This window comes from Zootoca vivipara, chromosome 13, assembly GCF_963506605.1.
Source record: "Zootoca vivipara chromosome 13, rZooViv1.1, whole genome shotgun sequence".
Lineage (NCBI taxonomy): Eukaryota > Metazoa > Chordata > Lepidosauria > Squamata > Lacertidae > Zootoca > Zootoca vivipara.
Genome location: NC_083288.1, coordinates 40,762,969 through 40,903,544, shown reverse-complemented (window position 1 = coordinate 40,903,544; position 140,576 = coordinate 40,762,969). Strand labels below are relative to the sequence as shown.

Below are 140,576 nucleotides of genomic sequence, written 5' to 3'. Positions count from 1 at the left end.
AAGCGGTGCCCAAAAATATTTGTTAGTGAACCCTACCCCCTCCTCTCAGGTCTACATTTTGCAGGGCTCCCTGGTAGGAAGGAATTCTTGCTAATCCACTTTAAGCCTGCAGTGTGGATATGCCCTCAAAGTTAAGCGGCAGAGAAAGCAGGGAAGCAAAGGGGAAATCAACGGTTGACAGAATGCCCTCAGACTTCTGCTTCCTGTGGATGAATGGTGGGTTCCATCACAGGAGTCTGTCAAGGTGAACAGGCAGCCTATTTGTGCAGCCGACACGGACTCGCTTGGACTGCGGCCTGCCACGATAATTACAGTTGGGGAATCTTCCTGTGCTGCGGCAGACGATCACACGGAAGCGGCTCCTGCTGTCATATAAATTGCCCCGGTAGCGAGTTCCCCCCGTGCCGCAGATTGCCTGGATGGTACGAGGGCTGCCGTTGATGAAGGTGTTCGTGGGTTTGCAGGACCCCCTGTTCAGTCCTCTCCGAGTCATCATCAAGTTGCAGTAGGCGTTGTTATTGTTTGCTCTGGTTTTCGGATAATCAATGTGTCTATTCGCAAAATCCCGGTAGGTTGCTCCTTCGCTGGACTGCACCAGCACAGCCACGAGGAGGACGGTCAAACGCAGCAGCAGCCAGCAAGAACCTTTGGTGGTGATCATGGTGGGGCTGCTGAATCTGTAGAGCAGAAGGAAGAGGAGGAGGATCTTTTAAAGCAGGGAGCGAATTTCTTAAGGAATAAAATAAGAGGCACTGATAGGGATGTTTCTCCCCCACCCCCAACTTTAAGTTCCATTCTCCACATTTCCACATTTGTTTGCAATTTATTGATTTATTTAGAAAGTCCTCAATAACATTCAGCAGCATTTTAGCACCAATTTCTCCTAATATACACATTTTTTTGTCTGCAGTTTTGCCTAAAATGCACATTTCTTTCAAAACACTTTTCTCTAATATATTGCATTTTTACATGTTATTTCCATGAATATATGCCCATATGCCCACTTCACCCTAATATAAGCATTTCTGTAATATAAGTATTTCTGGTTGGAGAAATGCATTGCGCATATTCTTTTAAAAAGTGCAAATTCAGCAGATTTGCATTCATGTGTTAGCCAAATAAAGGGTGGTATTCAACAGTTGTCCTGCTCAGTGTAGACCCAATGAAACTAATTAGTATGACTAATTTAAGTTTATTAATTTCAATAGGCCTACTCTGAGTAGTACTTAGTTGAATACTACCTAAAAAAAAATCTCCCATGGGTAAATTCTGGTCAACCTGGGGTTTTGACAGAAGAGGTTAAGACTCCCCCAGATTGCCCCTAATACATTTTATTAGGATTTATAAAGAGAAAAATCAAATATCTCTCCTTTTTTTGACCAAAACTAAAACATTGATCTAAATACAATAAGAACATAGGAAAAAAGAGAAAAAGAAAAACAGGGAACATAGAAAGAGAGAGAAAAATAAAGAAGAAGAAATAGACAAGTGAGTAAGAAAGAGAGAGAGGGAGGGAAAAAAATAAAGTTCAGAAATTGAAGAACTTCTGATTCTTCATCTGACTACTGTATATAAACAGTATTCACTTCAGCCACTTCAATATAATACCCCCACAAAGCCACTTTCTATAAACAAACTATCTTCCATCCTCAAATCCAAATCTCATGATTCTGTTTTCATTTTTTCAGCTCTGGTACTCTCTCTCTCTCTCTCTGTGTGTGTGTGTGTGTGTGTGTGTCTGTCTGTCTGTCTGTGTAGGAACAGACTGTCATGTGATACCCTGGACCTTTGTCTTAGTTAGAACCTTTGTTCTACTCAGAGACAGGATTTAGCAGCTCAGTGTGGAGTAGCACGTGTGATAAGGTGGAGCCGTCCTCCTGGCACCTGCATTCCTGCTACTTACCTGAAAGGGATCAGAGCAGGGCAGGGTGGCAGCGTTTTTGGCCATGTGGTTGCACTGGCAAGACCAATCTAGTATTCCTGCTGATATGCTTGCGTCGATCAAACCGTGCCACTGCCCTGTCCCAGCCATGCCCAGGAAAGCAGCATTGATACTAGCGCCAGGTGGGTGGCTTCACCCCAAGACATGCGCCACCACTGTCGGTGTGCTCTGCAACTAATTTAAGGTGGGTGGACTTCACTGCTACAGGGAACCAGGCAGAGGGCCTTCTCAGTAGTGGCACCCGCCCTGTGGAACGCCCTCTCACCAGATGTCAAAGAGAAAAACATCTACCAGACTTTTAGAAGACATCTGAAGGCAGTCCTGTTTAGGGAAGCTTTTAATGTTTAACAGACGATTGTATTTTAATATTTTGTTGGAAGCCGCCCAGAGTGGCTGGTGAAACCCAGCCAGATGGGCGGGATATAAATAAATTATTATTATTATTATTATTATTATTATTATTATTATTATTATTATACTGTTAGAGAATATTAAAGATGCAAAAAAATCAGGAGAGACTGGGGTGCCTTTACAAATTTTATGAAGAAAGTCATTTCCCACAATTATAATTGGCTTAGTCTCTAGAGATTAAAAATTCCACAGGTAAACAAATAGTCTCTCCATTAATGCAAAATGATTACAAACAACTAAAGATATGAGATCATATAAACTGTATAGTGGTTAAAGGAAGTCAACTTTTTCCATTTTCCTTTTGATCTCTTTCTCTCTCTCTCTCTCTCTCTCTCTCTCTCTCTCTCTCTCTCTCTCTCTTTTCAATATGTATCATTTTCTTATTTTTTGTATTTTCTTCTTATTATTAGTAGCTTTTTGGTATTCGGTAACTTGTATTATTTGTGTAACTGTACTCTTTTTTTTGGCATGTATGTAATATTTATATAGAAAAAGGAAAAAAAAAGGAAGGGAGGAGAAAACATTAAAGATGTAATTCTCAGAGAAGCCAAGCACAGTGCTGGCAGCGACCTGAAGACAGTGATTAGGGAGCAGCCTTATCGGGTCCTCCCTAACCAAGAGGGCACGTGTTGCGGTGTGACCTGGCAACCAAACCCTGTGTTGTGGGTGGGAACGTTTGGATGGCCAAATGGAGGTTCCTCGATTCTGGGAGCAATCAGACCAATGGGATGCCAGCTAAATTCTATCGAGGGACCTCTATTTAAGCCCATGCACGTGTCCCTGAGCTTCCACTTTGGGGCCAGTGCGTCGGAACACCCTCCCACCTTTCCCTATATTTAGGGCTTGCACACGCTTGACCTTGCTATGCCGTCGTGTGTCGCCTGTCGCTGGGACAGGGGCACGGCAGGAATTTTCCCCACTTGGCTGATTGGCTGGTGCCATTTGGGTTTCGCCTGCCACCTAGCAAATCGTCACAGCTTGTAAGGTTGCTGATAGGCTCTGGTTCAGGTGATAGGGGTGGCAGAGCGGTCTGGCCATCCCTATGCGATGGGTATTCCGTTAAAGGAATCCTGGGACTCTTGGTTGGTCTTCCCTGAGAGGGGTTGTGCCCGGAGCCAGAGTCCTGGGGGACACCTGGCTGGTGGACTGGCTTGACCCCGCTTTCCACTGTGCCGGGTGTTCACCCAAGGCTGACCTATGGTGTGTCCTGGGTCAGCGCTACCTGCAATGGTGCAGGGAGCTAGTCGAACCAGAGCCTATGCAACCTCTCACTTGATTGTAATCAATAAAGTTGTGGCCTAAATTCTGCCAAAAACCAAGCCAAAAATTTGAGTCTTGTCTGAATTTATTTGCGGGTGGTTAAAGGGTCTACACACGCAAATAACGAGGCAGGCTATTTGTCCATTTGGGTCAGTATTCTTTCCAGTGATTGGAAGTGGTTCTCCAGAGGTTCAGGCAGGAGTCTTTTCCCAGTCCCAGATGGAAATGCCAGTGAGTGAACCTTTTGCATGCACAGCATGTGGTCTGCCACTGGGTCACAGTCCTTCCAAATATCAGATCACACAATAAAGATGCCAGATGTCATAAACTTGGCAATACTGTCAGGAGCCCCAACAGAAGATATCCATTAGTAAATATGCTCCCTTGTTTTCTGGACTGTTTTAAAAATTATTTTTAGTTGCTTTTATAGTAGGTTGAGGTCCATACAAAAGGCAATTCAGAAATGAGAGAGAGAGAGAGAGAGAGAGAGAGAGAGAGAGAGAGAGAGAGAGAGAGAGAGAGAGAGAGAGAGAGAGAGAGAGAGAGAGAGAGAGAGAATATATATATATTAGGGAGAAAAAATCCTTTCAACTCTGCCTACTGAAGAAGAGAAAGCTTCCTTAAACATGAGACAGTCAAAGTGCAGTTTCCTTAAAGGGTAAAACAGCAGGCACAAGTTTGTGAATGTCCACTTCCAACTTACCCAAGTTCAGAGAAGTCTCAAGGTAACGGATGCCACTTTCTACGGAAGCAAGTGTATCTCTCAAGATGCTGTCTGAATTATTATATAGGTTTCAGTTAGGCCAGGAGAGGGGGGAAATTCAAGCACTTGCAACATATAGATGGCGAAAGGAGGACAGAGGGCTTTCAACTGAAAAATTGCACCATTGGCTGCATGTTTCCAAAGCTTCCCGTAAATGAGAAATACAGTGGAATGAGGAATAAAGTCGAAACAAAATTTAAAAAATTCCTTCCAGTAGCACCTTAGAGCTAAGTTCTTCAGATAAGTGTACATGCACACGAAAGTTCATTCCAATGACAAACTTAGTTGGTCTCTAAGGTGCTACTGGAAGGAATTTTTTTATTTTGTTTCGACTACGTCAGACCAACATGGCTACCTACCTGTAATAAAGGAATAAAGCGTTAGAGCTCTTTCTTTCTTTCTTTCTTTCTTTCTTTCTTTCTTTCTTTCTTTCTTTCTTTCTTTCATTCCTTCTCCTTCAAAATATTGAGGTGACTCTGTGGACATTACTGATAGGAGACCACTGAAATCAATGTTTTTAAACACATATAAAGCTGAAAACAATGGCAAGTAAGCTTTCAATACAATTACAGTGGTGCCTCGCAAGACGAAAGTAATTCGTTCCGCAAGTCGCTTCGTCTTGCGGTAATTTCGTCTTGCGAAGTGCGGTTTGCCACGGCAAAAAAAACAACCAAAAAACCACTGTAAACATTAGTCTTGCGAAGCACGGCCATAAAAAACTTCATCTTGCGAGTCACCAAAAACATTGCAAAACGCTTTCGTCTTGCGAGTTTTTTGTTGCGCGAGGAATTCGTCTTGCTGTACCACTGTATAATAATTTAAAAGCAGAAGCAGCTAAAATGCTTCAAGCATAGAACAATAACTGATTACCTAAAGACTGGAATAACAATAAGTCTGCAGAGTTTTCTTTAAAAACTAGTTTTGATAGGGCCATACATATTTACCTGGGGAGGGAGCTCTAAAGGTACTGAAAAGGCTTTGTTCCTGATAGCATCTTTTACTGGTAGGCCAGAAAAAGGGCTCATATGCTGATCATATGTGTGCAGTCTATTCCACAGATAACCTGCCTTCCAACCACCAGTGTACACGGAACAGTGTTGCTTTATGTTTATGACAACCCAGTGAAGGGGGCTAGCCTGAAATAGGGCACCTTTCTCAAGGCCACCCAACTGTTGAAGAAGACTCCAGAGTAGGGGTTCCCAAACTAAGGCCCGGGGACCGGATGCGGCCCGCGTGAGCCAATTGTGCAGCCCCCGACGACCCTCGCCGCCTGCTCAAGCTATTTCTGGTGCCGCAGCGACCCAGAACTGCACTGAAAAGGATGCCTGCACATGCGCATAAGCCATTTCCGGTGGCGCCCCGTGCCAGAAAAAGCGAGTGTGCACGCATATGGGAGCGCGTTCCCCTGCCCTCCGGCCCGCCGCGCGATTGGCGTCGGAGGAACCAGCCCGAAGCTGGGTAAGTTTGGGGAACCCTGCTCCAGAGTCTGAATCAAGAAGTTAGGGATAGCCTAACTTCTGTTGTCTATGCTCCGGTAACCTCTAGGTTAGATTTCTGCAATTCACTATACATAGTGAACCTTTGAAGATGGTTCAGAAATGGCAGCTGGTGCAGAATTTGGCTACCAGGTTGCTAACCAGGACAAGATGGCAGTGTCGGACCTTGGCATCTCAAATTTCAGTGGTGTCCTGGGTGATGCCAAAATCTGGCGTTCCCCACCTCTTGCCTTTTTGAATCGGTCACACTCCCCTAAATCTGCCCTTTGAAAGGTGGTCTGAGTATATCGTACCAATCCTGCCCATCTGGCTACCAATTAGTTTCTGGGTCCAATTCAAAGTGCTAGTTCTGACCTATAAATTCTAATGTGCCTTAGGACCCCAATACCTCAAGGTCTGTCTCTCTCCACATGAACTGACCTGGACTCTGCAATCATTATCTGTGGACCTTCTTTGTGTTCCCACTCCATGGGAGGTCCAGAAGGCGGCAACACAATAATTGGCCTTTTCAGTAGTGGGTCCCCATTTACGGAGTGCACTCTCCAGGTGTGATCTTTACATTTCTTTAGGCAGCAGGCAAAAATGGACTTTTTCAACAAATTTAATTATTTGTGGCCTTTTTGCATGGGTGGGATGTCTCGATTCAGCTTTTAAAAAATACATCTGTCTTTCAGATTTTCTTAAATGGTGGTTTTAATGGATGTAGGTGTTTGATTGCTTAAAATAGTGTGAGTCACCTTGGGTTGCATTGGCCAAAAGATAGTGACCAACAAATTTATTGAATAATAAATAGCCAGGAACCTCAGTAGACGGGCGTTTGCTGCCGTGTGCTACTTGATACCTATTCAAATGTGTTACCAGGCAAATGTTAATGTACAACAGAGTGGGGAATCTTTTTCGGCCCAGGCTGTGTTCCTTTCTGGGCACCCTTCCAGGAGTCACATGCCAGTGGTGGGCGAGGCCAGAGGCCAAAGTCAGAAGAGCAACAGATGTGGATTTTATATTTGAACATTAGCCTAGTGTCTGCACCCATTCACCCACCCTTCCTTCCTGCCTCCTTTCAGCATTGTCAGAGATAGAGGACACATTCCACCCAGTAGAGGTGGTTTTAGGGTCGCACTGGGCACTGAGCTGTGGGGGCACCAAAACAATGTGATAGAATGGAGCACAAGACCCCCCCCCCAATTTTAGCACCGCACAGGGTGCTGCCGAAATTCAAGAGCCGCTAGTCCACCACTGAAGCCAGTTTGGTGTGAAGTAAACCTTGGCAGGGGGGATGCATATGGAGAGAGTGTGTGTTGCTGGGGAGAGGGTGGTGTGAAAATATATTTGGCCCTGGGCCTGAGGTTCCATACCCCGGATGCATAACATAAGCCACTTCAACTGACAGGTAGTATGAGGTCTCAGTATGATCTAGGGTTAATATAAGGCTGGGCTGTGGTCATCACACTTTCATGGCCATATGTGTGGGAACATTTGGGCTATTTTTGGTGGGGGGGGTGCATTTTGGTAAGACGGCTAAACTTACCAGCACTCTGGAGGACTCTCTGCTGATCACCTTGACCTGAGCACCACACAGCTCTTTGACAGCATCAAAGAGGTTGCAGGTGTGCATGGCAGCCCTCCACTCCCCAGAGGAGAAAGAAGGGAAGAAGTTTCACTGAAGCCCTCCCAAAATTCAGACTGAGGTTTTGGATTTCCAGTATATCTAGATGCCTCCCCCTATCATAGTCTGCTACACAACTGTGCAGGGATATGAAGTCATATCCACACACTAGATCAGGCATCTCCAAACTTTGGCCCTCCAGATGTTTTGGACTACAATTCCCATCTTCCCCGACCACTGGTCCTGTTAGCTAGGGATCATGGGAGTTGTAGGCCAAAACATCTGGAGGACCGCAGTTTGGGGATGCCTGCACTAGATCATGCTGGCTTTCTTCAGGAAAAGTGGCTTTTGCTGCATAGGACCAGAGTGTCTATGATGTTGTTTTCTTCCACATGCACACACTGGTAGAAGGGTAAGTGTGCTATTTGCCAAATGTGAAATAAAGCAAAGGCTCAACTTTCTAATCAAGATTTTGTGGTACTTCCCCAGCCTTCTCCTGCCTCCTTTCGATGGCCCCCTTAGAAATGATGATGTCTCAATCCCTTTAACTACCAACTGCTTTCCCGGCAACTGCCCCCTATAATTCTGGCTGAGGATTGAGTCATAATGTTGGATTCCAGTTTGACAAGGTAAGTTCTGTTGAGGTGAGGAAACTGAAGGCATGGTGCAAGCCTGTAATTTCACAGGTGGGTTTCTGAAATGTCCTCAGAATAACAGCAAGAGAGAGGGGAAGTAAAATTGCACCATCAAGTTAGATGGAGTGGGAGGCTGACTTCATCCATATCCACCCCACATTTATTTAATTTATTTATTGCATTTATATCACCTGTTTTCCTCCAGGGAGCCCAAGGTTACATTGATTGTTCCCCCATCCTCCTCCTTTATATTTTCAGAACAATCCTGTAGAGCTCACCTGGGGATGTCTGTGATTATTTGAAGTCTTCGCAATCCTTATCTGACCCTCTAAACCAGGCATCCCCAAACTGCGGCCCTCCAGATGTTTTGGCCTACAACTCCCATGATCCCTAGCTAACAGGACCAGTGGTCGGGGAAGATGGGAATTGTAGTCCAAAACATCTGGAGGGCTGAGTTTGGGGATGCTTGCTCTAAACTAACCACCACACAACACACTCTCTCCCTTCTCTAGAAACCAATGTATAAACCAGTCTCTGGTATGAAGCTCATCTTAGTCAATCAATCTCTCCAACCCCCCATCTACAATATATTGTGTCTCCCCACCCCAAGATATTAAAGTAGCACACATAATTCTATGCCCTGCTACACAACTTGAAGGCACGGTGCAAGCCTGTAATTTCACAGGTGGGTTTCTGTGGGTTAGACATGAGAGATAGTGACTGCCTCAAGGTCACCGGGTGAGCTTCATGGCTGAATGGAGATTTGGTGCCTCAGGTCCCAACCAGACAGCGCCAGATTTGCTCAACTTGTAGACCATAAACCCAACCATAAATATATTTATGCCGCTTTAATTTGTTCAGCAAAAGCTCAGCATTTTTCAAAGGTTAAATGAGGTTCAGATTATATACATACATACATACATACATACATACATACATACATACGTGTGTGTGAGAGAGAGAGAGAGAGAGAGAGTGTGTCATAGCTGCCAAGTACCCTGTTTTCCCTGGGAAACCCCCGTATTTTCTTACCGTTTCCCGCAGGTGTCCCAAATGGCAAAATACCCCGTAATCCCCCGGATTACGGAGCTCCTGCTGTTGGCCATGTTCTTCTGCTGCCGTGCCGGCACTGGAAGTCGCTTCTACGCACTTCCGGACATGCATAGAAGTGACTTCTGGTGCTGCAGACATTTTGGAAATGGGCACAGCGGCATCAGAAGTCGCTTCTACGCATGTCCAGAAGTGCATAGAAGTGACTTTCCACAGCGCTGCTGATCCTGGATTTTTCAATCCGGAACTTGGCACCTATGGTGTGTGTGTGTGTGTTCACTATACCTGGTTAGGAAAGGGAGAACTGAGAAGATGGAAACCTGGGAAAGTTTAATGCAGGCTTCCTCAACCTTGGTCCTCCAGATGCTTTGAGACTACAATTCGCATCATCCCTGACCACTGGTCCTGCTAGCTAGGGATCATGGGAGTTGTAGGCCAAAAAATATCTGGAGGGCCGAGGTTGAGGAAGCCTGGTTTAATGGAACAGGGGTAAAGAAACACCATCCAAAGGTATTTCCCACAGCTGCTCCTTGAAGATCGACGTTGCCAGGATTCCCTGGGAAAATGAGTAACTTTTAAAGCAGTAAAAGCTTATATTGTGGGCATGTTGCAGAGATACATTGAGGAGAAAGCATGACAGAAAATAAAATTGTAGCCAACGCATCCTCAGACTTCTGGCTTCTGTAAATGGAGAGCAAGTTGTATCACACATTGCCTAGCGCATTTGAGTCACATAGTGTGTTGGGTAAATGCCGGTGCAGGTCACACGAATGCGCAAGTGTGCAGGTGTGCCGCTGTACCTGCAGTCATAAGGAGCCGGGCCACCTGTGTATCTGCAGATGACCATATCGAAGGAGTCTGTGCTATCGGTGTCACTACCATGGGGAATCCCTCTGCCTCTGCACACTTGTACCACATTTACAGGGAAGTCGTTGATGAAGGTATTTACGTCCTTGCAAACATATCGAGTCAACCCTTTCTGAAGCATCATCCGCTTGCAGTAGGTGTCAGGGTGGGAAGTTGGGTAGCTTTTTGGATAATCAATATGCTTCCACTCAAAAGCTACTTGGGACTGTCCTTCACATGGCTGCACCATAAGAAACCCAAAAAGGATGGCCAGATGAGCCAGCAATGAGCAGGAGACCTTGGAGGCCAGCATGTTGGGGTCTTGCAAACTACAGAGAGGAGGAATAAAAAGGGAAATGTTGAAAAGTTCTTAGGGACCTTTAAAGCCCTAAACAGCCTCAGCCCAGTATACCTGAAGGAACATCTCCACCCCCATCGTTCAGCCCAGACACTGAGGTCCAGCTCCAAGGGCTTTCTGGCGGTTCCTTCCCTGTGAGAAGTGATATAACAAAGAACCAGGCGGAGGGCCTTCTCGGTAGTGGCACCTGCCCTGTGGAACACTCTCCCATCAGATGTCAAGGAAATAGACAACTATCTGACTTTTAGAAGACATCTGAAGGCAGCCCTGTTTGGGGAAGTTTTTAATGCTTGATGCTTTATTGTGCTGAAAACTAAAAAAAAATGGCACACCTGACTGTATGGTCTCAAAGCCCCCATTGTACATACATCCACAAGCAGGGAAAGCAGTGCTGCCAAGAGAGGTGCAGGTAGAACGAGTGGGGGTATCGCTGCTTTCTGAAAATTATGCTGCTATAAAAGGGCACAAGAGGAGACAAAGTGTCCCATCCCCCACCGGGTTCTCTCCATTAAAGATGAATACATGGAAGCAAATATCACAGCACAAGATAGAATATAATGATTTCCTACTTACCCCCAGAATAATTTTTAAAATAAAATAAAATAAATGGAGGTGTGACGGTAAGATGACCAGTCTGCTGGGTGGGAATTGCCTTTCTCCTCTGGTCTCTTTGCCTTAGATAGATCATTTTTATATTCTAGAGGTTGCCCAATCTCCCTCCGAGTGGCCACGGGACTCCTTTCTTCTTACAAAAATGGATCTCTTCCAACATAGCTGTGCCCTAACCCAGTATGGAATGAAGAAATCCTTACTCTTGAACCTCCATTCCTAGGCAAGAGGCTCCTTGAGTAGCCACTTCATCTCAAACGTTCCCCAACCACCCACTACAGATACCAGAAGCTTGCAAGATAGGTAACAGCTGACTTGCCCCAATTAACTTTAACTCTGAAATGTGGATCTGGAATCAACCATTGTTAGTATCATAAGAAGCACAAAAGACCCCTGCTGGATTGGTTGAAAGGCCAGTGTAGTCCTGCATCCTGTTAACCATAGCAATCAACCAGCCTTATCCTCCCTGAATTTGCCCCATCTCCTTTTAAAGATGTCCAGGTCAGTGGCTGCAAATTCCAGAGTTTCAGTGTGTGCTCTGTGAGGGAGTGCTTGCTTTTGCCTGCCCTGAATTCCCTACTATCCAACTTCATTGGGTGATCTGGGCTTCCAGTATTATGGACATAGCTGCCAAGTCTCCCATATTCACCGGGAAACCCCCGTTTTTCCAGCCGTTCCCAGCTGGAAAAATGGATTCCCCCCCCCCCCCGGTTTACTTACCGACCAGGGGAGGCTCCTTCTGTGCATGTCTGGAGTCTCTGGACATGCGCAGAAGTGATTTCTGGCGCAGCGGCCATTTTGGAACTGGGCGGCGAATGCTCAGAAGTGACTTTCAATGCTGCTTTGCCCAGTTCCAAAATGGCCACAGCGCGACTTCCAGCGCAGTGGCCATTTTGGAACTGGGCAGAGCAGTGTTGAAAGTCGTTTCTGAGCATGCTCCGCCCAGTTCCAAAATGGCGGCAGTGCTACTTCCAGTCTGCCGATCCCTTATTTTTCCGGCAGGAAGTTGGCAGGTATGATTATGGAAGCAGTGGTGGTGGTGAGGCTTGTTTATTTGTATTTTAGGGCATAGAGTATTTGAGTTGGGATTTCCCCATCTAAGTCTGATCCTGTATCCAACACATCACACTGAAACTCTAATGCAGGCATAGGCAAATTCGGCCCTCCAGATATTTTGGGACTACAACTCCCATCATCCCTAGCTAACAGGTCCAGTGGTCAGGGATAGTGGGAGTTGTAGTCCCAAAACATCTGGAGGGCCAAGTTAGCCTATGCCTGCTCTAATGCCTCCAACTTAAGAGCCTTAATGGCAAGAGGTGAGCAAATAACCAGGAGATTGAATTTCTCAGGTGGAAACGGGATTATGCCTTGCTGAAGACTGCCGTCTACTTTTTATGCTACAAATTGTGTTTTTTTGGTCAAAGATATAGTAGAAAAATTGAAATTGTAATATGTTCTAGGTGGCTTTAAATGTGTCCTAGAAGCTGCAGTATGTAAATATGGGGGTGCCTTTGCGCGCATGAAGAATACTTCACATGCATGTGCATGTGAGCAGTGATGAGGAACCTGTGGCACTCCAAGTGTTGCTGGACTACAAATCCCATCATCCTTGGCCATGCTGGCTGGAGCTGATGGGAACTGGAGTCCAGAAACAAAACCTGGAGGGCCACAGACTGCCCAACCTTCCCTAGGAAAAAGGAGTAGTCAAGAAGCATCCATTAGCCACTGAAAAAAATTAGCCTGCTATCGTAGACAAGGGGTACGTACCATTGAACTTCATGGATCTTTCTTCTGAGTACAGAAGGTGAATTTTCTAAAGAGGCTAGAGGAGGAGTTAAATGGTGGCACCTCCAGCTATCAGGAACAGGGTTTTACTAGGGATATATGTCTGATAATAGGGGCAGATATGTCTGATAATAGGGGCAGCCACAGCAAATTGGGTTGTACTTTCTGAGCCAATGGTTCCAGGCCTTCAAAAACACACACACAAAAGTGCTCTCCTGTTTTATTTCCTATGATTGGCCGGTTTTATTGAAACATCTTCTTCCACAGAAATCTCTGCTCCATTTCCAAAGAAACCCAGCCTTCAACTCAAACACAGTACAAACACTTCTATGTTCTTCCTTGTATTTGCATAAATGTTTGATGTGGTTTTGACAAAAGGCCTTTATCACGATCAACCTTTGGGCTTCTGCTGCTTCCTTCGCTCTGCTCTGGCCACAGCACTTGACTCCTTGCTCCTCCAAGCCAACTTCCTGAAGGAGCCTTACTCTCACATTTCTTAGCCAAGCCAACAGCATGCTTAAACATGTGGCCCTCCAGATTTAGTTGTATTCTAACTCCCTCAGCCAACATTGCCCAATGGTTAGGGATGAGGAAAGAAGGAGAAGGAGAATTGTTATTATTTATTTATACCCCACCCATCTGGCTGGTTTTCCCCACCACTCTGGTTTTGACCTTTAAAGCCCTATGTGGCTTAGGACCCTCGTACCTACGGGACCGCCTCTCCTGGTATGCCCCGCGGAGGACCGTAAGGTCCATAAATAACAACATTTTTGAGATCCCGAGCCATAAGGTGGTTAGATTGGTCTCTACTAGGGCCAGGGCCTTTTCAGTACTGGCCCCAACTTGGTTGAACACTCTTTCACAGGAGACCAGGGACCTGTGGGATTTGACATCTTTCTGCAGGGCCTGCAAGATGGAGCTGTTCCACCTGGCCTTTGGGTTGGACTCAGCCTGACCCCTAAGTTTTCCTCCCTTATGGTTTTGATTTATGGGCTACTTTAAAATGAGGCTGTATTTTAAATTTTTAAAATTTAAACTGTATTTTAACCCATATTTTAATTAATTGTTTCTCTTTCTTTTACATCATATTGTAATTTTGCTGGTTGTCAGCCGCCCTGAGCCCGGTTTTGACTTGGGAGGGCGGGGTATAAATATATTATTATTATTATTATTATTATTATTATTATTATTATTATTATTATTATGTGAGAGTAAGGCTCCTTCAGGAAGTTGGCTTGGAGGAGCAAGGAGTCAAATGCTGTGGCCAGAGCAGAGAGAAGGAAACAGCAGAATTCATCATGCGAAAGGCTGGACTAGAGGAATCCCAAGCCGGAATTGAGATTGCCGGAAGAAATATCAACAACCTCAGATATGCAGATGACACAACCTTGATGGCAGAAAGTTAGGAGGAATTAAAGAGCCTTTTAATGAGGGTGAAAGAGGAGAGCGCAAAATGTGGTCTGAAGCTCAACATCAAAAAAACCAAGATCATGGCCACTGGTCCCATCACCTCCTGGCAAATAGAAGGGGAAGAAATGGAGGTAGTGAGAGATTTTACTTTCTTGGGCTCCTTGATCACTGCACATGTAGCCCCGCCCATGTTCCCACTTCGTGGCCCCTCCCCTCCCGTGCCTTGGCCCCACCCCTGAACGACCATGGCTTGCCCCCCGTCCCCTAGTTTTGATCCTGGGTACGCCCCTGGTCACAGGCCACATTCCAGGGGATTGTGCAGGGTGAGAAAAATACCCAAGAACTATACCTCACTCTTAGGTTTTTATTTCAGCAATAACATTATAAGTTAAATGAATTTCTTTTTAATAATCCAACAACCAGTCTAGTTAAACAGACCATGTATTTCTAACCACCGCTGTCATCTTGGCCAAATTCATAAATTCTACTAGTTTTACTCGCCACTCATGAATCGTTGGTACCCTCTCTCCTTTCCAGTTTTTTTGCTATAAGAAGGCGGACCGCTGCACAGGCATATAACAATATATTTCTCCTATCTTTGGGAACATTATCTGGTGTCATGCTTAACAAGAAATAATATCGAAAGAAAAATGTAAAGCAGAATGGAAATATGTAGAAAATTATTTAATCAAAGAAAATGTAAATACAAATTTGGTGATATGCTTTGATTGAAATGTATACAGAACATAAGAGAAAAAATATATTTTTTTAACGAAGAGGTTAGAGGAAAATATGGTATATCTATATCAGGGTCCCCAAACTAAGGCCCGGGGGCCGGATGCAGCCCAATAGCCTTCTAAATCCGGCCCTCAGGCGGTCCAGGAATCAACATGTTTTTTCATGAGTAGAATGTGGTTTTTTTTTATTTAAAATGCATCTCTGGGTTATTTGTGGGGCATAGGAATTCGTTCATATTTTTTTCCAAAATATAGTCCGGCTCCCCACAAGGTCTGAGGGACAGTGGACCGGCCCCCTGCTGAAAAAGTTTGCTGACCCCTGATCTATATGCTGATATTAGGTAAATAAGAAGGAAATCTATAATAAACTAAGTAAGATGAGATAAGTAGGATAAAATAAAATTTGATAAAAGAAAGCGATGTTCAAATAATTGGAAGTCCATTTTAAAAAATTGTTTGTATATTTGTTTTTTGTATGGTTTTTTCCCTTTGTTGTTTGTATGTTTTTTTCTTTATATGCTTTGTGAAAATTCTTTTTTTGCTTCTTTGTATTTTTTTCTTGATTTGTCTTTGTAATTTTCATAAAGTGTATAAATAAAGTGCCATTTTTAAATTAAAAAAAAAAACAGACCATGTATTCCAGCAACGTAGTTTGAATTTAAAAATGACCTTCATGCATACTCAAGCACACTCACTCTCTCTGTGCTGAGCTGTAGGAAGGGGATTCCCAGGGGGTTCCAGGCATTCACCCAGGTGCTAGGCTCCCTTGGACAATTGAAGACATGGTAGAGACTGTCATACCTTTAAGAAATATGATTTATACCCATATTTAAACCTTGAGTCCACATGATGAACAAACATTAAAGGCGGGTCCTTGCCCCAGTGAGCTTACAATCTATTTGAGAATGGGGGTGGTAAGAAATCAAAAGGGAAGGAAAAGTCGAGGCAAGTAAGGTTTCGATGGATTAATGTGAACAAAGCTATTTCATGTACTTGGGCTTTGTTTTGACTGGGATACTGGGATACAGAATTTGATGAATACACAGGGAAGAGAGATGCCTTTCAGGTCTAGCAATGGTGCTTCAAACGGAGGTCACAATCTGGCTTTCGTCATAGTGCACCGGCCAGCCGCCTTCGCAGCCAATGATGATGTACCTGGGCGAAATGTTCTCCTTGTATTCGCACGGTGGGCGGGTGGAGCCCCCACGGAGCGTGCAGGTGGTGACTCTGAAATGCTGCCGGCTCTTCCGCAGCTCCCCCGAGGGAAGCCCTCCTTCGGCGCACACGGCCCGGATCTGCCGCTTGGAGCCGTGGATGAAAGTGTTCACCTCCTTGCACTCGGGTTTGGTCAGGCCACGGCTGCCCATGAGGGTGTTGCAGTATCGGCCGTGGAAGCGGCTCCTGGGCTCGTCTCGGTGCTGGCTCAGGAACTTCTCGTAGCGGGGGTTGTTGCCACAGGATGACTCGCAGAGTAGATGGCTCAGCAGGACCGCAAGGAATAGGCAACAGGCGCCTCTGGACAGCCTCATTCTTCCCAGCACCTAGGATTGGAATATAAATCATAATGCATAATACAGAATACATATTATAATGCATAAAATAAGTTATGGCAGCAGATAAAGAAATATAAAAGGAACATCACGGACGTAAGAATGGGAAGCCAAAATGCAAGAAATTATTATATTGAAAGTGAATTGAATAATGCCAATTTTTGTGTAAAACACACACACACACACATACAGTGGACCCTCAGGTTACGTTGCCTTCGGGTAACGTAACTTTCGGGATGTGAACGCGGCAAACCCGGAAGTGCATACTTCCGGGTATCGCCCCGCGTGCATGCGCAGAAGCACTCTATTGCGCCGTGCGCGTGTGCAGAAGTGGCGCCTCATGTTGCGGACTTTTGGGGGTATGTAAGGATCTCCCGGAAGGGACCCAGGTGGCACGGTGGTTAAACCACTGAGCCTAGGGCTTGCTGATCAGAAGGTCGGCGGAGTGAGCTACATATGCACAAACACACATAGACGGACACACAACTGAACAAATGTCACCTCCTACCCTCAAGGCCAGGGACGCGGGTGGCGCTGTGGGTTAAACCACAGAGCCTAGGGCTTGCCGATCAGAAGGTCGGCGGTTTGAATCCCTGCGATAGGGTGAGCTCCCATTGCTTGGTCCCAGCTCCTGCCAACCTAGCAGTTCGAAAGCACGTCAAAATGCAAGTAGATAAATAGGAAGGTAAACGGTGTTTCCATGTGCTGCTCTGGTTTGCCAGAAGCGGCTTTGTCATGCTGGCCACATGACCTGGAAGCTATACGCTGGCTCCCTCGGCCAATAATGCGAGATGAGTGTGCAACCCCAGAGTCGGTCACGACTGGACCTAATGGTCAGGGGTCCCTTTACCTTTAAGGATCCCCCGGAATGAATTAAGTTTGTATCCGGAGGGTCTACTCTGTGTGTGTGTGTGTGTGTGTGTGTGTGTTATTTACTAAGCTTGGATCCTAGAACAATAGGCAGGTAGGATCCTAGAATGCGCTCATATATATATGAATGAGAATTATTCCTTTGCTTCAGAACCGCTACTTTAAGGTCATTTACAGAAAAATCCTCCAGATGACCTCTTTAATCAGTTTGCACAAAGCTTCTGTGGAAGTTAGAGGTCCTCAGATCTTCATAGAGAAGTTGTTCTGATTTGCTTTCAGAGAGGCAGGGATGGGAGAATCAATTTCAGTTACTCTGTTTCTTGTCCCCCCCCCCATTCTTAAGTTAGGTTCTCCACATTTTCACATCAGTTTGCAAATTCCGTTATTATTATTATTATTAAAGTTCTCATGATGTCAGCATTCTCATGTGAATTTCTCCCAATCATTGATATGCATTTTTGCTTAATATTCACATTTTGGAAAGCTGTTTCCTGTAATATAAATATGTTATCTTCACTACAAGACAGTGGTACCTCGGTTTACGATTGCTGCGGTTTGCAATCGATCGGTTTATGAACACCACGGACCTGGAAGTGCTTACATCCGGGTTCCGCGGCGCGCGGATGCGCAGAAGCGATCTGCGCGGTGTGCGCATGCACAGAAGCACTTTATCAGCGCTTCGTGCATGTGCAGAAGAGCTGCTTCATTTACGGACTGCTCAAGGAGTGACTGGCTCCCCGGAACCAATTGTGTCTGTAAACCGAGGTACCCTTGTATGTACTTTTTATATGTATCTCCTCCTTCCAGTTATTGTTCTCTCACACACAGAGATATAACAAACTTTTTTGTCAACTGAGGAGGGAAGGATTTGACCATTTCTCTTCTCTCAATTTCACATTTTCCCAATTTTAAATTCAGCTATCCACATTTTCACCAATTCATTATATATATAACTTCATCAGCATTTTAGTGTATGTTCCTCCTAATAAACACATTTTTATCTGCAGTTTTTATGAATGTACACATTTTTGCAAGCAATTTCCTCTGATGCAATGTTTGTCATTGGTTCCTTTCACTAACATCTTCATTCATGCACAATTTATCCTAGTATTTACATTTTTGTAAGCTTTCGGTTGGAGTACTGCACACCAAAATTTCGGATAAGTGAACATTTTGAGAGATGACTGCATTTTAGTTTGCAGATAGTTTCAGAAAGTGTAAATTTCATAGATTTCTCTTTAAATGAAGGTATCTGAAGAAGTGTGCGTGCACACGAAAGCTCATACCCAGGGCTGGCCCTACGTGCAGGCTGGGTGGCGCAGGGCACCACGGCGCTGGCCTGCCAGGAGGGCGTCGCAAGCTGCGCCCACCCGCTAGCTGGCTGGTCCGCCGCGCAGCTGCGCCCGCCGGCCGGCCGTGCAGCAGTGCATGTGGCAGCCGCGCTGCGCGCTGCGCCCACCTGCCCACCGCGCTGGGAAACGGGGCGGGAGGGCACTGGAAGGATCCGGCGCACCACGGCGCCAGGGGCGCTTAAGACGGCACTGCTCATACCAATGACAAACTTAGTTGGTCTGTAAGGTGCTACTGGAAGGAATTTTTTTTATTTCATTCTATTAAGTCAGTTGGTGGTTTGGATGAATAGGCAGAAGACAGTTACAAAACACGATTGCAGGACCAAGGAGGTCTTAGCTACTTGCTCAACAGGAAAGATCAGGAAACCAGAGGAGATTCGGACAAGGTAAGGCATCTCCTTTTTTGGAAGCTTGTTCCAACAAGAGCCTTGATCTGTTGAAGAAACCCAAACTGTCCCCCCCCCCCATTCAATAACCATTCTATTCTATTCTATTCACTTCACCTGCTCCATGTGGTATTGGGCCCAAAGAAAGTCAATTTGTACTTCTGCCAAATGCCAAGTGCTACAAGTAGCATCTCTGGCAGTAGCTGCTCCCATTTTAAACTTTGTGACTGGAAAAATTCAGCTGTGGAACATCTTATGGGGATGAAATGATGAGGAAAGAATGGCCAGTCTAATTTCTGGCCATTCCACATCCTAGTCCGACACTCTTAACCAATTCACCACACCAGCCCTCTCTTTGTCTTTCTTTGAGAAGCAGCAGCAACTGTGTGCAGGTAGAATTAGATCAGGGGTAATGGGAGATTAGCATCAGGGCTGGCAGCCTGAGGCGGTTGCCTCAGGTGGCAGGATCCCACTAGGATCTGGGGGCAGCAGATCCTGCCACTGTACCTGCCGGTTGTGGAGGCTGCTACACTGCCACAGCAGCTGCCATGGCAACCTACAAAGATGGCACTGGCATCGCTTCTGAGACCCGTGGCCTCAGCACCATCTTATACACAGCCTGAGTCTCGCAACAGCAAAGAAGTCACCACCCTCTTCTCTCCCTTCTGCCTCCCTCAGCTAATGTTGCCATGCACAACAGCAAGGCAGCCTCCAACCCTCCTCTCCCATCTTCTCCCCCACCCACAGAATTCTACCTCGCCCAGTGAGGGAGCACCCAACCTTTATCTCCTTTCTTCTTCATGTTTACACCCAGGCTTGCAGACCCTCCAAATGTCCCTATTTTCCAGGGACAGGCCCAGAATTACAGAAGCTACCCTAGTTTCTGATTTCCCACTTTTCCGTGGGATGCCTCTATTTTCATCAGAGGGCATGGAATCAGATGACCCCTGAGCCAAGGAGATAAGTAGCCATACAGCCTTTACTATATATCTGAAGGCAGCCCTGTATAAGGAAGGTTTTTTTTAATGTTTAATGTTTCGTTATGTTTTTATACAAGGTGTGACCGGAAAGTTCGTTGAATGGTCACAGAAATCAGACAGCAAGAAATATTTGAACATACAACCCACGAAATGCTCACAATTGTGTATGGAGATGAAGCTGTGACTCGAAAGACTGGGTATGAGTGGTTTAAGCATTTCCGTGAAGGGCGGCAAACCATCGAAGATGACCCTCGGTCTGGCAGACCACCGATGAGCAGAACAGCAGCACATGTTGGCAGAGTTCGTGAGTTATTGATGCGGGGACAAGATTTGTCCATCCAAATGATGGCGGAAGAATTGCATATTCTGCATGAAATCATTATTGAGGTTACTGGGTTGTCCCACCCTCCATATTCTCCTGCTCTGGCCCCACAGGATTTCTTTCTTTTTCCAAAACTGAAATCTGCACTGAAAGGGCACAGATTTTCCAACATTTCACACGTCCAAGCTGCTGTGACGAGGGAACTGAAAGCAGTATGAAAAGAGGACTTCTCCAGATGCTTCCAACAGCTCTACAAATGTTGTCAACAGTGAATTGTATCAGAGGGGGGCTACTTTGAAGGCCTATAAGGTATGTATGTTTGAATATTTCTCGCTGTCCAATTTCTGTGACCATTCACCGAACTTTCCAGTCAAACCTTGTAAATGTTGGAAGCCACACAGAGTGTTTGATTTCCCCCAATCCCCCAATCACTAGGAGGTTATGCAACACTGAACTTTGCCCCAATATCACCCTGATGTGCTTTCCCTCAGCCATCTATTCCATTGCCCTTTCACTTTCCTAACCTGAAAAAGGTTTTAAAAGCCAATTATGTAAAAGTGGACTTTTTTATTTTTATTTTTGCTCTGCAGCAATTAGGTGCTTCGTTCCACTTTAATCGCGCAAACCTAAATTTTCAGTATGCAGTTGAATCCCTTCTGCAAAATACTGACAGCCTGGAGGCGAGCCGATTGCCCTGGGAGGTTGAAATTTCCCCCCGCCGTTGCTTGATTGTTACCATTTCAGGCGTCAGATTGGTGACAGTTAATTGTTTTGCACAGAAACTGGCCTGGGTGTCCTGTGCTGAAAGCAAGAGGGCTGTGTCGGGAGGTGATGTCATATATCACATTGGAAAATAGAGGGGGAGAAATGTGGGGGAAGTGGAGAGCAAGTGAATAGTGTGTCCTTATTTTTGCCACGAGAGGGCAGTGGGGTGACAGAATTGCTAACCTGGCCTTTGCACAGTGAACACAACCTCTCCCTCTGTGCCCAGAACAGATGTGATGTGCAAACTCTAATAAGCATTCATATAAATCAGACAGACATGGAGAAGAGAGGGGCATTGCTTTGATAGCTGAACACATCATTCCCCTTCCCCCTGCAATAAGGTTATAGGTGATTCAGAGGAGGAAGGGCATATGGTGCAGGAAGTAGAAGTCTGGTTCTCCACTGGCAGCCCTGAGTTTCAGATATGAATAGGGGGTCTCACGCCATGGGCTCTTCTAGATGAACTGTTTATTGAGAATTCATTCTGATTTGCTGGCACAATGCTTAGACCAAGACTGTGGTCACGCTCCCAATCACTGTGTATTCACTGTCTTACCAGTGTCGCATTTTTATTGTGTTTTCACAGGACGTTACCCCAAATGCATTGTGTATCCTGCACTTCGTTATAAATTACTGTGGTTTGAGGTGTTGTTTCTCAATCCAGCTTCATGCCAAAAGTCACTCCTAATTTTCCTCTAGCAAAAATGTGAACCAGCTTGCCAAGGGAATAACCGTCTATAAGGCTCCCCCATATATAAGACTATTTTGGGGGGCTCAGACTTAAGAAAATGGGGGGAGATGTATCCATGTATAAGATGCCCCCCTAATTTTTGACATTATTTTTAGGGAGAAAAACCTAGTCTTATAATGAAAAAATATGGTACAGTGCAAGAAAACAGGACTCGAAAACAGTGGGATCGATTTTGTGTTTACATCGAATCACATGGTATTGTTGGTGCTCTGGTGAAAATAGCCAGAGGGGTTAAAAGTTAGTGCTGTCCCTGGAATCCTTATGGCGGTCTAACAGTCCCTCCCCCTCCATTTTCTCTTTCAGGAGTTAGGAAAGAAAACAGCAGCAACTGGGTGTGGCGGGAGAGAGGAATCCAAGAACTGCTCCACACGACAATGGAAGAAAGATGCAAATCAGGGTCCTTCAGATAAGGAGGAAAAGGCACAACAGCAGAGGGAAAGAGAGAAAGGAATGCAAAGGACTCACGTTTTGCAAGGGGACCATATTGGATTCAGCTCCACACAGATCAAGCTGCTGATTTTCCACTCTGTTGTGCTTTTGAGCCAATGAAAAGTTTGCAAAAAGTTTCATAACTTTTTCTTAGGAAGAAATCCATGGATTGTGCCAAACTGGGTTTTATATAAACCGTGCCTCTCCCTTCTGGCTGTCATATTGCCTTTTTGGAGTGCGCTCTCTCTCTCTCTCTCTCTCTCTCTCACACACACACACACACACACACACTTACGTAATTGAAATGTACTCAGAGTCGAGAGTGAATTTCATGCTCTTTATTCAGCTCATAGTCATCAAGGAGAAGAGGAGAAGAAGAATGGCTCTTTTCCCAAAACCATCTGCTTATATACATTATTTACACAATGGGCCTTGCGTGATTGGCTACTTCAGGGCTACACCTGTGGGCCAATTATATTGTGGATTGACTTCTGCCTGCAGCCTGATTGGCTGCTCCTACAGGCCAATCAGGTAGCAGATTCGCTTCTGCCAGCCGCCTGATTGGCTGCTCCAGCAGGCCAATCAGGTTGCGGATTCACTTCCACCTGGAGTTGGATTGGGTAGCTCCCGCTGATTCTGAATCCTATTGTTCTAGGATTCAGCTCAGTACATAACACCCCTCCCCTCTAAGTTCCAGTCCTGCCCGGGAAGTTGCATTCGTAGTCCCCAAGGTCTGCTGGCCGCCTCCGTGTGCGTTGTGGCCTGGGGTGTTCCTTGGTCAGGGGTTCTGGTTCTGGCTCGTGTTCCGAGGCTGCTGGCTGTGCCGGGGCTGTCTGGTCTGGCGCCACTGAACCACTAGGTTGTGGCTCTGGTTCCGGTGTCCTTCCAGCCTCGGGGCGCCCCTCTGTGCCTACTGCTTCTGCTTCCCCTGCCCACCCCTCTCGCTCTACAGGCCTCACTGCCCTGCTGTCCCCTTGGGACCCCTCTGTCCCGCTCTCCTCCCAGGTTCCTCCTGGGAATCGTCGCCGTAGCTGGTCGCAGTGGCGGCGCCAACATTGCCCCCCTTCCGTTAGTACCTCGTACGACACGGGACCGGTCACCTTGGTGACTGAGGCGGGTACCCATGCTGGGCCTGCCCCAAAATTCTTTGCGTACACTGCGTCCTGGGCCACAAATGTCCGGGGGTTCCTGCCTTTCCCCACCACTACCTCATCCTGAGCTCTGTCGGGGTGAAGTCGGTCCAGTCTAGTTGCAAGGCGCCGGCCCATTAGTAGTTCAGCTGGGCTCCGGCCCGTCGTTGTGCTTGGGGTGCTGTGCTGTGCTAGAAGAAATGCGGCAAGGCGGTATTCCCAGTCCCCTTGTGTCATGCGGCGGAGGCTGTCCTTGGTGGTCCGCACCATGCGCTCCGCTTGGCCATTGGTGGCAGGGTGGAATGGTGCTGAGCGGATGTGGCGGATGGCGTTCTGCGCTGTGAAGGTCTGGAACTCCTCTGACGTGAATGCGGTTCCATTGTCCGAGACGAGGGTGTCAGGGAGCCCGTGGGTTGCAAAAAGCTTACGTAGTACCCGGATGGCTGCCGCCGTAGAAGTGGACGGTACCAGTGCGACCTCCAGCCATTTGGTGTAGGAATCCACCACTATGAAGAATGTTTTTCCCTGGAAGGGGCCAGCGAAGTCCACGTGCAAGCGTGACCATGGATGTCGGGCGGACTCCCAGGGCTGGACTGGGGCCCTTGGGGGATCCGGGCGGGATTCTTGGCAGGTCTGGCAGTGTTGGACCCAGGCCTCTATCTCTCTGTCAATCCCCGGCCACCACACATAACTCCTGGCAAGGGCCTTCATCCTCACTACCCCTGGGTGTGTCTCGTGTAGGGCTGTAAGGACCCTTTTGCGGAGGGGCTGGGGAACAACAACCCTGCTTCCCCATAACAGGCACCCCTTGTGGGCCGACAGTTCATGTTTGCGGTTTGTGTAGCCGGCGAATTCTGGCCCGGGGCTGCTGCTGGGCCATCCTCGCCACACCCAGTCCAGGACCCGGGAGATGACCCTATCTTTTGTGGAATGGTGCGCAACTTCTTGTGCCTGAATGGGTCGGTCGGGAAGCAGCTCCAGGGTCATAACCTCTTGCGCAGGCGCTGGGTCGGGGCCTGTTTCTGGTAGTGGTAGCCTGCTGAGGGCGTCTGCGTGGCCCATCGCCTTCCCAGGGCGGTGGATTAGTGCATACTGGTAGCCGGCAAGGAAAATTGACCACCTGAGGACACGTGGAGACAACACTTGGGGGGTCTGCTTCTCGGGGGCAAACAGGCCAAGCAACGGCTTGTGGTCAGTCACTATGGTAAAGGGCCGCCCGTACAAGAAATCATGGAATTTTTTTACGCCCTTCACGATTGCCAGACCCTCCTTGTCAATCTGTGAGTAGTTTCGTTCGGCTGCAGCAAGTGTCTGGGAGAAGTATGCCACCGGCACCTCTCTTCCATCCGGGAGTTGGTGTCCCAGGACAGCGCCGATGCCATAGGGAGAGGCGTCGCATGCCAGCACCACTGGCAGCCTCTCGTCGAAGTGTGCCAAGACCGAGTTCGAGACGAGCAAGTCCTTGACTGCCTGGAATGCGGCCCTTTGTCGCTGGCACCACACCCAAGGGGCCCTTTTATCTAGGAGTCTGTGTAGGGGCTCCGCTACCGCTGCCTTATGGGGAAGGAAGGCATGGTAAAAGTTCAATAGTCCCAAGAATGACTGAAGTTCGGGCTTGCTCTTGGGCGCTGGGGCCTCACAAATGGCCCGTACCTTGTCACCGGTTGGATGGACCCCTTCTGCGTCCACCTTAAATCCCAGAAAGTCCACCTGCGGCACTCCCAGTAAACACTTTTCCCGCTTCACCTTGAGGCCCGCCGTCTGGAAACGGTGCAGGACGGAGCGGAGGCGGTCCTCAAATTCCTCTGGTGTGGGCCCGGCGATCAGTACATCATCGAAGAAGGGGGTGACACCAGGAATCCCTTTAAGGAGAGAGTCCATTAGATTCTGGAATATGCCTGGTGCCACGCTAACGCCAAATTGCAGCCGCTTTACTCTGAATGCCCCTCTGTGCGTCACAATCGTCTGAGCCTCTGCTGTGGCTTCGTCCACAGGCAACTGTTGATACGCTTGGGCCAAGTCCAGTTTGCCAAAGATTTTTGACCCAGCCAGGGTGGCGAGGACATGGCTGACCACTGGCACTGGGTATGCATGGGCCGTGAGAGCCTTGTTTATGGTGCATTTGTAGTCTGCACAGATGCGGACCGAACCGTTAGGCTTGACGGGTGTGACAATTGGAGTTTCCCAGGGGGCGTTGGGCACCAGCTCCAGCACTCCTTGCTCCACGAGCCGGTCCAATTCCTCGTCTATGCGGGGTTTCAGGGCGAACGGGACCCGGCGGGCCTTGTGCCTGATGGGTCGTACAGCGGGGTCTAGCTGTAGGGCAATGGGGGGTCCTGTATATCGTCCCAATGCCCCATCGAAAACCCCTGGAAACTCTTTGCATATGGCGTCCACGTCCACTTGTAAGCTAGTGCGGTTCACCCCGGTAACGGCTAGCCCCAGAGGTCCAAACCATGCCAGTCCCAGTAAGCTAACGTAGGGGCCCTTAACTACCAGCAAGTCCAATTGTTGCTTTCGCCCTCGATATTGCACCCTGAAGGTCCCCACCCCCATTGTAGGGACCTTACGTTTCTGGAAGTCCCGGAGGGTGAATGGGGCCGGCCTTAGTTTGGGACCCCCATTAGGGCACAGTTCCCTTAATGTTCGGGCCGAGATTATGGATAGAGTTGAACCCGTGTCCAGCTCCATGCGGCATGGGGCTCCCTCTATCTGTACCTCTATATAAATTTTCTCTGTGCTGGGATGGGGCAACTGGAATACCTGGTAGTCCGTGATCTCCGTCGAGTTGCCTTGGTGCATGGTGCCGTGTGACCTGGGGCTCCTGGGTCGGTCATCTGATGCTTGTCGACGGGTGAGTCGAGCCCGACACACCCGGGCGATGTGTCCCAATTTTCTGCACTGCCTGCACTCTGCGTTGCGGAAACGACAGGTCCTCCTCTCGTGGTTCTCCCCGCAGCTTGCACAGTTCCCTCCTTCTCGTCGAGGCTGCTGTGGTGTGTGTGCTGCTTGAGTGCGCCGCTGTACTCGGTGTACTTCCTCCCTGTCAGATTCGGATTCGTCGGTGAGGTCTTCGTGGTAGACCCTCGGTTGGGATGGCGGGGCCGGTCGTGCCTCTTGCGTTGACCTCTCGGCGGCTTCGGTTGCCAGGGCTTCCTCCAGAGCAATCTGGAACGTGAGGTCTTTTTTGGCGTAGAGGCGTCGTTGCAACATCTCGTCCCTCAGGCCACCGACGAGGCGGTCACGAAGCATGTTCTCCAACTCTGAGAAGTTGCATAGCCGGGCGGCTTGGCGGAGGGAGGTCACAAACCCAGTTATGGTTTCCCCCGGGGCTTGCCGCTTTGCGTAGAAGGCATTTCGGCAAGCTACCACCGAGGGCTGTGGTGAGAAGTGCTCCTTCAGCCGTTCCATTATTGTTTTGTAAGAGACGGTAGCGACATCTCTAGGTGCAAGGAGAGCCCGGGCGATTTCAAACGTCTCCTCTCCACAGACGCTGAAGAATGTCGCCCTCTTCATGGCATCGTTGGTGACTTCTTTCGCTTGCAGGAGGAAGTTGAAACGGGCGGCGTACCCTTCCCAGTCTCCTGATGCTGGTTTGAATGGCGAGAAGCTGCTGTCGGTTGCCATTCTGGGTTCCTTGGGTCCTGGAGCTGAAGCCTGGATGCACAGTGCGATGCAGCGGTGCAGCAGGTGGCGGTGCTGCGGTGCAGTGCGTGGTGGCGGTCAGCTCAGCAGGATCCCACCTTCGTCGCCAGTGAAATGTACTCGGAGTCGAGAGTGAATTTCATGCTCTTTATTCAGCTCATAGTCATCAAGGAGAAGAGGAGAAGAAGAATGGCTCTTTTCCCAAAACCATCTGCTTATATACATTATTTACACAATGGGCCTTGCGTGATTGGCTACTTCAGGGCTACACCTGTGGGCCAATTATATTGTGGATTGACTTCTGCCTGCAGCCTGATTGGCTGCTCCTACAGGCCAATCAGGTAGCAGATTCGCTTCTGCCAGCCGCCTGATTGGCTGCTCCAGCAGGCCAATCAGGTTGCGGATTCACTTCCACCTGGAGTTGGATTGGGTAGCTCCCGCTGATTCTGAATCCTATTGTTCTAGGATTCAGCTCAGTACATAACAGTAATCTTCATTCATGCACACTTTATTTACATTTTTGTAAGCTTGGGTTGGAGTACTGCACAGCAAAATTTCGGATAAGTGAACATTTCGAAGGGTATCTGCATTTTAGCTTGCATATAGTTTCAGAAAGTGCAGATTTGATAGATTTGTCTTTAAATGAATACAGAATCGAACTTCTCCTGCATTTCTAGTCAACTGAAGTTTGCACAGGTGACTTTGAAGCATACACTTTGAAGCATGTACTCCACCAGAAAAAAAGGCCTTGCCTTCCTGGAGCCGTTTTGTTTGCTTACCGGTAATTCCTAGCCAGTGGAAGAGGACTGTGTCACTCAAGCTTGCATACTATGGTGTGGTTTTTCCCTAGCTCATCACTTATGTTTGGCAACTGATTAAGAGCTGGAGAAACCTCCTGGTCTGCTGCCTGCTACATTTATGAATGAATTTTAACAAGGAGAAATGTAAAGTACTACACTTGGGCAAAAAAAAATGAAAGGCACAAATACAGGATGGGAGACACCTGGCTTGAGAGCAGTACATGTGAAAAGGATCTAGGAGTCTTGGTAGACCACAAACTTGACATGAGTCAACAGTGTGATGTAGCAGCTAAAAAAGCCAATGTAATTCTGGGCTGCATCAATAGGAGTATAGCATCTAGATCAAGGGAAGTAATAGTACCACTGTATTCTGCTCTGGTCAGACCTCACCTGGAGTACTGTGTCCAGTTCTGGGCACCGCAGTTCAAGAAGGATACTGACAAGCTGGAACCTGTCCAGAAGAGGGCAACCAAAATGGTCAAAGGCCTGGAAATAATGCCTTATGAGGAACGGCTTAGGGAGCTGGGTATGTTTAGCCTGGAGAAGAGAAGGTTAAGGGGTGATATGATAGCCATGTTCAAATATATAAAAGGATGTCATATAGAGGAGGGAGAAAGGTTGTTTTCTGCTGCTCCAGAGAAACGGACACGGAGCAATGGATTCAAACTTCAAGAAAGAAGATTCCACCTAAACATTAGGAAGAACTTCCTGACAGTAAGAGCTGTTTGGCAGTGGAATTTGCTACCAAGGAGTGTGGTGGAATCTCCTTCTTTTGAGGTCTTTAAGCAGAGGCTTGACAGGCATATGTCAAGAATGCTTTGATGGTGTTTCCTGCTTGGCAGGGGGTTGGACTGGATGGCCCTTGTGGTCTCTTCCAACTCTATGATTCTATGATTTAGAACTGATGCATTTAGAAATGCTGCATTTGCAAGGTTTGGGTGCTTCTCTGGAACTCTACTTCCATTGATGTTAGGCAGGTTGACTTTACATTGGTATTTATAAGAAAATGCCAAAATTGATAGACCACTTAATAACTCACTGCCCCACAGCACCTTTAAGTATAAAATAGTATATTATTTTATGTAAACTGTTCAGAGGGCTTTCTCTCTCTCTCTCTGTATGTGTAGGTGGTCTGAGAATTTTATTTATTTATTTCATAAAATTTACATGCCACTTGATTGTAGGAAAAAAACTTTAAGCAGTTCACAAAAAAGTTTCTTTTTGTTAAATAAAATAACTAAATGAATGTAATCCTAGGAAGGTGGGCCATAAAAGCTCAGATATACATATGCAACAAGTAAGGCCACCCCATCTCTGTCCTTGTTTGTGAAATTCCCCTGGTGAAACATTACAGGATGAGGCCCCTCTCCCGTGCTGTGGTAACAAGTCGTTGAGGTTATGATCCCCTCTACCTGTGTGTCTCAATGTATTAAGTCAGTTGGTGGTTTGGATGAATAGGCAGAAGACTGTTACAAAAAACAATTGCTGGACCAAGGAGGTCTTGGCCACTTGCTCAACAGGAAAGATCAGGAAACTGGAGGAGGTTTGGACAAGGTAAGGCATCTCCTTTTTTGGAAGCTTGTTCCAACTAGAGCCATGATCAGTTGAAGAAACCCAGGCTGTCTTCACCCACCCCATTCAACAACATGATATTATATTATATTATACCGTATTGGCCCAAATATAAGCTGCACCCGAATACAGTGGTGCCTCGCTAGACGACTGCCGTGTAAGACGAATTATTTGCTTAACGAAGAGATTTTTTCTAGCGGAGGTTGCCTCGCAAGACGAATTCGTTTTGCGAAAAAATCGTCTAGCGAATCGTGGTTTCCCATAGGAATGCATTGAAATTCAATTAATGCGTTCCTATGGGCAATTTAAAAAAAAATTCAATGCATTCCTATGGGATTCGCTAGACGAATTTTTCATTATACAAATTGACCCGTGGAACGAATTAAATTCGTCTAGCGAGGCACCACTGTATAAGTCACACCTTTAAAATAGGAGGGGGAGAGAAAAAAAGAAAAAATGCAAATATAAGCTGCTCCATTCATCACTGCACATTGGGGGGGGGGAGCCGTATTGCGTTGCCAGCGATCTTTCCCCTTTCTTGCTCTCCCCGTTCCCGGACTTGGGGGAGAGGATGGGGGACTATGTGCAGGGCTTGCGCTGCTTTGCTGTGTTCGTGGCTCTGTTTGCCCCACGCTCCTGGTTGCATACTGTAGGGCTGCATGAATATAAGCCACATTTTAACTTTTCACGGTCGGAATCGGGGGGGGGGGAGTGAGGCTTATATTCAGGCCAATACGGTATTGGCTTCACCTGCTCCATGTGGTATTAGAAAGTCAATTTGTACTTCTGGCAAATGCCAAGTGCTACAAGTACCATCTCTGACAGTAGCTGCTCCCATTTTAAAACTTCAATGGTAGGTTTATTGTAGCTGTGAGAGACAGAATAACAACAGGAAAACCCTAGAAAGTCAGAAGACAAAAGTCAGAGATTGATGTGCATTATAATGAGTGAAATAAGCATTTGTTCCCTTTGCAAAAGGTGACTTAGTACTTGTTGGCAATTACAGAGGTCAGACGTTTCTTGCAGGTGGCCACCAGGTTTGCACACATCTCAGGAGGTATTTTGTCCCACTCCTCTTTGCAGATCCTCTCCAAGTCAGTAAGATTTGGAGGCTCCCCTTTTAGACTTTGTGACTGGAAAAAAATTCAGCTGTGGAGCATCTTGTGGGGATGAAATGATGAGGAAAGAATGGCCTGTCCAATTTCTGAATCCTGGCCTCCCACATCCTAACTTGACACACTAACCAATTCACCACACCAGCTCTATCTTCGTCTTTCTTTTAAAAGAAGCAGCAACTGTGTGCAGGTAGAATTAGATCAGGGGTAATGGGAGATTAGCATCAGGGCTGGAAGCCTGAGGCGGTTGCCTCAGGTGGTAGAATCCCACTAAGATCTAGAAGCAGCAGATCCTGCTACTGCACCTGCCAGTTGCTGAGGCTGCTACACTGCCACAGCAGCTGCATAGCTGCCAAGTTTTCCCTTTTCTCGCGAGGAAGCCTATTCAGCATAATGGAATTTCCCTTAAAAAAAGGGATAACTTGGCAGCTATGAGCAGCTGCCATGGCAACCTACAAAGGTAGCACTGGCGTCGCTTCTGAGACCCGTGGCCTCAGCACCATCTTATACACAGCCTGAGTCTCGCAACAGCAAAGAAGTCACCACCCTCTTCTCTCCCTTCTGCCTCCCTCAGCTAATGTTGCCATGCACAACAGCAACCCTCCTCTCCCACCTTCTCCCCCACCCACAGAATGCCCTTGAAGGACCAGGTGTGCAGCCTGGGAGTCATTTTGGACTCACAGCTGTCCATGGAGGCACAGGTTAATTATGTGTCCAGGGCGGCTGTCTACCAGCTCCATCTGGTACGCAGGCTGAGACCCTACCAGCCCGCGAACTGTCTCGCCAGAGTGGTGCATGCTCTGGTTATCTCCCGCTTGGACTACTACAATGCGCTCTACGTGGGGCTACCTTTAAAGGTGACCCGGAAATTGCAATTAATCCAGAATGCGGCAGCTAGACTGGTGACTGGGAGCGGCCGCTGAGACCACATAACACTGGTCCTAAGAGACCTACATTGGCTCCCAGTACGTTTCCGAGCACAATTCAAAGTGTTGGTGCTGACCTTTAAAGCCCTAAACGGCCTCGGTCCTATATACCTGAAGGAGCATCTCCACCCGCGTTGCTCAGCCCAGACACTGAGATCCAGTGCCGAGGGCCTTCTGGTGGTTCCCTCACTGCGAGAAGCAAAGCTACAGGGAATCAGGCAGAGGGCCTTCTCGGTAGTGGCGCCCGCCCCGTGGAACGCCCTTCCATCGGAGGTCAAGGAGATAAACAACTACCTGACATTTAGAAAACACCTAAAGGCAGCCCTGTTTAGGGAAGTTTTTAATCTGTGATATTTTAATGTATTTTGGTATTTGTTGGAAGCCGCCCAGAGTGGCGGGGAAAACCCAGCCAGATGGTGGGCGGGGTATTTTTAATAATAATAATAATAATAATAATAATAATAATAATAATAATAATAATATAATGCTACCTTGCCCAGTGAGGGAGCACCCAATTTTTATCTCCTTTCTTCTTCATGATTACACACAGGCTTGCAGACCCTCCAAATGTCCCTATTTTCTAGGGACAGACCCAGATTTACGGAAGCCATCCCAGTTTCAGATTTGATCCCAGGATGTCCCACTTTTCTTTGGGGGTGTCTCTATTTTCATCAGAGAATGTGGAGTTATATGACCCCTGAGCCAAAGAGATAAGTAACTATACAACCTTTTAAAAAAAATAAAATAAATAAAATAAAGGTTAAGGACCCCTGGACGGTTAAATACCAGTCAAAGGTGGCTATGGGGTTGCAGTGTTCATCTCAATTTCAGGCTGAGGGAGCTGACGTTTGTCCACAGACAGCTTTCCGGGTCATGTGGCCAGCTAGGTTTCAAACTGCTTGGTTGGGAGGAGCTGGGTCAGAGCGACAGGAGCTCACCCCATCACAGGGATTCGAACCACCAACCTTCTGATCGGCAAGCCCAAAAGGCTCAGTGGTTTAGACCACAGTGCCACCCGTGTGCCAACCTAGAGTTTGAGAGCAAACCAGTGCAAGTAGTTAAATATGTACTGCTGTGGCAGGAAAGTAAACGGCGTTTTCGTGTACTCTGGTTTCTGTCACGGTGTCCCGTTGTGCCAGAAGTGGTTTAGTCGTGCTTATGGACTTCCCGGGAAAACAGATCCTGGGTCTAAATCAGGCATCCCCAAACTGCGGCCCTCCAGATGTTTTGGCCTACAACTCCCATGATCCCTAGCTAACAGGACCAGTGGTCGGGAAGATGGGAATTGTAGTCCAAAACATCTGGAGGGCCAAAGTTTGGGGATGCCTGGTCTAAATCCTGATGGTGGTTTCCTCAAGTCAGGCCCTGATCATAATGAAGAAGGGCTGAACACATTTGTTTCCAAAGATGGCGGTGCAGGTTGTCCACCTAATTTCATGCTATATAGCTCACCAACCTTCTGCCAGAAAGTTGCTATGTGCAGGATTACTTAAACAGGGAACTCATAGGACAGCTTCAACTTCTTCATATGACCACAGGCTTGCAAGCTCTATATAACAGGAACTCTAAGAAGAGGAAGGTTGTTCCTGCTGGAGTTCTTAGCCCTGTTGACAGCTGCATTCATTCATCTAGGTGGAAGCCAAAAAGGGAGACGCTTGACAGGTTGGGTAAGTTTGGAGTAATAGATCGTGCCTCGTTTCTCTAGAAGGCTACAACCAACAGTGATGCATGGAGTTGAGGAATGGAATGGATGAGTCTGTGTGACAGAGAAAGCCCTTTAGATTTAGATACAGTGGTACCTCGGTTTATGAACACAATTGGTTCCGGAAGTCTGTTCATAAACTGAAGCGTTCATAAACTGAAGCAAACTTTCCCATTGAAAGTAATGGAAAGTGGATTAATCTGTTCCAGACGGTCTGCGGAGTACTTAAACTGAAGCGTTCATAAACTGAAGCGAACTTTCCCATTGAAAGTAATGGAAAGTGGATTAATCCGGTCCAGACGGGTCCGCGGAGTACTTAACCTGAAGCGTACTTAACCCGAAGCATGGGTGTAATTGGTTCTGGAAGTCTGTTCATAAACTGAAGTGTTCGTAAACTGAAGCGAACTTTCCCATTGAAAGTAATGGAAACTGAATCCGTTCCAGATGGGTCCGCGGCATTCATAAACCAAAAATTCGTAATCCGAGGTGTTCATAAACCGAGGTTCCACTGTACACATGTGTCCCTGTAGCCAGAACTCCTGGTTTCTGCCCATGAGTAGTGCTCAGAGGTGAAATGCAACTAGAGATGTCAAAGAGAGTCAAATCATCTGGATTGAAATATAAAATAGGGACATTATAAGGTCCGAGCCGATTTGGCTTGCCTTGGATTAAGCCAAGCTGTTTCCTGACGTTTTCACAGAAATAGCCCTGCTTAATCACCCCAATCACTCTGAACTGAGCCTGTGGAAGCTCACAGATGCAAATATTGTTTTGTATGAATTACTCAGTGCCAGACAAGGTAGCACTTCTGGTTTAGTGCGCTCACCTTTTTATTGCTGGGAAATTCATTTCTTCACAGCATGACTTGCCAAAAATCTAGTAAGTCAAGTTCTTTCCAGCACATTATTTTCACTCCAGGAAGTGTGTGACCTGCTAAATTCCTGCATATTAAAGGCTTGGAGGTCCTGCCAGGAAAATAAAACTACCAATGCTTATGCAGGCATTTGTATTCCAAATCACCAGGATCCTCAAGGGACCCAGAAGAATATTGCAAGTATGGGGGGGGGGGGAGGTCTGCTCTTTTTACCACTATAAATGTGACTATGAAAGGGCAGTGAACATATGTTAAGAGGTAAAGAGATGGGTGGATCTGTCAGTATTGGTTCTCTCAGTTTCTTGTTTTTCTAACCTTAAATTTAGTTCTCCACATTTCCACAGCACTTTGTAGGTTTCTAAAATAAAATAAAATAAAATAAAATAAAATAAAAAGAATAGAATAGAATAGAATATTCACCAGCAATTTAGTTAGGGGTAAATAGTCCATGTTTCTGCTGTGCTTTGAGAGGATTGGAAATGGAGAGGGATGATAGAGACAGCGATGGGGTGAGAGGGACACAGCAGCAGTGGTCTCTCAGCAGCAACAATATGACATTTGCCAGGATGGGGTTAGGATGCCCACTCTGCAGCCTCGGCCCACCCCCTTCCTGTCTTTCTAGCATGAGCCATAGCTCAATGCAAGAGCATGTGCTTCAAGGAACTGTGTTTAGTACCCAGAATCAGATACTCCAGTTACAGCTGCGGGAGACTCCTGCCTGAAGCCCTGGACTGGATGGCCCTTGTGGTCTCTTCCAACTCTATGATTCTATGAGTACAGCTACTACCGTAGTCAATGTGGACAGAACTGAACTAGATGGACTGATGGTCTGGTCTAAAGCAACTTCCTTTAGTGCATTGACGGGGAACCTCCATCCCACAGCCTAATAAGGCCCTGCCATTTCCCCCACAAGCAGTGCCCCGCCAAGTGTGGGGCAGATTGCAAAGGAGCTCCCTGGCAAAGGGATCATCGGGTGACTGACAGCTGGGCTGCCCTGCCCACCTGTCAAAGTGACCAGCTTCAGCTGGGGTTGCTCAGGATCTGGTCCACACTAGGCAAAAAAATGTTCCTCACTCCTGCTTTAGCATATAGTGCTTAGCATGTGTGTTGCTTTATTATTGCTTGCCTTTGCAGATACCCAGCAGAAAAGGACGCTGCCATGTCTCCCAGGAGCCCTCACCCCCAGGCCCTTCTTCTCCTGCTCGTCCTCATGGTCACCACCCTCCTCCCATGGAGCCAGGCTACATCTTTCGGTGACTTCCTGAAGAGGCACCAGGACAACCCGAAATCTGACTTGCAGAGTGACAGCACCTACTGCAACCTGATGATGCAACGGAGACACCTGAACTGCCAGCGAGGCAACACCTTCATCCATGCCAGCGAACAGCAGCTGACTTCCATCTGCAATTCCAGAGGGAAGATCCTAGATGGGAACCAGACCAGCAAGACCCTCTTCCCGATCACCATCTGCACCCGGGGGAAAGGCCTCCGAAGAGTCTTCTGCAGGTACAAGGGGAAAAGCAAAATCAAGAGGATCCGGGTCACCTGTAAGGAGGGTCTCCCTGTCCACTACATTTCTCATGCTTAAGCCTGGCAGTTGGAAATGGCTTGGCTCCTGGGAGAATTCTGCTTTGCCTTGGCCATTGCTCTTCAAGCGGATCTGCCCAGAGCAATGTACAAAGCTGGGCCCCATCTTGGCTGCTCCCTCCTGCGTGCTATGCAAATGACACTCTTTGTGATGTATCCCGTTTTTCTTTAATCCGCACAGCACATCACACAACTTTAATTCTGTCAATTCTGTCAGTGTTTAAAAGAACGGCAGCGGTGTTTCGTTTAAACTCCAGAATATGTCGTTCCAAAAGAGTTTGCAGCTTACTTGCTTGTTTCCATTATACTAGTTTCCAAATCTAGGGAAGCAGCCTCCACTGCCACCTGCCTATGGAGGGTGGTTCAAGAAGGAAGGAAGGAAGGAACAGAAAAGAGGAGAGGAGAAGAGAGGAGAGAAACACACACACACACACACACACAGAGAGAGAGAGAGAGAGAGAGAGAGAGAGAGAGAGAGAGAGAGAGGGAGGGAGGAGAAAAAGACACATTCATAAATCCTTATTAGAATGTAGCAAAGCTTGGGAAAGCTCAATATTTGAAGGGTTCACCAGCATTTACCAAACCCTTAATTCTTTGTATAATAGAATAATAGAACTGTAGAGCCCTGAGGTTCCAGTCCATCTTCTACAATGAAGGAATCTCAACTAAAGCATCCATGACAGTTGACCATCCAACCTCTGTTTAAAAGCCTCCAGTGAAGGACTGCCCATCACCTTGCAAGGTAGTCTGCTCCACTGTTAAATAGCTCTTACAATCAGAAAGTTCTACCTAATGATTATCCAGAATCTCCTTTCTTGTACTTTGAATCCATTGATTTGAGTCCTGCCCTCTGGAGCAGCAGAAAACAAGCTTGCTGCATCTTCCATGTGACAGCTCTTCAGTTGCTTAAATATGGCTCTCTTCCCTTCTCCAGGCTTCCGTTGAAACTTTTTAGCCAGCTAGCTTTTAATTAGGTTTGGATAAGGTGACAGGCACATATTTTGGATTATCTTCTTCCATGCCTGAATTTACAGCTTTGCTAAAATAAAACTGGGCTTCATTCATGCATGAAACTGAGTCCTTGGTTATTTAGAAAGCTCAATCTAAGTATACACAAGATCTCCTGTGTTGCTGGGTGGGCAAGGGAGGAATTAAGGGATAGGTGAGAGCCTGCATTTTTCTTCAGTGACAGTGACAGTATTACAATGATTTTTCCCATCTCTCTGCTATGTTATTTTTAAAAATATTACTGCCCAAAGAAAGCTGATGTTTCTGGGAAGATTGATTGCAAGGAGCTCCCAAAGGATTCCTCCAAATTGGTTGAATGGACAATAAAATGGCAATTGCAATCCACCATTAGCAAGCGTGAAGCTGGATTCAAATATCCTAATTTCACATGTGTGCTATTGGGCTCTGAACTGGTGGTGGTTGATCTGGAACAAGACCTTGGGGTTGTGGTGGAAAGTTCGATAAAGATGTTGACATAGCACATGGCAGCCACAAAAGCTGAATTTCATGTTAGGAACTTCATGTCATGTCTTGGAAATGATTGGACTTAACAGTCAAGGCTTCCCAGAACACTCACATAACTCACAAAACTGGCTCCAGGTCCTGGGCTAGCACTGTTTATTTGTTTAGCAGCAGGCCAGACATAATTTCAAGTGTACCTCTTTAAAGTAGAACTGATATAAGACAGCAGAAAGACAAATCACAGTATTTGTCTGACAGCCAGAAACATTGTGTTGTTGTTGTTTAGTTGTTTAGTCATGTTCAACTCTTCGTGACCCCATGGACCAGAGCACGCCAGGCACTCCTGTCTTCCACTGCCTCCCGCAGTTTGGTCAGATTCATGTTGGTAGCTTCGAGAACACTGTCCAACCATCTCATCCTCTGTCATCCCCTTCTCCTTGTGCCCTCAATCCTTCCCAGTCTCAGGGTCTTTTCCAGGGAGTCTTCTCTTCTCATGAGGGGGCCAAAGTATTGGAGCCTCAGCTTCAAGATCATACTTGGAGTGTTAGGGGAAATTCTGGGTGTGAAGCTGCTCAGCCACCCAGCTTGTCAGGCAAGAGCCTGCGGTCCACTGCGGAATAAAGGAAGGAGTCCAGCCACCAACCGGAGCAAAATAGCAAGGTTTATTGCGCAACAGGTTCAAGCCAAGACTGAACACCGGGCACAGGGTTACAAGAACTTTAAAACTTCCCACCTAAATCCCAGAATGCATTATGAAAGCATCATCACTACATCATAGTTACATAGGCAACACGTCAGAAAAGGGGAGGTACATACAATATTAACATACTGGTAAACAAGATTAACATAAGGTTCAGGGCAAAAGTAAATGTGTGATAAGTACCGGGAGGAATTTCTTGAGTATTCACAGGAAAAGAACAATAAGGTCCAGGAAAAGAACAATAAGGTCCTGGTTTTGTATCGTCTGCCACCTGGGTGGGTCTGCTGATGGAATTACGGTAGGCTTGGCCAACAAAGTGCCTCTGGGAACTTCCTGGAGTCCCTTTTCAAAGGCAAAATAGCGTTGGAATGGAGGAAACTGGGAGTTGATTTTATATGATTTTTAAAACTAGGTAACTTCCCTGAGCTGTCAAGTCGAAAGGATACATTTATGCATAATATTTATAACATTAAACAACTTTAAAGATGCCCCCCCCCGGTGATTTCCATAACAGGAGTCAGAAACATACTCATTCGTAAATTGCTGACATGCTGTTAAGCCCCATTCCATGCCCAATAAGCACAGGATAAGCACAGCGGTGCTGTGGCCCATAGACTGCAGCAGAATGCTGGGCATGGTTTTGCCCAGCATCCTCTCTGTGTTATGGGCTCATGGGAAAAACCTGTCCTATGAGCCCTTGCTGCAGAGGGGAGGGGAAAGCCCTGTCTATGTCCAGTGTGGGTGGGCTAGGGCAGAGTGACAAATGCCTCTTTAAAGATCTGATTCACCGACTATTTGAGTGCCTAAACTGGGCAGCGCATGCTGGCAAGAGCTGCTACTGCCACCTAGCTAAACATGGAAATTTCCTGAAGGCAGATCTTAAAAGGGAGCCCAGGATAGCATTTCTGAGCCTCCAACCTATGTTCAAAGAGTGGTTAGACCAACCCCAAAGCAATGTGCAATTGGTTTCCTGCCCTCTGCTGACCTTCTTTGCCGTGATTGGAATCCCCACAGGTGGCATTTCAAGAAAGGGTCCATGATGCGGCTACGGCTAGCTATACTATCTCAGAAAACAATGACCTCTTAGGCCAATAGGGAGCAACAGGTACGATTGCATCTTTTTCTTGTTGCTCCTTTTTCAGCACTCAAACCAGAAAAGGAGTTGGAAGGAAAGCGTAGAGGAGACCTGCTGGCCACGATCTGTTCAGTACATCCATGCCTTCCCCCAACTGTGAGGTATAAAGCCTTCAGCGTCCCCTTGTAGCCTCCTGAATCAATTATGTGGGTGCCTTTTCCAGGAAACATTACTCCATGATGCCTCTTCAGCAACAGACCCTCATTTCTTCTCTTCAAGCTGGATGACCGAGCAATGGCGTAGACCAGGCATAGACAAACTCCGGCCCTCTGGATGTTTGGGACTACAATTCCCATCATCCCTAGCTAACAGGACCAGTGGTCAGGGATGAAGGGAACTGTAGTCCCAAACATCTGGAGGGCCAGAGTTTGTCTATGCCTGGCGTAGACTGCTGGGCCAGCCTCTTGGAGCATTATATGGATTGGAGAGAAATGCACCTGAGCAGAGATAAAGGAAGACACAGGAACTCACTGAGCAGAAAGAACAGGATTTTGGACTAGTTGGGCCTTTAGGCTGATCCAGCGGGGCTTATTTTATGTTCTTAATTATCTAGGAAAGGCTAAAGATTGGATCTACCAAATAAGAAAATGACATTCTCTTGTCGTTACAATGATCAGACTGCACCGAGTCCCATTTGTTACCTGAAAAACTGGCTCTTTACTGGAGGGATGTTATTGGGATGCCATAGCTTTTTCAGCATTCATCTTGATCCCAATCTTTGATATGGGCTACTGTCGTGGTCACTCTGACCTGCACATCACCCCCAGACGTTTTACGGTCTATTGATGATGTACCAACGACAAAATAAAATATCGGCTGTTACTTATAATCACTTCAGACCAGGATAAGGTTAAAGTAAAACGAAGTTGCTTTATTGTGCGATCATAAGCTTAATGGTTGCAGTACAAATCTTAGATTGTTCCAAATTACAGATGTTCCTATACCGGCCTATTACCTCTAATTATAAATTACCGGCCTATTACCGCTAAAGTCAACTAAGTAAATATTTGTAAATAAGCTCACAACTCTGTATCCCATCTGACTAAAACCCAACATCTATTCTCCACCTCAATATTTTAAACCAGCTCTCTCTGCAAATAACCAACCAACTACCTCACAAGCTCCCACTAACTGACCAACCTCAACAGCCAACTTCCACCACCAACTTCAACTCAACTGACTAACTGACTCCAGGGGTCGGGTTTTTATACTCTGCCAGAGCCCTCCCCCCTGGGTTCTAACAATTCTATTAGGATTAACCCTTAATAACCTGGCTAACTTTAGGCTGATCGCCACAGCTACATATGCACAAACACACATAGACGGACACACAACTGAACAAATGTCACCTCCTACCCTCAAGGCCAGGGACGCGGGTGGCGCTGTGGGTTAAACCACAGAGCCTAGGGCTTGCTGATCAGAAGGTCAGCGGTTTGAATCCCTGCGATAGGGTGAGCTCCCATTGCTCGGTCCCAGCTCCTGCCAACCTAGCAGTTCGAAAGCACGTCAAAGTGCAAGTAGATAAATAGGTACCACTACAGCGGAAAGGTAAACAGCATTTCCATGTGCTGCTCTGGTTCGCCAGAAGAGGCTTTGTCATGCTGGCCACATGACCTGGAAGCTGTACGCCGGCTCCCTCGGCCAATAATGCGAGATGAGCGCCGCAACCCCAGAGTCGGTCACGACTGGACCTAATGGTCAGGGGTCCCTTTACTTTTACCTTTACCCTCAAGGTCTAGATCAAGCACAGGGAAGAAGCTGTAGCTCTCCAGACATCTCCAAAGGCTGAAACTCTGAACAAATATACTGTATTTTTCTGTGTATTAGACAAGGTTATTTTACTCAAAAATCATGTCAAAAAACTGGGGTCGTCCTATACATGGATAAATAGCATGAGGGGGGAGGCGTGCGCTCTAGGGAGCATTACCTACAGCGGTGTGAGGGGAGCAGCTGCCCACTTTGTGGCCCTGCTGGGATGATGGCACATGTGCAATTCCCCCTAAAAAAAGCTCAACAACTTTGGGCATCTCCCCTCATTTTCATTAAATTTAGTCCCCAAAAAAGGATACCGGAAAAATACAGTATTTACTGCAGCAAGATCACTTGAATAGTGCAAGGGTAACCTTGCAAAGAAACCCAAGAAACTCAAGGTAAAAAGGTAAGTATTTATGGTTATGGGTGTACTATGAATTAGTCATGTATTGTACCATGATGAAATGCCCGTACTTGAAAAGAAGCAGGAGGTTAAACTATCTAATTAGGCCTCAGACTTCTGTGCATGCGCAGAAGTGCCAAATTACGTCATGCGGATGTGCAGACATGGCGCTTCAGGATGCGGCCTTTTCAGGTTGTGAATGGGCCTCTGGAACGGATCCCGTTCGCAACCAGAGGTACCACTGTAGAAGGTTTACTCCTGATGCAAATATTGTTTTGACTAGCTCAAGGTCACGTTGAGCCAGGAGAGATAAATTCCTGCACTCAGTGAACTGCTCTCTACTTTCGTTTGTGTGTCTGAAGTTTTTTTCTGAAGTTTTTGTAACAAGCCTTTGCCTTTTTATTAAAGTTTTTCTTTTGGGCCTTGATTCTGCATGGTTCTTTATTATTATTTCTATTATTATTATTATTATTATTATTATTATTATTATTATTATTATTACAAGATGTGTGTCAGATACATCCAGTGGAATTTTAGCACTCATTTCTAGGTTGATTACTTCTAGAAAAATATCCGCTTGCAGCCCTATTAGCCCAGAAAATTGGGGGAGTAATGTGATGAGATGTGAGGCAGAACGCTAGGATACAGTGGCTTCCTGTTGCTTTCCACAATGCAAGATTCCTGCCCCAGTTCTGTAAGGTAGCAGGCACTGTACTTTGAAAGTAACATGAGAAATGGGACAGAAGTTCTAGTCTTATAATCAGCAAAATCATCTCTGGTGGTGCTGTCTGTCACGTTCTTGGAAGAAGAAATCCTACCCAGCTTCAATTTTTGAAACAATCATCAACAATGATGGCGTATGGGCCAGGGCTAACGCAGCTGCCCTCTTTTCATCTGTGATGTGAAAAGAACATCCTATATAATAAAGTTCCTGTGTCTCTGCGCCGTGTCCCTGTGTCCGCGCTACTGCGCATGTGCCCCACCGGCACAGGGACTGGACACAGGGACTGGACGCACACAGAGCCCCATCCCCGCGCACTCCCCGTCCCCGCGCACTCACTCGCGCCCTCGAGCCGGAGGGGGGCGGAATGCGGTTCTCTCTCCCTCAACGGCTTCCCCTCCAAACCACCGTTCCGTGCCTCGCCTCCCGACTAACGGCGCGAGGGGAAGAGGGAAAGGGACTGCGAGGGATTTCTCCCCACCCCCCTGAACAGTGTTGAGAGGACATAATGGAAGGCACCATTGGGGATTACTCCCTCAAGAAAAAGTAAAGAAAGGTGGAGTCATGAGAAGGGGGGGGTAGTGTCCGAAGAGGAAAGGAGACAAAATTGTGAGGGAAATTGGCGACGGTTTGGGGAGGGGGGGGAGAGTCCGTCTCTGAGGGGAAGAGGAAGTTGCCCCATGTCGGACCTCCTGCCTGCCTCCTTCCCTCCCTCGCCCTCCCGCCCTTCAAACTTTGGCCGCCACTCCCCACTCAACTGGAGGGAAGCGCAGCCACAACTTTCCCCTCTCACGGCTGCTTCTTTTTCCCTTAGCTCATGCAGGCAGCGCATCCCGGAGAAGCCCCGCTCACTTCTCTCTCTCTCTCTCTCTCTCTCTCTCTCTCTCTCTCTCACACACACACACACACACACACACAAACCGCTCACCCGCCACCACAGCAAACCACACAGGGGGAGCCTGGGGCCCTCGACGCACATCCCCGCTGGTGGAGGCAGCGATGGAGGCAACGCCTGCGCAGTCCTAGAGCTTCCCCTCCATTCCCGCCCGGCTAGCGCCCGTTTACTTAACGGGCTAAAGACACTAGTTAGAAAATAAAACAGAAGCTCTAGTAATATAATCTAACACAATTTTCCCACATGTGATGTCATTGGGACAAGAACTCGTAGCCAGTCTATGGATTTCAGCTTCAGTTTTGATGGACTAAGGAGTGGTCAACACAGTTGCATTCTTTTCATCTGAAACTTTGTTTACTGTTATGGATATTCTGAATCAATATTAGGAAGGACATCCACACAACAGGCAAGACTGGGTGTCAAAACCTACCACCGAAAATTGCCCTTTAACTTTGAGATAAGTGTTGAAAGTTTCTTGCACTGTAAGATCACCCCATCTGTAACTCTTACGAGTATTTCCTTTTTTTATTCTTAATGAAATTGCATGTGAATATATTAATTTATTCTGGTCAAATTTGCTGCTGTCTAATCAAGTATTCTAGATTGTGATAAGGTAGGCTAAAAAGCTATGGTGACAGAAGCAGAAGCTATATAATGACTGGAATTCTTTCACAAAGTCAATGAGTCTAGTTGCTGGATAAATTAAATCACAATGTTTCTGGAAGCACTCAGATAAGGAACTGTGTTCCAGTTACTGTTGAATATTTATCACAAAACAAGATCCTGTTTTGGAAGGAAAAAAACCTTTGCTTACATGATAACTGCAAGGCAGTTTATTACTCCCTAAGAGTAATAAACAAACTTCCATTCTTCCAATGCCATTCATTAACAAGTATCCATACATCGACCTAACACTCATAGCCATGAAAGTGGTTCAAGGCCCTAATTGCAATTTTCACAATTGGGAGGAATATTACTGAACATCAAATGAACAAAATAATAATTATATTATTCTACAAGAGAGCAAATGGAGTTTAATGAAAAAAGAACCATGGCAGATCTCAATTTGGCCCCACATTTTCGACCCCAGAAGTGGCATCAAGCTCTTGGAATGTGAGCATTGATTTAAATCTCCCACAATTCTCTGCCCAGAGTAATTCACCTGCTCTGGGCTTCTGATCCACCCACTGTGAGTTTGGAAGCTACTTTCAACTCTTGCACAACCATATTCATGTTTTCTTCTCAATCAGTAGATGGAATAAATCCAGTTCTCACCTACAGGTCAATGAGATCTTCTCCTTTGCTTATGTCTGGCCACCGAGTTCTGCATTAACTGAAGTTTCCAAATTGCCTTCAGAGCCCTGAGTAGAACACCTTACAGTAATCTAACTTAGAGGTTACCAGAGCATAGGCAGCTGTAGTTAGGCTGTCTGTGTCCAGATAGGCGTACAGCTGGGATATCAGCTCAAGCCGATGGAAGGAACTCTGTGCCACTGAAGCCACCTGAGCCTCAAGCAACAGCAAAGGATCCAGATGTACCCCCAAGTAGAAGATATCTTCCTCTTGGGTCTTTCAGTGAGTCTTTCAAGGGGGAACATTCATGCTATAAGCACTGTATCCACCGTAGAGAATCCGGATTATCCCTGATAAATATGGGTGGATGAACACTTCCCCATGCATTGGCCAATGTAATAAGCATGTCGGGAGTGAGTAAAAATGTTTATGTGAGAACATAGACATCAGCTGTACCATCAACCTCAGGGCCGTCTCTAAGCATGTCAGGCGCCCTGGCGCCGTGGTGCGGAGATTGCTCCGGCACCCCCGCCTCGCCCCGTTTTCTGCCGCGGCTGGTGAGTGGGCACGGCGCATGGCGCGGCATCCCCCTGGCAGCCCCGCGCCCCGCGCCACCCAGCCTTCCCCTAGAGCCAGCCCTGATCAACCTGTTCGGTACAGAATGCATCCTTCCAGTACAACAATAGTGGGGAACTACTATAACATTCAGAACCTTTTAGCAAGTAGACCTTCATGTTTTTCCAGTAATGTTGCTTCATTTCCATCTCTTACAGGGAAAAAAATATGCTTCCTGCTTTTGTTCCAGGACATCCAGTAACAATTTTCCATATATCACCACCCACCATAGCTGAATTCTCTGTATATAAGGTGTCTCTTCCTGAAGGATCCTCAGAGGCGCATACGAATGAAAGAAGATATTTTGATCCACTCTTTGGGAGTGGATCAAATTTCTATTACACTAGGTAAGAAAAAGGCCTGGCCTTGCTTATCTAAAAAGCTTTGTCTGTCATTTGTTTTCTTCCATACCTGATTTCAAATTTCTTCTGTCTTTGATAGAGTAAACCTTTCCACGTTTAAAAACACTTTTCTCATTGTATGCTCTCCCTGGGAATTTATTTTTTGTAAGCAGATATTCATTTTTGTGAATAAATATTTAACCTTTGTGTGACTCCTTCTCCCAAGTTCTAGACATGGCAGCTATATTCTTTACCTGCATTTCACTTGCAGCCAATCATCTTTGAGCACAAGCTCTCCGACAATAAATGTGGTGGCAGAGCTGTGGATTGGCTGCATCAACTCAAAGTACAGAATGCTGATAAGATGACTGTATGTAATAGCCATGTTGACATTTAGGTTACAATGCTTTCTCCAGAATTTAAATATTGCTATGTGCAGGATTTGTTTAACTTTTGGAGGAAGAAATGAAAGTAGATGCTCAACATTGTGATGTCTCAAAGAAAAAGGAGGGGCTGACTTGAAATTTTTTTCATGAATTTCTTAGTCCTTCTGTTTGACTTTTTTCCTCTCCACTCATTCCTTTTTCCTTTTGTTTCATTACAATCTTCAGCCTGCGAGTAGGGACTAACATGTTTTCAACTGGTTGTACGTAAGCTGCCCTGGGAGTCAAACACTGTTCCTTATTTCTGGCAATAAAAATGCAATGGCAAAAATCAATAAATTGCTATTATTTCATGACAACCAGAATTAGCTGCCTGAGGAAGCCACAACACTCTGACTAAGGTTAACAGTTTGGGAAGTAATGTCTTGAATCTCAGTGTGCTAATTTGGGGAACTCACTCCTGTTTATTTCTGCTGTGGTGACATGAAGAATAATGGTGTGATTTGTTGTCTTTGCAGAGGCCAATTTTTGTGTGATTTTTGAGGTGCTTATTAGTCTCTGGAACTGAGTTTTATCTCTTTCTTAAATCTATCTGTCTAACTACACTGTAGTTTCTTGGTTATAATGGGGTGGAGGAAGAAAGGGGATGCCTGATACAGTCGTACCTTGGTCCCAAACGCCTTGCGAGTCAAACATTTTGGGTCCTGAATGCTGCAAATCCAGAAGTGAGTGTTTGGGTTTCCAAACGTTCTTCGGAACCCAAAAGTACGACACAACTTCTGTGGCTTCCAATTGGCTGTAGGAGCTTCCTGCAGCCAATCAAAAGCCATATCTTGGTTTCCGAACGTTTTGAAAGTTGAATGGAGTTCTGGAACGGATTCCGTTTGACTTCTGGGGCACCACTGTACTGAAGTAGATGGGGCAGTGTCTGGTTGCAGTATTAGGCAGCCTCATAACTACCTAATGAGGAAATTAGGATTACAATTTGAGCAAGGCTGTCATAGCCCTTTTCAGATTTCTCCTTGATATTTCCTAGGAAGTGGGTTATATAATAAATCTGGTGGGAAAAGGGAAAGTATGATAATGCTCTGTTGAACTTTACATCGTTTCCTGCTTTTTCTGCACAGAACAAACACCAAGAGCCACAGAGAGCCATGGCTGCCAAGGGGCCCTCTCCTTTATGGCTATTCTTGGTTTTGCTCTCCTGGACGGTGCTGGGGACTGAAGCCTCCTGGGATTTCCAATCCTTCAAAGACGAGTATGTCGATTACCCGAGGACTGACGTCAAAGATTACTGCAACTATTTACTCAGGAAAAGGGGTCTGAATAACAGAATGGAACATACTTTCATTCATGTCTCAGACCAAGATCTTAAAGAAATCTGCACTTTTTTTGGCACACCAGTAACTGGTCCCATGCAGAGCTTATCTCCTGTTCCAGTCACCCTGTGTTTTAAACATTTTTACAGCTACATCAGTCTTGCCATAACTAAGGAAATTTCCCTCTCATGTGAGAATGGATACCCAGTTGAATTAAGATACTGAATGTCATTGTTCCACAAGCAGACTTCTGCTTAGGCAATAAACCATCCTCTTCGACACTCAGGAGCCCCCTCCACTTTCCCCCTCCTGCACTGCATCCCTCCCAAGAAACCTCTCAAGGTAGTCCTACAATCTTCCAGGGCAGGTCTTGGCAAAGGCAAGAGGACTGCAAGAAGGAGAAGTTGAAGAAATCCATTTCCTTAATTCTTTCCCATAATCTATTTTACCTGTTCACAGTCACCATTGGATTCCCACCAGGATTCCTTCCTTCTTGAGGGTGAAAAGGCCACTCTGATCACTTTGGGCCTCCACTTTGGCTCACCGCTCATCTCCTACCTCACTTTGCAGATTATAAGTGTGATCTCATTCCTTTTCTCATGATTCTTGCTGCTGTGGGACAAAGCAGTTATTTGCAGTGTCCCTGGTCACTTATTAAAACCCAGCCTCTTTTCTAACTCTTCCACCTTGTGACTCAGATAAGCAGACATGGAATATTTGGTTATGGGCATTTCCCTGATTTATTGCTGCATGCATAGCAAACTGACTTGGTTTATGTTTAAAGGATTGTACCCAGAAAAGGAGGCCACTTCATTGAGAAACTAGGGGTACTTCTCAGCTGAACAACTCAGCATAAACTAACAACTTATTTCCTAGATCAATGAACTAGAGCACTTCGCAATGCAACAGTTTAGTGCAGAATGAGCTCCAGAAGACGCAGGATGGCGCCAGCCAAGGCTGGGTGTTCGTAATCTAAGACCAACAGCTGGTAGGGTCCAGAAACCCTGGGGAATTTCAAGAGTTCCTTTGAGTTGAGTCCACCATGTTGGCCAAGTCCTCAAGTCCCTTTCTTGTTAACTAGTTTCTACATAGCTCTTGTATGTTGTGGCTTATTGTCCTCAATGTCTGAGTTTACAGGCCTTTCTGACTTTGCTAAAATAAACATTTTCCCTGCATAAACATTGTTTGTTCAGAAATCTCTGAATCATATATAAATTATAAGAATAGAGGAGATTCCCAGATCATCACTTGGCTTAGTGTAGATTAAAATCCCACTGGCAATCAGAATGTTTCTCCACAGACTTACCAACTGAATACAGATTTTGAGAAAAAGGAATTATTAAGTACAGTGGTACCTCGGTTTATAAACACAATTGGTTCCGGAAGTCTGGTCATAAACGGAAGCATTCATAAACTGAAGCGAACTTTCCCATTGAAAGTAATGGAAAGTGGATTAATCCGTTCCAGACGGGTCCGCAGAGTACTCAACCTGAAGCGTACTTAACCCGAAGCATGGGTGTAATTGGTTCCGGAAGTCTGTTCATACACTGAAGCATTCATAAACTGAAGCGAACTTTCCCTTTGAAAGTAATGAAAAGTGAATTAATCTGTTCCAGATGGGTCCGCGGCGTTCGTAAACCGAAAATTCGCAAACCAAGGTGTTCATAAACCGAGGTTCCACTGTATGTTCATGGGCAGTGGGAAGTCATGTTAAGAATCAAGGAGTCAAGCCAAAAAGATGGCTTTGCACTCCCTACATAGAAGTGTATTTGAAAATGTTTGTTTTTGAGGCTTTTTTCTTTTTTTCTTTGTATGCTTTTATTCTATTTCTTTGTATATTTGATGTATGTATTTATGTATAAAATAAAAAGACTAAATGAAAAAAAAAACCAGGTATGGATACGGGTGATTAAAGCAGGCCATTTTTATTTCCACATGCATTAGAAACACACACCCTTGAGCTTTCAGGGCTCAGACACAGGAAAGATACATATGCAGGAAATCAGCAAGGTAATTAACAATAAGCAAAGACTCTGTTAAACATTTCTTTTTGGTTCAGTTTTAGAACTGGAAACTTTTAAAGAAATCAAACATTTTCAGTGAAGGTGAACATGATCATTAGAATGCTGAACATTTTTTATCTGGGCCTTGAAAATCCTCTCTTACAATGATGCCTTCATCAAAGTGCACAGGCTTCCCATCCTGGCAGGCAATGACGATGTATCTGGATGATTTGTTATCAGAATATTTGCAAGGTGGGCGACTTGAGCCACCTTTGAGCTTGCAGGTGGTGACAGTGAAGGGGCGGAGGCTGATCCTCAGCCCTTTCCCGTAATCCTTCCCTCCAGATGCAGTGCACACAGCTATGATGTTCTTCTTGGTGTCGTGGATGAAGGTGTTCACTTGCTTGCATGCTGGTTTGTCCAGCCCGCGTCTTTTCATCATGACGTCACAATACTGCTTGCCGACACTGCTCTTGGGATTATCGTAGTGCTGGGTAACGAACTTCTGATAGCCGGCTTGGCAATAGACTCCCAGGACCAGCACAGACACCAGGGAGATGAGAAACATAAGGCCAGACCCCTTGAAAGGCATCCTCAAGGCACCACTGGAAAGAGATATCTGGGGGGAAAAGGAAAGTGGGTGTATAAATGCTTTCTTTCAGGGTACTTTGTGAAACAGCTTGGAGTTCAAATGAATACTGTACAGTACAGTCATACCGTGGATCCCAAACACCCTGGAACTTGGAAGTTTTGTCTGCCGAATGCCACAAACCCAGAAGTGACTGTTCCGGTTTGCGAACGTTCTTTGGAACGCAAACGTCCAACGGGGCTTTTGCGACTTCCAATTGGCTACAGGAGCTTCCTGTACCCAATCAGAAGCTGTGCTTTTGTTTCTAAACATTTTGGAAGTCAAATGGACTTCCGGAATGGATTCCGTTCAACTTCCAACGTACGACTGTATATCCTTTCAAATTCACATCTGCAAATGTTGTAGTGGATGTTGTCTAGTCATGATTGCATATCCATGTGAATATTGACACTTGCCAGTCAGTACTTGATAAATGACAATGTGGTGAGTCAGCATTTCACAGTACGTGACCACTGTCATGCAACAACAGTCTACGGAAGACAGTATCCACACAATGTATTTTATACCGCATCACCACTCCATTTGTGCACACCCTTCACAAGTGGGTAGACTTTTGGCTATTATGTTTTTGACAACGGGACAAATTTCAAATGCAGGCAGTGAAAAAATTAACATCATCCACCTTACTGATGCTGGCTATTGTATTAAATTACCCACCATGCCTCTGGGATTTTGCTACGTAAGACAAGAAGCTTAGACCATTGTTGAGGGCCAGGAAGATGCAGCGAAGAGATAGGATATTTGTATAATCCAAGTAAGTTTATGGCTGAAGTGAGATCTGAGCAAGGGACTGAATGAATGAATCTGAGCTCCAGCTCTGACCCTAAACCATAGAGAGGGGATTATTATTATTATTATTATTATTATACCCCGCCCATCTGGCTGAGTTTCCCCAGCCACTCTGGGTGGCTTCCAACAGAACAGAACATAAAAATGCAATAATCTATTAAACATTAAAAGCTTCCCTAAACAGGGCTGCCTTCAGATGTCTTCTAAAAGTCTGCTAGTTGTTTTTCTCTTTGACATCTGGTGGGAGGGCGTTCCACAGGGCGGATGCCACTACCGAGAAGGCCCTCTGTCTGGTTCCCTGTAACTTGGCTTCTCGTAGTGAGGAGACCACCAAAAGGCCCTCGGCACTGGACCTCAGTGTCCGGGCAGAACGATCGGAGTGGAGACGCTCCTTCAGGTATACTGGACAGAGGCTGTTTAGGGCTTCAAAGGTCAACACCAACACTTTGAATTGTGCTTGGAAATGTACTGTGAGCCAATGTAGGCCTAGCAGGTTTGAAGTAGGGTGATGAAAAAGAGGGTCTCTTGATTCTATCCTCCTTTGGCCAGAGACAGAGAAAATGTACATCTATCTACATTTACAAGGGACAGTCCTCATGATATGCAAATTCCTGTGCTTAGTATTTCATTCGCATTTTAGAAAAAATGTATGTGTTGGATATTATGTGGGGGTGAAGTAATGCCTTGGGGGGTTCTGAAGTTGCCATATTCAGGATTGTGTGCTCCCACCTCACTGTCCATAGAAGATAAATCTATGGGGGCTGGTGATTGTGGGGAGAAGGGATATTCACTCTAACATGTAGGCATGAAAACTGTTGCTAAATTTGCCTGAAATAATCAATCTTTTCACACAGCCTTTTCAATAAACGGAACTTTGAAACATACAGTTTAACTCATTTCTCCATTCGCAGTAGCATTTGCTGTTGTTTAGTTGTTTAGTCATTTCCGACTCCTCATGACCCCATGGACCAGAGCACGCCAGGCACTCCTGTCTTCCACTGCCTCCCACAGTTTGGTCAGACTCATGTTGGTAGCTTCGAGAACACTGTCCAACCATCTCATCCTCTGTCGTTCCCCTTCTCCTAGTGCCCTCAATCTTTCCCAACATCAGGGTCTTTTCCAGGGAGTCTTCTCTTCTCATGAGGTGGCCAAAGTATTGGAGCCTCAGCTTCACGATCTGTCCTTCCAGTGAGCACTCAGGGCTGATTTCCTTCAGAATGGAGAGGTTTGATCTGCTTGCAGTCCATGGGACTCTCAAGAGTCTCCTCCAGCACCATAATTCAAAAGCATCAGTTCTTCGGCGATCAGCCTTATTATGGTCCAGCTCTCACTTCCATACATCACTACTGGGAAGCATTTAATGAGTAGCATTTATGGTCCAGCTCTCACTTCCATACATCACTACTGGGAAGCACTTAATGAGTAGCATTTAATGAGACCTAAATCGGAGTCCGCTATTTGTAAGGCATGTTTACAAATAGCGGAGGAGAGGAGACAAGCAAAATGCAAGGGAGATAGGGAAAGTTACAGGAAACTAAATGCAGATTTCCAAAAAACAGCAAGGAGAGACAAGAGGGTCTTCTTAAATGAGCAATGCAAAGAAATAGAGGAAAACAATAGAATGGGGAAAACCAGAGATCTGTTCAAGAAAATTGGAGATATGAAAGGAACATTTCGTACAAAGATTACCATAATAAAGGACAAAAGTGGTAAGGACCTAACAGAAGCAGAAGACATCAAGAAGAGGTGGCAAGAATACACAGAGGAATTATACCAGAAAGACACTACCCCAGGTAGTGTGGTTGCTGACCTTGAGCCAGACATCTTGGAGAGTGAAGTCAAATGGGCCTTAGAAAGCACTGCTAATAACAAGGCCAGTGGAAGTGATGATATTCCAGCTGAACTATTTAAAATTTTAAAAGATGATGCTGTTAAGGTGCTACACCCAATATGCCAGCAAGTTTGGAAAGCTCAGCAATGGCCAGAGGATTGGAGAAGATCAGTCTACATCCCAATCCCAAAGAAGGGCAGTGCCAAAGAATGCTCCAACTACCGCACAATTGCACTCATTTCACACGCTAGCAAGGTTATGCTTAAAATTCTACAAGGCAGGCTTAGGCAGTATGTGGACCGAGAACTCCCAGAAGTGCAAGCTGGATTTCGAAAGGGCAGAGGAACCAGAGACCAAATAGCAAACATGCGCTGGATTATGGAGAAAGCTAGAGAGTTCCAGAAAAACGTCTACTTCTGCTTCATTGACTATGCAAAAGCCTTTGACTGTGTCGACCACAGCAAACTATGGCAAGGTCTTAAAGAAATGGGAGTGCCTGATCACCTCATCTGTCTCCTGAGAAATCTCTATGTGGGACAAGAAGCTACAGTTAGAACTGGATATGGAACAACTGATTGGTTCAAAATTGGGAAAGGAGTACGACAAGGTTGTATATTGTCTCCCTGCTTATTTAACTTATATGCAGAATTCATCATGCGAAAGGCTGGACTAGATGAATCCCAAACCGGAATTAAGATTGCCGGAAGAAATATCAACAACCTCAGATATGCAGATGACACAACCTTAATGGCAGAAAGTGAGGAGGAATTAAAGAACCTTTTAATGAGGGTGAAAGAGGAGAGTGCAAAATATGGTCTGAAGCTCAACATCAAAAAAACCAAGATCATGGCCACTGGTCCCATCACCTCCTGGCAAATAGAAGGGGAAGAAATGGAGGCAGTGAGAGATTTTACTTTCTTGGGCTCCTTGATCACTGCAGATGGTGACAGCAGTCACGAAATTAAAAGACACCTGCTTCTTGGGAGAAAAGCAATGACAAACCTAGACAGCATCTTAAAAAGCAGAGACATCACCTTGCCGACAAAGGTCCGTATAGTTAAAGCTATGGTTTTCCCAGTAGTGATGTATGGAAGTGAGAGCTGGACCATAAAGAAGGCTGATCGCCGAAGAATTGATGCTTTTGAATTATGGTGCTGGAGGAGACTCTTGAGAGTCCCATGGACTGCAAGACGATCAAACCTATCCATTCTTAAGGAAATCAGCCCTGAGTGCTCCCTGGAAGGACAGATTGTGAAGCTGAGGCTCCAATACTTTGGCCACCTCATGAGAAGAGAAGAATCCTTGGAAAAGACCCTGATGTTGGGAAAGATTGAGGGCACTAGGAGAAGGGGAAGACAGAGGACGAGATGGTTGGACAGTGTTCTCGAAGCTACGAACATGAGTTTGACCAAACTGCGGGAGGCAGTGCAAGACAGGAGTGCCTGGCGTGCTATGGTCCATGGGGTCACGAAGAGTCGGACACGACTAAACGACTAAACAACAACAACAACAAATCGGAGTCACTTTTGCATGTTGCAATTCGTACACACAACAGCTCCCCCATCTAGTGGTTTAACGCTGTATGTTCACCCCTCTTAAAAAAAAAAAGTATTCCCCTTAAAATAAATCTGCTCACCTTTCCCGGTGGGCAGCTTGAACAATGCTTAAACAAAGCTTAAACAATGGTCTAAGCTTTCATTTCTGGCCATTAATAGAGCCAGAAAGAAAGCAATCACCTGCCATCACCTTCAACAAGGAAGCCTTGTCTCGCAATGACGGAGTATACACCTTGCCTATGTCGGCAATGACACTTCAATGATATCCGGTTGAATGACACTTCCGAGCGTCCTAAGTAAGGGTATCCTGGGGTTGTGGATTCTGTACAAAGCCGGGACGTGGGCTAGGGCCATGTCACAACCCCTACTAGGGAACCCCTCAGGGTGTCCCTATTTGATGTCAATCATAGGGTGCCCCCTAAAGGTGGTTTACCCTTCATCTAAGGGTAAACCACCGTTAGGGGGCACCCTATGACTCCCAGCATATGGGCAGGAGTCAAGATATAGCCTGGCTTCACCCAATGCCTAAGCGAAACCGCTCACATCTGTAACTAATAAAGTTGTGGCCTATTTGAGCCCATAAACCAAAATACTTGTGTCTGTGTGTTTATTGTCCATTAGGTGGATAATAATGGGGGCCCTGGCACGCAACAGCATGTTTTACATTCTACTTATGCTTCCCAAGCATGCAATGCTATTTTTCTAGAAAAAGAGGTGCCAGAACTCATCACGAACACCTCTCTTCTTCTCTTTGAATGGCAATGGTGCCTTCATGAGAGGTGCCAGGACTGAGTTCCAGGGAGTTCTGTCTGAAAAAGACCTATAAGCATGTAATGTTCTCTTTTCTTTACCCAAGATTAGGGTTGCCATATGTCTAGACTTTCCCGGACACAGGTGGGATTTGGCCAGTGTCTGGGTGGAATTTGCTGAAATGTCCAGAAAAAACTCACCATATGGCAGCCCATGTCAGAAATAATAATAATAATAATAATATAATAATAATAATAATAATAATAATAATAATAATAAAAAATATATTATTTATACCCCACCCATCTGCCTGGGTTTCCCGAGCCACTCTGGGTGGCTTCCAACAGAAAAATGAAATAAAATAATCTATTAAACATTAAAAGCCCTACCCAAGATTCATTTAGGTATAATGTGCTTAAAGTTTCCAGTGTTAATTCTGTGTAGATTTTTACTCCCACCTCTCATCAACTGAAATGGATCCACGGTTGCTGTGAACTTTCAATAACTGTTATGCTCTTATACAACAACAATCAAACACAATAACTTACTGTTTCCTTTATTTGGCTTCCAGTCTTCTCTCTTGCCCTTCTCTGTCTGCCTGCCTGTCTCTGGCCAAAGGAGGATAGAATCAAGAGGCCCTATTTTTCGTCACCCTACTTCAAACCTGCTATACCTGTATCCAGTGAGCTGTTAAGCTGAGAAGTGCCCGCCCGTAGTTTCTCAATGAAGTGGCCTCCTTTTCTGGGTACAATCCTTCAGGGCAATGCCCATAATCAAAGTATTCCATGTCTGCTTATCTGAGTCACAAGGTGGAAGAGTTAGATAAGCGACCAGCAGCAAGAAGAAGAAGAAGAAGAAGAAGAAGAAGAAGAAGAAGAAGAAGAAGAAGAAGAAGAAGAAGAAGAGTTTGGATTTGATATAAAATGTGATGCACCAGTGAAAGTGTTTGTTGACAATCAAGCTTGTATTGCATTGAGTTATACTGACCAGTTCAAATCAAAATCCAAACATGTGTCAATTAAAGACCAAAATGTCAGATGCAATATACAAAAGAATGTAATTGAATGTATATATGTGCCTAGTGATCAGAACATTGCAGATGTGATGACAAAACCGCTAACAAGTGTCAAGAACGAACAAATGTGTAAAAGTTTGGGTTTGTTTAACAAAGTGTGTTGAAAGAAACTTTGTATATGCTCAGGAACTAATTGCTCTGATGACCAGATGTGAGGGGGTGTTGAGGTTTTTTCACTGTGTGAGTCACATCTGGTCACATAGCAATTAAGAGCTGGCAACATGCCCAGAAGAGTGATTCAGCAATCTCCAGGGCTGGATAATATGCCTAGTGATAGAGCCTTATCAACAGCTTAAAATGGAGGCTAAACCAGAGAAAGACTGCCATGTTACTCTATGGAAAAATACCACAAATTTCCTCTCTGGTCCTCTGAATCTACATTATTTTTTGGGAAAGATGTTTTTGATCTTTCAGAGTGTCAGAGCATTGAAAACTCCTAACCTAAGGAACTCTAACTGTGGACTTATTCTATTAAAAGGTAACAGTGGTTAAAAATCAAGATTAAAAAAGAAAAGAGGAATATAATATTTGCATCCCAAATTAGAAATGGCAAAAGGAAAAATAACCAGCAAGGTCGTAAAACAAGAGAAATATGTTTTATACGATTTGCTTTTAGAATTTAAAAGCGAATTGTTTGAACAGACAAAAGAAATAAGGGGAAATAGTGTAAAGGCAGCTTCTCAAGTTTGGGAAAACACCAATTTACTTTCAGAGGCTGTGGAGAATTCAAAGAGGTGAATGTACAAACTACTAAGGTGGGAAAGGTGGAGGTGGGAGGATCTAGGAAACTGCAAGGGAAAGTAAGAGTGGTCCATGATAAAAATGGACCTCATGTGAATTGATTTGGGAGGCTTTGGTTGTGATGGAGACGAAGCAGGAAGGAAGGGGAAATGGTATGAGAGGCTACTATATGTGGTGGCATGTAAAGTTATTAAGAAGGCCTGGGAAGTGACATATAAAGATTTGAAGAGAAAGTTGAAAATTATTTTTGTGTTTTTTTAAAAAAACAACAACCCAGAAGCTATCATTTTGAAAGGTACAGGACTGAACGGATTTAACATGCAAAAGACTTTGTTCCTGCAACTGAGAGTGGACACCAGGCCAAGACCAGGCCATCGCTGTAGAAGGAAGAAGACACCACCAAAGAAGATGAAGAAGATTGGCAAAACAAACTAATGAACTATACAGGACATATAATACAATTTGAAACCCAAGAAAGAAAAGGACATTGTTTTTTCAAAAAAAGGGAGGAAATGTTTGAGGCATATATTGCAAGCTTTGCGTATAGGTTTCTACATTAGTCAAACTTCTTAAGGTCACTTGTAACAACATGAATAAGATTTTAAAACTGAACAGTTAAGAATACAGTGGTACTTCGTGTTGCGTAACCTCCAGGTTATGGAATCTTTGTGTTACAGCCGCAGCGCCCTGGGAGTGTATACTTCCGGGTTTCGCCGCTCACGCGTGTACAGAAGCGCTCTATTGTGCCCCGTGCGTGCAAAGAAGCTGCACCTCTAGTTAGGGATTTTTAAGGTTGCACACGGCACCCCGAAACGAATTAAATCCATAACCAGAGGTACCACTGTATAAGATTCCATAGACGTGCATGAATAAGTATAAAATAATGGAACCAAGAGGGGGAGTGGAGGGAAGTCAATTAAGATGTATGAGTTAAATTTTTGATTATGATGTTCTTTCTTTGTTGTTCTTTTTTGTTATTATAAAATTAATAAATTGTATCCAGAAAAAAGGAAGTTATGAGGCTGCATTATACTGTAGTCAGACATTGGCCCATCTACTTCAGTACAGTGGTACCTCAGAAGTCAAACGGAATCCATTCCAGAAGTCCGTTCCACTTCCAAATGTTCGGCAACCAAGGCACTGATTCCGATTGGCTTCAGGAAGCTCCTGCAGCCAGCCAGAAGCCGAGGAAGTTGCGTCAGACGTTCGGGTTCCAAAGAACTTTCACAAAACAAAACACTCACTTCTGGGTTTGTAACATTCAGGACCCAAAATGTTCGACTCGCAAGGAGTTCGAGATCCAAGGTACAACTGTATTGCCTAGCAATGAGTTGTGGCCCTTCCCCATTCCCATATCTCTTCCTCCACCCCATTACAACCATGAAAGTATAGTGTAGTTAGACAGATAGATTTAAGAAATAAATAAAACCCAGTTCCACTCACATGACTCACGAAATTAGCTTGAAGACCTGAACGGGCACCAACGTTTACCTTGCTACGTACACAGTGGATACCAAGATGTCTGAGGTTACAGGCTTTAATTTTCAGAATTTATGTTTTCATTTAGCTACAGCCCATACATAATTAAAAATGAGTCAACTTGCAGAACGTAGGCAATGAAGGGAGAGGTTTTTTAATTGTGTTGTTGAGCTAGATCTGATCCTATAGTTTGCATTGCCTGCATTGTATAATTCTGAGTGTATGGCTTAGCCCCCCCCCCCCAATATCCCTGGGATGTCTTGCTTAAAATGTTTTTTTCTTTGCCTCTCTCTGTGTAATGTAAGCAAAAGGAACAGGATGCCCAGCTTGCTATCAAGGCCGGATGGCTGGCCTTGTCTGACGCTATCAGTCTGACGCACAGAACTGGCAAGCCCCCACTAAAGGCTGCTGGAGGATGCTACCGGGGTAGCATTGCTGAGTCAGCATGTGTTTATGACAGGATACAGATCTTCCTTATATGTACTTGTGACCCCCTTGCGTGCGCACATTTACAGAGGGGGGGGGAAGGAGCCCAAGAAGTGTATAAGAAGCTTTGCAAATTTGTGTTTCTTTACTCTTGTCGTGAGCTGATCACCAAGAGTCTCTTATTAATAAGAATTAAACTCTTTCTCTGAATGGAACTCAACCCCGGTGTCGTTATTGACTGTTTCTGTCCCTGCCTGGGCACAATTTAAGAACCCTTATCAGCTAATAAGGCTACAGCAAGACCGAAGAAAACCTAGTTTACGGGGTGGCGGCCAGCAATATTTTCATTCATAGATTGTTCCCAATGTATTTACTATGGTAACCAAACAGTGGGTAAAACATAGCAACATTTTTCTTTAATTGATGACAATCATATTAGAGGTTGAGGCACTTCACCTGCCAAAAACCCTCCAACGCCGCCATTAAGAAGCCATTGTTCTCTTGTTAATTAGAGCTTAAACGCTTAAATTAATTACCTTAAATGGACTAAAGTATAGGCGGGTGCTAGAATATATGAGATCACAAACTGCGGAACAGAACCAGCTGCAAGGTCATTAAGGTTCGAACTTGAGATAACACTTGAGATAAGGTGGTTGCGCCTGCCCTGTGGAACGCCCTCCCAACAGATGTCAAAGAGGAAAACAACTACCAGACTTTTAGAAGACACCTGAAGGCAGCCCTGTTCAGGGAGGCTTTTAATGTTTAATAGATTACTGTGTTTTATTCTTCTGTTGGAAGCCGCCCAGAGTGGCTGGGGAAACCCAGCCAGATGGGCGGGGTATAAATAATAAATTATTATTATTATTATTATTATTATTATTATTATTATTATTATTATTATTATGGTACTTCATTTGGTGCAAAAGACGGTGTGGGCGGAGGGGAGCTTACATTTGCTTTATATAAAGTTTTCTTCTCTACATTTATGATTCAGCAATCCTCCTTTATATAATAGAGGAGGGAAGAAACTGGTTTCCATAGCTGCCAAGTTATCCCTTTTTTAAAGGGATTTTCCCTTATGCTGAATAGGGAAAACTTGGCAGCTATGCTGGTTTCCCAATGAGCTTCACGGCTGAGTGGGGATTTGAACCCTGGTCTCTCCATGCTAGTCGGGAGCGCAGATTCGTACCAATGAGTCCCTTGCTCAGAATTCACTTCAGCCGGAAACTTAACTTAGTTTGTACAAATATCCTATCTTCTGGTCTCGTCTCCCTGACTCTCAACAATGGTCTAAGTTTCCTGTTTTATCCCCGCCATGTGGATTCAAACTGCTGACCTTACAATCAGCAAGCCCAAGAGGCTCAGTCATTTAGACCACAGCGCCACCCACGTCCTACCTTTATAGACACAGCCAGTTGTCACCATGTGATTAGCCACCACAACCCCAGGGCTGCTTCTGAGCACATCCCAAGGGGCGCACAAATAGTCATCTTGCCATTCGTGGCTCTGTGGGAGTCTGGAGGCCTGGGAATAAATATAATGGAGAATGAAAATTCCCTTCTTAGGGAGACAAATTTTCCCTTGAAAGTGTGTGGGGATATTTAGACTCACATGGGACTCACACTTCCAAGTCAGATTGGAAGTCTGTTGGAAACTGAGAGAGAGAGAAATCTTCAAAAGGCATCAATATAACATCAACCCAAAGGTCAGATGTGTCTCTGCGGGAGATACATATTTCCCTGACTGGTTGGCAGGGAGGCACGGGGCATAAGTCTGGCAGGCCTCTGGCAGCCTCCCCCTCCCCCGACCCCTGCCTGGCTTTGCTCTCTGATGCCTAGGTTAATGTACCCAGCTGACTCTGAAGCTGGATCTAGACCCATCAAAGAAGCGTTTCAGTTTAAAGCACTGTAAAAAAAAAGTCTTTTATTTTAAAAAGACCTTTATTTTAATTCTTTAAAACATTACAAAATATAACAAAAACAAAAGATTTACAAAATATAAAGAAACCGAAAAAGATATAAGAATATCAAAAGCAAAACATAAAAATAAATGCTCAAAATAAAATTTCATCCAAACTTATACTCGACACAATACATATCAAATGAGATACAAATGGTTTAAATCAAGATGAAATCAAAGCACAAAATTTCAAAAAGAAAACAAGGAAAAAAGAAAAGAAATAAAAATAAAAATTTAAAATACTTCCGATTTTTAGCATATCACTTCCTATAGCTTTCATCCCTCTTAACTCACTTTCTTGTTATTATTCAGTCACTCAGTCGTGTCCGACCCTTCGTGACCCCATGGACCATAGCACGCCAGGCACTCCTGTCTTGCACTGCCTCCTGCAGTTTGGTCAAACTCATGTTCGTAGCTTCGAGAACACTGTGCAACCATCTCGTCCTCTGTCGTCCCCTTCTTCTAGTGCCCTCAATCTTTCCCAACATCAGGGTCTTTCTTAAATCCCTTTATTTGAACCACTTTCTCAAGTGAGAAAGTGAGCCAAACTCACTTTCTTAAATCCCTTTATTTGAACCACCTACCACAGGAGTACCTTCTTCCTTTGTCTAATAAATGTTTCTCTTTATACATTACTTAACTTAAGCAAATCACCAGATCAGTTTTTATACCTTCTTTTTTCAGATAGTCCTCTACCAATTTCCACTCGTTTTGAATTTTTTGTTTGGGGATGTTCCTTATACAGCTGCAGTCATTTTGGCTAAATTCATAAATTCTATTATTTTTACTTGCCAATCCTGCACTGCACTGTTGGTATCTCTTCCCCCTTCCATTGTAAATTTAAACTGCAAAAACAGGTAGAGAAAAACAGGACTCCACATCACCAACAATGTTATATTGCAAATACAACACATATCAATCACTTTTTCTTTCATATTCATTTTCTTTTCTTTTCATATTTCACTTCTGTCTTTTACACCTTTCAGTGGCTGGCATAGGCAATGTTGTGAGAACGGTCCACATACTTATATGATTCCTTTCAGAACACACAAAACCCATACGGCCAAAACGGTGACTTTTAAAAATTTCAGCAGCCATTTTAAAAAACACCCCCTCCCCCCCAAAAAATTTCAACTGTATTTGATTTTCTTTTGTATGTTGTATTCCTGCTGTACACAGCTAGGAAACCATGCTTTTAAGCAAATTATACATTACAGTGGTACCTCGGTTTATGAATACAATTGGTTCCGGAAGTCTGTTCATAAACTGAAGCGTTCATAAACTGAAGCGAACTTTCGCATTGAAAGTAATGGAAAGTGAATTAATCCGTTCCAGATGGGTCCGCGGAGTACTTAAACTGAAGCGTTCCTAAACTGAAGCAAACTTTCCCATTGAAAGTAATGGAAAGTGGATTAATCTATTCCAGACGGTCCACGGAGTACTTAAACTGAAGCGTTCATAAACTGAAACGAACTTTCCCATTGAAAGTAATGGAAAGTGGATTAATCCGTTCCAGACGGGTCCGCGGAGTACTCAACCTGAAGCGTGCTTAACCTGAAGCATGGGTGTAATTGGTTCCGGAAGTCTGTTCATAAACTGAAGCGTTCATAAACTAAGGCGAACTTTCCCATTGAAAGTAATGGAAAGTGGAATAATCCGTTCCAGACGGGTCCGCAGAGTACTCAACCTGAAGCATACTTAACCCGAAGTATGGGTGTAATTGGTTCCGGAAGTCTGTTCATACACTGAAGTGTTCATAAACTGAAGCCAACTTTCCCATTGAAAGTAATGGAAAGTGAATTAATCCGTTCCAGATGGGTCCGCAGCATTCATAAACTGAAAATTCGTAAACCGAGGTGTTCGTAAACCGAGGTTCCACTGTATTAAAACAGCACGGACCAATACATTTGTTAATTTTTTTCCTATCATACGTTCATCTGACTCAGTCAAGAGACTAAGAAACATACATTGGGCAGGCAGATCAATCTCTGTTCATCATTTGAAGATGTACCTTTTTTCTCAAGTTGTCCCTGAGACCCTGTGGTAGAATCCTCAATACCTGTCCCAGGCGGGAAATAACTGGCCAAGACTAAGATATGAAGCAAGGCACCCATTAGGTGATCTATATTCATTGCTGCAGCAACTTCTAGACTCTCCCTATCCAAACCTCTGCACCAGGCTTCCTCAAACTCGGCCCTCCAGATGTTTTGAGACTACAATTCCCATCATCCCTGACCACTGGTCCTGCTAGCTAGGGATCATAGGAGTTGTAGGCCAAAAACATCTGGAGGGGCGAGTTTAGGAAGCCTGCTCTGCACAATTTTTTTGTGCTTTTTGAGGGGTGTATTCCGTCCATGCACACAAGTTTGTTTATCACGTCTTAATATCTATACATTTATCATTGCTATTTGTCAAGCAAGCTGGTGGTTACTTGCTGTGGTTAGGCTCCTGTCTATTTGTCAAGCAAGCTAACGATTTACTTTTTGTGGCTCAGATTCTGTAACATCTGATTTGCTCACCAGAAACTGCCTAATACTTACTTCTGCTTCTTGGTGGGTAGCTGTCCACGTGTCTTGTCAGTATTTTTGCTATAGTTTTAACCATTGTTTTTTTTCTAAAAAAATGTTTAGGGGTACTCTCATTTCTCCTAACCATATTAAAATACTGCCCCTCAATGAGGCCAAACTTCAATTCACAAACAGTTTAGGGGTATGCGTACCCCCAGAAAAGAAGAACTGGTTTTAACTCAGTTAAATTTCCACTATGCACAAGCAGCTATAACCAATATGGCTCCTGTCACAATCCTAAACTGTGGTATTTTGTAACGCTGTACTATAATCCTTCCCATTCTTTGAGTTTGTTTTTAGTGATTTACAGTCCCAATTGTACGGTACATTTCACAATCATATGGTTACTACAAGTTCTCTAGTATCTGGATGTAATAATACTCAATTATTTCTTTCTATCGATGTAGAGAGAGCAAGAAATAAAAATTAAGAATTAATTAGACTGGTTTGAATGGATTTTGAAAGATCCATCACTTTCCACATCAAACCTCTCTTTTTTGCTGCCATTTAGAGAAAGCTGTTTCAATTATATTTCCCCACTTTTCTACTTGAATTCTATTAAACAGAAGAAAGAAACAAGTCTTGGAGGCTTGGACATCTGTAGAAATTATTCTACAGCATGGAGTGATTTTTTCTTTCTATAGGGGAGGGACAGAATAAAATACTGAAAATGGAAAGACATGTTTATTTATCACAAAAAAAGAAGAAAACTGGAGAATGCACATTTTGTTATATAAATGTTATAAAAATGCTAGGAATCTGTTTTTGTTTTTTAAGGAGAAAAAGAATGAAAACTGGTAATCTGGGGATTATTGCTAATTTGAGACACAGAATTTTCCTTCCTTCTCACTTGGAAAGTATTTTTGAGGGAAAAGTGTATTAATACATTTAAAAATTCCACTATTTCAGATATATCTGAAAAAGTGGACTCTAAGCAGTGAACTCTTATCCTATGATACAGATGTTTTCTAACTGTGGTCCATTGGTGTGTCTGTGAATTCCACTGAATTATATACAATCCTAATTGTAATGCAATAAAATACAATATAAGAAACAAAAGAAGCACTGAAATACAATCAAGAACAACAGAGCACTTGTTGCCATGTGTTGCAAATACTACAACAGAAATCATTAAGTGGTCTGACAATATCCTTGGTAATTTTCAAGTAGCCATGGGAGAAATTTAGGAACTACCGCTATACTAAATTTGTGATCATATCAGGTGTGGCATGGCCCCTTTGGCTTTTGCTGCTACAGAATATCCTGCAGGAAAGAGAAGGCGGGACATAGTCACACATAAAAAGAGGTATCTGAAGAAGTGTGCATGCACACGAAAGCTCATACCAAAATATAAACTTAGTTGGTCTTTAAGGTGCTACTGAAGGAATTTTTTTATTTTGCTTCGACTCAGACCAACACGGCTACCTACCTGTAATAAAAAGAGGTGTTATGAAAGTGAGAAGAGGCAAATGGGGGATTAAATGAGAAAAATTCAAAATAATAAGCTCCTTTTGTTCTATTTCAAGGCAAGGTGATAGAGCTATGTTTGGTTTTTTAAGATAATACTTCCAGTTGCATAGCTTCCAGACTAAGATGGGCTTCAGTTTCCCTGGGATCAGCTTCAAGTGATCAGAAAGTGAAGACAGCACTGGTCAGCTAACTTCCTATGTTTCCATGACAGAAATTTCCAGCCTTGCTTAGCTGGCTTTGCATTTTCCTTTCTAGCGCAGCTTACATCACTAGGAAGGAAGAATTGATATTTTGGCGTCATAGTGATGTCAGGTGATGGACACTTGTTAAAATGGCATACCAAGGGTGGGGGAAACCAAGGACCTGCCCCCACCAGCTGAACCCAGTTCCCCATCCTTGGCCTATGCCAGAGGTCGGCAACCTAAGGCTCATGGGCCGGAGGTGGCCCATGAGGGTCGCTTAACCAGTCCATGAGCTGCCCCGAACTGAGCTGCCCGCTTAGCGAGTCCCCGTGCGCTGCGCTAAACCAGCACAGCATGGCACGGGGACTCTCTTCTGCAGCTCCGGAAATCGCTTCTGTGCATGTCCGCAGCGCCAGCAATCACATGCCCAGATGCTGAAAATTGCGCCTGCGCAGGCGAGATTTTCAGCACCTGGGCATGCACAGAAGTGATTTCCGGTGCCACAGACATACGCAGACGCGATTTCCGGAGTTGCGGTGCGCCAGTCCGGCCCACGGAGGATCTCTGCGGGAGTGATCTGGCCCATGCCCGGTAAGCCTTGCCAACCCCTGGCCTATGCTATCAGTGAAGTCTTCCACAGATTAATAGAAAAGGTCTGGGTCTCATTTCTGCCTCAAATTCAGATGACTGGTGTCCCCATTTCCTGAAGGTTGCCATTGAGCCATCCATGTTTGGCAGCAAGTTCCTCTTTCGGTTGGTTGCCTTTTCAGGTTTTTGTGTTGTTGTTGTTGTTGTTGTTGTTTGAAGTATTAATTGAGTTGTATGTTATGACTTTGCCGTTTTTGAGTGTGGATTTCTGCCCCTCATTACAAACGAACACTGACCCTGACACATGAGCAGAATTCATTGAGGAATTCAGTCTTTACCAAGGTGAATATAAGTGGTAATGAAGAAATTACAGGGGGTGGGGAACGATGGATCGGGGTTGGGATGGAGACAGGCCAAAGAATCTTGCATGGCAGCAAAATACAGGAGGCATTTAAAAGAGCAGAGGTGGGGAAACCGAACGCACGACCACTTTTGGATGCCAGTGAACAGGTCCAACCTTCTTCCAAGTAGACATTGTTTTCCTACTAGCTCTCGGCAGTGACTAAGAAGGGGTTCCTAATGATTACAGTTGCAACCCTGACCCTTTTCCAGAAACATTGTGAAGGACTTCCGTCAGCTTTGGCTTTCGAAAACACATTTCGGCATATCTGAACTGCTTTGCAAAATTGCATTTAATTATCCATTCATGACTGGCATGATCTGATACTGAGGAAGAGGAAGTTGACAGCTAGGGGCATGCTCTGGGCTGGCTGGAGGAAGTGGCTAGGATCACGCTGTTGTTGTTGGGGGGGGGCATTGTTCCATTCATCCTAAAGGACCAGCCTTCAATGGTTTGTGCTCACACTAGCCGGGACCAATCCCGGGTGAGGGTCACTAAAGGATTCCTATTGGACCTGGCTGAGGTCCAGTAGAAGACTGTCTTGCAACCTGGCCATGTGCTATTGGCCAGAAGCTTTGGCCGCTAGAGAATAAAAGGTTGGACAAAGGTTGACAGAGTATCACCTGGAGCTGAGCAAAACATAAGAGAGGCTAAGAGAGAAGAAAGGAGGCTAAAGAGAAGAAATAGTAAGTTATTGGGTCTGGTGGTAGATGCCTAAGAGCGTAACAATTATTGAAAGGTCAGAGCAATGGTGGATTTATGACCAGGTCATTACCAAGGAGACAGGTTTAGTCATTGTTTGAAAACTATCCCTGCCTCTGGGTCTGGTCTTGACCGCAAGGATACTGGATTCAACAAGGTAGACCCAAGCGACCTGAAGGTGCTGCTGTGCAATGCCAGATCAATTATTCACAAGACGGCTGTCATCCACCACTTGATTGTGGATGGAGGACTTGACCTGGCATGTGTAACAGAGACTTGGTTGGATGAAGCAGATGGGCCTGTCCTTGTCACCGCTTGTCCACCAGGTTTCTCTTACACACAGCAACCCAGGTCATATGGGCGGGGAGGTGGGGTTGCAGTGAGTTTTAGGAAGTCATTAGCTTGCACCAGGCATCCTATTGCAATGACCCAGTTCTCTGACTGCATGTTCGGAAAGTTGAGCAATAGAGGTAGTACAGGATTCCTTTTGGTGTACCAGCCTCCCTGCTGCACCTAGGATTCCCTGCCCAAGCTGCTTCAGGTCGTGGCGGATGTTCTCCTGGAGACACCTAGTTTGGTTGTCCTGGAGGGTTTTAACATCCATGCTGACATGACCTTACAAGGGGCCACTTGGGACTTTGTGGAAAGCATGGCCTCCATGGGGCTGTCCCTGAATAAGTTTGGCCCAACTTATAGTCTTGGCGGTACTTGGCTGCCCCCCACCCTCCCATGGGCCTGGATGGGAGGAATAATCTCACAGAGTAACAAAGGAAATTCAAAGCACATTCCACACAGACGAATCTTAGAAAAGCGAAATGTTAGAGAACATTAAATGCCTAGGAAGCATAGGCAGAATATAAAGCATGCAGTTATTATTAGGGGAATATATAGTTTAAAGAGGGGTGAACATACCACATTGAACCACAAGATGAGGGAGCTGTTGTGTGCACAAATTGCAACATGCAAAAGTGAGTCCAATTTAGCTATTACTAAATCCTAGAGGTCTCTGTGGTACAATCGGTTAGCGCGTTCGGCTGTTAACCAAAAGGTTGGTGGTTCTAGCCCACCCAGGGACTGTTCAAGATTTTGGGGACGCAGGTGGTGCTGTGGGTTAAACCACAGAGCCTAGGGCTTGCTGATCAGAAGGTCAGCAGCTCGAATCCCTGCAACGGGGTGAGCTCCCGTTGTTCAGTCCCAGCTCCTGCCAACCTAGCAGTTCGAAAGCACATCAAAGTGCAAGTAGATAAATAGGTACCACTCCAGTGGGAAGGTAAATGGCGTTTCCGTGTGCTGCTCTGGTTCATCAGAAGCGGCTTTGTCATGCTGGCCACATGACCTGGAAGCTGTACGCCGGCTCCCTCGGCCAATAACTCGAGATGAGCGCCGCAACCCCAGAGTTGGTTACGACTGGACCTAATGGTCAGGGGTCCCTTTACCTTTACCTTTAAATCCTACTAGAAAAGGGGAGCGGGGGAGCTTAAGATGCATTTATGTAAGAGGCTATGTGAAAAGATTATAGCAGCCAAATTATAGCAACAATTGGAACAATTGTTTAAATCTATTGATGCTGCAACACCAACCCAGCTACTTAAAGCTCATGGTGTTCCCAGGTGTACAGCACTTTAACCTGAAGGTTAGGAAATAAATCTTATACCCCACTCTCTTGTTGAGCTCCTGGTGGTGCTTGGTGAAGACTTTCAGAAGGATTTTGAGGGAGTTTATACACCTTTCCACCAAGGAGCTCAAGGCAGCATCCATCATTCTCCAATCAGTTCTCTCATCAATCCTGTGAGGCAGGCTAGGGTAAGAGACTGAGGCTGACCCAGGGTTTCCCAATGAGCTTCACGGCTGAGTGGGGATTTGAACCCTGGCCTCTTGGTGCTAGTCTGGAGCTCAGATTCATACCAGTGAGTCCCTTGCTCAGATCTCACTTCAGCCAGAAACTTAACTGAGCTTGTACAAATATCCTATCTTCTGGCCTCCTCTCCCTGACCCTCAACAACGGTCTAAGCTCCTTCTTTTATATTGGAGTTTTTTTTAATTGGGTTTTACAAACAAGAATGATGTTATACGAATAAGTATACCAAGTTTTCTCATGTCATTGTATATCACAATTGAAAAATATCTTCAACATGTGTTTTATTATTAGTGGTGAATGCATAAACTCTTGGTTTATGAATTGATTCAAACAATTAGGAAGAAGAAGAGGGGGGAGGGAGAAGAGGGTGAGTGGGGTGGGGTGGGGTGGTTATGCTTCTATTATTCTACTTAGTGTGTTTTTTAAAATAAATAAATAAATTGTGTATTAAACTTCTTTAATACATTATAAGATGTATTATAAGATGCATAAGCAGCAATGTGACTGGTTTGTATCAATATCCACATGGATATGTGATCCTGGCTAGATAGCAACCACCACAGCATTTGCAGATAAGAATTTGCAAGGATATACTGTACAGCAGGGGTCCCCAGACTTACCGGGCTTTGGGCCGGAGGGCAGGGGAGTGCACACGCAGCGGGCCGGAGGGCGGGGGAGTGCACGCCTGTGCGCATGCGCACACACACTTACTGGTGCACTGGCGCGCTTCCTGGTCAGAAAAAATCGCCGAAAATCGCTTGTGCACATGCGTATGGGCCTCCCCCGACCCGGAAGTGCACTGGAAATGACCTCTTCTGGGTCGGGAGAGGCCCATACACATGCGCACAAAGGATTTTCGGCGATTTTTTTCCGATTTGGAAGATCGCCGCCGCGCTGCGCGCTGTAAGAGCGGGCAGTGGCAGCGGGCGGCGGGGGTCGTTGCGGGCCAGATTGGGAGGCCAACTGGGCCGCATCCGGCCCGGGGGCCGTAGTCTGGGGACCCCTGCTGTACAGCATTCATTTGAACTCCGAGCTGTTTCACAAAGCACCCTCTGGGGGCAAACGGAAAGAAAGCATTTACACATCCACTTTACTCCCCCCCCCCAGGTATCTCTTTCAGGCGGCGGTTGCCCACGATGATGCCTTTCAAGGGATCTGGCCTTGGGCTCCTCACCTTTCTGGTGTCTGTTCTGGCACTGGGAGCCTACTGTGCACCTAGCCATCAGACATTCCTAAAGCAGCACTATGATTATCCCAAGAGCAGCGTTGGAAATAAGTATTGTGACGTCATGATGAAAAGACGTGGGCTGGACAGACCATGCAAGGACGTGAACACCTTCATCCACGACACCATGAATAACATCAAAGCTGTGTGCACTGAATCTGGAGGAAAGGATTACGGGAACGGGCTGAGGATCGCCCTCCGCCCCTTCACTGTCACCACCTGCAAGCACAAAGGTGGCTCAACTCGCCCACCTTGCAAATATTCTGATAACAAATCGTCCAGATACATCGTCATTGCCTGTAATCAGAATAAAGAACCTGTGCACTTTGACGAAAGCATCATTGTCACAGTGTAAGACAATGCCCAGATCCAAACATTCAGCTTTTAAACAATTATGCCATCCTTTGCAACTCCACGGAAAATCCCCCTTTGCTGCCATTTTGTCTAGCTCTGCTTTACTGCAATTAAAAAACAAACAAACAAAAAACCCTTAAGTGGCAAACAAACATGCTTTGATTCTGTGAAAGCAGCAATGTCTGTTACTATTAAACTGAGGAGAAAGTTGCATAACATTTGATGTGTGTTTAAATTCATTTCCTTTTCTTTTTCCTATTGCATCCAAGGGAGGGAATGTGGGTTGCAGTAATGCACTGTCCGAGATTTTCTTTCATGTTTCCGCCCATGTAGGTGGTAGGCTACAACCAAATCAAATCAAATCAAATCTTTATTTCGGTTGTAGACCAGCGTAAGGAGGGAAGGGTACAATCATTTAAAATCTAAAAACATTTTGTTTTGTTTTATTTTAAAAGGAGTTAAAACAGAAAGTATATATATATAAGTCTATCAGAATCCAAAAGAAACTAAGGGAGTCTAAAAGAAGGGTTAGGAACATTAGACAAGAGTGAAAGAGCGTAAAAGGTTAGTATATATAAGACTATAGCTGACAGTCTACAGAGCACTCTAATACCAGTGCTCATTATATCTAGTTTGTGACACAGGTCACCATCCGACGAATTTTGAGCTCTATTGTCCAGAATCTGGCAATGTGTGTTGTAGCAGGATTGGTATCTGAAAGTGGCAGAGAGGTATAGAATTGCCCTGTGCGCCCTGGCTACTTATGCAGTAATGGTAAGATGAGGCTAGTATGAATGTCTCTATAATAAAGACACTGGAGAAGCACATGCTTTCTATTTGTCCAGAGTCACAGGGGGTGTTGTCTCTCCAGTAAAACAATCTTCCTGTATCGGCCTTCAAGGACACCTGAAGGAAGGGCATGTCATCGAGCCAAGGTAAAGGCCCTCTGGTGCTTAGGGACTTCCGAGTTTAGCTAGATAAACCTCTTGGGCTTGCCAATCAGAAGGTTGGAGGTTCAAATCCGCACAACGGGGTGAGCTCCCGTTGCTCTGTCCCAGCCCCTGCCTACCTAGCAGTTCGAAAGCACACCAGTGCAAGTAGATAACTAGGCACCGCTGTGGCTGGAAGGTAAACAGCATTTCTGTGCGCTCTGGCTTCCATCACGATGTTCCGTTGCGCCAGAAGCGGTTTATTCATGCTGGCCACATGACCCGGAAAGCTGTCTGCGGACAAACGCCGGCTCCCTCGGCCTGAAAGTGAGATGAGGGCCGCAACCCCATACGGTAGTCACCTTTGACTGGACTTAACCGTCCAGGGGTCCTTTACCTTTACCTCTACCTTACCATAGGGGAGGCAGAGTACCTGGAAGATTCATTGGCGATAAAAGTTGGGGTCATGGCTAGATTGAATTGGCGCTCAGTGTTTGCAACATGTTTTTTTGAGAGCAGGTAGGCTACAACCATTTCCTGCCAGGAATTATACTACATGATGGCATACAGTTATTCCAAGTGAATCATTGTTGGGGGGACATAGTGTCTGCTGGGAGATGGATAGGAGGTTTTTGGTTGCTCATGACTGTAGCAAAATCAGGTTTCAGAAAGAAAGGAATAGGAGGCAAATATTAGGGTGGGGAGCTGTCACCAATGCCTTTCTCAGTAAGGCCCCCACTCCTTTTTTCCCATTTCACCATCCCCCAAATGTCTAGATTTTCTCCTTCCATTTAACCCCCACCCATATGGTATTCACAATACAGAGCGCATATGGTTCAGCCTTAATGTCTAGCAGCTTTGAATGCTTCCCCCAACACTTTCACAACTCTGGTTCCCCACTCAGTTCTGTCCCAGTGTGCAGAGTTCATGTTTATAGACACAGCCAGTTGTCATCGTGCAATCAGGCACCACAAGCCCAGGGCTGTGGAGGAACATTCGGATTGTCAGTGGGATTTTAATCTACACTAAGCCAAGTGATGATCTGGGAACCTCCTTTTTCATATAATTTATATATGATTAATATATAATTTATATTCTCTCCTTATTCTGCTTCTGAGCACATTCTACAGGATGCCTAATAAACAGTCATCTTGTCGTTTGTGGCGGCTCTGTGGGTGCTTTGAGGCTGGGGGTAAATATAATGGAGAATGTAAACTACCTTCTTTGGAAGACAAATGTTCCTCTTAAATGTGTACTAGGATATTCAGACTTCCAAGTCAGCTTGGAAGTCTGTTGGAAATCTTCAGGTGATATTGGTATCAACAGAACATCATCCCAAAGGTCAGATATATCCCCACTGACGATATCCTCCTGACCAGTTTTTGAGACAGTGTTTTTGAAGTGGAAGAAGCGGGGAAGAGGAGATACTTAACCTTTACCCACCAGCTATTGTGCCCTCCTGGATCCCCTTCTAACAAGCCATTTCATTTCATTTATTGAATTTATATACCAACCACCCTATACCCAGAGGTCTCAGGGCTGTTGACAAAAAGGATCACAATATATAAAAACAAAATAAAAACAATAATCCAGTAATGCCCCCACCCCAAAAGAGCCACATTTTAAAGGGTATAGGGTGTTGATCAGGTCAGCCAAAGGCCTGGTTAAAAAGGAACGTTTTTGTCTGGCGCCTAAAGGTGTATAATGAAGGCACCAGGTGAACCTCCCTGGGGAGAGCATTCCACAGACGGGGAGCCACTGCAGAGAAGGCCCCATTCTCATGTTGCCACCCTCCGGACCTCTCGAGGAGGAGGCACATGAAGGAAGGCCTCAGAAGATGATCTCAGGGTTCAGGTAGGTTGATATGGAAAGAGGGGGTATTGCCTCATGGAGCACACACACACCATTATAAAGGAATGAAAAATGTGTATGTGAATAATTTCAACTTTTATAGCAAGTTAATAAATTACTAAAACTATAAGTTAATAATTCACAGCAGCATGTGAAACTTACAGAGAAGGTTTGTCTTGAACAAAGAAAGGGTTCTCTCTCCCCCCCCCTTCCCCAGAGAGTTGAAGATAATTTGGAAGGAGGACCAGTGACAATAAGTGCTTGGTGGCAATACCTGAAGGCGATCAGGTAAGATTATCACCATTGATCAGAGTTCATTAGTGCACACATTGCTGGATTTACGTATTAGCTAAACAAGCTTTGGCTTAGGGCCCCACTCTCTTGGGCCCCCCCCCAAAAAAAAATTAAAGGAAAGAAGCTTGGATGTACATTTCCAAAATATAAGATAACAAAACAAATAAAATAAAACCTCTTCCTTATAATGTCTCAACAAGTAAAATTGATGTGTAAAAATGATACATGGGGAGAAAAATATATATATGAGACATTGCACTACCTTTGTAACCCAACCCAAGAAAATCCTTAATAAAAATAATTATTAAAACTACAAAAAAATAAAAATAAAATAAAACCTACATACAGCAACAGTATTTTGTGTTGTGTAGGCTCCTATTTGTTATGTGCAAATGGCTTTAGATATCTATTGGGTCCATAAATTACCATGTAGCATATATTCAACACAAAAAAACAGCAACAATTTGTTGTTGACAAAGGACAGCTGGACATATAAAGGGCCTCATTACCTTCAGGAGCTTAGGGCCTCATCAAACCTAAATCTGGTCCTGAGTGCACATGCTCATGTTGATGTCATTGGTCACCCTTGCACATTCTTAACTTAAGATAGCTTAAGTGCCAAACTAGATCAGGCTAAAGGAACAATGGAAGGCGTTTTATACTGAGTCAGGCCCACCTAGCTCAGTCTACATTGACTGGCAGTGGCTCTGCTTTGCATACAGAAATTCCTATGTTCAATCCCTGAAATCTCAAGGGGGAATGTCCCCTGCCTGGATCCTGGCAAACCAATGGCCTCACTCAGTATAAGGCAGAGAATACAAGACTATCAATAGCACAGACCCATGCCACAAGATTCAGGTTTCAGCGAGGGGAAATAGAGAAGGTCTGTGGCATTTGCCTTTCAGAGAGAGAGAGTAGGCTGATCTGAACTGCTCTTCCTTAGCTCCAAAGCGCAGTCATCTTCTTCAGTCTCAGCAGCAGTTATTTTCTCCTGCCTGGCTCCCCCTCGCTTGGTTGACGTGTAACAGAAGAAAGTAGCTAGCGATGTTTTCCTTTCCAAACATTATCAGTTCCAGATGCTCTGCATCTTTTCTTTCCTTAGAAACATGAAACAAAAGTCTCTTCCCCCCCCCCTTCCCGCCGTCAGTGGGGTGCGGTTTTCAGCCTTGTCCATTCTGGCTTTGTCAACACTGAGGCCCTGACACATTTTGGCAGCACAACACCTTCTCAAGGGTGAGATGATGATGTTGATTTAATTGTTTTTTTAAAATGAGCCAGATCCATTTGTTAATAAGCAACGAGTGGTCTAGAACCAGCCAATTTGCCGAAAACAGCTTTGCAACAGAGCCTCCCACTTTTCCACACAGTCCAGAGGATTGCAAAATATGCCATTTAAAAAAACAACAACCGTTTTTCTGGGAACTTGATCTGTTTCGCCATCTCAGTAAAACGAGATCTCGAGAAGGGAAAAACACAGCTCAGAAGGGGGACCATTTTGCTCTGCAAAGCAGGTAGGATCTGTTGAAAAAAGTGAGGGGATTAGGGCCCAAGCATTCAAATGAGTTGCTATAATTAAATGTTCTGAAGTGTATGGGGTGTTAGGGGAGGGGGTAGTATCTCTGGTGAGGGATGCATTGTACTCCTTCTTCTGCTGCTTTTGGTCCCCACCCTGCATTCAGTTCTCACCTGTGGCTCCCAGAAGCTGTCAGCATGCGAAAGCATCCACACCCCGGAACAGTTTTGACTGGCCAGCTAAACCAGGTGGGTCTCAAACCCTCAGTGAGTTAGGGACTTCTGCTGCATGTGAACAGTGCTGGATTTACGTATAAGCTGAACAAGGTATAGTTCAGGGCCCCACTCTCTTGGGGGGCCCCAAAAAAATTAAAGGAAAAAACAACTGGATGTACATTTCCAAAATATAAGATAAAAAAATAAATAAAATAAAACCTACATACAGCAACAGTGTTTTGTGTTGTGTAGGCTCCTATGATGTAAGTAATGGGCCCCGCCTGCTAGCCTGCTCCCTAAAATATCACTGGTTTGCTCATTTCTATATATAGGGTGCCTACATTCTGCATAGGGACGTGGGTGGCGCTGTGGGTTAAACCACAGAGCCTAGGGCTTGCCAATCAGAAGGTCGGTGGTTTGAAACCCCACAACGGGGTGAGCTCCTGTTGCTCAGTCCCAGCTCCTGCCAACCTAGCAGTTCGAAAGCACATCAAAGTGCAAGTAGATAAATAGGTACCGCTCCGGCCGGAAGGTAAATGGCGTTTCCGTGTGCTGCTCTGGTTCGCCAGAAGCGGCTTAGTCAAGCTGGCCACGTGACCCGGAAGCTGTATGCCAGCTCCCTCGGCCAATAATGCGAGATGAGCGCCGCAACCCCAGAGTCGTCCGCGACTGGACCTAATGGTCAGGGGTCCTTTTACCTTTACCAAATCATTTAGTTTTGTGTGCAAATCACCTTACACTTTCTCAATTCCTAAGTGCAGCTGACACCATGGCTCAGACGACTGCTTGCTCGCTGCTGATATTCCTGATGGTCTTGCCGGCGCTTACCCAGAGGGAATCCCGTCACGAGAAATTCAACCGGCAGCACATGGACTCCCCAAAGACCAGAAGCGACTTGGATGCCCGACGCTATTGCAACCTCATGATGCAGAGACGGGGGATGACTGACAGTGTTTGCAAACCTTCCAACACCTTCATCCATGGGGACCCCATGGCTGTGGATGCCATCTGCGGTGACGGGGGGACCCACTCCAGCGAGAATTACTATGACAGCAACACACCCTTTGACATCACTGCTTGCCGCATAGTTGGGGGAGGCTCCCAGAGACCCCCCTGTAACTACAGAGGCAGGTCCACCTCCCAGCGCATTCGGGTGGGCTGCACTAACGGGGTGCCGGTTCACTTCAAAACGCCTCTTTAGATGTCTCTGCTTACTTGTGTTGAATCGCAATGTTTTAAATCCCTTTTTAGAATCGGGTAGAATTTTAAAAAATCTATTTCTGTTTGTGTATCTCAACTGCAGTTTGCCTTATCAAATGCTACCGTTTTCTTTCCCTCCAGTCTTTTCCTCCTGCTTTTGTATTTTAATAAAATGCATGCCATCTAGTGGTCATAAAGCAGTATAAATGCAGTTTCCTATCTTTGCTTTTTAACAGCCGTTAAAGGATAAGGGTGTTAGCCCATTAAAGCCTAAGTGTGTTTTAACGCCCGCTAAAGATTAAGGCTAAGAACTGGAACCTGTGACTGAATGGTCTTCTCTTGCAGTTTAATGTAATAAAATATTCCTTTGCATATGTAGAACTGTGTTGCTATTTGGAACAAAAGGCTGCAGTGAAGTGCCAGTCAGCTACACATGCCCTGCTCCACCCCTCTTTGAACTTTTTAAAGATCTTCAAAACTTAGGGTCCTTCTGCTTGGGTACCTTAGTAAACTTTGGGGTTTCCCAAGACCTCCCCTTTTGTGTGCGGATAGTATTTGTTTGACTACTGAGTTTAAATGTGTTTGCGATATATACCAGCAGCCTCATACTTGGCATTGCTCAAGAATACAAACAAACAAATCCAGTTTTGAAAAGCTTCAGTCTACCATTTTGTTGCACAATGATGTATGATTGTATACAAAGAAAGAGACAAATTTCTCCCGCCTCTCTTCTAAGGACGTCAGGTGTTGATTCTGGTTCCTGGGGAGTAGTAAATTTGGAGAACAAGTTATAACTCATTGCTAATAGCACAATAATGCCACTGGTTCAGTCCCAGGCATCTACAGATTTTGCTTTGTTTTTAAAGTTATCAGGGGTGATTTGAATGGCCTCTGCCTAAGACTCTGAGGAAGTCAGAGAAGGCAATACTGAACTAAGTAGGTGACCTGCTAGAAGGCAGCATGGACCATCCTAACAGGCTCAAAAGCAGCAACTTAGAATTCAGTATTGAAAGTTGTTAAAACAAATTATAGTAACAGGAATAGGATGAGGCCTGAATGCACAGGAACCTATGAAAACATGGATTCTGGAGGCTGGTCTTTTGTGATGTTATCCAGTCTGCACCACATAAATTTTCTTTTAGCAGTTTCTCTACCCTCAGATCACCAGTATCAAGAGGTATGGTTTCACCACCTTTTAAGTGCCTCTTAGTGATGACCATTGCAAACTTGTTCAATGGTGCCATTACTCTGAACTAGCTAAATTGGCTTGTGAAAGTCACCTCCTGTAATCTCAAGCATTTGCACATCTTCCCCCCAGAAGAGAGGCCTCCATTTGGCCACAGAAGTTGGTAGGGGTGTTTGGAAACAAGCCAATGACCAAATGATTGATATGTTTCTAGACGTTTTCCAAAGGGGAGGTAGGAAATTGCAACGCAGCAGTTGGCATGTCTCGTGGGGCAACGTATCTGCCAAGGTCGAACCGTCTTGTTTGTTCTGCCAAAGAAAACAGAAATGACCAAATCAACCAAACACCGAAAACATAACTGAATCAGAGCCCCAAATGAGTACAGGGAAGAAAAACACCAAAGTGGTTAAAATGAATGCAAGGAACATAATGTAATAAGAGCCCTGCTGGACCAATCTGAGTACTGGAGGGAGATTTTAAAAAACACTAATTGTCCATTTGTTTCTTTGAAGTGACTCCTGGAAATGTGGCAGCCCCTCCTAGTGAGGCAGGCCAGCTGCAACCTGTTCCGCCTGGATAAAACCTGATGCAGTGAAAAGGCTTTGGGCTTTATCTAGATGGGTTTTCCCCAGCCATCACCTCTGGGATAAGAAATGGGAGATTGGGCAAGAGATAAGCAAGAGTGTGGCTCCGAAAGGCTGGTGAACAATAGCTTATGATCAATTCAGCAAGTCCTCCTGCCTACAATGGATTGTTCCTGTTTGCTGTTCCTTTATTAGTGGCCAAATATTGACTGACTCAGGAGACAATGGTGTTCCCATTTCAGGACAAGGCGCAGGATCAGCTAAGAATGTCCAGAATGTTGCTGAAGAAATCCAGCAGTTACACTTCAGAGTTCAACAGAAGTCTAATTCTCTGTGAAACTGAACCGTCCTTTGTGTTTTGTGGAGTTCTGTTCCTCTAATAATTATACAGTTGGAGTGTAGAGAATAGGGGGTCGTAGAGTTGGACGCAGCTGTTGTGCCTTGTAAGAAGGCAACATCTATCCAAAATCAGGGAGGACAATATTGAGGTACAGTTGTACCTTGGTTCTCAAACGGAATCCGTTCTGGAAGTCCGTTCGACTTCTGAAAACATTCAAAAACCAAGGCGCAGGTTCCGATTGACTGCAGGAGCTTCCTGCAGTCAATCGGAAGCCATGGAAGCCGTGTAGGATGTTCGGCTTCCCAAAAACGTTCGCAAACCACAACACTCACTTCCGGGCGGAGCCGTAGTTAGGTGATATTGTGCCCCTAGCAGAACTGTCCAGATTGCGCCCCCTAGCCACCGACAAATTAGCTCTTCTTTCCGCCTCTCCTCCAACCCTACCCCCATTCAATTCACCCTGTATTTAAAACCTTTTCTTATGAGGCAATAATCAATATTTTTATTTATAGACATATTTATGGACACCTTTTAAGCCGATTTTGCAGGGGGGCCCACCCCGCCACTCCCTAGCTACCGCCCTGCTTCCGGGTTTGTGGTGTTCGGGAGCCAAACGTTCGAGTTGCAAGGCGTTCGAGAACCAAGGTACTTCTTTTTGCCACTGCAGGAGAAAAAAAGCATTGATGTATGTTTGCTCCATGTCACTAACAGGTTTCTTCACTGCCACCACCCTCATCCTGCTTAGCTTCCTCCCTTGCAAGATGAAGAAATATAGAGGTGTCTTAGTTTCCAGGATGTCTGCACATGACCACTTTAATCTTGGAGGTGTGTCTTGTACAGCTCCATGGAAGGTTTCTCTCTCCCTCTCTCTCCATATACTGTATATACATACTTAATAAATGTGATAATATTGGAAAGAGGGCCCCAGTTAAAAAATTATCACCCTTGACTCTCTTGCAGCTTGGCACAAATCCATTTATAAGCCCTGAAATCTTTTATTCCTCAAGTGGTGCTTCTCGGAGAAAAGACCTGTTGACATTAAACAGTTTCAGAGCTACAAATGGTTCATCGAAAGAATTAATATGCATGTTTGATGAGTGAGCGTTTTACTGCATGCATATATAATCTGTGCATGCTGGAAGGTCAGGGTGAACTGCAGTTACTCAATCTGGGTACGTATGCATAGGAAAATGCATGCATTGCAACCAGCAGCATGCAGTGGGTGACATGCCGGGTCCAACATGAAAGTGCTGTATGCTTTGTAAAACTCACCAACAGTGCCATAAGTGGACATGACTGACAGTTCTAGCCTTCACTTCAGATGAAGAAGCGAAGGCAGTTTTGATACATTGGGCAAAGGATATACCTGTAGGTTACAATATACCACTCAATTCATGGAAGAAGTTGCGGAATGAAGACTTAAAATTTATGGCTCGTAGTGCTTTAAAAGAAAATTATATGAAAAGGATGCATGCCAGTAAATTTAGCTAAAATGTATAAGAATTTATCTAATGTGTGTAAAGATAAAGTAGGTACATTTTATCATATGTGGTGGTCATGTAAAAAGGCAGTGGGCTTCTGGGAAATGATTTATAACGAATTGAAAAAAATGTTTAAGATAGATTTATTGTCATTGTCCCATACAGAACAACGAAACTGGAAAAAAAACTCTACATCAGATATTCAAAACCAACAAGCCTGCTATCCCATCCTGATTAGCACCCCACAGACTCTGGTACCCCATAATTAAATACAATATACTCCCATAAAGACTACCTTACATTGCATTTAAAACCAAAATCGCATTTGGATAGAAACTGTTTCTCAGGCCGCTAGTCCTAGTCTTCATAACTCTGTACCTTCTTCCAGAAGGCAGAAGCTGAAAGAGATAATTTTTGTTAAAAAACCAGAGGCCTTTTTATTAGGAATAACAGGTGAAGACTTGCCAAAAAATGTTAAAAAATTATTTATGTATGCAATCACAGTAGCAAGGATGATATTTGCCCAAAGATGGAAGGAACAGAAAGTTCCAATGAAGGAAGAATGGATAACGAAGAGGATAGACTGTGATGAAATGGCGAAGATTACCATTTTCTCTCCAGTTCTCGTTTTTAAATCCAATCTTAAATTCACCTCCACAGCAGTTTCATTTTTTAAAAGTCTCCATGGAAATTCATCAGCATTTCGTGTGAATTTCTCCTAATACATACATACATGTTTTATGCCATTTTGCCCAGTGCATACCTTTTCTTTTTGCATAGCAATTCCCCCTTCTATAATGCCAGTTTTATGTGATTCTCAATCATATGCGCATTTATTGATTTATTTTTATTTTTTTACATATGCACTTATAAGCACGCTTTACTCCAGCACATGCATTCTTGCACACATTACCTGGCAGCAGAACAACACTGAAAAATTCACAGAAGTGCGAATTTTAAGGTTGGCCATTTTTCGATAGGCAGAATGTTCCAGAAAGTGTGAATTAAGTATGTTGATGATGAATTGCGAATTGAATCAAATTTCTTCCCCATTCCCAGTAAAAGTATTGTTTAAATCAACCAAGAAGTGAATTTATTGATTTTTGCAGGATTCACACACCTAGGAGAAATATTCAGAAGCTAGGATTCAGCAAGTAGTGTTATGTTTACTGGTTATCAGAGAGAGACTTCAAACCACGATGAGGTTAACTGTGTCTTGACCCTTAGTCCATTTGTTCTTCTTAATCCCTACCCTCCCTCTCAGTGATCCGCACATTGTCTGCCTGTTCAATCCAGTTGCATGTGATCAGTACTAACCTTTTACCAGCAACTGGTGAGGCTGGGTATAAAGAGCCCAGGGATATGACGGGAAAATATTCAGCTCTGCAGGAAACTGAATTCACCGCTCCGAAGGCCCCCAGGGTGATTTGGAAGCGTTTCTGAGTAGTGCTGGCAGAGCAGATCAGGTAAGTTGGCACAGAAATCGTTCTGGGTGATAAAATTGTGGTCCTTAGCTTGTGTCAGGGAGTGAGGCTGAGTTTTTCGCCAAAGGAAACACTGGTTGCAACCCCAGCTAGACTTACACTGTGTAGGCTGGGGGGGGGAGCTGCCAACCTACGGATACTGTTGGACTCCAACTCCCATCAGTGCCAGCCAGCATACTGAGTGGTCAGGATGATGGGAGTTGCAGTCCACAACATCTGAAGGGCCACAGATTCGCTCTCCTTGCCACAAAGGGCGAATGGAGGGGCCCTCGCAGTGACAATTTACAGGTCAAACTACGTGAGGCGGCAGCAGCCCTGTTGGTTTCCTCGTGCGCATTTGTGACGGCAGAAGATGGAGAGGAGAGATTTTGTGTTTGGAATAAAAATAAACATGGACGTGAGCTGGGACCCTTCCCAGCATCACTTCCCTTTGGCTTAGTAGTGCCTCAACTGCTTTCTCCCCCATCCCAGCTCCAGTATCAACTAGGCTGTAAGGAACGGGAGAGTGGGAAAGTTCGGTTCCCTCCAGCTGCATGTATGTTATTTGGCCTCAAAAGCACCTTTCTCAGCTTTGTAAATGTGAAGAATATTGACTGACTAGAAGCAGAGACCGTCCTTCCCATCACTGAACACCCGTTACACAGGATATCCAGTCTCTGTGCCCCCCCCCCAGACTAAAAAGAAAAAAAGAAAGAAAAGATTCTAACAGTATGTGCTTTGCAGTCATGGCACACAAGAAGGTCTGAAGGGTGTGACTGTGTGTAGTGTGTGTGTGTGTGTGTGTGTGTGTGTGTGTGTGTGTGTGAGAGAGAGAGAGAGAGAGAGAGAGAGAGAGAGAGAGAGAGAGAATAAGGCACCCTGTTGCATGTACCCACGACTGTCCCTCAGAGGAAAGGGGGTCTCGTGTAGCCCTGATTCCCTTTCGCACAGCAGAATCACCCAGAAAGTACATCTCTATTGCTGAGCCTCTGACTAACTGAGGAAAGGGGTAAGGGATGTGTGAGACCCCGGAGGGACTAGTTCCTTGTTACAATGGTAACAATACCTGGGTTTGGTTTTGTTTTTTTACTTGTTCGAGAGAAGCTATTTCCCCTTCAACGTTCGGTGCTTTTTCTGTTACAAAATGGCAAATAAATAAATAATGGTAAATCCTTTTGTTCTCAGGGACTGTTCCCTTCCCTTCTTTCTTTCTTTTTTAAATTACCTGGTATGTCCCAGAGCTGACTCTTGCCAATGAAACCCACCTATGAGGTTTGTTCTAGTCCATGGAGAGCAAGTGTGTGTGTGTGTGTGTGTGTGTGTGTGTGTGTGTGTGTGAGAGAGAGAGAGAGAGAGAGAGAGAGAGAGAGAGAGAGAGAATAAGAAATTGCCAAAAGAGCACCTTTAAGATGATCACTTGGTGTCGTGTTGAAAACACAGTTCTTGTGCCTTTCAGAAAGTGGGAATTCCAGTGTGTTTGACTTTGCTTTTCCCTGCCACCAAGCTGTGCCTGATACACACCCTGCTTTGATAGAGAACTCTTAAAACGCATGAGAGACTTTGTCCTCTTTCGCATATGGGCGCCCTAAAAAACATTCCTGAACAGAAATTGAAGGCGCTCGCAATCTCTCTCATACACAGTTTCTGCTCCATGACAGGTTATCTTTTGTTCTCTGTTGCCATCTAGTGTCAACTGCACTGACCTAGCCTGTTTTTGTGGTGGGTGTCTCAAAACTGGGGCAAAGCAGCTCTCTCACATTGGTACTTTTACAGCTAGATGTGACCATTTGACTTAAACCCCTCAGAACAGCTGCCAGTCAGTGTGGACAACATTGAGCTAGATGGACCAATGGTCTGTGTTTGATGGTAAACAATACTTCTTATGGTATTGTTCAGTACTTTTTTTCTTTTAAAAAATGTTTAGGGGTACTCTCATTTTGACTCATAGGGACCCAGGTGGCGCTGCGGGTTAAACCACTGAGCCTAGGGCTTGCTGATCAGAAGGTCAGCGGTTCGAATCCCTGTGACGGGGTGAGCTCCCGTTGCTCGGTCCCAGCTCCTGCCAACCTAGCAGTTCGAAAGCACGTCAAAATGCAAGTAGATAAATAGGAACCGCTACAGCGGGAAGGTAAATGCCGTTTCCGTGTGCTGCTCTGGTTCGCCAGAAGTGGCTTTGTCATGCTGGCCACATGACCTGGAAGCTGTACGCCGGCTCCCTTGGCCAATAATGCGAGATGAGCGCGCAACCCCAGAGTCGGTCACAACTGGACCTAATGGTCAGGGGTCCCTTTACCTTTACATTTTGACTCAAGAAAATCACCATTTTATAGTTCAGATCAGGAAAGATAAATACAGTAAATGGACAGAAGTACAAAGATTCACAAAATGTTTAGGGGTATGCATACCCCTGCGCCCCCCCCCCGAATAAAACCACTTGTATTGTTCACTGCATCACCAACGATGCAAGTAAAAAACAAGTAAAACAAGTGAAAAACACAAGGAAAAAAGCTCCATGTGGACCTTCAGTTTTTCGATTTTTTCTGTTTTGTTTTCATGTCAATCACGCTTCTTTAAATGCTTTTTTTAAAAAAATGTGACCTTCATTTGCAATGCGTATTTCTTTTACGATACACTGCAACCCATTTTTTTTAAAAAAAAATTGATGCGAAATAAACATTTCACCTGCTTCCTTTCGATGGCTGCAGGTTCATCGGAAACCAGCAGCGACAATGACCTCCCTGAAAGGAAACGAAGCGCTATTGCTGCTCCTGTTGGCCTCCTGCCTGATCGTAAGCCGCGTCTCCTCGCAGAATCCTCGGCACGAGAAGTTCCTGAGGCAGCACAACGACTTCCCCCGGACCAATGTGGCCGGGCAGGATTACTGTGGGGCCATGATGCTGCGCCGGGGGATGACGAGGCCTTGCAAAGACACCAACAGCTTTGTCCATGCGCCCAGGAGCGACGTGAAGGACATCTGCAGCAGTGGCGGGACCCATTACCGCCGGGCCCTGAGGCTCAGCAGGGCACAGTTATCTGTCACCACCTGCAAGCTGCAGGGAACTTTGCGGGGCCAGTGCCGCTACTGGGCCCACACGGGACAAAGGCACATTGTCATAGGTTGCGATGCATCGGGGTGGCCTGTCCATTTTGAAGAAAGCAATTTCATGTAGGGCAGGCTTGCCATTTCCACATGAGCACTAAACAGCTGTAAAAATCTTTGAAAGCAGGTGTTCCACGGAGCTGATTCACAACAGAATTGCAACTTGAATCTCACTTACCCGAAGTTCTCAGTTAATGTATGTACTGTATAGTGTAGTAAGAATCCGCCTATTGTTTCTTGGGAAATAATTGTGTACAGCTGGAAACGTTGGCAGCATTAAGATAAATTCAACACTGTAAATAAGTTTTGATGAATGCAGTGCTTTTTTCGCGGGGGGGGGGGACGCAGGGGTATCTACGTTTGGCCTCATTGAGGGGCAGTATTTCAATACAAGTAGGTAAATGAAAGTATCCCTAAACATTTATTTATTTTTTAGAAAAGAAAGCACTGGGTGGATGTAATAATGGAATGCTGAATGGTTTAGTTTTTGTAAAATATGCAGGGATTTATGATATGTAAAATGAACCATGGAAAGAGAAGAAGGGAAGCCACTGATATTTTAAGGATGTAAAAATGAGAATTTTAAATTGCAAAACAGAAAATTTAATAAAAATTATATACAAATAGAAGAAAAGAATTCACCTATTATTTATTTGCAGAGGCTCATCAATGTAACGAAGCATGACATTGCCCATGCCTTGGATTAATGCAGGGCTGATCACTATATAACCCATTAAGCCAAAGATTTCATTTGGCCACTTGCCTGGGACATTAAAATTCAGATTAAGGCATTGTCAGGTACCTGCCAGGCCACACAATACAGGGGTGGGGAACCTGTGGCTTTCCAGATATTGCTGGCCTCCATTATCTGATCCAAAACTGCAGGACTGGATCATCCAGAGATTTCATGCCACATCGAACAATGTGTTTCCCAAACTCAACTAATATACATGAATGGGCAAAAAAGAGCAGCTGTTTTCCTGCCCTGTCTTTGATACTCCTGGCACATGTCCATGCTGAGGTTCATTTGCATATGCTGTAAACCCACAAGATCCAAGACACATAGGGTCAATCTGCATGGTTGGTTACCCAATTCTATCCAGAGCCATCTCTCCTCTGCGCATGTGGGACATATTGGAGATAGGTATCGATCTAATCTGGCCCATTGATTTTACTACTCTTTCTCCAGCCATTAGTACAGTGGAACCTTGGTTCTCGAAGTTAATCCGTTCCGGAAGTCCGTTCAACTCCCGAAATGTTGGAAAACCAAGGCACAGCTTCCGATTGGTACAGGCGCCCCAGAAACAATAGCCGACAGCCACATCAGACGTATGGCTTTTGAAAAACGTTTGAAACCGGAACACTTACTTCTGGGTTTTTGGTGTTCGGGGGCTGATTTGTTCGTCAACTAAGCCATTCGACATCCAAGGTTCCACTGTATAAGAAAAAACTTGTCCAGTTCTACATACATCTTTCCCTCCCTGGCCCCAGTCATGACAAAAAGTAAAGCTGGATTTCCCACTGCTTACACACACACACACACACAGAGAGAGAGAGAGAGAGAGAGAGAGAGAGAGAGAGAGAGAGAGAGAGAGAGAGAGAGAGTGTTACTCTATTAGACAATTATAGGTTTAGTGGCAACAGGTCAGGGGTCACCAAGGTATACACAGATGTCTTTTCGGATGCCTTCAAGTTCCCCCGCTCCACCCACTGAAATGAGGCTCAAAAGAAGCATTCTTTTGTAGTCAGTATAATAGGCTGCAGCTTTTGCTTGGTTCCAGTGCATTTGTGGTGCCCACAACACACACATTTGCAAATGTGACCTTGAGGCCTAAAAGGTGGACAGCCTTTGCATTAGGCTGTCTGTCCAATAGCTGAGGAAACTATTAAACTGCTGTCATTTTGGATTCAACGATTTCTGAAGAGTGAAAATGAAATGTAAGCCTGCATTTGAAAGTTGGCAACGTTTTTGAACATTTGCATTTCAATATGTTTTCCAATGACTCCCCCCCCCCCCCCGGATGATAATAGAAGATATTATGTGTATGACGATGATCTCAGCCTCCCATAGTACTAGTTACAGGTAGGTAGCCGTGTTGGTCTGACGCAGTCAAAAACCAGTAGGAGAACACCAGTAGGAGAAACCAGTAGGACAGAGAAACCAGTAGGAGAACACTTCAATCTCCCAGGGCATTCTATACAAGATCTCAAAGCAGCTGTTTTATTAAGGAAAAATTTCAGAAACAGACTGCAAAGAGAAATTGCTGAATTGCAACTCATTACCAAGCTTAAAACCATGGAGAGACCTGGTATGAACAGAGACATAGGATTCTTATCTCATTATACATGATCAAGCTTTCTTTAGCACCTCAGCCCTTGCTTTTTCCTACAAGACCAATTGCAGCCATTAACAGTCGTTAACAGTCATCAACAGGTTTACCACTCCTATCAGCCCATCACCCATTCCCATCACCCCCCCACCCCACCCTCTGACTATACATAAGGGTCTGGTGACTTCTGTTTCAGTGTATCTGAAGAAGTGTGCATGCACACGAAAGCTCATACCTATGACAAACTTAGTTGGTCTCTAAGGTGCTACTGGAAGGATTTTTTATTTTTATTTTAATCTCGTTTGAATGAGGGATGCTCGATGAATACAGATTCAATACAGATTTGTGGATACAGTTGCACTCAAGCTTTGTCCTGTGTCAGATCACCTTGTACACCAAGTGCTCACTTGTTTCTGTTACTCTAATATAGTTGGGTGTGGTTTTTTTAAGTTCAGGAATTATGTTCAAAAATAAAATAAAATACATAATGTATGCACAAATCTACAACTTACACACTTGCTGCTCTTTATTCACATAAATGGCCATGGGATTTCATGGTTTATATGACCTCCTAAGTTTGGTCCTTTTCCAATGTAATTAGCCCATTGCTGTTCCACCCTGTTTTTTCCCCACAGGCAGCATAATCTATTGGCCAATGTGCATTCAGTACATATAATTTCAAAGGTGCAAAAGAAACTGAGCTCTGAAGGGAGGATCTCAGCTTTTTGGGAAGAGAGATTTCTGCTATAGAGATTTGTTATATACACCTGTGCTTAATGTAGTATGTATTCCCAGAGGTGTCTAAAATAAAAGATTATATTGACTGGCGTCTTTTCTTCGTTTTATTTCATCATTCTACGATTCATCGTGCATGTATCTAGTATTTCCCTCATTTTCATCCTCCCCCCCCCCCCCATAATGACTTGAAAACTATAAGGCACAGTAAATTTTTATTCACATCAGTGACTCTGAAATGTGAAATAATCCAGTACAGCAATTTTAATCAAAGACTGAGATGTAGTAGCTAATTAAAAAATAAATAAATGTGGTAACTGTCGCGGAACAACCTCACTGAAGATAACAGTAGTTATCTAGAGCTGCTTGCTACTTGCGAATGGGTCTCCATAACAGTTCAAGCTTCAGAGACCCAAAAACGCATTATTATTTTTTGCAAGCGCAAGAAGAAATAATAATAATATGCACGCTCACTCAGCCAAGCTCACACGCGCAGCCATGCTCTGAACTCAAAGAGAACAAACTGCCGTATTACTGATAAGCTAAAGGAAGCAGGCGGGCACATCACGGCCTTAGAATGCCAAACGAGCGAATCAGCGAGCAGTATGCAAATACACCGCTCTTCTTTTACTTTTTTTTAAAAAAGGGACCAACAACTGAGGGGAGGCTGCTGCTGATAATTGGTGACTCTGGGGCCAATCAGCAGCTTAGCGGGCGTGGACACCAGGCGCCTCCCTCTCTGGCTTGCCCTCGCTCTGTGGAGAGTTACGCGCATGCGCTTATATGATCTTGGGTCAGTGCCCTTCCCAAGATGGCGGCTGGGATGAGACTCGGGGGAGGGAGGAGCGTTTATGCGACGGCGCGACGAGCACCCATTCCCTTCCGAAGATGGCGGCTGCGAGGTGCTTGGGGAAAACGTGGAATTATCTTACGGCGTTTAGAGTGGGTATTTTTTCCCCTTCGCCCCCGTTTATCCGCGAAAGGGCTGGGGGCGCTGCAAACTTTGCATTTACAGGCTTTCTTTAGGCCTGAGTTTATTAGGTTGTTGTTGTTTAGTCGTGTCCGACTCTTCGTGACCCCATGGACCAGAGCACGCCAGGCACTCCTGTCTTCCACTGCCTCCCGCAGTTTGGTCAGACTCATGTTGGTGGCTTTGAGAACACTGTCCAACCATCTCGTCCTCTCCTTGTGCCCTCAATCTTTCCCAACATCAGGGTCTTTTCCAAGGAGTCTTCTCTTCTCATGAGGTGGCCAAAGTATTGGAGCCTGAGCTTCAGGATCTGTCCTTCCAGTGAGCACTCAGGGCTGATTTCCTTAAGAATGGATAGATTTGATCTTGCAGTCCATGGGACTCTCAGGAGTCTCCTGCAGGACCATAATTGAAAAGCATCAATTCTTCGGCGATGAGCCTTCTTTATGGTCGAGCTCTAACTTCCATACATCACTACTGTAGCTTGTGCCATTAATTTGCGGGTGATCAGACTTTCCTGAACTGTGGCTTATGGGAGAATGTGATGCTCTCAGGTTGTAAACACACCGCAGTGTCTACCCAGATAAACCTAAAATGTTGGTGTGTCTTTTAGTTTATTCCTGGTTTTCGGGATTTGGGTGGTGGGGGGGTTGAATTGGTTACACTAATAATTTTATTGCTTTATTCTCTTTTTGAAAACTGCTTCGAGGACGATTATTTTTGTTTGTTTGTTTGTTTGTTTTTAAAGCAACCTAGCAGCATGCAAATGTTATGAAATTGCATGCAGCCTTAATAATTGCAATAATAATAGTGGTGGCGATGAAGACCACCAGCACCCCTAACTAAAATGTGGATCCATCAATAATTGTGGTTATTTTTATTCTTTTGGGGCCCCACTTGACTTCCTCTGGATTCTGCTTGGTTGTACTTTGTCCGTTTGTTTCATGAAATGTGTGTAAAATTCATACAACCTCAAAGCGGCTTGCAAATGGATAAGACACAAATGTTCCACCCCCAATTTTTGGCTCTATGACTTGTTGGTTAGCCCACCATTCTCCCCTCACTTGGAATAATGAAGTTCATACTTCCACCAGGTGGTTATTTATGCCATGCTAGTCTTATTTGTTTACATTTCTCTTCTCTTTCTCTCTGTGTATGTATTGTATGTATATCTTTTCCACTCAAAGATAGGGACGGGGTATAAATAATAAATTATTATTATTATTATTATCAAAGCAGCTCACAACAGCAGCAAGATTGTTTTATGCCAACATAGCTTTGCAACTCTAGACAGGCATTCTGATGATTTTTAGTATTCCCCCCATGGTGTTTTTTTATTGTTGCCCTGATACTTTATGATATGGTGAAATAGATACACTTCTATGAATATAAGAAAGCATTGTGAAATGCATAAAAGCAAACAATTAAAAATTGTTTTGAAGACTAGCAAGTTTGTTTCTCTGAGCTTCTTAGGGATGTGGATGGTCACTGTTTGGCAAAGAGGTGCTGGATTGGGCCTCTCTAGCTTAGCAATGTTGCCCTTCTACTACTTTCCTTGGCCGCATAAACCTGCATTACTCCCTATAGTTCAGTGTTTGAAACTACCATTGTTCTAATCTAGGTGGATTTTGCAACAGGGAATTTCATTAGCACAAGCCGTTTCTGAGCTTAGTACTGAGCCTAAGATTTCAGATTAAAATTGCAGAGTGGAAGGAAAGGAGGACCTTTTTCTGTCTCCCACTTTCTGCTACTCTAAGGAGTATTAGTGGGGGGGTGGGCAGGGTAACGACTAGACCATGTGAAAATGAAATATTTTAGCTCCAGTTCATTCATTTTCAGCTGTGTATTCTGGTTTTTTAAAAGTGTGCCTAGACATTCCATGGTTGTGCCCATAACCTAGTTTTAAGGTGCCATTTAGCTCTTTAATATCTCAGTTTGTAACACTGCTGTAGTTCTGCCTGGCTGCGAACATGTCTTTGGGTCTCATAACTAGCCCTTTTTTCTGTTTGTCTACCCTCAGGGCCTGGCTACTGTCATACCGAAGGTCTCCCAAGTAGATAATTCTTCCGATTTCTTGGGCAAAATTCCACATCGCCAGCACCCGGGCATCCTCCATCTCAAAAATGTTAGGCTTCCTCCTGAACTGGTAGAAGTAGCTCACTTTCTGGTAACTGGTAAGTAAAACCCATTAACAATGGCACCTCTGTGATATGTGAGGTGGGGTGAAGGGTAGAAGATTCTCATGCACTTCATGGATTTGCTGGGTGGGCTGAGTTCACTCTTCCCAACTCCAGAGGTGCGGAGTTAAAGAATGATTTTGTAATAAACTATTGTTGTTTTCTTGGTCCCATGATGTTGTATATTGGGGCTGGAGAATACGTGACCCTACAGGGTGTGTTGGACTACAACTCCCAATCAGCATGGACAGTAGTCAGAAATAAGAGTTGTAGACCTGTAAACTCTGGAGGACTACAGGTCTCCTAGCCTTGAAGAGGGAATGGTCCTTGGGACTTCGTTTTCTTATTTTGATGTTAGGTAGGGAGGGAGGGAGAGAGAGAGAGTGAGTATACACACATGTGCAGTGATTGCTTTTTATTGTATTGTTCCTCTGAGCAATGCAAATGTATCAGAAAGGCAGGATATAAATAATCTGCATGAATAAACAACAACAATAATAATAAAAATAATATTTTGTAGCTTATTCCTCAAGGAGGTGCTGGGATTTGGACTTGCATCAATGAAAAATTAAGCCTTCAAGTGTTGTGGACCTAACTCTGTGCAACTCCCTCTTGCAAAAAGTTAGACAGGCACCATCCCTACTGAGTTTCAGTTTCAGTTCGAAAGCACGAAGTGCAAGTAGATAAATAGGTACCGCTCTGGCGGGAAGGTAAACGGCGTTTCCGTGTGCTGCTCTAGTTCGCCAGAAGCGGCTTAGTCATGCTGGCCACATGACCTGGAAGCTGTACGCCGGCTCCCTCGGCCAGTAAAGTGAGATGAGCGCCGCAACCCCCGAGTCGTCTGCGACTGGACCTAATGTTCAGGGGTCCCTTTACCTTTATATTTTATAGCTGTAAGCTTCCTGGAGACCCACATTGGGAAAAGCAAGATATACATTTCTTTAATCAATAAATAATTAAGCGCTTCCCCACCCTTGTTGTGCAAGTACAGTGGTTCATCTAGTTGCGGACTTAATCCGTTTCGGTGTGCCATTCACAGCCCGAAAAGTCCGCAACAAGAGCGCCTCTTCTGCGCATGTGCACGGTGTGATTGAGCGCTTGTGCGGGCGGCGAACCCGGAAGTAAAAACTTCCAGGTTTGCTGCATTCGGAAGCTGAAAGTCTGTAACAAGAGCGGAACACAACACGAGGTATGACTGTACACACCCACATTTTGAGTTGGTGACAGATTGGGGAGCAAAAGACTTCTGTTTTGTTGCTGCCTTTATTAAATAATTAAAATTCAAAACCCCTTGCTTATTTAGTGCAGATTTTTTTGGGGGGATGTACTTACTACCCGTTGCTCATCCCCTGATAAGAAAGTTCCCTGCATGTTGATAGCATCATAACAAGCTGAAAAAGAGCTTTGAGTCTTCAAGTTAGAGCTTCTGTAGGTGCCCATACACTGACTAGCTTTTTGTTCCCCCCAGAATCCTCCATGCGGAATCTGGAGCAACAAACCAAGGCCCTCACCAACTACCTGTGGAGCCGCAAACGCCCCCTGGAGGCTGCAGATCTGCACAGGAAGGCTCGTGAATTGGAGCAGAAATTTCAGGAGAAGAAAAGTGAGTGCAGATTTGTGGGGTAGTTGTGGAGGAGACAGTACCTATTTCCAGAGAGTGAGGTTATGACGCTATTCCCAACTTAGCCATGTAACCTGCTGGGCGATCTTGAGCTAGTCACACTCCTTTAGCCTGACTTATCTCACATGTTGTTGCATGGGGATGGGTGGGAGATAGGGGGTTGAATAATGATTTATACTAGTGTGGGAGAAGAGTAGGATTAAATAAAATAATTCGACTTCTTCTGTCTCAGATGCAACGGGCCCTCTGGATGAGCAAGCCGAGGCGAAGCTGCAGAAAAAGGTCTTGGATGCCCTCCGAAAAGCAACTTACCACTGGGAGGAGCTGAAGTGAGTGTCCTGGGGACCTTGCCAGAAACCAAGGACCGGATTCTCTTGGGAAGATTTGGCGTGAGCATAGCATGCCGTCTCATATTGCTGAATGCAGAGTAGCAGATAAAATCCTTTCTTTTTTTGCAAAGCCTTTCTCTTTTTGTTTCACATTCTAAATATAGAGAATAAATATGGTGGCTTATTCCAAACAGAGTAATCTGCAGCAAACTTATGTGGTCCTGGACATGCATTCTTATTTGGCTTCAGATAAATTCATGGAGAGTAGCACTGTCTGTTGGTGGCTGCTATGCAGAATGGATGTTTACTGCTTCTAGTACCAGAGGTAAAGTGGGTCTGAATATCAGCTGCAAGTAGAATAGGGCTATCACCCTCATTTCCTGCTTGTGGGCTTTGCACAATAATCTAGTTAGCCATTATGGGAGCAGAAGGCTGGACCAGATGGGCCATGGTCCTGATCTGTTCTTTTGACAACTATATGCTACCAAATCCATATCCAAATATTTTATATATACTTTTTTTTGCTGTTGCCTGCCTTTTGAGACTCTCGCCCGCCTCTGTTCATATTTTGTCTTAACGCTAAGAACTAGAAGATTGTTCATTATTACTTAAATGGAAAGCTGAGGTTCTCAAATGGTTGAATTAAAATTGGCTAGCCTGCAGAAGACACCTGGCTCTTTATTGTAACAGGGATAAGTCGATAGCAAGAACCGGTAAAGGGACCCCTGACCATTAGGTCCAGTCGTGACCGTCACTGGGGTTGCGGCGCTCATCTCGCGTTATTGGCCGAGGGAGCTGGCGTACAGCTTCCAGATCATGTGGCCAGCATGACAAAGCCGCTTCTGGCGAACCAGAGCAGCACACGGAAACGCCGTTTTCCTTTCTGCTTTAGTGGTACCTATTTATCTACTTGCACTTTGACGTGCTTTCGAACTGCTAGGTTGGCAGGAGCTGGGACCGAGCAACAGGAGCTTACCCCGTCGTGGGGATTCAAACTGCCAACCTTCTGATCGGCAAGCCCTAGGCTCTGTGGTTTAACCCACAGTGCCACCCGCGTACCGGGTGAGAACCGGTGTAGAACCGGTAGTAATCATTACACAATTTAGACCAGTGGGGAACTCTTGCTCAGCCCTTTTTTGTGGTACAGTGCTTTCCCATTTCTCTCAGTGGCACAGGCTGTGAGAATTGTGCTCCTTGCTGACTTGGTTATGTGGTTTGTCTTTTCCTAGGTACACTGAAGAACTCAGCTTTATATACATGGCAGCCCGGATGGACGGGGTTTTTGCAGCTGTGACACGAGCTTTCCATGAAGTGAGTTGACGTTTCAAGTTTTTAGTGGGTGGAGCAGGGTGAGAAGATGGCTGTGTAGTACATTTTCAAAACAACTTGGTGGCTATGAATTTACTAGTAGTTAAAACACCACCACCAAACATTCATTTGGTAAAACTCTGGATTATTCAGGCCTGGGGCTAGTGCAGCATCATTTAGATATGAGAACCCCAGTTTCTCATCCCCTTTGAGCAAAGGCTTTGCTTTGTTGGGGTCTTCTGACAAGCCCTACCTTTATGTAAACAAAACAAAAAAACCAGAGGGGTTCTGTCTCCATCCATTGGCCCAAAGGAACAAGAGCCATGAATAGTTTCAAGAGAAGATCAGGCTGACCTGAGCTGCATATAAATGCCTTGCTATGGGTCACCGCTTTGTCCTGGCCTTGAATAACGGATCACACACCCCCTCTACATTTTCCCTCAGCACCTCTTCCTCATACGTCTTGCCTTTTTATTTTTGGGTTTGTAAGACGGTTTGCAAACGCCCCACCCCACCAATTGGTATGAGCGAATTTGGCAAACAGTAATTTGCCTCTGCAAACAGGATTAAAAATACAGGGATGAATAAAATAGATATGGCTTGGGTTCCCTGCCCCTCATATAAATGCTTTCTGAGCCTGTGGTCAGTATTTCATTCTTGGTGACCACCTGGGGGCCAAATGACAGTGGATAGGGTGAGAGGCAAAAGTATGCAGATCAGGAAACAAAGTTTGTTCAATAGGCTAGTTTCTATACGCATCCACATGCACACACCTCTATCTTCCTACCCTGGTGAGCAGGAGACATTGATTTATACCCTGCCCACTAAATGTCAGGTAGTTGTTTATCTCCTTGACCTCCGATGGAAGGGCGTTCCACAGGGCGGGTGCCACTACTGAGAAGGCCCTCTGTCTGGTTCCCTGTAACCTCACTTCACGTAATGAGGGAACCGCCAGAAGGCCCTCGGTGCTGGATCTCAGTGTCCGAGCTGAATGATGGGGGTGGAGATGCTCCTTCAGGTATACAGGACCAAGGCAGTTTAGGGCTTTAAAGGTCAGTACCAACACTTTGAATTGTGCTCGGAAACTGTCACAGTGGCCGGAGCGGGCTACTTCAGAGTAACGACTCTACACAGCTCTGCATTTTATTCTTTTATTGGTGCTGCGTATTTACAGTGCTGAAGTCATTGCTATTTACACGGAGCTATGTGTTCAGTCGGGTTCAGAACCTCCGAGTGGCTTTTGGCGCGTCTTTCTCCAACACAAAAGCCTGGGTAGACCCATCCTCTTTCCTCTCCGCTTTCTGCGTAATTCCGGAGTTGGGGGGATGGGTCTCCCCCCCTTATTTGCCCCTTCCTGTCCCACCTGGGACCCTGGCTCCGCTACCTTGCCTGAGCCTCGGACACGACTTCCTGCTTCCCCACTGGAATCGGAACTCTCTCTGCTTTCCCTTGTGCTCGGGGATGGGCTTGAACTCAGGAGGGGAGGGACTTCGCGATATCCCCTGTCCCTCACATCCACCCCCCTCCCAAGCTCCCCTTCGCCCCTCCCCAGGTCCCCCCCAGGTGTCGGTGACGACTGGAAGCCTAAGAACTCAGTACTTTCCGAGCCTGTTTGTGTGAACACCTCCCCCCAGTCCTGCGAGCCCCCCCCTTCCGCCTGGGAGGACTGGAATCCCAAAAAGTCCGTGGCATCAGAGCTGGTGGGGGTAAAAATGTGCTGCCAGTCTGCTTCTTCCTCTGACTGGGTGGATCTCGGCGACGCCCATACTTCTTCCTCTGGTTCCTCAAACTCCGCTTCCCATCCCCATGGTGAACTGCTCTCCAGTACTTCCTCCCCCTCCCCCTCCCCCTCCCTTTCCATGTGCCAGGGCTTGGGTCTGTGGGGAAAGAGGGCGTGAAATTCTTCCACCAAGAATTCCTCCTGTATCTGAGTGGCTGGGACCCATTTATTCTGTGACGGTGGAGCATCCTCCCATGCCATGAGGTACTCCAGGCCCCCCACCCCTCTCCGTGAATCAAGGATGGCCGTGGCCTCATTGAGTTGCTCCCTGCCTTCCCTCTCCCCCCCTCCCTCGGGGGTTTGTTCGCTGTCTCGGAGCCTGCTGCTTTCCCTGTACGGCGACAGCAGCGATCTATGAAACACTGGATGCACCCTCATGTCCTCTGGTAGTGCCAATCTGAAGGCCACCGGATTGACCTGTTGCGTGACCGTGCAGGGGCCCAGCCGTCTGGGCGCCAGCTTTTTGCACCTCCCTCTAATGGGAAGGCCCTCCGAGGACAACCAAACCTTGTCCCCCACCCTGATGACCTCCCCTTGTCGCCTGTGGCGATCTGCCCCCTTCTTGTACGCTTCCTTGGCCCTCTCCAAGTGTTCTCTGAGCTGCTGGTGCACCGTCTCCAGTTCCTCTGCCCAATCCTCTGCCAGTGGGCCCTCCTCCTCCTCCTCCCCCTCCCTCTCCGGGAAAGATCTGAGGTCGCGCCCGTAGTTGGCCTTAAAGGGCGACACCCCTGTGGAGACGTGCACTGCATTATTGTAGGCAAATTCCGCCAGTGGCAGGCGATCCACCCAGTCCGTTTGTCTCTGGCTGACATAGCATCTCAGGTACTGCTGCAGAATGGCGTTGACCCTCTCCGCCTGTCCGTTGGTCTGCGGGTGTCTAGCCATCGATAAGCTGACCTCCACCTGCAGGAGGTTCATGAGCCGCCTCCAGAACCTGGAAACAAATTGGCGGCCACGATCCGAAATAACCCTTAAAGGTAATCCATGCAGTCTGAATACGTGGTCAACAAACAGTTTGGCTGTCTCTTCTGCAGAGACCGCCCTGGCACACGGTATAAAGTGGCACATTTTGGACATAAGGTCCACCACCACCAACACTGCGGTCTTGCCCCTGGACGCAGGCAGGTCCATGATGAACTCCATGGACACCACTTCCCACGGCCTGTGTGGTGTGGCTAAGGGCTCCAGCAATCCTGCTGGCGCTGCTCTGACTACCTTTGCCCGCTGGCAGGTGTCACAGCCCCGTACATAGTCTCTAACATCTTCCCGCACCCCTGGCCACCAGAAGTGTCTCATGACTAGGTGAGCGGTTTTGTCCCTTCCAAAATGACCCGCCGTTGGGTTGTTGTGCATCTGCTTGAGGACCTTACGTCGAAGCTGGGTGGTGGGCAGGTACAGTGCCCCCTTGTAGAAAAGCAGCCCCCTGCGTTCTGCAAAGTCTTTTGCCTGCTCCCTCCCCCCTCTCAGTTCTCTGAAGATGCGGGTGGCAAACTCATCAGCTGCTGTCAGTGCTGTGAGTTCTGCCTCTCTCACCACTGCTGCTCCGCAGGACCATGCTGATGGGGGGAAAATGTGCCTGGGTGCTGGTGGCAACTCCTGCTCCATGTACTCTGGTTTGCGGGAGAGGGCATCCGCCCTGACATTCTGCTCCCCCGGGATGTAGTGGATGGAGAAGTTGAAGTTCGAGAAGAACTCTGCCCACCGTATCTGCCGCTGGTTGAGCACCCTGGCTGTTCTCCAGAACTCCAGGTTCTTGTGGTCCGTGCACACCTGGATGGGGTGCTTGGCGCCCACCAGGAAGTGTCGCCAGTGCTGGAAAGCAGCGTGGATCGCAAGAAGTTCTCTATCAAACACCGTGTAGTTGCGCTCCGGCTGGGTCAGCTTCCTGGAGAAGAAGGCACAAGGTCTCCACTCTCTGTTGGCGTCCAGTTGCAACAGGATCGCTCCCAAAGCCCTGTCTGAAGCGTCTGTTTCCACGCGTAGGGGCGCATCCTGCACCACGTGGAACAGGTTTTGGTCTGAAGCGAACACCCTCTTGAGGCCTTCGAACGCTGCTTGCGCCTCTGGTGTCCACCTGAACTTCTGCTTGCCTCTCAGGCAGTCCGTGATGGGAGCCGTAACACGCGAGAAGTTCTTGATGAATTTCCTGTAGAAGTTGGCGAAGCCTAGGAGGCGTTGGGCATCTTTGCGCGTCCTGGGGCTGTGCCAGTCCAGGATGGCCTGCACCTTGTCCTTGTCCATCGCCAGCCCCTTGTCTGACAGTTTGTAGCCCAGGAAGTCTACTTCCCTGGTGTGAAACTTGCACTTCTCCAGCTTCACATACAGGTGGTTCTCCTTCAGGCGCTGCAACACCTCCCTGACATCCTTCACATGTTGCACTGGGTCATTGGAATAGATAAGGATGTCATCCAGGAAGACCAAGCAGTTCTTGAAGAGGAGGGACCCCAGGACGTGGTGCATGAAGGCCTGGAAGCATGCTGAGCCCCCTTGCAACCCGAAGGGCATCACCAGATATTCGAAAGAGCCCAGAGGCGTGAACATCGTGGTTTTCCACTCATCGCCTTCCCGGATCCTGATCTAGTTGTACGCCCCCCTCAGGTCCAGCTTGGTGAAAATCTTGCCCCTGCGTGCCGCTGTCAGGAGATCGTCCACTCTGGGCATGGGGAAAGCCACTGGCTCTGTCACTGAATTGAGCCGTCTAAAATCCACCACAAGTCGGCGCTGTTGCGTGTCTTTCTTGTCCACCCAGAAGACCGGGCTGCCCCCTGCTGCCTTGCTTTCTCTGATGAACCCCCGTTTGAGGTTCTTGTCTATAAACGCACGCAGATCCTCCAGTTCCTGATCTGACATGGCGTACAGCTTGGCTGGGGGTATCGTTGCCCCTGGCACCAGGTTGATCTGGCAGTCAAAAGACCTGTGTGGGGGCAGGTGGTCGGACTCCGCTTCGCTGAAGACCTCCTGCAGGTCCCAGTATGGTTTGGGTATCGCCTCACCCCCTTTGACGTGCATGGTGGCCACCGTGGCTATTGGAGGCCCCTCCCCTGGTTGGTGCTGCATGCAATGTTCCAGACAAAAGTCCGACCCAAACGTGATGCATCTCTGGTGCCAACTGATGGAGGGGTCGTGGCGCGCCAGCCAGCTCATGCCCAAGACGATGGGGGGTCTGAGATGGTGGTGACGTTGAATGCCAGTGTCTCTGAGTGCCTTCCCACCGTCATTCTCATGGGGGGGGGGTTTGATGAGTGATGGCCCCTCCCAGCAACTCCCTGCCGTCAATGGTGGCTACGTGCAGGGGAAAGTCCAGCTGCAGAAGCTGGATCTGGTGCTCTTCTGCAAAGTTTCTCGAGAAGAAGTTGGCTGATGCACCACTGTCAATTAAGGCGAGGACCGTCAGGGGATAGCCATTTGGGAGCGTTAGCGTCACTTCTAGAACCACTCCTGCTCTGGGCGGGGTGGGCTGGCTCTGCTCCGCGCTGTGCGGGTGGGCGGGCTGGGGCTGTTGTCTGCTGACTGCGCCTGGCTGCTGCCCCTTGTCTCCTGCAACCAGGCTTTCCCGTTTCCCTGCTGTGGTGCTGCGTCAGTGGGGGAGGGCACAACCGTTCCCGCCTTTCCTTGCCACTCTCTGCGATGTGGGCAGTCTCTGACGAGATGCTGGGGGGAGTTGCAGAGAAAGCAATTCCCGCCCCTTCCCTCCTTGCGTCTGGTCGCCGCTGGGGTTTGAAAAGCCCACGCGCGCGCGCTATCAATTTGCATGGGTTCCTGGTCCTGGCTGGCCCCAGGCGTGGCTTGGAAGGGTTGTTGGGGGAGTGGCTTCTCCTGCGACCGTGGGAACCAAGCCCGCTTTGCGCGCGTTGCTTGCTTGTCGTTCCACCGGGATTCCTGTCTCACCCCCACCGCCAGAGCCGCTTTGCTCAGCTGATCCATATTACTGGGCTTTGGACCTCTCGAGAGCTCATCTTTCACATCCTCATTCAACCCCAGGTAGAACGCCGCTTCCATCGGAGGCGAGTGCAGTTCCCATCCCAGTCTGTGCACTAGCATGGTGAATCTCGCCCAATATTCGCGAACTGTCATTGTTCTTTGCCTTAAATTATGCAGTTCCTCCTTGGTCTGGTCCATATGGCTATCGGACGCATACATAGTTTTTAAAGCCTCTAGAAATAGTTTGACATTCTTCATGCAAGGATTTTTTGTCGCGATTAACGGTCTTAGCCACTCCCTGGCTGCCCCTGTAAGGTGTTCCACAATAAACGCTACCCTGTGTTCATCATCAGGGAACTCATCATGGTGCAGCTCCAGAGCATACACGATCTCAGTCTCAAAGCCATGATATTCCCTCGGGTCTCCATTGAACTTGCTTACTAGGGTCCCCGCTCTCCTTCCTGGCAGCACTTGGAGTTGGGGGCCCCCTCCCGCCTTGTTTTTCTCGGCATCCAACTTGTTTTGGAGCTCTACCGCCACCGCCCTTAATTGCTGCTCTTTTTCCTGAAGCGCTCTCACCTGTTCCGCAAGTTGTAGCCGGTCCTCCTGGACCTTCTTGGTTTCTTCTTTAGCTGCCTTTAATTCCCCCTGTGCCTGCAGCGCCAGTTGCTGCAGGTCCTGTTGGGCTTTCTCCGCGATCTGCCGCCATTTCTCCGCCTCTGACGCACTCATCCCGGCAACTCCAAAGTAGCCCAAAAAAAGACTCGGAGGTTGCTGTCACAGTGGCCGGAGCGGGCTACTTCAGAGTAACGACTCTACACAGCTCTGCATTTTATTCTTTTATTGGTGCTGCGTATTTACAGTGCTGAAGTCATTGCTATTTACACGGAGCTATGTGTTCAGTCGGGTTCAGAACCTCCGAGTGGCTTTTGGCGCGTCTTTCTCCAACACAAAAGCCTGGGTAGACCCATCCTCTTTCCTCTCCGCTTTCTGCGTAATTCCGGAGTTGGGGGGATGGGTCTCCCCCCCTTATTTGCCCCTTCCTGTCCCACCTGGGACCCTGGCTCCGCTACCTTGCCTGAGCCTCGGACACGACTTCCTGCTTCCCCACTGGAATCGGAACTCTCTCTGCTTTCCCCTGTGCTCGGGGATGGGCTTGAACTCAGGAGGGGAGGGACTTCGCGATATCCCCTGTCCCTCACAGAAACGTTATCGCACTGTAGGGTGCGTTTGTAAATACCGTACCCTACTTTCAAACGGCGAACAGGCTCATTTTTTTTCTTTTTTTGTATACAATTTTTATTAAATTTTCTAAGTTACATTTCAAAATACTCATTTAAACAACCTTAAATCAATGGCTTCCCTTCTTCCCTTTCCATGGTTCATTTTGCATACCATACATCCCTGCATATTTTACATGAACTAAACCATTCAGTAATCCATTGTTACATCCATCAAAACTTATCTACACTGTTGAATTTATCTTAATGCTACCAGTGTTTTTCAATGAACACAGTTTTCACCCATATATTCAGTAAACATTTTCCAGTCTTCTTTAAACATGCATTCTTCTTGTTCTCTTATTCTATATGTTAAATCTGCAAGCTGTGCGTATTCCATCAGTTTAAGTTCCCATTCTTCTTTGTTTGGGACCTCTCTCATTTTCCATTTTGGGGCTAACAAAACATGGGCCGCAGTAGTAGCATCCATATAAATAGTCTTCTTCTTTTTTTAATACCTGGGAATTTCCCTCTGAATTATCCCCAACAAAAAGGACTCTGTTTGTTGTTGTTTTTTTGAAAGGTTCATATGTATGTTCAATTGACAGACAGGTTTACGAAGCAATTTCTCTTTTTGTCTCCTTCAGATCCAGAAGAGAGTCTCGGACTTTGAGCCGCGCACCCTGTTGGATTTCGGCTCAGGAACGGGCGCTGTCACCTGGTGAGAAATCATGTTAATTCCTGAGCAGCATTGAGGGAGGGAACAATTTATGTAAATAGGGGTGGGAAGCTGTGGCCCTCCTGCTGCTGGACTCTTAACTCACATCAGCCAGCAGGTCCGTGGTCAAGAATAGTAGTAGCTGTATTCCAGTATCTGGAGGGCCATGGGTTCTTTATCCTTGATCCAGGAGTCTTTCCATCCCAGCAACTTGGATCTTTTAGAAGAGACCATTCATAGACGTTCCACCCTGCTCCTTTCTTCCCTCTCCTTCCGCTTCACTTTAGGGCAGCACACGGCATCTGGGGCAAGAGTATCAACGAGTACATGAACATCGATAGTTCGGCTTCAATGTTAGCCTTAGCTGAGAGGCTGATGAAAGGTGAGAGTTGTGAGTGGTGCTGTGTGGAGAACTTCGGGGGGGGGGAGTTATCCTTTGCCGGACATCTATCCAGGAGCCCTTTCATGGCGGTGAAATACATCCCCGTCCTGCCCCATCCTTGATTAAAAGGTAGGATGCCAGATGCCCAATGAATGGGGAAATTATATGCAGGGACCATTGAAATGGTGGGAAGCTCTGCCCCTTTGCCCCTTTGTTGTGATTTGCACAGGGCAGTTCAATGTAACCCTACTCTTTAGTGATGTAGCGGTTAAGAGCGGTAGACTCGTAATCTGGGGAACCGGGTTTGCTTCCCCGCTCCTCCACATGCAGCTGCTGGGTGGCCTTGGGCTAGTCACACTTCTTTGAAGTCTCTCAGCCTCACTCACCTCACAGAGTGTTTGTTGTGGGGGAGGAAGGGAAAGGAGATTGTTAGCCGCTTTGAGAGTGGGAGTGAAAGGTGGGATATCAAGTCCAAATTCTTCTTCTACTACTCTTTAAGCATCAAACCTGCGTCTGGGCCATATGGCTTCAGACCCTTTCCGTACTACAATTCCCACCCATTGCCACTAGAATCATGGGAGCATAGGAAACTGCTCCATCTGGTATGCAGGATGAGACCCTACCAGCCCACAGACTGTATCGCCAGAGTAGTGCATGCTCTGGTTATCTCCCGCTTGGACTACTGCAATGTGCTCTACGTGGGGCTACCTTTGAAGGTGACCCGGAAAATGCAACTCATCCAGAATGTGGCAGCTAGACTGGTGACTGGGAGCGGCTGCCAAGACTATTTTACACCGGTCCTGAAAGACCTAACATTGGCTCCCAGTACGTTTCCGAGCACAATTCAAGGTGTTGGTGCTGGCCTTTAAAGCCCTAAATGGCCTCAGCCCAGTATACCTGAAGGAGCATCTCCACCCCCATCATTCTGCCCGGACACTGAGGTCCAGCTCCGAGGGCCGGCCTTCTGATGGTTCCCTCACTGCTAGAAGTAAGGTTACAAGGAACCAGGCAGAGGGTCTTCTCAGTAGTGGTGCCCGCCCTGTGGAATTCCCTCCCATCAGATGTCAAGGAAATAAACAACTATCTGACCTTTAGAAGACATCTAAGGGCAGCCCTGTTTAGGGAAGTTTTTCATGTTTGATCATTTATTGTGTTTTTAATGTCCTGTTGGAAGCCACCCAGAGTGGCTGGGGAGGCCCGGCTAGATGGGTGGGGAATGAATAAATAAATAAATAAATAAATAAATAAATAATTATACAGGGCCAGGCCATTGGTCTATCTTTCTCAGTACTGTCTACACTGGCTGGCAGTCATTCCCCAAGGTTTGAGGAGTATCTCCCAGCCCTACCTGGGGATATTTGATTGAGTTTAGCACCTTTTGCATGCAAAACATACATTCTACTCACTGAGTTACAGCACTTCACCTGTTGTATTTGAGCTCCCACAAACCTTTCCATGCTTCTACCTTTGTTTTTGTTTTTTTTTTAAAAACAACAACTACCCAGGCATTTCTGGGGACAAGAATATCTGCATCCCAGGAGTCTACTTTCGGCAGTTCCTCCCAGTTTCACCAAAGGTAATAATAACTCATCATCTTATTTTCCTCCCAGTGGCAGCTGCACTCAGAGCAGGATGAGTCCCAGGGGGTCTCGTTAAATCCCCATTCAGGTGCCTATGGTCCCACTTAAGGATTTCCCACTTGAACTGTTTAACTTCCACATCTAAACAGGTTCCCCCTCCCATTCCCCAGGCTTAATGATTGGAATTGGTCTTCACCTGAGTTTGTTTTAAAATACTTCTTAAGCTGTGTAAATTTTCCATTTAAAAAAACCCTGCAAGTGACCAACTTTTGCTACACTTTAGAATAATCAGAGATTTTCTCGAATAATACCAATGGCTTGAGCCATAAGGAAGTTCATGGGAGGGATTTTTTGCGTCTTCTGCTCATAGCTGCCAAGTTTTCGCTTTTCTCGCGAGGAAGCCTATTCAGCATAAGGGAAAATCCCTGTAAAAAAGGGATAACTTGGCAGCTATGCTTCTGCTACTTCCACCAGATCCTCAACATACCCCTTAAAAATATCCAGTATAAGGAGGCCTCTTCCTCCCTCCCCAACTGCTGCCAGCCACCACCAGTTGGATCATTGCCCTGTGAAGTAGGTTAAGCTGAGAGTGTACCTTTGTCACAGTCACCCAGGAAACGTCATGGCAGAGCAGAGCGTGGACTGATCTTCCCAGTCTTAAGTCCAAGAGCTTGACCGTTAACACTGCAGAAGTTGTCCACGCTGGCTCTAAAATTAAACTTTTGGCCTTTTTTCTTTTCTTTCTATTTTAAAGGACCCTAAAATTTGTAATTGAATACACTGTTCCTACATATTCCAGCCCCATCTTTCTCTCTCCCTTTGCTCCACATGCAGGTGAAATTTGACCTTGTGGTTTCTGCTTTCTCACTCAACGAACTCCAGAGTTATGCTCAGAGAGTGGAGACAGCGCAGACACTCTGGAGAAAGACAGGTGGCTTTTTGGTAAGTGGGCAAACAGCTTACCCGTCTGATACTGTGTTTCTCCCCCTAAGTACGTGCAACTGAAGCAACCACATATACCTTCCCTGTTAATCTTCCTTCCATTCTTCTGTTCCAGGGATGGGGAATAACTGGGTGTGGCCCATGCGGCCTCCCTACCCATCCTGCAGCATATCCTTGCCTCCTCTCTGCCCTCACTCCCTGTATTGCAGTAAGGCTTGGAGAAAGCTACCTATCTGGACCCTGCACACATATTACACGCTCACCATAATTAGAGGTGAGGGTGTGTGGGGAGCTCCTATTGGCTCCAGTAAATGGAGGGGGATATGCAATTTTTATTGTCTCTGAAATTCCCCCCTTTTTCTCTGACTGTGACCTGGATTTATTGAATGAAAAAGGGGCTCCTGATTCTCAGGGCAACTCAGAGGAAACTCTGAGCTGCTGTTCCTGGATCACCAAGTCACAGCGCTGAGACAGCAGCAGAAAGTGGAGGCACCTGCTTCCCCTATTTAAAAAATCTTAAGATTGTAAGCTCCCTGGGACAGGGATTTCTTCTCATGTGCTTGGCAAAGTGCCTTGCCCGCTGGTGGTTCTATAGATAGTAACAACTTTCCCTTGCATTCCATGCACTGCAGAAGCCTGCTCTTGTTTGGGAATGGGGGGTGGGACTGTTGCTCAGCACCACCCAGTGTATAGTCTCTCCCTTGCCTTCATTTTTCCAGGTTCTGGTAGAGAACGGGACCAAAGAAGGTCACCAGATGCTCATGGAAGCCCGGGATCTTATATTAAAGGTGAGGCACTTCTCTGTTGTGTGGCTTAAAGAAATGCATGCAGGCTATAAAATAGGAGTTGACGACCTTTTTGGACCTGCGAGCAAATGCTAGGGATGCAACCCCTGACTTCTTCCTGCTCCCCAGGGACAGGAAATGTGTGTGTGCGCGTATACACACAGCCTTTAAAAGTGCTGAGTGAGCAAGTGGGAATGAGTGTCCTCCTTCCACCTTCCTCTTCCAGTTCTGCGTACTCTCCATGGGACAAAAGGTGAGAATAGAATAGAATAGAATAGAATAGAATAGAATAGATCTTTATTGTCTTTGTCCCTTTGTGGGAATAACAAAATTTCTCTGTTGCTATATCAACTCAACTCAAATAAGACACTCCACATAAATTAAAATACTAATAAGCGCAATACAATACAGAACAATATAACAAATAAATACGATGACTTCAGAGTCCAGAGTTTCCATTTAAGGCCAAGATTGCTCTAGGAAAGAAACTGTTCTTGATCGCCTCATAACTAAGGGGGGCAGTGAGTGTGGGCACCAGAAGACAACATCAAGGGTGCCGTTACACCCATGGGTGCTGTGTTGGTGACCCCTGAAATAAAACCATTGTTTAAAAAAAGGATATCGTGCCAGGAAGCACGTCAGCCTCCTTCTCTTAGAATGATTATTGCTTTATGTCTTCCCCAAAGTTTTTCTTTGGAGCGTGGACTGTAATCAATGAGTTCAAAATTCATCATTTCCCTCTTGAAGGTTTTTAACCCCAAACTCTGCTAATTAACAAAACTGCTCTAGATTACCTCTCTTATTAGCACAGATACTTAAAAATCCAATTTTAATTAAAGAAGGAAAGTTCATTCCCACCCACCATAATTGTAGCAGCCATTTAGGCTTGTCTCCATTTCAAATGGGCCTGAACCTTTAAACAAGTTGATAGGGCTGTCCCTTTGGTGGCTGCACCTGCTCGACCTCTGGCCCCTGTATTTTCCTCAATATTTAGCTTCCTTGCCCATGATCGAGGAAGGACTGTGAGAATGACATGCATGACTGTTTAAATGAATTATGCTTCTCTACCCCCATCCATCTTCTTCTGTAGGGCACAGATGAAGTAGTTCATGATCCCAGAGAGCCTTCCGTTTTTGCCCCGGTGAGTTTTGAAATTTCCCTGAAGCTAGATTGAGTGAAAAGGAACTGCTGCTGCTGAATCCCAAGAAGAAGGAGGTCTTGTGGATGGTTCCTAGGTCCAGGAATTAGGTGATTTAGCTGTTCTGGACAGAATTGTACCCCCCCCCCCAAAAAAAAGGAACAGGTGCCTCATTTGGGAGTGGTCCACAATCAGTCTTCATGGCTTGGGAGCACCTTTTGTCATCTTCGTCTGATTTGCCACATACAGTTGTTCCTGTTGCTAACCTCAAGTCTGGACTACTGTAATGAACTGTATGTGGGCCTGCCCTTGAGGCTGGACTGGAAGCTGCAGCTAGGTTGCTGAACGTGGTGCAGCAAAGGTAATGCCCCTCTTGAGAATTGCACTGACTGCCAGTATAGAACAGAGCCAGGTGTAAGCTTCTTGTATTGACATAGAGGGCCCTGAGCGATTTGAGACCCGACTACTTGAGGAACCGTCTTCTCCCACATCGAGCTGCTGTGTCACAGAGATCAGATAATGACGTATTGTTGGTCAAGTTTTCCATCACAGTAATTGAGATAGGGCATTTTCTGTTGTGACACTGGCTCCAAGGAGCTGGTTAATGTCCCTTTCTTGAAAACCTTCCACCCCATCTTCTGGCAACTGGAACCTATCCCGTTTTGGTTTGAATATATTATTGTTCCATGTTTTATATTGTATATGGGGTTTTTATTGCTGTGATTTTTAGCGGTGTTGCTGTACACCTGCCCTGTGATTTTGAATGAAAGCCAGTCTAGAAATGTTTTAAATGTACAGTGGTACCTCGACATACGAATGCTTCGACTTCCGAAGGTTTCGACTTATGAAGTCGACAACCCCGAAAGTCTTTTCGCCCCGCGCGTGTTCTGAGCCTGTGCAGAAGCACAAAAATCACGCTTCGCGCATGCGCAGAACGGGCGCTTCGGCATCCGAAAATCTTGACTTACGAAGAGCACCGCGGATCTGATCGTCTTCGTAAGTCGAGGTACCACTGTACAATATAAATAACAATACCAAAACTTTCAAACAGATACGTGAGAGTAGTGGGAAGCTACCGTGTTTCTCATATTTTAAGGCATCCCCAAAAAATAAGCCATGACAGGATTTCTAAGGGTTGGTGAAAAATAAGACATACCCCGAAAATAAGCACTATCGCAAAGCCCCGACCGAGCGAGAGGCGAAGGCGCGGGACCCAGCAGGAGCTCCCTGCCTGCTTCCCCGAGCCGTAGCGCATCGGGGGACAGAGCCGAAGATCGGCGGGCGCTCCTTGCTGGGCTTGACAAGCCCGGGAAACAGCGCCCGCCGATCTTCGACCCTGTGCTGTGTGACAGGCGGGGGTGGGGGAGAAGCGGAGATCGTGCTCCGCTCTCCCCCCACCCCCGCCTGTCACCGAAGATCGGCGGGCGCTGTTTGCTGGGCTTGACAAGCCCGGCAAACAGCGCCCGCCGATCTTCGGACCTGTCCTGTGTGACAGGCGGGGGTGGGGGGGAAGCGGAGATCGTTCTCCGCTTCTCCCCCACCCCCGCCTGTCACCGAAGATCGGCGGGCGCTGTTTGCTGGGCTTGACAAGCCCGGCAAACAGCGCCCGCCGATCTTCGGACCTGTCCTGTGTGACAGGCGGGGGTGGGGGGGAAGCGGAGATCGTTCTCCGCTCTCCCCCCACCCCCGCCTGTCACCAAAGATCGGCGGGCGCTCCTTGCTGGGCTTGACAAGCCCGGCAAACAGCGCCCGCCGATCTTCGGCCCTCTGCTGTATGACGGGCGGGGGTGGGGGGGAAGCAGAGATCGTGCTCCGCTCTCCCCCCACCCCCGCCTGTCACCGAAGATCGGCGGGCGCTGTTTGCTGGGCTTGACAAGCCCGGCAAACAGCGCCCGCCGATCTTCGGACCTGTCCTGTGTGACAGGCGGGGGTGGGGGGGAGCGGAGATCGTTCTCCGCTCTCCCCCCACCCCCGCCTGTCACCAAAGATCGGCGGGCGCTCCTTGCTGGGCTTGACAAGCCCGGCAAACAGCGCCCGCCGATCTTCGGCCCTGTGCTGTGTGACAGGCGGGGGTGGGGGGGAAGCGGAGATCGTTCTCCGCTCTCCCCCCACCCCCGCCTGTCACCGAAGATCGGCGGGCGCTGTTTGCTGGGCTTGACAAGCCCGGCAAACAGCGCCTGCCGATCTTCGGCCCTGTGCTGTGTGACAGGCGGGGGTGGGGGGGAAGCGGAGATCGTTCTCCGCTCTCCCCCCACCCCCGCCTGTCACCGAAGATCGGCGGGCGCTCCTTGCTGGGCTTGACAAGCCCGGCAAACAGCGCCCGCCGATCTTCGGACCTGTCCTGTGTGACAGGCGGGGGTGGGGGGGAAGCGGAGATTGTTCTCCGCTCTCCCCCCACCCCCGCCTGTCACCAAAGATCGGCGGGCGCTCCTTGCTGGGCTTGACAAGCCCGGCAAACAGCGCCCGCCGATCTTCGGCCCTGTGCTGTGTGACAGGCGGGGGTGGGGGGGAAGCGGAGATCGTTCTCCGCTCTCCCCCCACCCCCGCCTGTCACCGAAGATCGGCGGGCGCTGTTTGCTGGGCTTGACAAGCCCGGCAAACAGCGCCCGCCGATCTTCGGACCTGTCCTGTGTGACAGGCGGGGGTGGGGGGGAAGCGGAGATCGTTCTCCGCTCTCCCCCCACCCCCGCCTGTCACCAAAGATCGGCGGGCGCTCCTTGATGGGCTTGACAAGCCCGGCAAACAGCGCCCGCCGACCTGTGCTGTGTGACAGGCGGGGGTGGGGGGGAAGCGGAGATCGTTCTCCGCTCTCCCCCCACCCCCGCCTGTCACCGAAGATCGGCGGGTGCTGTTTGCTGGGCTTGACAAGCCCGGCAAACAGCGCCCGCCGATCTTCGGCCCTGTGCTGTGTGACAGGCGGGGGTGGGGGGAAGCGGAGATCGTTCTCCGCTCTCCCCCCACCCCTGCCTGTCACCAAAGATCGGCGGGCGCTCCTTGCTGGGCTTGACAAGCCCGGCAAACAGCGCCCGCCGATCTTCGGACCTGTGCTGTGTGACAGGCAGGGGTGGGGGGAAGCGGAGATCGTTCTCCGCTCTCCCCCCACCCCCGCCTGTCACCAAAGATCGGCGGGCGCTGTTTGCTGGGCTTGACAAGCCCGGCAAACAGCGCCCACCGATCTTCGGACCTGTCCTGTGTGACAGGCGGGGGTGGGGGGGAAGCGGAGATCGTTCTCCGCTCTCCCCCCACCCCCGCCTGTCACCAAAGATCGGCGGGCGCTCCTTGCTGGGCTTGACAAGCCCGGCAAACAGCGCCCGCCGATCTTCGGCCCTGTGCTGTGTGACAGCGGGGGTGGGAGAGAAGCGGAGATCGTTCTCCGCTCTCCCCCCATCCCCGCCTGTCACCGAAGATCAGCGGGCGCTCCTAGCTGGGCTTGACAAGCCCGGCAAACAGCGCCCGCCGACCTGTGCTGTGTGACAGGCGGGGGTGGGGGGGAAGCGGAGATCGTTCTCCGCTCTCCGCCCACCCCCGCCTGTCACCGAAGATCGGCGGGCGCTGTTTGCTGGGCTTGACAAGCCCGGCAAACAGCGCCCGCGTGCACTTTTTAAAAAATAAGACATCCCTCAAAAATAAGCCATGTCGTGTTTTTTTGAGGAAAAAATTAATATAAGACATGACTTATAATATGAGAAACACGGTAATATGTAGTTCAGATATAACTATCTCAGTATGATAGACCCACAATGAACAACCTGATGCCCCCCAGATGTTGCTGAACTACAGCTCCCATCATCCTAGCTCATTTGCCATGCTGGCTAGGGCTGATGTGTTTTGGGAGTCCCAACAATTTCTGGAGGGCACCAACCCCTAAGGTAAAGCAAGGTCTTTTAGACTGAGAATGAGTGCTGTTTCTGCAAGTTTACTCTATCCATCTCTTGTGTGTTTGAATTCAGTTTTTCTGGGGCTTGTTAAACCACAATCTCCTGTTTCATCCTAACTGAAGACTCGCTTGGAACCTTGGGAAAAAATACTGTGGTTTGCAATCTGTTTTAGTGGGCGGAACATAAACCACGGCTTCTAAATTGTACCAAGTGTGTAAGAAATCCCAGAGGTTTTGAAATGAGATGCAGGAAACAGGACCAAGATCATTTCATCTGGACCGTGTCTAATAAATTCTTCCATTTAGAGCAATGTGGAGTAGATAGGATGCAAAGTCTTGTTAATGGGGGCGGGGCGGCTGTGGGCAAATTAGACTTTGGTTGTCTTCTATTCCCAGAGAGATAAATAACCCTATCATAACCTGATACTAAAGGATCTTTCTGCCCTTTCTCTCTCTCTCTTGTGCTCAGTGTCCGCACCATTTGCCATGCCCTCGTTTGTCGCCTGACCGTATCCTGCCATGTAACTTTACCCAGACATATTTCCCGCTGCCTTTCAGTTGGGTGAGTTTCTGCTTGTTCCACATGGAATGCTTTTCCACATTGTACGTTGATCAACTTCCTGGTGTGTTCGATCAGCTTGGGGTGCTTGTGTAGTTACGAGCAATAGGCTGGTTGGCTCAGCTTCCCTCATTGCCAATGTAACTTAACTATGTTTCCCTACTTTAAAAGGTAAAGGGACCCCTGACCATTAGGTCAAGTCGTGACCGACTCTGGGGTTGCGGCGCTCATCTCGCGTTATTGGCCGAGGGAGCCGACGTACGGCTTCCAGGTCATGTGGCCAGCATGACAAAGCTGCTTCTGGCGAACCAAAGCAGCACACGGAAATGCCCTTTACCTTCCTGCTGTAGCAGTAACTATTTATCAACTTGCACTTTGACATGCTTTCGAACTGCTAGGTTGGCAGGAGCTGGAACCGAGCAACGGGAGCTCACCCCGTCACGGGGATTCGAACCGCCGACCTTCTGATCGACAAGCCCTAGGCTCTGTGGTTTAACACACAGCGCCACCCATGTCCCTACGTTACAGACTGCGAAAAAGCATATTGAGCCCTTTTATTAGTTGTCACCATGCAGGCAGGCAGTTCTCCTGCACAGCAGGGGCACAAAACTATGACATAGCACACTTGAGAGCATGCACACAGCCAATAAAAACCTGCTCACTTGTCCTGAACGATACGGGGCAACGAGGCATGTTACTAGGCTCCATTAACAGCATCTGTCAAATAACCTGCCCTTCTCCCTTCACCTCTCTCATCCTGGAGGATCAGGGCTGGGAAATGCTGGCAGGCTGAACCGCATAGGGAGTCGGGCAGCTCAGTTAATCCACACCTGATTAAACATGAAGCCAACTTCAAGAGTTGGATTGCCCTTTAGCAAAGGCTGGGAAGCAAATTAGTTAGTGAGGGCGGGAAGCTGTATTCTTCAGAGATTCATTTCCCCCTTCCTAACCTTCTGTGTCTTCCTCCAGAACCCACCACAGAAGGAGGAGAAGTTTTCATACCTGATCCTACGCAGAGGATCAGGAGAACTGGAGCAGCTCTGGCCTCGGATCACAAAGCCTGTCCTTTGTCGTACCCGCCATGTCCACGTCCACCTGTGCTGTCCCGATGGCAGCCTTCAGCACGCAGTGATTACTTCAAAGAAACACAGCAGGTACTGGATCTCTTCTCCCAAAGGTGGGAGGGGCCTTGGTTCTAGACTCTCATTCATTCTCTGGGTGTAGACCAGGGGTCAGCAAACTTTTTCAGCAGGGGGCCGGTCCACTGTCCCTCAGACCTTGTGGAGGGCTGGGCTATATTTTGAAAAAAAAATAATGAACGAATTCCTATGCCCCACAAATAAATAAAAGGACACATTCTACTCATGTGAAAACATGCTGATTCCCGGACCATCTGTGGGCCGGATTGAAAAGGCGATTGGGCCGCATCCGACCCCCGGGCCTTAGTTTGGGGACCCCTGGTGTAGACTTTCCCCCTACTTCTAATTTTTTTATTTTATTTCAATATTCAAAGTTATACTTTGTCACTCAACAGTTATACAGTGGTACCTCATGTTGCGAACGGGATCCGTTCCGGCAGCCCGTTCGCAACATGAAAAGGCTGCAACATGAAGCGCCACATCTACGCACGCGTGTGATGCAATGCGGTGCTTCTGTGCATGCGCAAAGCGCAATTTAGCACTCCTGCGGATGTGCTGAACCCGGAAGTAACCTGAAAAGACACAACCCGCAACGGAGGTATGATATTCCACTTTAATTCTCTAGATAAAGTAACTGAAAGAATGATCAAGGCACCGGAGTAACTTCCCTTTGAGGAAGATTATATCATTTGGGGCTTTTAGCTTAGAAAAATAGCCGGTAAAGTGTCCGTTTGTGTGTAGCACAATAGAGGTTTATAATATTATGCGTCGTGTGGAATATGTAGACAGGGAGGGGTTTTTACACCCCCTCTCATGTAGGGATCATCTTCGTCCATCATTCTCTCCTACAGGGATCTTTACAGATGTGCCCGGAACAGTAATTGTGGAGACCGCCTCCCTGTTTCGAACCTGGATAGCGAGCCAGACTCGGGAGAAGAGAGAAGCGACACGGATGAAGATCACAGTTGACGGGAGCTCTGTACAGCCACCTTCCTCATCCCAGCGTATACCACATCCTCTTAAGAGGCAACTTGCATCAGATTGGCTTACAAATGCTGGATCGCTTTCCAGAATCCATGAGCTGGTTGGATAAACTGGTGCCACAAGTCACATTTCCAGGCCTTCCTGGCCTGGTGGGGGAACTGTGGGATCTTAGAGAGCAGAAGGTTTCAGTAAGCTTCAGGCAGTTTTGTATCACTGTTAAACATACTGAAGTTGTTCCTGCTCCTTGGAGACACACTGTGCATGTATTTAATATTGATCTGTTTTTCTGTGGTCTTACATGGTCGCATATTTATTCATAAACTCCAAAGAGTCATTTTCTGCTTAACCAGTCACCAGAGGTGCTTTGCCAGTCTATATTGTCTGTCCGACGTGTGCAGATTGTAGGCTGAAAACAAAACATCAAGCACTCTGGTGTATCTTTGTGCTGCTACCCCCTTTCAGGTAGTAGGGCGTACATGGTTGAACCTTTAAATCCCTCTACTATTCTCACTTCTCTAAAATCTATCTGTTCAAGACCCCTGTATTGTGGGAAAGGATAGCTCCAAACCTCCCTGGTATTGTATTTGTAGGAGGAATGTTACGGGAGAAAACTTCCAGAAAGATCTCCTCCCATGCAAAATAATAATACGGTAATTGTATTGCAAGGTGCTTCTGCTTGTTTGTCCTAGTTCTTAGGTAAAGTCCCTGTTTGAAGGGGCTGAGTAAACCTGTTGGGGCACTTACTCTCATATGGACCCAGTAGGAGGCTTAATGCAGCTGGACTGCATGGGAAGCCTTGCCTATGCGTGGGGAACCTGTGAGTCTCTGGAGATCAGGCTTCCATTGGTCTCCCATGGTCAGGGATGATGGGGGTGGTTGTCCAGCACCTTAGACAAGCCACCTTTAGGCTGGGGGGAGCTGCCTCTGGGGCTTAGTGCAGATGAATTTCTCCTTTAGAACGTGGACAGTCAGGTTGGATAAAGAACATCAAAGCAGCAGAGATCCTTTCCCTTTCTTTCAAGGCAGGCTCATGGGCGGAAGAATGTGGTTCTAAATGGAATTCGTGGGTGTGAGCCTGAAACAAGGAGCTGGTAGATCTCTAGTTTTGGTCCAGGGCTGAAGGGTGTGATCTTGACTCTTGGTTTCATTCTCAGCTCTGGAAATAAATTAGAGGTTTAAAATAGGGCTAGGAGGGATCCTGGATTCAGTTCCTTGTTTTGGAATTGGGGCAGAGAGTGGAGAAGAGCCAAGGGTGTGGGAGCTGGGATTCCTGAGGTGTGCAAACAACTCAAGGCTGTGTGCTGGAATTAATGTATTATTAGGTGATTTTTTTTAAAAAAATAAAAAAATATCTTGTCTTCTACTGGTGTTCACGCTCCCAAAGTGGCTTAGCAACAGATAAGAAAATATAACAAAGTTTATATAGAGCAACAACATTAAACTAAGAGCAGCAGGCTGCACAGATGTTACTTGCCCAGAGATGGAAAGAAGACAAAGTTCCCACCAGAGAAGAGTGGCAGATGAAGTTAATGGACTATGCTGAAATGGCTAAAATGACTGGAAGAGTCAGAAATCAAGATAACTAGGAATGGGGGAAATTTATAACTTACCTTAAGGACCATTATAAACAGTTAAAATTGTTAGTAGGATTGGAATATCACTTGTAGTTTAAGGTTGAATTCTGGACATAATGGAAGAGGTATTGGATTATCATAAAAGAAGCGGGAGGAAAGGATTAATAATAAGGCCCACAAAGAGAGGAGGATGGAAGTCCTTAGAATCTTGTTTTTATGATATATTTCTGTAAGATTTTAATTCGAAAAACCAAATAAATTTTATTTAAAAAATAAAGTAAGAGCAGCAGATGGTGTGTGATAAAAGGATACAGGCACGGTGTCATAAAATTATTACAAACCAAACTGGAACCGAGCTCAGTTTTTAAGGCTCTTGTAAAAGTCAGGAAATAGGTTTCCATATTTATCTCCCTCAAGTCCCTGTCCATGGTACTTAATGACATTAAAGGTCTCAGCAGTAGACCAGAGAAGAGCGCCAGGGTTCAGGTTCAGGCAGGTACAGGTGAGTGGATTGACCTTCAGGTAGCTGGTTCCAAACCATATAGGGCTTCTCAGATTACTACTGCCTTACTGAAGCTAAGGAGGTCTTGGTCTGGTCAGTGCCTGGGTGGCTGACGACTGCTTTGGGTTTCATGATGGGGAAAATGGGCTATAACTGAGTAATAAAGTAATATTTCACTCCTGCTTGCCAAGTCCAGTTTTTCAGCACTTCCTGCCTCGGGTGAAACAGAGGCAGTTCTTTGCTCAAGGTTCACAGCCCATGTGTCGTGAGTTTCTTCAGGAAGCATCCCAAGACTCTGGAATGTGCAAGTGGCCCCACTGGGCCCACTTGCAATCCTGGGCATCCTTTGCCCCACTGCAATCCTGGGCATCCTTTATAAAACCTACTAACTCTCGTCACTAGGGCATACTGTTGAGTTCCAAAATTCTGAGCCAAGCAGCTGGAAGAGTCCGTCCTGGCAGCTATGCTTTAATGCGCCACCAGGGGGAAGTCTATGATCCTGCTTCTGAATTCTATCTCAAGAGCTTGGCTACAAGGCCAGGCTCATGTTTTAAGGCTTCATTCTCATTGCGGAGTGAGTGATCTGAGAAAAAGGTGCGTGGACCAGAGAGCTTCATCCAGCTGGTCGTTGGGAAGAGTGCAGAACAGTTTGTTATACCTGTACTGGGCCCTGCCAGGTGGTAGGTTGCCAGTTGCTAAGGCAGCCTGGAATTGCATTGTGGGAAAATGACGCCCTCCCAGCATCACTGGTCCCTGGTGCGCCAGGATGAAGGGAGGCCTCCCAGAGTGGCTGGGGAAACCCAGCCAGATGGGCGGGGTATAAATAATAAATTATTATTATCTTGTGACTGGCTCTAGGTCAGAGTGAGCAAATGTAGCTCAGCAGTCATGCATGTGCTTTGCATGCAAATCTCTATAGTTCACCTGCATTTAGAGCTGGCAATGCACCATTTCAAAAACCCTGCAGAGCCCCTGCCAACCAGTGTAGTCAACCCATAATCACTACATTTTATATCCCATCTTCTATGGAGTTGCCACACAAAGGATTTCTTGCTGATCTCTTCTCTGGGCACCTACTCAGGTAAAGTGTCTCAAACCTACTCAGCATCACTGGGACTTTTGCATCCTGTGTTCTGCATCATGTAGACCACAGATGTGTTTTGCAAAAGGAGGGACAACTCAGAATACCTCTGCTTGCAAATTCTATGATGTGCACAGAGTTCCAGAGCCCCCTGCCCCCTTCCATCCAGACTGTCCTGGTTCAGCTCATGATTTGAACATGGGGAAATCCACCACCCACTGCCATTTCCCACTCTGGAACAAAGGTAGATTCCTCATACTAAGTCAAGGGGAGGGGAAAAAATCTATCTAGCTCAGTACTTGACTATGGTTATCTCCCGCTTGGACTACTGCTTTGCGCTCTACATAGGGCTACCTTTGAAGGTGACCCAGAAACTACAACTACAGTGGTGCCTCGCAAGACGAATTTAATTCGTTCTGCGAGTCAATTAGTTTTGCGAAAAATTCGTCTTGCGAATCGCGGTTTCCCATAGGAATGCACTGAAATTTCTTTTTTGCCCATAGGAACGCATTAATAAAATTTCAATGCATTCCTATGGGAAACCGCGATTCGCAAGATGAATTTTTCGCAAAACGAATTCATCTTGCAAGTCGCCATCAGATCGCAAGACACATTTGTCTTGCAAAAAATTCGTCTTGCAGGGCATTCGTCTTGCGAGGTACCACTGTAATCCAGAAGGCAGCAGCTAGACTGGTGGCTGGGAGCGGCCGTCTAGACCATATTACACCGGTCCTGAAAGACCTGCATTGGCTCCCAGTACATTTCTGAGCACAATTCAAAGTGTGGTGGTGGTGATGACCTTTGAAGCCCTAAACGGCCTTGGCCCAGTATACCTGAAGAAGCGTCTCCACCTCCATCGTTAAGCCCAGACACTGAGCTCCAGCTCTGAGGTTCCCTTCCTGCAAGAAGTGAGGTTGCAGGGAACCAGGCAAAGGGCCTTCTCAGTAGTGGTGCCTGCCCTGTGGAACACCCTCCCACCAGTTGTCAAGGAAATAACTATCTGACTTTAAGAAGACATCTGAAGGTAGCCCTGTTTAGGGAATTTTTAAATGTTATATCGCCTTAATAATAATAATAATAATAATAATAATAATAATAATAATAATAATAATCTGTTGGGAGCCGCTCAGAGTGGCTGGGGAAAGGAGAGTCCTCCATCCTGGCACACCAGGGACCAGTGATGCTGGGAGGGTGTAATTTCTTCCCTAGATGTTGACCTTGCACTTTACCAAACAGGTTTACTGGGTCTATATATTTGAAATGTGGTTTTGTGTAATTTAGAATGACGCCCAGAAGTAGCAATTTCCATCACAAAAGAAACCCTTTCATGTTTTTTTCTTTCATCACTGCTTTAGTTCACTTCCTTGTCTTTAGAATGTCTTTCCCAGCTATTGCAAAGTTGTGCAATAGCAGGAAAAATTGTTTCCAAAAACCCCATGCATTTTTATGCTACTCCTTGTTGTTGTGCAGTTTGCAGAATAGGAAAAACTGAAAATCCTGGGGGCGGGGAGGACAGAATGGTGACTTAATACAAGGGGGAGGAAACATCCAGTCCTCCAGATGTTGCAGAACAACACCCATCATCCCTTGACCTTTTGCTGTGGTGGCTGGAGCTGATGGGAGTTGGTAGCCCAATAATATCAGGGAGCCCAGTGATTCGTTCTCTCTGTCTCTCTCTCTGTCTCTCTCTCTCTCTCTGTCTGTCTCTCTCTCTCTCTCACACACACACACACACACATACACACGTCAAAGGAAATCACTACAGTGGTACCTCGGGTTACATACCTGATTCGTTCCGGGGTGCGGTTCGTAACCCGAAAAGTACGCAGGGCCGGCTCTAGGTAGACCCCCAGTGGTTCAGGGCGCCAGGCTGGTAGGCAGGGCGCCATTCGGCAAAGCCGCGCGGAAACCATGCTGCGCCCTGCGAGGGCGGGGGCGCCGGAGTGATCTCAGCCCCTCAGCACCAGGGTGCGCGACCTGCTCGAGACTGCCCTGAAAGTACGTAACCCGAACAAGCGCAAAAGCGTTCTTCTGTGCATGCGCGGACTGCGCAGAACGCTTCTGTGCATGCGCAGACCGCGCACACGGCAAAAATACTTCTGGGTTTGGGGAGTACACAACCCGAAAGTATGTAACCCAAAGCAAACATAACCCAAGGTATGACTGTACTTTTCAAGTGCAATGTTAAAATAAGCAAAGGGTGCCCCTATTTCAAGTCCTGAAACCAATGATTGTGTATTTTTTTAAAAAAAACAATAATATAAATAAATCTTCATTCCAGATACAATTGCTTCTCTGCTATAAGGCTTTTGGAGGAGCAATATTTGCTTTAAGCAAATGGCTCGTGGCTATGTTTTATTTAGTGCTAGGTCAGTGCACATACCTGCAGTCCATTCTGACATTCACAGTTCCTGCCCGTAGAAAAAGAGAGCAGTGCTGGGAGAACCCCATTTATCTCTCCTACTCTCAAGCATGTCTCATTCCAGCCTTAATCTCACCTGCTGGTGCTGTTGTGAGCCAAAGGACTTTGGGTGCAAAAACGTGGGCCTCTGGTCTCCGCTTGAGAGTCCTTTTGTAGATTTATTTCCTTGGCTTCAGACAGTGGGGGGAAAGTTCCGTGTTTTTCTTAGCTGTGGTGGAGTAATGAGGAAGCTAATGTAGCAATCCAAACTTGTTGGTTTGCTCTCAATGAAACCAAGTTTGAAAAGCGAAGGCTCGTGGGTGTGGCTCCAGCCAGCCTGTCAAACCAGTCTTGGAGCTGGCAGGCAAAATAAAGGCAGGTGGGATAGCCTAGTTAGCTCCGGTCAGAATTAACACGAAGGGTCTTTATCTTGAACTGTGTCAGTATCTTGAATAGCTCAGGCTCCTGAACTAAAGTTGCCTCATTTGGTTGATTATTGCATAACCTCAACAAAATAGATCTTACCGATTTAGTACAAGGGTGGGGGTTCTGTGGCCCAACTGTTGCTTGACTCCCAGCTCCCAGCAGCCCCAACATGGATGGAATCTTGCTGCTCCGCTGTTCCACATTTACAGGGCCACCAAAAGGCAGGGTAGAGGGAGGGGGAAGTCCAAGATGGGCCAAATACCAAATTCACAGCCCTGCCAGTCTTACACCATTCTCGCAGAAGAGGGATACACCATCCATTTCTGTCCTGTGGGTTCTTAGGGGAGGAACATTTCCTATATTAGCTCCAGGACAGGTGCAGTTAGTCTCTGGCTTCTTCTCAGGGAGGGAGTTTTGTAAGCCCCCCTCAGTCCATGCCGAGGTGTGCCCCTTTTCCCCTCTCCTTTGTGGCATCAGAGCAGTGGGGGAGGAGAAGGGATGGGTTTGGAGCCAGAATAAGGGGGGCTCTGAGGTGGGTCTCCTTGAGTGGGCAGAAGTGGCATACCTGCCAAGTTCCGGCCTGAGAAATAAGGGACTGGACCAGAAGTAGCAGACCGGAAGTAGCGCTGCCGCCATTTTGGAACTGGGCGGAGCATGCTCAGAAGTGACTTTTGATGCTGCTCCGCCCTGTTCCTAAATGGCCACCGCACCAGAATAAACCGGGGGGAAAACAAAAAATTCCGTTTTTTCAGCTGGGGGCAACTGGAAAAACGGGGGTTTCCCGGGGAATACGGGAGACTTGGCAGCTATGAGAAGTGGGCCCCTGTTTGTTTCTACCCCCTGCCCCCAGTGCAGGTGCTCAACACCGTAGGAGACAGGTGCCCAGCAGTGGCGGGGGATCATAAACCCAAGGGCTCAGAACTCACACACACACCCCACTGATCAGTATTCAGAAGGGCCCAAGAGCTTCTGTCCAGCACGATCTACATGACTAAAGCTGACCAAAAGTCCAGAGATAGCATTAATATCAATTTACAATGGGGTGGAAGGTTCACAGGCTATGAAGGACTTGCTCGCAAATTTATTGACAGCTGCACAAATTATTACAACCAGGAAGAGGAAGGGGCAAGCAGAATATAAAATGGAAGAATGGTATAAAGAGGTGTGGGATATCGCTATTAATGATAAATTAACATGTGCCATTAAGGTAAGTTGGGGAATATGCCGGAGAAATGATTTTGAGGAGATATGGAAGGTGTTTGTAGAATTTGTACTGTTAAAACTGAAAGGGGCCAAACCATCGCAAGAGGTGTTGACATTTTGGGAGGGTGGAGAGTTAACAATGGAATGGTCTCGGTGGTTTTTTGGAAGACAATTCTTCAGCATCAACTTCGTTGGACTGGTCATGTTGTGCGGATGCCTGATGATCGTCTTCCAAAGCAGCTACTCCATTCCGAACTTAAAAATGGAAAGCGTAATGCTGGTGGTCAACAAAAGAGGTTTAAAGACTGTCTCAAGGCAAATCTTTTAAAATGTAGTATAAACACTGACAACTGGGAAACAATGGCCTGCGAGTGCTCCAGTTGGAGAACAGCCTTTACCAAAGGTGTCATGGGCTTTGAAGAAACTCGATCTCAGGACGCAAGGGAGAAACGTGCTAAGAGGAAGGCACGCTTGGCAAATCCACACCGTGATAAACTGCCTGCCTGAAAACCAATGTCCCCACTGTGGAAGAACGTGTGCATCCAGAATTGGCCTCCACAGTCACTTACGGACCCATTGTTAAAATTGTGTTTATGGAAGACAATCTTGTGCTTGTTTTTCCCTCTCTTCCCCCTTATCCACATCTGAAGCAAAACGTGAAAGGTGCAGCTATTGAGACCCACACACTTGTTAGCCTTGAGCTGCCAGCTGGAAAGCAATCTTCAGCTAGATCAATAGACTCCCATTTTTTTAATGAGCATTTCTTATCGAGAATTCAAGGTGCAGCCCTCGACTGTGGCTGCTATGGCCCAGTGACCTTAAAATTAATGACGAAACGATCGCTTGTAGACTGTTTATTGTAAATGAAATTACACGTTTACATAATGAAGGGGAGGGGATGGGATGGGACAACACCAAAGTGGGCGGGCGGCTTTCTGGAGTATCGGGGTGATTACTCACTCCCTAGAAGGCGGCTAGGATTAGACCGAGGTTGGATGGAAGCAGGAATCTGATGAGGGAGGTAGAAAAGAGAAGGAAGGAAGGTGGAATGGAAGAGAGAACATCTGCAGGACAAGAGGCCAGAAAGCTAGATTAGTGAGGGAAATAGCAGAGGGTAAGGAACAAGGGAACAAGGTCTAGATATCTATATCTTCTATATCTAGAAGGCAGAGGTTGAAGACAGCACCATACACCCGACTGCTGCTGGAACATCTAGTTGCTTTTGATCTTGTTATATATGGATGCTCAGTTCATGAAGACTCCATAGTGTGAGGCTCTCTTACTGCTCCTTCCCCCACTCATACTTCCAAGGGGGGGGGCTTTATTGCACCAGAAGAGTGTGAAGAGAGGTGGATTTCTCTGTTTGGGACTAGTTACTAACGCTCGTAAGACGTCTTGAAATCAGACCAGCCTGGAAAGTGTCCAGAGATACGACGGATAAGCCTTTGCCTCTCCTCCTGGTGTGATTTTCCCTACCCTACGCTGCAGAGATGGATCAATTGTTGGAGGTCAAGATCGGCTGCCTGGCAGGTCTGCTGGTGGTCACGCTCATTTGTGGCCTCATCCCGGCGCAGGTTAAATGGTTCCAGAGCAACATGGCCAGAGGTGAGCAGTCGATGGAAGGGATTGGAGTGGGTATGGCCTGATCTTCAGAGGGGCTTGATGCAATGTGACTGTCAGAACTTGTGCAGGAGTTCAAATAATGTGCTGTGCAACACCAGGAAGTCTTGAGGCCTCAGTTTTGTTGTTAACTCTCTGTTGTTGTTTAGTCGTTTAGTCGTGTCCGACTCTTCATGACCCCATGGACCAGAGCACGCCAGGCACTCCTGTCTTCCACTGCCTCCCACAGTTTGGTCAGACTCATGTTGGTAGCTTCGAGAACACTGTCCAACCATCTCATCCTCTGTCGTCCCCTTCTCCTAGTGCCCTCCATCTTTCCCAACATCAGGGTCTTTTCCAGGGAGTCTTCTCTTCTCATGAGGTGGCCAAAGTATTGGAGCCTCAGCTTCACAATCTGTCCTTCTAGTGAGCACTCAGGGCTGATTTCCTTAAGCATGGATAAGTTTGATCTTCTTGCAGCCCATGGGACTCTCAAGAGTCTCTTCCAGCACCATAATTCAAAAGCATCAATTCTTCAGCGATCAGCCTTCTTTAAGGTCCAGCTCTCACTTCCATACATCACTACTAGGAAAACCATAGCTTTAACTATACGGACCTTTAACTCTCTAGGTAGCCATATATTGAGGTGGGTCCCTCTTTACCACTCTTGATCTTTCTGTTGAATGAATGCTCACATGTTCCTTTTACAGATTAGCGTTCCTTCTACTTCCACACCCAGAATAAGCAAACAGGGCTTAAGCGAGCTGAACAAGAGAATTGGCTCTGTTAAAAAACACTACATTTCATGGGGCAAAAAGCTCTATCCATGGTGCTGGAACTGAAAGGGTGCTTTAAACCTCCAGATTATCTCTTGATGCTGGTGGACCTTGAACTCTTGAGCATGCACTGAATTCTGAGCATGTAATACTACTCCTTTATTAGTAGTATTTGTATGGGTTATTATCCTGCCTTTCAGGAACCAAATCTATGCAAGGTGGCTTATATTAAGATATATTTTTAAGACATGGATTGGCAGCTTCTTCTCTGTTTGACAAACTGTACATCTGACATAATCCTCCATATTCTGTCCTGCATCTCTTCTAGGGAAGCATCGGCGCATCCTCAGTTGCATAGGCTGTTTTGCCGCCGGAGTGTTCCTTGGCGCCTGCATTATGCACATGGTGGCCGACGCACTGGGGGACATCCAGGAGGAACTGAAAAAGAGACGGCAGCAGGTGAGTGCCATCACAGCAGTCTCTTAAATCAGTGTGCCAGTGTGGTGTAGTGGTTAAAAGTGGTAGACTCATTATCTGGGGAACCGGGTTTGTGTCCCTGCTCCTCCACATGCAGCTGCTGGGTGACCTTGGGCTAGTCACAGTTCTTTGAAGTCTCTCAGCCCCACTCACCTCACAGAGTGTTTGTTGTGGGGGAGGAAGGGAAAGGAGAATGTTAGCCGCTTTGAGACTCCTTAGGGTAGTGATAAAGCGGGATATCAAACCCAAACTCTTCTTCTTCTTAAATCTGAATTCCACTGCAATTAATTTGGATGGGCCACAGGAACAACCTCTGCTTTATATGCAGAAAGTCTGAGCTTCAGTCCATAGCATCTTCAGTTAAAAAAAGATCATGGGAGATACCACTGTCTGAGACCCTGGAGGCTACTGCCAGTCAGAGCAGACCAGTGTTCTTCAACCTTGAGTCCCTATATGTTGTTGGACCACAACTCCTCTTATTCTCATCCAGTTTAGCCAAGGTTGAACATTGTTGTTGTGGTTGTTTAGTCGTTTAGTCATGTCTGACTCTTTGTGACCCCATGGACCAGAGCACGCCAGGCACTCCTGTCTTCCAGTGCCTCCTGCAGTTTGGTTGAACATTAGGGGAGACGATACTGGACAAGCTTAAACCACTAACCCGGCTTTGACCTTGGCTGAATTGTACAACTGGACTTCAGTGTTCCATGCTTTAGTAAATAACTGTTTGGACCAATGTAACACACTGTACAGGGACGTGGGTGACGCTGTGGGTTAAACCACAGAGCCTAGGGCTTGCTGATCAGAAGGTCAGCAGTTCGAATCCCCGTGACGGGGTGAGCTCCTGTTGCTTGGTCCCAGCTCCTGCCAACCTAGCAGTTCGAAAGCATGCCAAAGTGCAAGTAGATAAATAGGTACCGCTACAGCAGGAAGATAAATGGCGTTTCCGTGTGCTGCTCTGGTTTGCCAGGAGCAGCTTTGTCATGCTGGCCACATGACCTGGAAGCTATATGCTGGCTCCCTCGGCCAATAATGCGAGATGAGCGCCACAACCCCAGAGTCGGTCACGACTGGACCTAATGGTCAGGGGTCCGTTTATCTTTACCTTTACCTTTAACCCACTGTACATGGGGCAGCCTTTGTTTTTGTTTTTTAAATTTTTAACTTTATTGTACAAAAAATAATACAAAAATGATACATCTACATACAAACCTACCAAACCGTACAACACACAAAGAATGGACAAAGATTAATACATACACTTACCCATACACAATACACACATACCGTACCTAAAGAACTAATATTTATAATATATTCAATTTTTTTCTTCTAAGTTTAAAATCCAAAGAAACATATCTAACCTTCAAGATGGAAAAAGAAAAGTTTAGAGAGAAAAGGATAAAGAAAGGAGATAGATTGTAGGGGAAAGTAAAAAAAGAAAAAGGAAGAAAAGAAAAAGAAGATAAAAAAGAGGGGGGAAAGGGAAGACAAGGAAGAAAAAGAAAAACAAGGCTTTATTGACTGACTCAACAGTCATCTCTTATCAAAATTCATTACATCCTCTATCACTTCCTCCACACTATACACAGGGATTTACCCTTCGGTATTTTTACATATTGTCCTCTGTTTGCCCGTCATAATCACGTTCACACTTATACTTAATCATAACCACATAATCTAAATCATAGTCACATTATCATAAGTTCTATGAAAGAAGGGAAAAAAAACTTTCTAAATTTCTTGTATATATTCCTGCATAGTTATTCTAAACACAGCCACGTTTTATTTCCCACTCCTATTTTCCTTAAATAATCGTTTAGGCATTCCCACTGTTTTTTGATTCTATCTCTAGGTTTTTTCCGTACCAAGTCTGTTAATTTGGCTAGTTCTAGGTATTCGCAAAGTTTATCAATCCATTCTCCTCTCGTTGGTATTCTTGGCTCTTTCCAGGTTTTCGCAAGTAGCGTCCTTGCCGCTGTTGTTGCATATAAATATATATCTTCCTTATCTCAGGGTATGTCATTGTTCATGATTCCTAATAAATATGCTTCTGCTTTCTTACTGTACGAGGTTTTAATTAATTTTTGAATTTCCTGGTGAATCATCTCCCAAAATGATGGGGCAGCCTTTGAAGATGGTATGGAAATGTCAGCACAGAACATGTTACCAACAATCTGAATGGGACTGGCCATTATAAACGTATTGCACAGGTTTCGTTTGGTTGTGGGTTTTGTTTTGTTTTGGGGGCTTTCACTGCTTCATCTGACTTGTCCAATTCAGAATACTGGGTTTTTCTAACCCAGGGGTTCCCAACAAATTTTTCTCGAGGACCCCTCATCGAGCTGCTATTGTGACAAGGACCCCCATTAATTCCTAATCCTAAAATTAAAAAGTGAGAGCCAAATTAAGAGTCTTTTTAGTTACAACAGAGTACTCCATCAGTATACAGTTAGTTTTAATTTTCAGTTCTTAATGAGATGAGTTAAATCTGTCCTTTGAGTCCATTATTTTCCCACATTTAGCAACAAGCTGAGCCACCTCGTAAGACGCAAGGGTTGCATTTTCATTTACATTTGCACCACAGTGTTTGGCAATTGTTTTACGAGATGTTTTCAACTCTCCTAATTTATTTTTGGAAAAAATTTAATGACGCCGATCCGGCGCGGGGGAAGGGTTCGGCTCCCACGCAGCAGCGGCTGCGGTTTGGGTGGCTTTCTGCTTGTTTGGGGGCAGGGCCGTCTTAAGCCCATCCGGTGCCATGGTGCAAAGGTCCCTCTGGTGCCCGCCCCCCCCGTTTCACAGAGTTACTGGCCTTTGGGGGGGGATGGGATCCGGACACGGCAGCCGGACTGGCAGGGTTTTATGAAAAACAAAGAACAAAAAACCCCACCCTTCATATCAGGGCCGGATTTAGGTTTGATGAGGCTCTCACCGCGGCCTGCACCTCCGCCGCCCCGCTGTCCGCTACCCGGCTCAGCTCTGCACCGCTGGCCAGATCCCGCACGGGGAAGGCACCCACCGCTTGCACCCAGCAGCCTCCCACGAAGCCTCCGGTGTGCACCAGGGAACTGGCGAGTGCCGCTGCGCCCAAGCTGGTGCTGCTGCTGCTGCCGAGGCGGACACCGCCGGGCACCGCTAGCCAGAAGCTAGAGCGACGGGAAGGAGGTGGAGGGTGAGCGAGCAGAGCTCGGAGACCCCGCGACACCCAGGGAGTCACCATGGCCTCGGCGCCTGGGAAGGGAGCGGAGAGGGTGGAGCTGGGGCGGGCGAGGGCGAAGGCCCTGCCAAGCGTGGAGCTCCTTGGCAGGCGGGTTTCGGACGACAGCACCGCCGCCAGTGGCCTCAGGACCCCCTGAGCTGGGAGCGCTTCCCCGCCCCACAGCACAGCCAACAGCAGGAGGAGCAGCCCCAACCGCCGCATCGGCACCTGGAGCGACGCAGCGAGGGCGTGTGGCCATTGAGCTTCCTCTCCTCTCCTTCTCTTGAGGCAGAATCAGCGAGACTCCTGCCTAGAGTGGCAGCAGGCACGTGGTGCCACTCTAGGCAGGAGTCTCGCTGGTTCTGCAAGAAGAGGAGGAGAGGAAGCTTTTGCCGCCTCACATGAAGCTCCTGGCTGCTGCGTTCAGCCAGACACCAGCCATTCGGTGCCCATTCGGCGCCCCTTCGGCGCCTCTGGGGGCTGATTTGGCGGCGCTGGCACGTTGGCCGACTTTAGGAGCTCCGCGCCAGCGTGCCCGCCGCCATCTTGCCTCGCCAGAAGTCCCAGTCTTGCGGACCCCTCTGGCATAGCTCGCGGACCCCTGGGGGTCCGCGGACCACCAGTTGGGAACCACTGTTCTAACCTATAAAGCTGGTTTAAGACCTAAAAGATCACGTCTTCCTGGATGTACCTCCCTTCATCACAAGGTCATGAATAGAGTCCCTTCTTCTAAAAGTACCTGCACACTATGAAGTGAACAACTGTCCATGAACGCTTATGCCAGGGGTTCCTAAACTGTGATCCATGGATCACCCATGGTCCACGAGCTTCATTCAGGTGCTCCATGGCGTATCTGTAAAAATGCAATCAGAAATCATTCAGCATCTATCAGAGCACACTGTAACTTCTACACCAGGCAGAAAAATCATTAAGTAGCCCATCAAGACCACCAGCAATTTTCAAGTGGTCCAAGGAGGGGAAAGTTTGGGAACCACAATCTTATGCCATAATAAATTTAAGACTCTCTCATTTTGCTACAAGAGATTAACACAGCTACCCCTTTGGAAATTGTTCTAATAATTAGGGGTACTGTTGCACTGGGATTGGGAAAGCAACAACAAGAGGCCTTAGAAAATGATGATGATGATGATGATGATGATGATGATGATATTGTTTGTAACATGTAAAAGAAGTTCATGGTTCCAAAATTTGACAGATCTTCAAGATCTGAGCTCCCACTGCTTGAATAGAGAGGAAACCTGATTCTACCACCATAATAGCCAATGAGTGTGAACCATTCTTATCCCCAAAATGTTTCCAACTCAGCTGTTTCTTTCTTTTCCCCCAGGGAGCTTCTATGCATAAGCAGAACAGCACCTCTGAAGGTGATGATGATGATGAGGTATGTTTCCCCTTGTTTGAACACTGTTCTTCTCCCACCTTTGAGATTGCTGATCAGGTTAGCTTTGGATAGGCCCGAACTGCCATTGTGATCAATTATGGATTATTTATTTTGGTACCTTGGGTATTGGCGGGGGAGTTGAAAAAGCTTTTTATCCATCTTCTGACTCTCCTCCAGGGAATGGGGCTGTGAATTGGGGTACAGGATCCACACAGTCAAGGATTTTGTTTTCTAGTCAGCTGCAAAGGGCTCTCAAATTTTGCAAGAGTGTATGGGGTGAGATGGTTGATTAAGATCTCAAGCTTGGCCTCTGCATATTTCACAATCTTTTAATGACTGTTCTAATCTTGCTTGGCTCATGTCTTGGTTTTGGTTACTTATTTAACGATCTGCGGACAGAACCATAAACAAACCTTTTAAAACACTTACCTTGAATGTTACACTCCCTTGTAAAATTTTGTTATGGTTATAGTTGTGTTTGTATTTTTGCATTTTTGAAATTAATTGCTTCCTGCTGTGAGGAGTTTCTTAAAGCTGGAGAGCAAGATACAAAGGCATATCTATCTGTCTATCTGTCTGTCCATCTATGAAGACAATAGACTGGGATGCGGGTGGCACTGTGGTCTAAACCACGGAGCCTCTTGGGCTTGCTGATCAGAAGGTTGGCAGTTCGAATCCATGCGATGGGGTGAGCTCCCGTCACTCTGTCCCAGCTCCTGCCAACCTAGCAGTTCGAAAGCATGCCAGTGCAAGTAGATAAATAGGTACCGCTGTGGTGGGAAGGTAAACGGCATTTCCGTGCGCTCTGGTTTCCGTCACAGTGTTCCATTGTGCCAGAAGCGGTTTAGTCATGCTGGCCACCTGACCCAGAAAGCTGTCTGTGGATGAATGCCAGCTCCCTCGGCCTGAAAGTGAAATGAGCACTGCAACACCATAATCACCTTTGCCTGGACTTAACCGTCCAGAGGTCCTTTACCTTTTTAAACTTTTTTTTTTAGACCAGCCAGCTTACTGGGCAAGTCACTAGCTCTCAGTTCAGTCTGGCTCACAGGGTTGTTGCTGATATATATATAATTAAAATATTAAATTTATATAAAATATTAAATTTGTATATCGCCCTTCATCCAAAGATCACAAGGTGGTTCACAACATATTATTAGGGTAATATGGAAAGGGGGAAGAGCCATATATGCTACCTTGAGCTCTTTGAGGGAAGGAATGGATACATATGTGAAAAACAAATTTAAAAAGAGGGTGGGAACACAGCCAGTTCCGATACATTCACCAAACGGTGAGCTGAAACGCATTTTATTGTATTTTATTTTACTTATTATTTATTTAAATTTTTATATCCCAAGGAGCTTAGGGTGGTGTATGTTTTTATCCCCCTCCCCCGAAGCTCTCAATTTTTTCATTGCAAGAACTCTGTGAGGTCGGTTAGGCTGAAAGACTGTGATTTGACTTTTTGACCAAGTGTGGATTTGAACACTGGTCTCCCCGGGACGCAGGTGGCACTGTGGGTTAAACCACAGAGCCTAGGGCTTGCCGATCAGAAGGCCGGCGGTACGAATCCCTGCGATGGGGTGAGCTCCCATTGCTTGGTCCCTGCTCCTGCCAACCTAGCAGTTCAAAAGCAGGTCCAAGTGCAAGTAGATAAATAGGGACCGCTCTGACGGGAAGGTAAACGGTGTTTCCATGCACTGCTCTGATTTGAGAGAAGCGGCTTTGTCATGCTGGCCACATGACCTGGAAGCTGTACTCCGGCTCCCTCGGCCAATAATGCGAGATGAGCGCTGCAACCCCAGAGTTGTCTGCAACTGGACCCAATGGTCAGGGGTCCCTTTACCTTTACTGTACCTCCCAGGTCCCACGCCTTGCTTCTGTTTTCCACACCTCTCTTTCGAAACCCAAGTTTTGTGAGCACATTTTTTTCCTCCCTTCAGGGAGGTGGTGTTGCAATCTAAGGCTAAGAAGCTGCCAAAACAACCTCGGTCCAGTTGAGAAATCCTGCGGTGGCCCTTGATTGCCACCTGGTGGTGCAACTTTAATTTAAAACAAAACAAAACCAGGAACCATGAAAAGCTCCATGAAGACTTGAGCACCTCTTAGGTTTAGATAAAGTCCCTGGGTAAATGAATAGAAGACAAAAAAAAAAAACCAACCCCTACCTGGTTTTATAAAACACACATGTGCAGAAACTGCACCATAAATGGAATACGTAGCTTCCAATACTGTTTGCCCTGAGGTACCCTGTTTCTCCAAAAATAAGACGTAGCCATAAAATAAGCCATAGCAGGATTTTTAAGCATTCAAGGAATATAAGCCATGTCCCAAAAATAAGACATAGTGATAGGCGCAGCAACAATGCTGGCCACAGCAGCAGGAGGAGGGAAAAAACAGACATCCCCTGAAAATAAGCCATAGTGTGTGTTTTTTGAGGAAAAATAAATATAAGACGGTGTCTTATTTTCAGAGAAACACAGTATGTAAAGTTGCTGTTTGAGAAATAACATGTCCGAAACCCCAAACTGGGTTTGCGTGCCGAGGCCCCCCAGAAAATTCCCCCCAATAACTCAGACAGACACATTATTTTAGTTTTTGTTTTTTTGCCACAACTTTATTCAAATTACAAATTAATTTGAGTGTTGGCCTTAGGCTTTGGTTAATCTTCTGCCCCACGGTGGGACAGGACCAGCTCTGACTTCCTACAGTAGGAAAGTCAAGTAAACACCCCATGGTGGAGGAGATAGCTGAGACCAGGCCATCTCCCCCCACCAGAAATGTTCCCTAAGGCTCGTGCTCTGTACTGGCCCCAGCCCCGCACCATTGCGGGGGTGTAAGGACTAGAGCCCCGGAGCCCCAGGATTCCTTTAATGGAATACTTCTATAAGAGCAACACTGAGGGGCATGCACCTCCATGCGATGCCCCTCCCAAACTCATCAACCAAAGCCTAACCTGCCAACCTAACAAGTTGTGACTATTGCTAAGCAGTAGGCGAAAAACCAAAAGGCAACAGCCAATCAGCCAAATGGGAAAAAATCCTACTGGCCCCTGAATACAGGCGGCGCCATAGCAAGGTCACTCTAAACCAGCAAAGAAAAGGAGGTGGGCGGGAGGGAGATTCAAAATCACTAGCCAGGATAAGCTGAACTCGGAAACGCTGAGTACTTAAGCATTCGCCCTGTCAATCAAGAAATGGATACTTGCAATTTAGCCCAGCAACACTCAGCTCTCCAATCATCTTCTTCCTTTTAGTTTAGACCCAGCCCCTTAACACACACACAGGCTTTTCTGCTAGCTTCCGGTCGCAACACTCATTATTCCCTATGGGGTTAATGAGCTTTGCAAAGCTAATGGTGCAGCTTGTGAAATTGTAGCAGGAGAGCATTGCGGGGGGGGGAGTATTTTCATCTACTGGGCTCTATTGGGCAGAAGAGTGGGGAAAGAGAACATTGATGCAACAATTCAATACTGGAATGTGCTATTTTGTATACAATTCCTTTTTTGTGGTTTTTAATTATTACTTTTTGTGTACTTATGTGCATTTTTGAGATTTATTGTTGCTTACGTTACTTAAAATGTGCCTTTTAAAGTATTAGCAGTTGCAGCAGTGTGGCACTTGCATTTTTATACTGATTTTTATTGGGGGGGGGATATGTGAAGTTACTTTAAGATCTTTGTTGAAATAAAAAGTTGTAAGCAATGTAAATATGCAAGCAAGCAGACCTGGGCCCCATCTGCACTGCAGATATAAAGCGATATCGGGAGTTCCCTGGAAGTGTGTTTGATTGTTCAACCCGGGGTTTGGTCCCCCGTGAGGTGAGGTAAAGCAGCTGTCTTGGGCTGCGGAAGCTCAAGAGAAGGCCCCCCACCCAACAGGGGTCCCACCAACCCGGCCACCTCTTCTGCCACCTTGCCAAAATATTGTAAGATCTTGTTGAAATTGCATGAGAACCCACCGAAATCTCTCAAGATCTTGCCACACAACCCAGGTAAAGGAAGCAGGTATGTGGTGGCGCACTGGTCAGCACATTCCCATTTTTCCTCAGGCTGTGAAACAGTGGCATGCCCTCTGGTTCATACCACTTTGGGAATTTTATTTTATTTTATTTTATACCACCCTATACACGGGAGTCTCAGGGCAGTTGACGGAATAAAAGCAAGATATAAAACCACAAAATATATGATAAAAATAAAAAGAACAAGCCATTAGCGCCTCCCACCCCCCCCAAAAAGAACCCAACATTTTAAAAGGGCATAGGAGGTCAATCAGATCAACCGAAGGCCTGGTTAAAAATGAACGTATTTTCCCGGTGTATAATGAAGACGGGGAGAGATTTTTGCACCCTCATCTGATCCATCTATTGAAGCTGAATGTTGGCGGCTAAGAGATTGAGATTGAATCCTGACAAGACAGAAGTACTGTTTGTGGGGGACAGGAAGCGGGCAGGTGTGGAGGACTCCCTGTTCCTAAACGGGATAACTGTGCCCCTGAAAGACCAGGTGCGCAGCCTGGGAGTCATTTTGGACTTACAGCTGTCCATGGAGGCGCAGGTCAATTCTGTGTCCAGGGCAGCTGTCTATCAGCTCCATCTGGTACGCAGGCTGAGACCCTATCTGCCTGCGGACTGCCTCGCCAGAGTGGTGCATGCTCTGGTTATCTCCTGCTTGGATTACTGCAATGCGCTATATGTGGGGCTACCTTTGAAGGTGACCTGGAAACCACAACTAATCCAGAATGCGGCAGCTAGACTGGTGACTGAGAGCGGCTGCCGAGACCACATTACACCGGTCTTGAAAGACCTACATTGGCTCCCAGTACATTTCCGAGCACAATTCAAAGTGTTGGTCTTGACCTTTAAAGCCCTAAACAGCCTCGGTCCAGTATACCTGAAGGAGTGTCTCTACCCCCATCGTTCAGCCCAGACACTAAGATCCAGCGCCGAGGGCCTTCTGGCGGTTCCCTCACTGCGAGAAGCAAAGCTACAGGGAACCAGGCAGAGGGCCTTCTCGGTAGTGGCACCCGCCCTGTGGAACACCCTCCCATCAGAGGTCAGAGAGATAAACAACTACCTGACATTTAGAAAATACCTAAAGGCAGCCTTGTTTTTAATCTGTGATATTTGATGTATTTTAATGTTTGTTGGAAGCCTCCCAGAGTGGCAGGGGAAGCCCAGCCAGATGGGCGGGGTATAAATAATAAATTATTATTATTATTATTATTATTATTATTATTATTATTATTTGCAGAATAGGCAAAAAACATAGCCTTCATTTTATTTTATTTTATTATTTATATATTGAATTTATATACCGCCCTATACCGAGGGGTCTCACGGCAGTTCACAGAATAAAATCAAGATATAAAACAACAAAATACATAATGAAAATAAAAAGAACAATCCAATAGCCCTCCACCCCACCCCAGCCACACACACACACACACACACACATTTTAAAAGGGCTTAGGATGTAAATCAGATCAACCAAAGGCCTGGTTAAAAAGGAACGTTTTTGCCTGCCGCCTAAAGGTGTATAATGAAGGCTCCAGGCAAACATCCCTGGGGAGAGCATTCCACAGAAGGGGAACCACTTCAGAAAAAGCCCGTTCTCATGTTGCCACCCTCCGGACCTCTTGAGGAGGAGGCACACAAAGAAGGGCCTCAGAAGATGATCTCAGGGTCCGGGTAGGTTCATATGGAAAGAGGCAGTCCTTGAGGTATTGCGGTCCTGAGCCGTTTACTGTAGCTCTGTGGCAGCGGGGAATAGGGGTTTCCTAAAAACTCTCAGCACCCATAATAAACGACACTTCCTAGGATTATTTGAGGGAAGCCATGATTATTTAAAGTGGTATGATACTGCTTGAAATGGACATTGGAGATGGGGCCTTAACACACGTCCAACTCTTTCTCTCCTCCCGTGGCAGATGTACCCATTTGGGGAGCTCGTCATCTCAGCCGGCTTCTTCCTGGTGTTCCTCATTGAGAGCGTGGTGCTCCATTGTTGCCCCAAGGCCGTGCACTCCCATGGCGACCACAACACCGAAGAGGATCAGAAGGACCCACCGGAATCCCACAGCTCTTTCCGGGCCTTCGTGCTGTTCCTGTCACTCTCCTTCCACTCGGTCTTTGAGGGCCTCGCCATCGGCGTCCAAAAGCAGGAGACGGCCGCCATTCAGCTTTGCCTGGCGGTGCTGATCCACAAAGCCATTGTGGTCTTCAGCCTGGCTTTGAAGTTGGTGCAGAGCGGCACACCGGCCCGGTGGAGGTTGCTGTACTTGGTGGTGTTTGCTCTGATGTCTCCCGCTGGCATTGGTGTGGGGATTGGCGTCTCCCTCTACAACAGTGACGGGACCAGCCTGGCTCAGGCTTTGTTGGAAGGGGTGGCAGCGGGGACCTTTCTCTACGTCACCTTCCTGGAGATCCTCCCCTACGAGCTGCGCTCACACGAAAGCCCCCTCACCAAGTTCTTCTTCATTGGGCTGGGCTTCTCCATCATGGCCATCATTGCCATTTGGGCATGAAAGAGTGGCTCTTCTATGTTCTCCATGAAAGCCCGTCACAACGGCACTCATAGACTCTTTCCAGAACCTCCTCTTATCAGCCATGAGGGCTGTCACCTCGGGTGGTGCTATAGATATACATATGTGCTAAGTGAAGCGGAATAACCAGCAACCCACATGGATGAAAATGCAAGATATATGAAGCAATGGAGCTTGAGCGACAAATACATCATTTTTAGCTTTGCTTCCTGAACTACTGGAAATCCACAACCATCAGCACCATATCCTAGCAGCAGTGATAATTAACACAGCCAAGAGACCTAACACAAGCAATGACATCACTTCTTCCAATCGTTGTGAAAGATGAAATGTACAGTATGTAGGGTCTTCCTGCAAGGAACTCCGGAACAAGTAGGATATTGGCTAAGGGGTAAATGGGACATTTTAAAAGAGGCTGTTGGGTTTTGTGTATGTGGATGGAAATATACACTCAGTGTTTTGTTTTGTTTTGTTACCCTTTTGTGTGTCTTTGGGGAAGGTATGTGTGTGAAGGATGTTCCTACATGTGTGAGGAAGAGTGTGTGTGTGTGAGAGAGAGGGGGGGGCGGGGAGAGAGAGGGCGGGGAGAGAGAAGTATCCCACGTGGTGTGTGTGTGTGTGTGTGTGTGTGTGTGTGTGTGTGTGTTTATGGTGTCCTGGCTCTCACTGCTAGATGAAGAACTCAAACTTCCAGCTTAGTTTCTACCAAAGGCTTAAATTTTCAGATCAGAATGTTATGTAGGTCAGTTTTCGAGTCATAGAAACCAGGGGGTGCATAAGAGGTTAGAACTAATGGCTAAGCACAAGCCACATGCCCTCTGTGCTCTACTTTTGAAGGTGCTATTGGTGTGGCAGTTGTTCCAAATCTTGGAACTTGGCTTTCAAATGAGCACTCATCCAAGTGATTATGCAAGGCATGCTTTTGCTGCTGCTTACAGCACTGCATCCTTTGAGATGGGGTTGGACCCAAGAGTCTGCTTGGCATCCAACTTATTCCCAGAAGGGAATTTAAACTTGGCTTTGAAGGCTTTAAACTTGGGATAGCCAATGTTTTGGGAGGCAGGCTCTTCTAACAGCCTGAGAGCCCCTACCCCACCTGCCTATGAGGCTCAGTAAGGCAGTCAGCTGGGAGGGGTACTGCCACTGCTGCACACACACCCATCCCCTACCGCCTGCTCCTCTCCAGCCTCCTTTTGCTCCCCGCGCAGCCTCCAGACAGCGGGTGTAGGGGAGGCGATGTGTGTGTGGCATTTTCAATTTTGCCTGGAGTGGCAAAATGTCCTGGGCCAGCTCTGGCCAGGTCCTTCCACAGAATCCACATCTCCATCTTCCAGCCCGCTGCATCCAACTTCTGGATCAGACTCCTCTTGGTGTTCTGATTTCAACTGTTCCAGCTTGCTAGGAGCTTCCATGGGATCATCCAACTCTTCACCCATTCCTCCTCAGCACCCAACTACCATCTCCATGTCTCATGACAGTTCCTTCCTTCCTTCCAATCACTGTTGTTGTTTAGTCGTGTCCGACTCTTCGTGACCCCATGGACCATAGCACGCCAGGCACTCCTGTCTTGCACTGCCTCCCGCAGTTTGGTCAAACTCATGTTTGTAGCTTCGAGGACACTGTCCAACCATCTCATCCTCTGTCGTCCCCTTCTTCTTGTGCCCTCCATCTTTCCCAACATCAGGGTCTTTTCCAGGGTGTCTTCTCTTCTCATGAGGTGGCCAAAGTATTGGAGCCTCAGCTTGAGGATCTGTCCTTCCAGTGAGCACTCAGGGCTGATTTCCTTAAGAATTGATAGGTTTGATCTTCTTGCAGTCCATGGGACTCTCGAGAGTCTCCTTCAGCACCATAATTCAAAAGCATCAATTCTTCAGCGATCAGCCTTCTTTATGGTCCAACTCTCACTTCCATACATCACTACTGGGAAAACCATAGCTTTAACTATACAGACCTTTGTAGGCAAGGTGATGTCTCTGCTTTTTAAGATGCTGTCTAGGTTTGTCATTGCTTTTCTCCCCAGAAGCAGGCGTCTTTTAATTTCGTGACTGCTGTCCAAGAAAGTAAAATCTCTCACTGCCTCCATTTCTTCCAATCACTACACCACTCTAAAGTATCTACTCTAAAGTAGATAAGGTCCTTAACTGGGTAGTGGGCTATATGCAGGATAGATCCAGGCCCTGTGCTGTTGAGGGTGGGGGTGAGGCAAAAGCAACAGACAGAAGGTCTTCTAATTGCTCAAGCCAGTCAGCGATGTACCTCAGCAATTGTATAATTTGGCCTTGAAGGGGCACCCTTCTTAAGATTGCCATGTGCTTTATTTGAATGAGCAGGGGGGTGGACTAGGCCTTTGGGGTCCCTCCCAATGATACAATTCCACTTCAAAATGTCTTAATCCAGCCCTGCAGTGATTGGGGGCTCTCCTGCTCATTCTGCTGAGTGAACTTTTTAAACAGTTGTGAGGCAAGAAACCTGTTGATCTATAGAAAACCCAGGGCCGGCTATAAGGCAAGGCTGGGTGGTGCCAGGCCACCAGGGGGACGCCACGCTGCTGCGCCTGTGGCAGCCGCGCTGGGAAACAGGGAGGGGGGGGGGGCGCCGGAGGGATCTTTGCACCACGGCGCCAGGGCGCCAGATATGCTCAAGGTGGCCCTGAGCAAACCATTAAGAGAGCTACCAGTGGATCCCAACCTACTTCTGCCGTAGGCAATGTGAAGATGTTGTCATACCACAATGTAATGGTAGGAGGACAGGACATGTTCCCTTCACTAAAAATCAGACTTCCCAGACAGCACTGTGCAAATGATCTGATTTGGTGGTATGGAAGTTTGGATGCCCTACTTTCACATATTGAAAGAATGCATGAGAAGGGGGGGGGGGTGACATATACATAAAGTCTGCAGAACCCAGGCTAGAATTTGATTTGATTTGCATTAACTGGCTGTAACCTGCCCAGTGAAGCATGGGTAGTAATAGCAATAATGATGACAATGAAGAAAAAGAAGATGCTCATCAATACAGCTTAATCAAGAAAATAAATGGCTTAAGAATAACACCTCTGATCATTGACTTGTAAAGCCCTGAACGGCCTCGGTCCTGTATACCTGAAGGAGTGTCTCCACCCCCATCATTCATCCCAGTCACTGAGATCCAGCACTGAGAGCCTTCTGGAGGTTCCCTCAGTGCGAGAAGTGAAGCTACAGGGAACCAGGCAGAGGGTCTTCTTGGTAGTGGTGCCTGCTCTGTGGAACACCCTCTCATCAGCTGTCAAGGAGATGAGTAGCTATATAAACTTTAGATTACATCTGAAGGCAGCCCTTATTAACATTGTAAGATTTACATAACAGATCCTGCATAGGTGCCTACCAGTAGAAACAATCAGGGTTTTCTAAATTGTGGCTTTGCAGCTATAGAACTCAATTCCTTCTGAGACTGGAAAGGCTCTATCTCTCATGTCAATTAAACAGAACTTTACCAATTCAAAAGCACCCCTCTCTGGCTTGTAATGGCTAATATAAACTGGGGTTTTAATGGGGGATTTTTATACTGGGGTCTGGCTGACTGATAGTTAATTATGTGCTGATATTTAGGCATTAGTATTATTATGGGTACATGTGACAGAGCCTTTAGTGTTATCATCCCAAACTTGTGGAAAGCTCTAGTGCTACAGGTAAAACTCGGGAAATTAGAATATCGTCGAAAAGTGCATTTATTTCAGGAATGCAACTTACTATTTTTTCTTTTTCTTTTAATTTTTACAAATGCTTTCTTTTGGAAATTCCACAGTAATAAAACAAATAGTTACAATAATACAAAACTAAACATCACTATTACATTCCATGAATAACATTCCATTTATAATTGACCTGCATAACGACAAATAATTGCAATTACAACAAATAAAGGCTTGACATATTTTGCTTTGCAGGTCATGCATCTATCTCATATATTGGTTTCACCTTTTAAGTTGCGTTACTGAAATGAATGCACTTTTCGGCGATATTCTAATTTTCCGAGTTTCACCTGTACAGATCCAGCAGGTACCTTCTGTTTCAACCTTTAAATGCCTGCCGAAAGCTTTTTATGCCACCAGGCTCATGCATGGAATTAAGAAAATATATTTCCATGATGATTAGTTGATCATCTCAGATCTTAAATTTGTACATAGTTTTATTGCATTGCTGTAAGCAACTTTGATATTTATTTAAGAAACAGTGGAATATAAATACTTTTATAAATAAATGAACACATTTTCAAAAAGTGGCTTATAAACAAACTACTAGATGAGTAAACTGAGTAAAAGCCAAACTGGCTGGAATTTTACATCATCGGAAGTACTTTCCAAACATAAAAAAAGACATTGCATGTATTTCAGTTAAGGTTGTTTTAAAAAGACAAAACAACCAGAAAAGTGAGGGGGAAAGAAGTTACAAAAAAGCAAGGAGGAAACCTATCATATTTCACAGTTCTTTTTTCTTACAAGCTGATCCCTGGTGTTCAGCTCAGGCCTCAGAACAATAATATAAATTTTGGCGAGGAAGATGCAACCCAGCAACCCAGCGCTAGAAGTCAAGATAGAGAAGATCTCCACAGCCACCATATATTTTCCTTTGGTGCTCAGATAAGTGGGGACAAAGGATAACCAAACACTGCAAAAGACCAGCATGCTAAAGGTAATCAACTTGGCTTCATTGAAAGTATCAGGCAACTTCCTGGCTAAGAAAGCCACAGTGAAGCTGATGATGGCCAGAAGACCCATGTAGCCCAGGACAGTATAAAACATGGGGCCTGATCCTTCATTGCACTGCACAATGATATGGGTAGTCTGTGAATGCATGTCAAACTCTGGGAAGGGAGGAGAGGTTGCCAACCACAGTGCACAGATGCCAGTTTGAATAAGAGTGCAGAGGATGACGACTGACACTGCCAGTCTCTTCCCCATCCATTTCCTCATCCTGTTTCCTGGCTTGGTGGCCATGAAGGCCAGAACAACAGTGATGGTTTTTGCCAACACGCAAGAAACAGCCAGGGAGAAGATGATTCCAAACACCGTTTGACGGAGAAGGCAGGTCACCTTTGCAGGCTCCCCAATGAATAAGAGGGAGCAGAGAAAGCAAAGTAATAGGGAAATGAGGAGAGTGCAGGTGATGTTCCAGTTGTTGGCCTTGACAATGGGAGTCTCCTGGTGTTGAATGAAGATACACATTACCACTAGTGTGATCAGAAAAAGGGAAAGCGCAAATGAAGCCAGAATTATTCCCAAGGTCTCTCCATATGACAGATAACTTATGGTTTTAGCAATACAGCCATCCTGATTTCTGTTTGGATGTTGATCCTCTGGGCACTTGTTACAGTGCTCTGCATCTGAAAGTTATAAATCTCAATCACTGAAATTGTGCATGGATCTGATTCAGCATCAACTGTTTCATGGTGTGGCATGAAATATGGCTTCGGTAACATTTCTCTTGGACAAGAAGAATGGAAGCCTTAGGTTGCATACCCCTGTGATAAAACAAAGGAACACCCTTTCTAAGGACTTCTATCTGCAATGGCCCATTCACACATCAGAGTCATAGGCCTTTGTGAACATTTATTTTACAGACATCTGGATTAGCATTCCCCATGTAACTGTGCAGTCTCTACTTACCCATCAAGGCTGAAATCATGCCTTCAGAGCACTGAGGACAATCATAACAACAAATCTGTTCCCCCTGCCGTGCCATCTTGTGTTGTCCAGGGTGGCAACCCTCAACACATGTGGATTGTGGTGTGATCTAAGAATATCCAGAAAGAAAGAATTTAAAGTATAAACAATTGGTATTGAACTGCCAGCCCACTGGGCTACTGAAGGCCCAACATGAATGTATAAAGATTACTCAGTCCTTACACCTCCTCATTCCCTCTCCTGGATTTCTGCAGATTCCTCCTGAAATACCTGCATGGAACCAGAACAGGCTGGACTTTACACCATTCTGTGTGGAACCAGGGGCAGGAGGGATTTGCTCAGAATCTATTCTTCTGGAGAATATCTGTGTTTCCCACCTGGTTAAACTTGTGATTCCACACAACAGCACTTCCATTGATGGTGAACTTCTTTCCTTCAGGAGCCTTTGGGTCAAGTCTTCCAACGTGAACTCTCTGTATGGACAAGTTGGGGAATGTGACGGTATTGACGATATCATATCCCGTTGCCCAGTCTCCATTTTCATCAAAAAAAAATTCTTCTCCAGCACTGTTGTTGAAACGGATGTGTTTCAGAAAGGAGTGAAGCTACATAGATTGGAGAAGAAAAGGACATGAACAGAATAAAATAGAATAATAGAATAGAACAGAATAATTTATTATTGGCCAAGTACATTTTCCAACATACTTGGAATTTGTTTTGGCTACATTGCAATGTAAACATACACACACTGTTCCAATCACAGTACAAATAAGCAAAGAAACCCACCCATAATTGACCTCCCCTTCTACACATCTACAAATTTAACAATTTAATGGCACAAGGGAAGAAACTGTTCCTGTGCTTGGCCGATTTTGCATATGAAGACCTGTAGCGATGTCCAGATGGGAGTAAATCTAGCAGATGATGACAGGGATGTAAAGGATCTGCTGCAATTCTCTCTGCTCTCTTGGCTCTATTGTAGGCAAGCTAGCACCAGTGACCCTTTCTGCAATTCTTACAGCTCGTTGGAGCCTTTTCTGGTGTGTCTTGGAGGCTGTACCATACCAAGCAGGAATAGAATTACAGAGAACAGTTTCAATGATGTTTCTGTAAAATTGTATCAACACTTCCTGGGGCAATTTAAATTTCCTTAGTTGACGCAGGAAATACAACCTCTGGTGGACCTTTTTAATATTACTATTGATGTTGCTTTTGAGAAAATATAGAGCCCAGGAACTTAAAGGACTCTACTACTACAACCATGTTACCAAGGATGGAAATTGGCGACAGGACAGAAGAGTGCCTTCTGAAATCAATTACCATTGGGCATGAATTTCCTACCTGCCATGGGTAAACATCTGAGCCATTTCTTGTGGCAACATTGAGTGTTGCCTTCTGCCTAGATCTTGATGAAAACATGGCGTGGAGAGCATGTGCAACAGTGTACACTGCATTGTAAATACTGTAGCTCTGACCAGACATTCCCATTTCAAAAACCAATCCAGAGAGGCTGTTCAAGTTCTCTTTTCCAGTACAGTTTTTTACGCCTTCTGCAACAATGCCCAGTGAGGGTAATGCACACATAAATGAGGCAGTCCAGAAATGATGGATGTAATAAAGTGTAGATTGATTAGGGTGTACAGTCTCAAGGAACTCTTCATATTTTGCCATATAATTTGTGTGGAGTGTGAAGGACAAGGTGCCATTGAAGGTTTTTGGTGTGAATGCTAACTTAGCCAACACAGTTGTGAAATCCCACTGAGCTGTTATGATCCAAACCCTCTCT

General features: G+C 46.2%; 11 protein-coding genes across 18 annotated transcripts in view; 6 read left to right on the top strand and 5 right to left on the bottom strand.

The window, feature by feature from the left end:
• The window catches only part of LOC118095901 (ribonuclease pancreatic-like), a 5,723-nt gene extending 856 nt beyond the window's left edge, over window positions 1–4,867 (bottom strand). The window contains exons 1-2 of one of the 2 annotated variants that reach the window (XM_060281789.1): window positions 4,736–4,867; window positions 1–677 (exon numbers count right to left, since the gene is read on the bottom strand). The exon at window positions 1–677 is cut by the window's left edge and continues 856 nt beyond it. In XM_060281789.1, the coding sequence (XP_060137772.1) occupies window positions 227–661 (435 nt within the window). In that variant the 5' untranslated portion in view covers window positions 662–677; window positions 4,736–4,867 and the 3' untranslated portion in view covers window positions 1–226. Of the gene's footprint in view, window positions 678–4,316; window positions 4,447–4,735 lie in introns of those variants that run through there. The other variant, XM_035137227.2, reaches the window with a different exon arrangement.
• Window positions 4,868–9,878: 5,011 nt separating this feature from the next.
• Window positions 9,879–10,322, bottom strand: LOC118095279 (ribonuclease pancreatic-like). Its single transcript, XM_035136387.2, has one exon. The coding sequence runs from the start codon at window positions 10,320–10,322 to the stop codon at window positions 9,879–9,881; it is 444 nt and encodes a 147-aa protein (XP_034992278.2).
• Window positions 10,323–14,532: 4,210 nt separating this feature from the next.
• On the bottom strand, window positions 14,533–22,676 carry LOC118094806 (angiogenin). 2 transcript variants are annotated; one of them, XM_060281788.1, is made up of 2 exons: window positions 22,609–22,676; window positions 14,533–16,449 (listed from the first exon to the last, which is right to left on the bottom strand). In XM_060281788.1, exon 2 carries the CDS (start codon window positions 16,435–16,437, stop codon window positions 15,991–15,993), a length of 447 nt encoding a protein of 148 aa, XP_060137771.1. In that variant the 5' UTR covers window positions 16,438–16,449; window positions 22,609–22,676; the 3' UTR covers window positions 14,533–15,990. The 2 variants fall into 2 exon arrangements, with proteins under 2 accessions (XP_060137771.1, XP_034991382.2); XM_035135491.2 differs by lacking the exon at window positions 22,609–22,676 and adding an exon at window positions 22,350–22,583.
• Window positions 22,677–33,066: 10,390 nt separating this feature from the next.
• Window positions 33,067–36,765, top strand: LOC118095207 (ribonuclease-like). The gene is made up of 2 exons (XM_035136271.2): window positions 33,067–33,168; window positions 35,212–36,765. Exon 2 carries the CDS (start codon window positions 35,237–35,239, stop codon window positions 35,663–35,665), a length of 429 nt encoding a protein of 142 aa, XP_034992162.1. The 5' UTR covers window positions 33,067–33,168; window positions 35,212–35,236; the 3' UTR covers window positions 35,666–36,765.
• Window positions 36,766–48,600: 11,835 nt separating this feature from the next.
• Window positions 48,601–57,626, bottom strand: LOC118095804 (angiogenin). Of its 4 annotated transcripts, none has more exons than XM_035137058.2 (2): window positions 57,529–57,626; window positions 48,601–49,313 (listed from the first exon to the last, which is right to left on the bottom strand). In XM_035137058.2, the coding sequence occupies exon 2, from the start codon at window positions 49,284–49,286 to the stop codon at window positions 48,810–48,812; it is 477 nt and encodes a 158-aa protein (XP_034992949.2). In that variant the 5' UTR covers window positions 49,287–49,313; window positions 57,529–57,626; the 3' UTR covers window positions 48,601–48,809. The 4 variants fall into 4 exon arrangements, with proteins under 4 accessions (XP_034992949.2, XP_034992948.2, XP_060137769.1 ...); XM_035137057.2 differs by having other exon boundaries at window positions 57,538–57,610; XM_060281786.1 differs by having other exon boundaries at window positions 57,577–57,595.
• Window positions 57,627–62,395: 4,769 nt separating this feature from the next.
• LOC118095034 (angiogenin-like) lies at window positions 62,396–69,562 on the top strand. Of its 2 annotated transcripts, none has more exons than XM_035135900.2 (2): window positions 62,396–62,501; window positions 68,824–69,562. In XM_035135900.2, the coding sequence occupies exon 2, from the start codon at window positions 68,853–68,855 to the stop codon at window positions 69,294–69,296; it is 444 nt and encodes a 147-aa protein (XP_034991791.2). In that variant the 5' UTR covers window positions 62,396–62,501; window positions 68,824–68,852; the 3' UTR covers window positions 69,297–69,562. The 2 variants fall into 2 exon arrangements, with proteins under 2 accessions (XP_034991791.2, XP_034991792.2); XM_035135901.2 differs by lacking the exon at window positions 62,396–62,501 and adding an exon at window positions 65,765–65,842.
• Window positions 69,563–73,707: 4,145 nt separating this feature from the next.
• Window positions 73,708–75,678, top strand: LOC118095832 (ribonuclease). 2 transcript variants are annotated; one of them, XM_035137108.2, is made up of 2 exons: window positions 73,708–73,880; window positions 74,854–75,678. In XM_035137108.2, the coding sequence occupies exon 2, from the start codon at window positions 74,867–74,869 to the stop codon at window positions 75,296–75,298; it is 432 nt and encodes a 143-aa protein (XP_034992999.2). In that variant the 5' UTR covers window positions 73,708–73,880; window positions 74,854–74,866; the 3' UTR covers window positions 75,299–75,678. The 2 variants fall into 2 exon arrangements, with proteins under 2 accessions (XP_034992999.2, XP_034993000.2); XM_035137109.2 differs by having other exon boundaries at window positions 73,766–73,880; window positions 74,859–75,678.
• A 7,402-nt stretch (window positions 75,679–83,080) lies between these two features.
• On the top strand, window positions 83,081–83,521 carry LOC118094542 (ribonuclease-like). Its single transcript, XM_035135059.2, has one exon. It carries the CDS (start codon window positions 83,081–83,083, stop codon window positions 83,519–83,521), a length of 441 nt encoding a protein of 146 aa, XP_034990950.2.
• Window positions 83,522–87,401: 3,880 nt separating this feature from the next.
• On the top strand, window positions 87,402–113,275 carry METTL17 (methyltransferase like 17). The gene is made up of 14 exons (XM_035135058.2): window positions 87,402–87,458; window positions 89,507–89,660; window positions 91,132–91,266; window positions 91,517–91,613; window positions 92,843–92,924; window positions 100,490–100,563; window positions 100,848–100,942; window positions 102,448–102,518; window positions 103,357–103,464; window positions 104,184–104,252; window positions 105,340–105,390; window positions 109,734–109,826; window positions 110,793–110,977; window positions 111,814–113,275. The coding sequence occupies exons 1-14, from the start codon at window positions 87,405–87,407 to the stop codon at window positions 111,929–111,931; spliced, it is 1,386 nt and encodes a 461-aa protein (XP_034990949.2). The 5' UTR covers window positions 87,402–87,404; the 3' UTR covers window positions 111,932–113,275.
• Window positions 113,276–120,113: 6,838 nt separating this feature from the next.
• Window positions 120,114–133,679, top strand: SLC39A2 (solute carrier family 39 member 2). The gene is made up of 4 exons (XM_035135056.2): window positions 120,114–120,738; window positions 121,837–121,967; window positions 126,533–126,586; window positions 132,514–133,679. The coding sequence occupies exons 1-4, from the start codon at window positions 120,624–120,626 to the stop codon at window positions 133,108–133,110; spliced, it is 897 nt and encodes a 298-aa protein (XP_034990947.1). The 5' UTR covers window positions 120,114–120,623; the 3' UTR covers window positions 133,111–133,679.
• A 3,899-nt stretch (window positions 133,680–137,578) lies between these two features.
• Window positions 137,579–138,791, bottom strand: LOC118095555 (vomeronasal type-2 receptor 26-like). The gene is made up of 2 exons (XM_035136804.2): window positions 138,773–138,791; window positions 137,579–138,489 (listed from the first exon to the last, which is right to left on the bottom strand). Exons 1-2 carry the CDS (start codon window positions 138,789–138,791, stop codon window positions 137,579–137,581), a joined length of 930 nt encoding a protein of 309 aa, XP_034992695.2.
• Window positions 138,792–140,576: the final 1,785 nt, after the last annotated feature.

Excerpts from the sequence above, each read along its gene's own strand:
- SLC39A2 (XM_035135056.2), top strand. The coding sequence starts at position 120,624 with ATGGATCAATTGTTGGAGGTCAAGATCGGCTGCCTGGCAGGTCTGCTG. Across the intron at positions 121,968-126,532 it reads TGAAAAAGAGACGGCAGCAG|GGAGCTTCTATGCATAAGCA; the intron begins GTGAGTGCCATC and ends CTTTTCCCCCAG. Across the intron at positions 126,587-132,513 it reads AAGGTGATGATGATGATGAG|ATGTACCCATTTGGGGAGCT; the intron begins GTATGTTTCCCC and ends CTCCCGTGGCAG.
- METTL17 (XM_035135058.2), top strand. The coding sequence starts at position 87,405 with ATGGCGGCTGCGAGGTGCTTGGGGAAAACGTGGAATTATCTTACGGCG. Across the intron at positions 100,564-100,847 it reads GGAACGGGCGCTGTCACCTG|GGCAGCACACGGCATCTGGG; the intron begins GTGAGAAATCAT and ends GCTTCACTTTAG. Across the intron at positions 100,943-102,447 it reads AGCTGAGAGGCTGATGAAAG|GCATTTCTGGGGACAAGAAT; the intron begins GTGAGAGTTGTG and ends ACAACTACCCAG.
- LOC118095804 (XM_035137058.2), bottom strand. The coding sequence starts at position 49,286 with ATGCCTTTCAAGGGGTCTGGCCTTATGTTTCTCATCTCCCTGGTGTCT.
- LOC118095207 (XM_035136271.2), top strand. The coding sequence starts at position 35,237 with ATGTCTCCCAGGAGCCCTCACCCCCAGGCCCTTCTTCTCCTGCTCGTC.
- LOC118094542 (XM_035135059.2), top strand. The coding sequence starts at position 83,081 with ATGACCTCCCTGAAAGGAAACGAAGCGCTATTGCTGCTCCTGTTGGCC.
- LOC118095034 (XM_035135900.2), top strand. The coding sequence starts at position 68,853 with ATGATGCCTTTCAAGGGATCTGGCCTTGGGCTCCTCACCTTTCTGGTG.
- LOC118094806 (XM_035135491.2), bottom strand. The coding sequence starts at position 22,454 with ATGAAACTTTTTGCAAACTTTTCATTGGCTCAAAAGCACAACAGAGTG. Across the intron at positions 16,450-22,349 it reads ATATGGTCCCCTTGCAAAAC|GTGCTGGGAAGAATGAGGCT; the intron begins GTGAGTCCTTTG and ends TTCCAATCCTAG.
- LOC118095279 (XM_035136387.2), bottom strand. The coding sequence starts at position 10,322 with ATGCTGGCCTCCAAGGTCTCCTGCTCATTGCTGGCTCATCTGGCCATC.
- LOC118095832 (XM_035137108.2), top strand. The coding sequence starts at position 74,867 with ATGGCTCAGACGACTGCTTGCTCGCTGCTGATATTCCTGATGGTCTTG.